The 107,458-nt window shown below is 40.9% G+C and overlaps 5 protein-coding genes across 11 annotated transcripts; 3 read left to right on the forward strand and 2 right to left on the reverse strand.

The window, feature by feature from the left end:
- Nucleotides 1–2,914: 2,914 nt before the first annotated feature.
- LOC308392543 (E3 ISG15--protein ligase HERC5-like) lies at nt 2,915–15,917 on the forward strand (the record flags this gene model as incomplete). Its single annotated transcript, XM_080875613.1, has 21 exons — nt 2,915–3,131; nt 3,219–3,339; nt 3,464–3,540; nt 3,668–3,889; nt 4,049–4,140; nt 4,703–4,833; nt 5,035–5,159; nt 5,846–5,904; nt 6,032–6,150; nt 6,262–6,321; nt 6,415–6,520; nt 6,631–6,832; nt 8,674–8,822; nt 8,939–9,046; nt 9,176–9,274; nt 9,697–9,864; nt 9,961–10,101; nt 10,213–10,382; nt 10,578–10,641; nt 10,731–10,801; nt 15,719–15,917. 21 exons carry the CDS (start codon nt 2,915–2,917, stop codon nt 15,915–15,917), a joined length of 2,700 nt encoding a protein of 899 aa, XP_080731739.1.
- Nucleotides 15,918–30,907: 14,990 nt separating this feature from the next.
- Nucleotides 30,908–49,553, forward strand: LOC308392976 (kinesin-like protein KIF1B). 4 transcript variants are annotated; one of them, XM_080876392.1, is made up of 13 exons: nt 30,908–30,999; nt 32,008–32,164; nt 32,412–32,462; nt 32,656–34,930; nt 35,033–35,117; nt 35,849–35,977; nt 36,078–36,325; nt 36,480–36,721; nt 36,807–36,878; nt 36,981–37,102; nt 37,196–37,348; nt 40,913–47,701; nt 48,194–48,330. In XM_080876392.1, the coding sequence occupies exon 12, from the start codon at nt 43,473–43,475 to the stop codon at nt 44,742–44,744; it is 1,272 nt and encodes a 423-aa protein (XP_080732518.1). In that variant the 5' UTR covers nt 30,908–30,999; nt 32,008–32,164; nt 32,412–32,462; nt 32,656–34,930; nt 35,033–35,117; nt 35,849–35,977; nt 36,078–36,325; nt 36,480–36,721; nt 36,807–36,878; nt 36,981–37,102; nt 37,196–37,348; nt 40,913–43,472; the 3' UTR covers nt 44,745–47,701; nt 48,194–48,330. The 4 variants fall into 3 exon arrangements, 3 of the variants coding, with proteins under 3 accessions (XP_080732518.1, XP_080732519.1, XP_080732517.1); XR_013970887.1 differs by having other exon boundaries at nt 36,078–36,139; XM_080876391.1 differs by lacking the exons at nt 30,908–30,999; nt 32,008–32,164; nt 32,412–32,462; ... (6 more) ...; nt 36,981–37,102; nt 37,196–37,348 and having other exon boundaries at nt 46,704–47,310; nt 47,420–47,701; nt 48,194–49,553.
- Nucleotides 49,554–49,783: 230 nt separating this feature from the next.
- Nucleotides 49,784–54,554, reverse strand: LOC308392978 (uncharacterized protein). 3 transcript variants are annotated; one of them, XM_080876395.1, is made up of 5 exons: nt 52,809–54,530; nt 52,014–52,134; nt 51,220–51,318; nt 50,338–50,521; nt 49,784–50,073 (listed from the first exon to the last, which is right to left on the reverse strand). In XM_080876395.1, exons 3-5 carry the CDS (start codon nt 51,240–51,242, stop codon nt 49,954–49,956), a joined length of 327 nt encoding a protein of 108 aa, XP_080732521.1. In that variant the 5' UTR covers nt 51,243–51,318; nt 52,014–52,134; nt 52,809–54,530; the 3' UTR covers nt 49,784–49,953. The 3 variants fall into 3 exon arrangements, with proteins under 3 accessions (XP_080732521.1, XP_080732522.1, XP_080732520.1); XM_080876396.1 differs by lacking the exons at nt 52,014–52,134; nt 52,809–54,530 and adding an exon at nt 51,823–51,949; XM_080876394.1 differs by lacking the exons at nt 49,784–50,073; nt 50,338–50,521 and adding an exon at nt 51,823–51,948 and having other exon boundaries at nt 50,530–51,318; nt 52,053–52,134; nt 52,809–54,554.
- A 6,354-nt stretch (nt 54,555–60,908) lies between these two features.
- Nucleotides 60,909–76,134, forward strand: pargl (poly (ADP-ribose) glycohydrolase, like). 2 transcript variants are annotated; one of them, XM_080874304.1, is made up of 16 exons: nt 60,909–61,206; nt 62,924–63,252; nt 64,040–64,133; nt 67,229–67,314; nt 67,490–67,561; nt 67,654–67,740; nt 69,447–69,607; nt 69,690–69,769; nt 69,849–69,921; nt 70,030–70,105; nt 70,198–70,345; nt 72,350–72,428; nt 72,525–72,633; nt 73,967–74,066; nt 74,655–74,783; nt 75,612–76,133. In XM_080874304.1, exons 2-16 carry the CDS (start codon nt 62,926–62,928, stop codon nt 75,719–75,721), a joined length of 1,731 nt encoding a protein of 576 aa, XP_080730430.1. In that variant the 5' UTR covers nt 60,909–61,206; nt 62,924–62,925; the 3' UTR covers nt 75,722–76,133. The 2 variants fall into 2 exon arrangements, with proteins under 2 accessions (XP_080730430.1, XP_080730431.1); XM_080874305.1 differs by lacking the exon at nt 62,924–63,252 and having other exon boundaries at nt 75,612–76,134.
- Nucleotides 76,135–76,692: 558 nt separating this feature from the next.
- On the reverse strand, nt 76,693–102,768 carry ogdhb (oxoglutarate dehydrogenase b). Its single transcript, XM_080875792.1, has 23 exons — nt 102,591–102,768; nt 101,016–101,414; nt 99,233–99,421; nt 96,979–97,072; nt 94,571–94,686; nt 89,712–89,866; nt 89,434–89,580; nt 86,012–86,102; nt 84,975–85,154; nt 84,752–84,880; nt 84,240–84,419; nt 83,234–83,386; nt 82,567–82,669; nt 82,226–82,354; nt 81,978–82,128; nt 81,651–81,778; nt 81,292–81,470; nt 80,801–80,872; nt 79,981–80,106; nt 79,826–79,898; nt 79,583–79,746; nt 79,137–79,291; nt 76,693–77,642 (listed from the first exon to the last, which is right to left on the reverse strand). Exons 2-23 carry the CDS (start codon nt 101,247–101,249, stop codon nt 77,546–77,548), a joined length of 3,045 nt encoding a protein of 1,014 aa, XP_080731918.1. The 5' UTR covers nt 101,250–101,414; nt 102,591–102,768; the 3' UTR covers nt 76,693–77,545.
- Nucleotides 102,769–107,458: the final 4,690 nt, after the last annotated feature.

Genomic DNA, 107,458 nt, shown 5'->3' on the forward strand with positions numbered 1-107,458 from the left:
AAGATCAAATGAAACATCCAAGATCAAATCATCGCGCTAACCGTGAGCTCGCTAATCCGGTTCCCCGAACACACCTGCTGTTGACGATTAGTACAGCTGGACGCAGTAATGTGACATCACTGGGTGTCGTAAAAGGGGCCACGCATCGATAGTAGAAACATTGATCGGCAACCCTCTGATTGGTCGGCGAAAATGTCGACGGAGCGCGCTCGGCTCGGTATTTTTCGCAGAGCAAGAACTCCTGAGTGAGGGATTTCAGGAGTTTCAGAGTTTAATCAGAACGCAAGGGAACACTGCAAAGGCTGCAAAAGCAAGGAGCGAGGGCTGGCAGGAAGTTGCTGACAAATTAAACTCGTAAGTAATTTAATAATAACAATAATAATGGAGTGGATTGATATAGCGCTTTTCAAGGCACCCAAAGCGCTTTACAATGCCACTATTCATTCACTCTCACATTCACACACTGGTGGAGGCAGCTACAGTTGTAGCCACAGCTGCCCTGGGGCAGACTGACAGAAGCCAGGCTGCCATATCGCGCCATCGGCCCCTCTGGCCAACACCAGTAGGCGGTAGGGTAGATTTATTATATTACACTATATTATCCAATATTATATTACATTATATTATAATATGTTATATTTTATCCTCTTTCACATTAGAGCCACGACAGGACCCACTAGAACATGGGAACAGGTAAAAGTGAAATATAAGAATATCCTACAGAATGGTAATATTTATCACTTATATTGCTTTTAGTCTCTTGGAAAGAGACCCTGGAATAATCTGTTTGTTTATAACAGCAACCAAGAAAAGGGCAGAGGAAAAAAAGACAGGTGGTGGTCCTGCACCCCCTCGTCAACAAGTTGGTTAAGTGAATAATACCCTCACGGGAAAATCGATATCTCTCTATGAGCTAAAGGATCCTGTCTATCCCGCAATATACGCTGAATTCTGAGGACTCTCCTTATCAATCTTGCACCTTCCGCAATGGGTGGCTCGCGTATATGGACAGGACATGGCTGCGACAGGCTTCCCAAATCCACCTTGGCTTTTATAGCCGTGGTCTCTCATCTTGATTACACGAAGTAATTTACAATTGCTACTCTGAAATATGAATTAAATCTGTAATAATCACATACATGTAATAGAATGTTAATAGTACATTTCCCTTTTTTAGGAAATGACCTGTATGTATCTGTGTGACATCAATAAAAGGATCAAGTGCTGCATTGTCTTTAGTTACATTGATGTTATTTATTTATGGTGAAACAGTGGTGGAATATCGCTGTTGCTTTCGTATAAATGAAGCGGACATACCTGCGTGGCCGCGATCTAATCCTGTTTACATAAAGTAAACCTGCTCCCGAGCAGGTTTACGCTTACGGCTCTGTTGCTATGACAGCAAGTCCCGGATGAGCTTCGGGGAACCGACTGATCCAGGATCACGCGAAATCGTCAACAATCTAATCCGGCTAACCTACTTAGCGAGGTACGAAGAACGGGCCCCAGGATCGCTCTGTTTGGCTGCTTCCACAAACAAAAGATTTGAACAATAGGTGGGTGGAGTCTCCATCCTCAGCCACAGCTGTGTGCCAAAGTGTCATGTTTCGGCTGTGTGCAGGCAAGAGAAGGACCCAAACGCAAAACTCACAGACACAAAAGTGAACTCAAAACACTGCTTTATTGCAGGCTTGGGAAGGAAACAAAGAACAAACTAAACTGGGGAAAACTGCAACTAACTCATACGTGAAAACACATGGCAACTCACACAGCTATGCGCGAGACCACAACACTGACAAAGAGAAACACAGGGCTTAAATACACAGAGGGATAACGAGGGAATGAGACACAGAAGGAGAGCACAGCTGGGAGTAATCAGACTGGACGAGACAAGGGAAGCAAAACTAGAAACACTCACATGAGACATGGACCTTCAAAGTAAAACAGGAAACACACTGACTGAACTCTAGACATGCAAACTTAACAGCAACTGAGAAGACAGAACATAGGGACCTGAAACATGGGACAGAAAGGCACAGTAGACACAACGTGGACATAACAACGCCACAGGGAAAGAGTAAAACAAAACACAGAACCTCTTAGAAAATAAAATAGGAAACATAATGAAACGCAGACATGACTACATGAACTTGACAACATAACAGACATGAAACACATGAAGGGCAAGGGAGACTTAACAGGGGTTGGAACACACAAGGGGAATCTAATAACAAAGAACTAGAAAAACTCATGAGCTTAATCATATAAACATCCAAATAAACTAAACTCAAAACACTGGGTCATAAGACCCAGGATCGTGACACCAAGATGATAATATTTGGAATACCTGGTCTCACTGACATCATACAGAGCCAAGAGTTTAAAGAAACAGTCTGGAACAAAGTACTTACAAGCTTTTAGCTCACAGCGATTACTTGTACATATAATGACACCATTGTCTGAATCTTAGGTCATGTTAAATATGAGCATCCATCATTGTGATGGTATGTATGACAGAAAATAAGGATAAGGATAAATGATATCTTGCACACCTGGTATACTTAACAGTTAACAGCCTCACACATTTTCTTGTTATTTAGGGTAAAAGCCACACCTCCTTCAGAAAACACCAAATGCAGAGTAACTTCGTGACTCATGCGAATGACTTGCTCAGTATAGGTAAATATGTTGCTGTCATGCAAAATCTGCACACGTCAACTCCAGTTTCGTTTTTGGTTTTCCAGCTAAGGTAATAAACCACGTGCCAGTGACTCACTAGGTGTGGTGTTTTTATTGTTTGTAAGTTTTGTTTTCTCACAGCTGACTTTGCTCAATAAACCAGTCAGGTTTCGTTTCATACTTCCACCTGAGTCATAAAAAGCAGCTGCTTGTACTGCACAGTCATTTTAGCATCATGTTTTCATGGGGAGAGGACTGGCAGCAGGGCTTTCGCTTGAAAAGACCCTCAAATATTTCACCTGCTGATGGAGTACGCTCTTTAAACCTCAGCTTTCAAGTCACAGATCTTTCAGCAGGTCACAGACTGCTTGCCTTCATTAAAAGAAATGGGGATGTTTACATCATTCACACAGTTGAGAGCCAAGATGAGGGAAGAGTGAGAGGGAAACAGAGTGAGTATCAGCTTTATGTCTCTGTCTCAATTTCACTTCTCTGCCTGTGTTGATCCACTATGACCTGCTCTGTGTGTAAATCTGCAGAGATTGTGAAATGCGAAGAGAAGATTGAGGCTGTGAGTTGTGGTGAAGATGTGGTGAGGATTCTGTCTGAAAGCGGCATCGTTTTTTGTGTGGATCAAGCTCGCCCTCCTTTCAGTCCCAGGTGAGGTCAAAGATTTGCAGCTTCAGCTTTTAAGGGATCGTCCTTCAATTTCCAGTTGAATTCACAATAACCTGCCATTGTAATCACAGAAGAGTTTGATCACTTCTTGCATGTGTTCTGTCAGCACACCAGAAGCACTGCGCAACAAACAGGTGTCTCAGGTGACTTGTGGGAGCCAGCATACAGTCGTTTTGACAAAAGGTAGCGTGAAGTATGTAGTAAGCAAGAAAAGGCTTGTGAACCTGAATGAAAACGAATCCTTTTCACAGGTTTAGTGGATTTAGGAGTTTAATATGATAGAAAAGTATTATGTTGATTTTCCTCACAGATGGTCAGTTGTATACTTGGGGCCAGGACTCCAGGGGGCAGCTGGGTCTGGGCACAAACGAGCAATACGTGAATTCACCCCAGCATGTCAGATCTTTGTCAGCGATCCCAGTGGTCCAGGTCGCTGCAGGTGGAGAGCAGAGCTTCGCCCTCTCTGTCTCTGGAGGAGTGTTTAGCTGGGGCAGAAATGACTGTGGACAGCTTGGACTGGGTGACACACAAGGTACTACAATGAAAGTTTAAATATCTCACTCTCAGTATCTGTCAATATCTATAAATATCGCACTGAAGTGTAGTTCCCAGAAGGAATCTGATGTATATGTACTCAAGGTGCAGGTATCAAAATATACATGCAATATTCAGTATTTTGTTTTTCTCATAGACAGACATACACCGACTCCGGTTCATTACCTAAACATGAAGAAAACTGTTTCCATTTCCTGTGGGAAGGACCACACTGCTGCTCTGACAAAGGTGAGTCAACAACAGTTAACAGGCTCACATAAAATTGTACCACCAGAACAAGCAGAGAAACAATTAAATGCTGACTATGATTTAAATGAGCTGTGATTAAAACATTGATAGATGTCAGAAGATGTATTTTGTTGTGTGAAGTGTTGAACTCAGTATTTCAGTTGTGGTCTTTGTCGTTGTTTCCATGTTTATTTCCATAATCTTTGTTTTTTGTTTTCTTTGCGCTTCTTTCAAATTACTTTACGCTTTAATTTGAAGGTTGCTTTACAGGAGGAAATAATAGATGAATGCATGATATTTGATATACACTCGATCTGTGTTCTTTTTTATTTTTTTTGTTTAAAGTTGACTCCAGTTATTTATATTGAGGTTTATTTTATTTGTCTGTTTTTTAATTTGAAAGAAATTCCAGTACTTTCATGCCATCATTGATCATTTTGCATTAATTATGAAAGCGCCTTTTTGTTTCTTATTCTTTGGCTTCTAATTGCTTTTCCACAAACTCCTGAGATAACTATATGTACATGGAAAAAATTAATATGAACTGTTGTCTGGTTCTCAGGACGGTGCAGTGTTTACATTTGGCTCTGGTCAATATGGACAGCTTGGCCACAACTCGTTACAAAATGAACAGCGTCCTCGGCTTGTTACAGAGCTCTGGGGGGCAAAGGTCACAAAGGTTGCATGTGGAAGGTAACATTTAATTATTATTATATCATAAATAATTGAAAAAGAAAAGCGTTTACTGCTGAGCAAACAGGAAACTTCAACTTCTGTCTTATATCTTCAGAGTGATCATACTGAGGTCCACCAACAACACAGATGTTTAAAACCTTTGAAAAAGCATGTTTTACATTGTGGACTTTCCTTTTCATGCACTCTTTTCTCAATCAGCTACCACACACTGGTACTGACAGAATCCAAGAAGGTGTACTCGTTTGGGTGTAATGAACAAGGGCAGCTGGGACGTGGAGAAGAGACTCAGGCATCAGTGCCACTACCTGTGCAACTGCCACATGGTAAATACATTTATCTGAACAGAAGAGTCGATTCAATTTACAATTTCACAAAAATAACAATAACAATTAAATAATTTTATTGTTAGAGTAATAATTAAGGTGTGTCACATCCAACTGTATAGATAGAGGTTATAAACCTGACAAAGACACACACATATATTCACTATGCAACAATAAAAAGTGCTACTCAGAGGTACTGAGTCTTCTGAAACCAGTGAGGAGCTGCACTGTTGGGCTTTGCACTTGCTGCAGGTGTAACACAGATGAGCCAATAGCCCAATAGATAATTGGGTAAAGCCTTAGTTTAAAATAATTAGTAATTCTGACTATAAGGGCTTGAATATAATCATAGACAAAATGTTTGGCCACGCATCAAATACTGGAAAACTTAAAATAATCTAAAAATAAATGTTATGAACTCACGGCAGGTTTTAGGTTTTCTGCTGTATGTTTTTAAAGTGCTGATGAAAAAATAATTTAAGCAAATAAAACTGGACCTGAATTTGATCCAAATAACCAAGTTAACCACAGTTAACAACAAAAAGGTTTATTGACTAAATGTCACAAATTAAGCCCACTGTAAGAACAAGTCGCTATATCTTATATTTCTTTCTGGAACTGAAAAACCATCCCATACAGTACAGTTGACTCTTAGGTAGATAATTTCTCATCTGTTTTTATTCTAGACATTTCTAACATCTATGCAGGAGGAAACACTTCATTTGCAACACGCACGCCTAATGAGGTACCAGCACAAATGTATACAGTGCAGTAAGGATACCTGTGGGAGGATGTAAACATGGCTTTACCAGTTATATCTACTTGTGAGGTCATGTGTCTAAACCAAACATGAACCTTTGCTTCTTTCACAGGGCGCTGATCACGAGTCAGGCAGTGGCACAAAGAACAAGGTGACAGAACACTCTATTGATAACATGATTGACAAATGGGTCTCTGCATATAATCCAAAGCTGTGGAAAAATCTAAAAGAGTAAGTCTAACACAAAAGCAGCTGTTATTGTTGTTGTTTGTAACTGGTTTGCTGCACAGCATGTACACTGTAGTCTTAGTGTTACTGACTAACCTCATGAACTCTTCGCAGGGAAATTCACAGGATGCTCACATCTCCATCCTGTATGAATCAAAGCTTTCTTGACAGGAGGTAAGAACACCATTTATGAGCATGATCATGACTTCTTTATATCTGTTGAATTCAACATTTGAAGATACACATTTGTCATTTTCTTCATGTCAGCAAAGATAAACATTTCCAAACTTCACCAACGTACTCCGGTTTGGACTTGTCACTTGCACGGCAAAGTTTTGAGAAGCTGGTGATGCAAGATGTTGTTTTTGCAGAGGTATTGAACTGGAATGTGACTAACACACGTTTGTAACCTGATGAGTAATTAACTAAAAAAGTAAGAAGTGGACTTTAATTAAACCTTTAATTAATAACAAGTTGCATCAGCAGGCTGAGACTGCTGTTCTGCAGCTGCTTCCATCTGTTGATATGAACCCTGTGGGAGTGGAAGGATTGAGGATCTTCCTGCTTCTCAATGAACTTCTGCATGCATGCATACAGAAATGCAGATGGCAACAGAGCAAAAGGCTTGCTGATGCAGTTGCTGCTACCATGCAACGACTCCCCAATGAAAGCGTCCAGATTTTAGGTACGGTGACACCTACTATTTTGCTTACTGACTGTCCCGACTTTAGTGCAGTTCTCACATCAACATCATTCTATCCAACTCCAACAGTTCTCAAAGCAGTTAATGCATTTCCCATAACACAATCTCACCTATGCAAAAAACACTAAACTAACAACTAATTTAACAAATCTGAGGAATTAGTCCAAAACCTTGCTGAAGCTTTGCAATTTAGAGCTCATAATTATGTCACAACTCAATTATTATTTAATGTAATTTAATTGTTTTTAAAGCAATTTTAAAGTCTGTTGTTCAGGCATATACACTCAACAAAAATATAAACGCAACACCTTTGTTTTTGCTCCCATTCCCCATGGGATGGACGTAGAGACCTAAAATTCATTCCAGATACACAATATAACCATCCCTCCCAAACAGTGGTCACAAATCAGTCCAAATGTGTGGTAGTGGGCACATCTGCTATATTGAGATAATCCATCCCACCTCACAGGTGTGCCACATCAGGATGCTGATCTGACATCATGAGTAGTGCACAGGTGTACCTCAGACTGCCCACAACAAAAGGCCACCCTGGAATGTGCAGTTTTTTGCGCTATTGGGGGTCTGGGGACCCAGAACCAGTCAGTATCTGGTGTGACCACCATTTGCCTCATGCAGTGCAACACATCGTCGCATGGAGTCTATCAGATTGTCAATTGTGGCCTGTGGAATGTTGGTCCACTCCACTTCAATGGCTGTGCGAGGTTGTTGGATATTCGTGGGAACTGGTACACGCTGTCGTATACGCCGGTCAAGCACATCCCGAACATGCTCAATGGGTGACATGTCCGGTGAGTATGCTGGCCATGCAAGAACTGGGACATTCTCAGCTGCCATCTGCCCTGAACAATGTGAACCATGATTCATCCGTGAAGCGCACACCTCTCCAACGTGCCAGACGCCATCGAATGTGAGCATTTGCCCACACAAGTCTGTTACGGCGACGAGCTGGAGTCAGGTCAAGACCCTGATGAGGACAACGGGCATGCAGTTGAGCGTCCCTGAGACGGTTTCTGACAGTTGGTGCAGAAATTGTTTGGTTGTGCAAACCAATTGTTCCAGCAGCTGTCTGGGTGGCTGGTCTCAGACGATCTTGGAGGTGAACCTGCTGGATGTGGAGGTCCTGGGCTGGTGTGGTTACACGAGGTCTGCGGTTGTGAGGCCGGTTGGATGTGCTGCCATGTTCTCTGAAACGCCTGTGGAGACGGCTTATGGTTGAGAAATGAACATTCAATGCACGGGCGACAGATCTGGTTGACATTCCTGCTGTCAGCATGCCAATTGCACGCTCCCTCATTGCTTGTGGCATCTGTGGCATTTTGCTGTGAGACAAAACTGCACATTCCAGGGTGGCCTTTTGTTGTGGGCAGTCTGAGGTACACCTGTGCACTACTCATGATGTCAGATCAGCATCCTGATGTGGCACACCTGTGAGGTGGGATGGATTATCTCAATATAGCAGATGTGCCCACTACCACACATTTGGACTGATTTGTGACCACTGTTTGGGAGGGATGGTTATATTGTGTATCTGGAATGACTTTTAGGTCTCTACGTCTATCCCATGGGGAATGGGAGCAGTAACAAAGGTGTTGCGTTTATATTTTTGTTGAGTGTATTTAGGCAGACTTTAACAACTTTAAAATCTTCAGCACGTCTATTAAAAGTGTATTTATTGGATTAGTATATACTGTTTAAATGCATCAATGTATTAAATGATAGCATTTTATTCTAACGAACACTCTAGACTTCTTAATCCATGATATCAGCCAGTGAAGAGCTGACTGTAACTTTGTCATCCTCAGGGGAATGGTGGTCCTCACTGTCACCCTCCGACATGATCAGATATGTTCAGGTGTGGAAGACGGCCCACTCGTGGATTCCAATCTTTAAGTCTGTTTCTTGCGACGCTCAAGCCAGAAACGTACTGCTAATCCTCCAGCATATGTACTATGTCAGTATCACAAATTATCAAAATTTAATTAAATGTATTACTGCTCAGCTTTTCAACAAAAAAAGTTGGATTTTCACACAGCCAGTATAACAAATACTACCACTTCTTGTTTTAAGACCAATGAGATAAACAAGAAAATCCCAGAAACAACTTTTTGCCTCGAGCTTAGCCAGATGTTTCTAAAGGAGGATCTCAAACGTTGGCGAACAAAGTCAAAACTCAAGGTGAGGTCAGCTGACAACAAGTACGTTGAACCTGCTAAGATGGCAGTCAACCCACCAAATGACTCATTCATGTTAACACACTGTTAAGCTCACTAACTGTTTATGTGGGTTGTTTCTTTGTTTTTCCAGAATGCAGATGATCTGCCTGTGATTCTTTGCAAGTACCCATTTGTGATGGATCTGAAATCAAAGAAACTGGTTTTTGACATGAATTCTGCATTCACTCAGGTAACTTCACCACCCTGTTACAGGAAAACAATAGCAGAATTTGTAATTTTCCAGTCTGCATTAGTGTGTATTAGTGATCGCACTTTAAAGCTACACTATTCAGCAGTTTTATATAACAGACAAAACAACCATCTATAAAAAACAAAGGAGTCACAACAGAAAATAAACTAACAGAATACAATCATGAATCAGCAGCTGCCCTCAGTGGTGCAGAAGAGTCCAACATTTTGTTGTTTTATTTGTTTTAGTTCTCTCAGCACTCTTTTCACTCACAGTTCAGGCAGGCGTCAGTTTCAGAACCTCAGAACAGAAGCAAGAGCCAGTCTAGCTCACGTGGTTCACCAGCTGCCTTATATATATCACAATTGGAATTTAGATAGAGAATTTATTTTAAAATCATGATGCTTTGTTTTGTCTTGCAGAATGAACAGCAGGCGCCTCCACAGATGCTTTTTGTTTTTCCTTACGGATGGATTCCCCAGTCAAAACCCAAATTTTTTAAACTGCACCTGCAGCGCGCATCACTTTTCGAAAGCACCTTCAGAGAGCTGGCAGCTACTGCTCACAGCGACTTCAAGAAGCCACTTGTGGTGAATATTTGATTGATTTTCACCTGATGATTAATGCATAGCCATTCTTCTGCAACTGTTCTTTCCAGAAGCATCTCTAATATTTATATTTCTCAGGTCCATTTTGATGAGGATCCAAACAGCACAGATGTCTACAAACGAGACCTTTTTCACCACCTGTTTCTTAAAATGGTGTCAGAAGAATCTGGGATGTTCATGCTCAATGACTCCAAAACCCTGGCATGGTTTCCCTCCAATGTAAGACTTTAAAACTGAACCCACCAACTGTATAAAATTGGTTAAAAGATTAAAATTTAAACGATAAGCAATGAACCAAAAATAAACCAAAGTGAATTTTTATTAATGCAGGCAACAGAGGAGAGCAAGAGAAACTTCTTCCTGTTTGGACTACTGTGTGGCTTGGCCTTGTACAACCAGTGTATCATACACTTACCATTCCCACTGGTTCTGTTCAAGAAGCTACTCGGTTTAGAGCCGACACTGGAGGATATGAAGGAGTTCAGCCCGACTGTAGGACGGTAAGTATCCATTTCATTTCAGTAACACATGCTGCTGCTGGTCCCACAGCCTGGCCCTGGACAAGCAGAAGAAAATGTATGGATGGATGTATTTTAAGTTGTGGTGTGTCAAAAGTTACAGTAACTTGTGGCTGCTGTAAAATGTACATAGTTGAACTTCTTTTGATACAACTTTTTGTTTTAATTTCTTTAAAGGAGTCTGCAGACCATCTTAAACTATGAAGATGATGTTCTGGATAATCTCTACATGGACTTTTTGGTATGTGTTTTACTATAGAAGATGATCAGTAATCTGTCTCATTCTCAGGTTTTGCAGCTAAACTCATCTGATTTATAACTAATTTACAGATAATCTGGGATGGAACATATGTTGACCTGGATCCTCAAACTCCTGGAAAGCCACTGACAAGTCAAAATAAGTAAGCATATAAAACATGAAGTGTTTGTGAGGTTCATCTGCAGCACCTTTGTCTCTGTGAAATATTTGCTAATTTAACATTTTCCCTCCTAAACAGGAAGGAGTTTGTGGAGGCCTATGTGAATCATGCCTTCAACACATCAGTGGAGAGTCTGTTCCAGGAGTTCAAGCGAGGCTTCTTCCTAGTGTGTGAGCAGGATTTGGTGAGGCTGTTTCGACCAGAGGAGCTGCAGGGAGTGCTGGTCGGCCAGGACGTGTATGACTGGGAAAAGTTCAAACAGGTACATTCAGCCAAACAGACACAGGCTGTAGTTTCACAGCTGTCCTGTAGCACAATAACTGTGTACTGCCAAAAGCATTCAGTCGGCTGCTTTAACACAAATATGAACTTGAGTCACATCTCAGTCTTAATCCAGACTTTTGTATGATAGTATAATACAATAGTCAGCCCACCCTTCGCAGCTATAACTGCTTCAACTCTTCTGGGAAAGCTTTCCACAAGGTTTAGGTGTGTTTATGTGAATTTTTTGACTATTCTTCCAGAAGTGCATTTGTGGTGTCAGACACTGATGTTGGAGGAGAAGGCCTGGCTCATAGTTGCTGCTCTAATTCATCCCAAATATGTTCTATCAGGGTGAGGTCAGGACTCTGTGCAGGCTAGTCCAGTTCTTCTACACCAAACTCGCTCTTCCATGTCTTTATGGACCTTGTATTGTGCACTGGTGCCCAGCCATGTTGGAACAGAAAGTGGCCATCCCCAAACTGGAAGCATGAAATTGTCTTGATATGCTGAAGCATTAAGAGTTCCTTTCATCTGCACTAAGGGGGCGAACCCAACTCCTGATAAACAGCCCCACAACAAAACCGCCCCTCCACCACACTTTACACTTGGCACAGTGCAGTCAGACAAGTACTTCTGGCAACCACCAAACCCTGACACATCCATCGGATTGCCAGTCAGAGAAGTGTGATTCGTCACTCCAGTAAACACATCTCCACTGCTTTAGAGTCCAGTGTTGAGATGCTTAAATCACTCCATCTGACGCTTTGCATTGTGTTTGCCAATGTAAGGCTGGGATGCAGCTGCTCAGCCATGGAAACCAATGAAGTTTGGACATCTGTAACAATAGCAGACTGCAGACATTGGTGACTTAAGTGCACTATGAGCCTTAGCATCAGTTGACTAGCTGTCATTTCCAATTACTTCCACTTTGTTTTAATATCACTAACAGCTGACTATGGAATATTTAATAGCGAGGAAATTTCAATTTCAATGATTTGGATGGATTAGAGCAGGGGTCGGCAACCTGCGGCTCTTTAGTCCGTATAGTGCGGCTCTGCGTGGCTTGGGAAAATAAATTAAAAGTATTTAACTGAAGTGTATTTTATTTATGTTAGTTCTTTTTTCAACTTGTAGTTCTACATTGGAAGATTATTGTGATATTGAAATATAAAAATAAAATTATATTTTATTATTTTTTCATCGCTCAAAATAAGCGCCACACTCGCGGAAGCCGGTGTACCCGCCGAAACGCCGTGCATTTATCGAGACTTTCAACCCCAGATAGGCCAATTATGGATCTTCGGATCCACATTATGTCGGCAGCTGTTCTCCACCGTGAACTATGTTAAAAACAAACGCCGCTCACGCCTCACAGATGACAGCTTACAGTCCTGCGTGAAGATGAAAGTGACTTCGTACAGCCCCGATTTGCAGACGCTGTGCGCAGAGGTTCAGGAGCAGAAGTCCCATTGTAAACATACCATGGCAGACCCGACGATGTCTCCATGAACGTGCTTTTCAGCATCTCTTTATTGACCACTTTTCACACACGGTTGCTGTACGCATACAGCCGGCTGTAGCTTTTCAGCTCACAGCCCAACACATAGCAACAACAACACAACAGCATAGATGGCACAGACGTTAAGGCGGCGAGGTGTGATTGCGGGTGGCGCTCAGGTGCGTCCGCCTCCCCTGCAGACCACGCCCCGCCACACACATTAACCAGGTAAAATACATATTTAGGCAGAATTTTGCAAATATCTATTTTTCATTTTTTAGCAGCATAGTGCTTTTTTTTCCAATTATTTTTTAAAAGTGAGGTCAAGGCTCCAAAAGCCCAAAGGCAATATAAGGGTGGCGGCTCACAGTTTTTGTTTGCTACATGGATCATTTTAGTTCAGCTGGGTGTCTTTCCTTTTGTTATGTTTCTTTAAGAGTTCAAAATGTGTTAATTACATTAATAAAATGTAACTTTCTCTGTAGCACTTCATGGATTTCATAAGCAACACACCTTAGTTTTTCACACAAAGCATAAAGGTAAAAAACAATATATATTATCTTCATTGTAGATGTCAAAAAGTATTTGCGGCTCCCAGTGTTTTCTTTTACGTTGAACCCGGGTCCAAATGGCTCTTTGGGTCTTAAAGGTTGCTGACCCCTGGGTTAGGGAATACTTTTGGCAACATAGTGTATATATGCCTGACTTTAAAAACTCTATTATAACAGTCATTTTCACTGTTTTCAGAACACAAGTTATGGTTGGAAATATCATGACCGCCACCCCACCATACAGATGTTTTGGGAGGTATTTGATGAACTAACTGAAGAGCAGAGGAAAGATTTCCTTCGTAAGTACTTGCTGAAGCCTCCATTATGATATGTTACTGAAATCACACTGTATCATATAAAACATTAGATTTTTCTGCACTTTACCAAGATATATTAGAGAGCAGCATTGTTCTGATTAATATACTGTAAAGCTGCTTTATGTTTGAGTTAGTCATCAAATGCAAAAGAGACACAACACCTCAAATTCTGACAGATGATTTTAAGTATAATGACAACGTAGTGACTCTCTTACTATAATTTGAATAGGTCAGTACCCGGCTTATTGCAGATCTGACGAATATACCTTAATAACAATATTTCAGTCAAATGAAAGATTCTTCATAGCCTGGTTAAGCCTTTTAAAAAAGCCATGTGTTTTTGCACTGGGCCCTGATTCTGTTTTTATTATGCTTGTTCAAAGTACAAAAACGTATGCCAAGGAAAGTGGGCCGAAATTCCTCCCAAAGCTATGTAAAGATTCATTACCAGTTATCACAAACACTTGACTGCAGTTCTTGCTGCCAGGATGCTTCCACCAGTTAATACATTTAGAGGTCAATTGCTTTTTCACATAGGGCCAGCTAGGCTTGAATAATTTTTCCCTTAATGAATGAAATGATAAATTAACAATTGTGTTTTGTATTTACTTTTTACACATAAATGTGACAAATATGCAAAAATACTTTTTCCTGTGATGTGATGATGATAAGATGTATGTAAAAGTTTTCAAATTTACTAAAACGTTGTTAATTATTTGCTTAATGAGATAACATTTTTAGTATAAGCTAGCTTAGGTGAGCCAACCAAATGACCAAAAATGATGAGCAGTGCTATCTTCCTATAGAATTTTTTGGATATTGATGAGCTTTTTCACAATATACTGACATTGATAGCTGTCTAACTATCATTAATTAAGTAAAATTATATTTTCTTTCCATTGTTGTTCATCAGGGTTCCTGACTGGTTACAGGAGAGCTCCTATTCTTGGCATCGACCAGGTCAAGATGAAGGTGCAGTTTCAGAGTGGCACCTGTGATCAGCACTTCCCTGAGTCAGAGACATGTCACTCTAATCTGTATCTGCCTTTTTACTCAACTAAGGAGATCATGCGAGACAGACTGACAGAGGCCCTGCTAGCAGATACAGATTTCACACTGTGATGGTGGATCGTATGCAGCTCTAAAGGAGCGTGCACTGTGTCTGAGCTGAGGAGGAGGGATGAGATTTATTTTTACTCTGGGAACTCATCTTTTTTTTCCTGTGGTACCTCAGGATAATTTACACTGTATTACATTAATATTACACTATAGAAAATGCACAACTTGACTTTGTAACATGTATCTTTTTCAAAAAATTCAACATCCCTACATAAGACTGCTGTGTAACAGCATCAGCATCATACGGCACTTTAGAATTATCTGACTTTTCTTAATATGTCATAATTTATCCAATAACTTAAGTTACTGCTGCATTATAATTCTTATGAATCAAATCTAATTTTTATGCTCAGACAAACATGAACAGGAGAATGTATTGCTTTATAACTACTATATTGCTATAAACATCTGACTATGTAATACAATCCAATAGAGCACTTCTGTATTATTTATCACTTTATTCTTTGTGTTTTGTTTAATTCTGGTGGGGTTGAATTATTTCCAATAATAAATCTTTAACATATGTAACATTGGTTATTTGTTGGAACAATAAAAAAGTGTATTTTACACTAAACATTGCTTACCTGGTGTCAGTAAATCCCTAATTACTGCAGTCTGAGGTTTCCTTAACACGATTTGAAGAAGAAAGAGTACAGTAGTACAATAGAGTCACAAGTGATGAAAGCTGGGACATATATTTGAAAAAAAAAAATGTTTTTCATAGTATATGTTAAAAAAGCAAGCATAGTTTCTTCCAGCCAGACAGATGCTATAGATAATAACAAGTCATCACTTATTATGATCTAATCTAATCTAATAACTCTAGATCAGCCTACAAATGCAGCTGATCTGTAAAGTCAGTTTACAGAAATATATAACCGCATATCATCTACAAAGAAACAAAGCTTTATTACATAAACTCGTTTGTGGCCAATGTGAAGCATCTAACAGAAAGAGGTCGAATGCATATCCTTGAAGCACACCACAAATTTTCAGGTTTCTACACAATGAATTACCATGGGACAAGTAACCACAGTAAAATATCAGTGGCAGAGATATAAAGCGACCACTCTTTAAACAAAATGGAACAGAACAGTTCATGATTTGACCAAAGTGTGGATGTAAATCACTACTTTTATCTTCCAAACAGGAAGGAGTTTGTGGATGCCTACGTGAATCATGCCTTCAACACATCAGGGGAGAATGTGTTTCAGGAGTTCAAGAGAGGCTTCTTCCTGGTGTGTGAGCAGGATTTGGTGAAACTCTTCAGGCCAAAGGAGCTGCAAGAAGTGATGGTGGGCAAAGACTTCAGTGACTGGGAAAAGCTGAAACAGATAAACAGCTGTTAGTGACACAAAGATGTAATTTGTCTGCAATTCTTTTATCACATCCCATTATTGTGAATGAGTTATCTTTGGTATATCTAACAGTCTCTTTCACTATGATTAGAACACACATTATGAAGGTGAATAAAGCGCAGACCACCTCACCATACAGATGTTTTGGGAGGTCTTTGATGAAGTGACTAAAAACAAGAAGAAAGCTTTCCTTTATAAGGACTGTATTTCATGTTAACGTGTAAAACAATAAGTGCGAATCTCATTCTTCAGTATGTCCAAAGAGTCACAACAAAGCAACGAATCACAGGGATTTAATAAAGTAAAATATTGGGGTTTTATGACCTGAGTTTGATGGAAAAAGCATTTGACCAACAGCTGAGATGGTTGAGCACTAATGCCTGAATTGACAGACTGATTTCAGATGTTGTGCACAAAAATGAACACATAAAAAAAACCTCACAGAGTTTGGCTTTTTTCCTGTTGCATGTGTTACATTATATCATTAAAATACATCAAACGCAGTAAGTGTACACATGTTTCATATAAATATACTTTGTAACATTCTTATTTTCTTTAATCTACCTGATTAAACATTTCAGTTACATAAAACATGCAATTTTTTCATTTTATGTACTGTACAGCCTATATAATAAATAAGTATGTATCCAGTAAGTATAAAATCCACAAAGCTACACAACATGGGGTGGTTCATTTCCAAACAAGTCTAACGTCAGTTTCACACTTTTTTATTATTAGAAATAATTGAATTGTTACATGTTTAAATTTACACAAAATACCAGAAATCTACACTGTCATGAACACTTTTTTCACCAACATCTAAAAAACTATTAAAGATAAAAGGTGGGTGGATGGAATGACCACTATATTAAACAGTTTAAATATAACGTTTGAAAAGCACATGTCAACTGAAAGTGTAATGAAAGAAACAAAACCTTAAATGCATTCTTGGTGGATTTTAATTCACCTAATACAAGCAATCATCGCCAGTACGATTATTTGTGTTATTATATACTCTGTGTGTTAATGTGTTGTATCATCTTTTTTAGGTTTCCTAGTCATTGTCAGTTATATTAAACACAAAATATAAAAAGTTTGAATCGGCCCTCATCTTCCAAGGTGTAGTGGCACCGTTCCCTCTATGGCTGCTTAAACTCTTAAAATTGTGCAGTCATATCAGTGTAGACATGTGAAGAAAATACAGGCAGAACTAAGTAGATCCAGTTTTCATTCAAAAACATTGGTCCTCATTCAGTATGTGTATGGAAACATCATTGTCCTGTGCAAACAAAAAACACGTGCACACACAAAATTACAGAAAACCTGTGCAAACTTTGTTCTGTGTGTTTGTTAATGACTCTGGATCATCCACATACTGTCATGCTTCTACTTATCTTTGCAAATAAGCAAGTTTACCTAAAGGTGAAGTGGAGAAAGTGATGATGGTGTAAGAGAGACACCTGCATCACTAAAGCAGGAAAACAGGAGGAGATATGACTGAAGAAACAGAAACAATAGCATCACAAGTCAGTGATTCATCTGTATTTTAATAAAATGATTGTTAGAATTACAATTTAAAAAAAAAAAAAAAAAAAAAAAAAAAAAGTTCTGGAACTAGCCTTAAGGCTCTTGTGCTTTCCTGCTTGGCACATCTCTGCAACATTGTGTGCAAGTCTGGTGGTGGAACACAGCACCAGCACTTTATCCTCTGAAGAACAGTGTTGACAAGTTTACCCAACTGGTCAATATATTAACCGCATCTCTTAGGGTTGTTTTGTAGCATGAGGCATCATGTCTGTACTTACAAACTGAGCATTAGTACAGATGCAGTGACAGCTTGTTTCACATTGTTTGAAAGATTCTGTTCATAGAGTTTGAGCAGAACTTCTACGTACGTACAGTGATGTGAAAAACTGTTTCAGATCATTAAACAAATTTAAATATTAGATAATGATAACACAAGTGAACACAAAATGCAGTTTCTAAATCAAAGTGTTTATTACTTATGTCAAGATGCGTGGCAAGAACCGGGACCAAATGCAGGATTTTCCCATCAGAGTCGGTGTGTTTATTTACAGTGAGAAATGTGAACAATCGTGAAACAGAAGGAAAGAAGTGGTTTCCATGAACGTGCTCCTGACTCCCGCTCCATGCTCATGGTCCATGGTTTGACAGGCAAACAGTTCCTAAACTCTGAAGACAAACATAAAAAAGACAGCTTCTGAAGTCGTTCAAAGGGCTAAGCAACTTTGAACGACTTCAGAAGCTGTCAGAGGAATGAGGACCCAAAATGCAGGACTTGATGATGAAGGCAGTGCGTTTATTTACAGTGGTGTAAATCCAAGCAACAATAAATACCTTGTGCGATCCCGACTCCTGTTCCGTGTCTTCTCCTTTAACCCGTGCTCCGTGCCCGTTCCCTGTGTACTGTCCGTGTGCTGCTTCCTGGTCTCCACAATTCCTCCTGGGGAAACACAAAGGCAGCCGTGAGTACAACACCTGACGCCAGACCTTGCACATAAACCGAGACTGACGGGAAGTCAACGATCCAGCGTCGAGGAGCTCTCAGCCACACTGTTTTGAAGCTCCTCTGATGAAGCTAGATCGGCGCCAGGTGTCATAGTACGGCTGTGTGCCGGCAGGAATTGGACCGAAACGCAAACTCACTGGAGACAGGACGGAACTCAAAATGGCAGCTTTTATTGCTGAACACAAAAAACAACCAAATCTAAACTGGGAAGACTCTAACAAAACACACAGGGAGCTACAGGTAGAAACACACAGCATGAGGGTACGACACGACAGGGAGCACAGGAAAACACAGGGCTTAAATACACAGGGGAGTAATTAGGAAATGAGCAACAGGAGGGAGACACAGCTGGGAGAAATTAGGCTAACGAGACAGGAGAAAGGTAAAACTGAACACATTGATATGAGACATGAACTTTCAGAATAAAACAGGAAACTAACAGACAGAACCAGAACGGACACTGAACTTGGCAGGCAGACTCACGAGTAGACACAGTGACACCATGGACAGACAGAGGGAACACAGGCAGGCATGAAACAAGCACACTAACACATAGCAAACCTAAACAAAAGACAAGGCAGAATAAACAAGTATATAGAAGAATATAAAGAAACACAAAACATCGAGTCCTCAGACTCAGGACCATGACACCAGGTATGTGTGGAGATTCCTGGGTGTGACCGGTAGCTGGCAAGGCCACACTCACCAGAGCTGAAAGTGCCTGCCATGACTGCACCCACACACCTGCCAAAACACAAGCATGGACACAGGACAGCAGAAGCACAGAACACATACATATAATATTATAATAATAATAATAATAATAACAACAACAACAAGTCCATACTGCACACGGACCCCGAGTCCCTGGAACCGGGTCCGTGACACACACTGATCCCAGAACAGACCGCATGTACAAATCAAGTTCTCTCTTTAGTTCGTTTTCATCCTCCTAGTCCTCCTCATCTCCTTGTAACCCTGTTTTTATTCCTTGGGATGAAAAAGCAAAAAGGGGCCCGAATCTACTCCTGCAGGAACAATCGGTCATTGTTTGTTTTTTAAACTGCTGAGATATGAAGCGATCCTCGCTTGTTTGTCTCTAGTTAGTCTGCAGTTTTTATGTTAACACAAATGCATGAGTATTTTACTGACTCACTAACTGACACTGGCACTATCGGCGGTTTAGAGGTGGCGTATGTACACAGATTGAGGAGGATCTAAGTATGACGTGGATGACAGAGGAAATCGGGCATGGCCCTCCTGTCAAAGTTCATTCCCACTTTGAGTTTTTGTTTCACAGACGGTTCAGCCTGATGTAAATTCACTGCCAGAAGAAAAATACCCTATAAATCTATTAGCAGCTATGGTTTAGGCAGCAGAGCGTAAACTAACACGTCACTTGGAGATAACTGTAGATTTTTCCTTCATGGTTTCAAATATAAGCTGGCTGATTTGGTTCATTTTTGTTTTTTGTTTTAAACTGAGCAAACCTGGTCTTCTCCTGAGGACTGCTGCAGGTATCAGAATCAGAATCAGAATCAGAATACTTTATTGATCCCTGGGGGAAATTATCATGCAAGCATCTTAATTTAATAAAAAACCAACAACAACAAAAAATAATAAAAAATAGAATGAAACTCATTTCAGGAGACAAATAACATGATGTGTCCAGGACCGTCCTCCTCTGCATCCCTGCTCAGGACATGAGCCCTCATGTTTCATGTCTGCTCACCTGGGCTTCCAGTGTCAGACGTCTTACACAAGCTCAGCTCGTAGAGCCCAGTCACTCGGTTGCTATAATGAAGCAGAAGTTATGAAGAAGGAAACTTTGTAACAGGGCAGATATCTTTGATTGTGAAACAGAGATGGCCACAGTGCAGCAGCCCAGATTTACCAGTCAGGAGTTTTGGAGTATCCAGTCCCAAAGAGGTTCTTGAGAGAACGGGGTGGGGAAATCTTGGCGTCTTGGGATTAAAAGACCGTGCAGAGGTCTTTGGTGATAATGGCAGGCTGGATGCAATGGTCCAGCTGCAGAGAGGAGATAAAGGGTGTGTGTTAGACACGATGACATCAAGAGACTTAAAAACACGTACAAACAGGTACAACATGGCGGAGCAGCGGCTGACCTCCAGATACGCAGATAAGGTCATGTAGATCTTCTCTCCATAGGGAGTGACGCGGTTGAGCAGGAGGGAGTTGTGCAGGGAGCTGTCCCACACTGCCTCAAAGTCCTGAAAAAGACAGAAAGAGCAAAAGTTAGCTTGACAGCATTATTTTTTATGAAGTCCTACTTGGTGCTAACATTACAGGGTCTCTGTTTACAGCAGTGTGTCATGTTGTTAAAAAAAGTGAGTGACGTGAGCGCAGTTCTGACATATCAGGAAGTGAACACAGTGACTGAAGCGGTGTTCACATTCATCCTTTAATCATGACAAAACGTGAGGAATCACACTGAGGTGAGACCTTGACAACAGACAAATCAGGAGCCACAGAGTGTCAAGTGTCAGCCGACACCAATGATAAGAAAGAAATTCATTTACAGACACGTGAAAAAGCAGTTTAAGGTTCTAGATCTGGATGATTACAACACATCATTATTTATTTAAAGCAACCCAAAATGCACAAATGACTATAACCAAGTACATCCTGTGATTCAGCAGCTGATAGAACCAACTTTAGCAGCAAAAGCTTGAGGTAATCATTTTTTATTAGTGTTTCACAGCAGTGTGGACGGATTTCTGGCCCGTTTGTCTTTACAATGTTTCTTCGGTTCATTGAAGTTTGCAGATATTTATTCATTCACAGCTTTCTTAACGTTCAATTATGTTGAAGTCTCAACTTTGAGCCACTGCTGCGCTCTGGAGTCACTGACCCAACGATGATCTCTTTGACTCTAGAATACTTCATGGCTCACTCAGTGACCTGGACACTTTGCAGCTTCTTTGGCAGCAAAAAAAGCCCAAATAATCATCACCCGAGCAAAACCGTTGGTATGAGGTGTTTTTGCTGATATGCCGTGTTTGGTTTTCACCAATGTTGAAGCTGTGCATTAGGGCTTAGCTTTTCAACTTTGCAAACCTAACCCATGCTGCCATGTTGTATTTAGAGGGAAAATGGTTTCTCCTGGAAGTCTTTCCAAACAGGCCATATTTGTTGAGTCTGTTTCTAATTGCACTGCCATGAACTCCAACATTTAGCATGCCTGTAGAGCCTCAGATGTCTGGGGTGAATTTTCTGGGACGTCCACTCCTGGTAAGATTGGAAACAGTCTTTGATTTTTTTAACTTGCGAATAAATTTTCTTGCTGCAAAATGATCGACTTCAAAGCCTTCCCACATTCATGGGTATCAACAACTGCTTCTCTCCTCCTCAGTATGTTACCACTTACCTGAATACGCCACACCAGCAAACTGACAGTAGTGGTTACACTTACTGATGATCTAGTGCACTTGATTAGCACTTGGCTAATACTGACCCTCTTAAATAATTATGGAAATAGTCTTGGATGTACTTAGTTTTTGAAACATCTGAATTTCAGCTCAGTGTGTGTTAAATAAATAATGACCTGGTATAAAGTGTTATGTGTTGTTCATCTGAGGTTGCATTTACCTCATATTAAGACCTACTAAGGACCTGATTTTTTTTAATTATGTCCTGATACATAAATCCAGAGAGCTCACATAACTGCATATGCTCAGAATAGACAGCACACATGGATACAAATTACTGCCTTGAAGCAGCAATCTTAAGACCATCACTATGAGCTCCATACAAAGTTACACTGTTCCTGTTATTAACAGCAGGGGGCACTATCAGCCACAGACTGAGAGCCAGATATGCTCTGCTGGTGCCTCATTGGCCTCATTGTTACTGAGGAAAGACTCTATAGTGAGAAACAGCTGAGGGGGAAACATTGATCTGGGAACGTCTGAGTGTTACAGAGGATATACATAGCACTGTGGTTCAGTGTCACACAATCACAAACAAATACAGCAAAGTACTAAAAAGGGTGCTGCCTCCAAAGATCGCTTTTACTGGTTTGGAGTTTACATTTACATTTACAGTAATTGATTACACAGCGGTGGAGAGTAGACTTTATCAAAGTAGATGTCTTTCTGAAAGCGCTGTAACTAAGTTTAAGAATATAATCCACCCACTGTTATCATCTTCAATGCCCTGTACCAACATAGAGCAGAGCAGCTATCTGAACGCTACTCCAACAGAGGTCGATTATCTTGTTAATAATTTCACCTCCTCACTACGTACGACTCTGGATACTGTAGCTCCTGTGAAAACTAAGGTCTCAAATCAGAAGTACCTGACTCCGTGGTATAATTCTCAAACACGTACCTTAAAGCAGATGACTCGTAATCTGGAGAGGAAATGGCGTGTCACAAATTTAGAGGATCATCATTTAGCCTGGAGAAATAGTTTGTTGCTTTATAAGAAAGCCCTCCACAAAGCCAGAACATCTTACTATTCATCACTGATTGAAGAAAATAAGAACAACCCCAGGTTTCTCTTCAGCACTGTAGCCAGGCTGACAAAAAGTCAGAGCTCTTTTGAGCCAACAATCCCTTTAACGTTAACTAGTAATGACTTCATGAACTTCTTCACAAATAAAATTTTTATCATTAGAGAAAAAATTACCAGTAATCATCCCACAGATGTAATATTATCTACAGCTACTCTTAGTACCATTGATGTTAAGTTAGACTCTTTTTCTCTAATTGATCTTTCTGAGTTAACTTCAATAATTACTTCCTCCAAACCATCAACCTGTCTTTTAGACCCCATTCCTACAAAACTGCTCAAAGAAGTCCTGCCATTGATTAATTCTTCGATCTTAAATATGATCAACCTATCTCTAATGATCGGCTATGTACCACAGGCCTTCAAGCTGGCTGTAGTTAAACCTTTACTCAAAAAGCCATCTCTAGACCCAGCAGTCTCAGCTAATTATAGGCCAATCTCCAACCTTCCTTTCATATCAAAAATCCTTGAAAGAGTAGTTGTCAAACAGCTAACAGATCATCTGCAGAGGAATGGTTTATTTGAAGAGTTTCAGTCAGGTTTCAGAGCTCATCACAGCACAGAAACAGCTTTAGTGAAGGTTATAAAAGATCTTCTTATGGCCTCTGACAATGGACTCATCTCTGTGCTTGTCCTGCTAGACCTTAGTGCAGCATTCGATACTGTCGACCATAATATCCTATTAGAGCGATTAGAACATGCTGTAGATATTACAGGTACTGCACTGCAGTGGTTTGTATCATATCTATCTAATAGACTCCAATTTGTGCATGTAAATGGAGAGTCCTCTTCACACACTGAGGTTAATTATGGAGTTCCACAGGGTTCAGTGCTAGGACCAATTCTGTTTACATTATACATGCTTCCCTTAGGCAGTATCATTAGAAGACATAGCATAGATTTTCACTGCTATGCAGATGACACCCAGCTCTATCTATCTATGAAGCCAGATAATACACACCAATTAGTTAAACTGCAGGAATGTCTTAAAGACATAAAGACCTGGATGGCCGCTAACTTTCTGCTTCTTAATTCATATAAAACTGAGGTTATTGTACTCGGCCCTGAAAAGCCTAGAAATATGGTAGCTAACCAGATTCTTACTCTGGATGGCATTACCTTGGCCTCCAGTAACGCTGTGAGGAACCTTGGAGTCATTTTTGACCAGGACATGTCTTTCAATGCACATATTAAACAAATATGTAAGACTGCTTTCTTCCATTTGCGCAACATCTCTAAAATTAGAAATATCCTGTCTCAGAGTGACGCTGAAAAACTAGTTCATGCATTTATTACTTCCAGGCTGGACTACTGTAATTCATTATTATCAGGATGTCCTAAAAACTCACTGAAAAGCCTTCAGTTAATCCAAAATGCTGCAGCAAGAGTCCTGACAGGGACTAGAAAGAGAGAGCATATTTCTCCTGTTTTGGCTTCCTTTCATTGGCTTCCTGTTAAATCCAGAATTGAATTCAAAATCCTGCTCCTCACATATAAGGTCTTAAATAATCAGGCCCCATCTTATCTTAATGACCTTGTAGTACCATATCACCCTATTAGAGCACTTCGCTCTCGCACTGCAGGCCTACTTGTTGTTCCTAGAGTATTTAAAAGTAGAATGGGAGGGAGAACCTTCAGTTTTCAGGCCCCTCTTCTGTGGAACCAGCTTCCAGTTTGGATTCAGGAGACAGACACTATCTCTACTTTCAAGATTAGGCTTAAAACTTTCCTTTTTGCTAAAGCATATAGTTAGGGCTGGACCAGGTGACCCTGAATCCTCCCTTAGTTATGCTGCAATAGACGTAGGCTGCCGGGGGATTCCCATGATGCATTGAGTTTTTCCTTTCCAGTCACCTTTCTCACTCACTATGTATTAACAGACCTCTCTGCATTGAATCATATATGTTATTAACCTCTGTCTCTCTTCCACAGCATGTCTTTTATCCTGTCTTCCTTCTCTCACCCCAACCGGTCGCAGCAAATGGCCGCCCCTCCCTGAGCCTGGTTCTGCCAGAGGTTTCTTCCTGTTAAAAGGGAGTTTTTCCTTCCCACTGTTGCCAAAGTGCTTGCTCATAGGGGGTCATATGATTGTTGGGTTTTTCTCTGTATCTATGAAGCGCCTTGAGGCGACTTATGTTGTGATTTGGCGCTATATAAATAAAATGAATTGAATTGAATAGGAGGCTCAATAACGACAGGCATGAATGAAGACAGATCAGAACAGCTGTTTTATCACAGCATCCAGTACCAACACAATCATCCACACTCAAGAGCCTGTTGGCTTCAGAGTCAGCAGCTGAACCGAGTGGTGCGTTTTCAGTGTGATCTCACAAAGTCAAATCCCTTTAATGATGTTCTGTCCTGTCTTCCTCTATCAAAAGCACACAAACACTATAAAACATTGTTTCTGTGCTTTGGGGTTTTTGTTTTCTGTAGGCTGCTCACCTACAACCACCTCATGAACATCTTTCCAATGGAGCTCGCTGCCCTTCTCGTGGATGAGGGTCACTCTGATCCTCCGCTGGATCTCCTACAGCAAACATAACAGGAGCTCAGGATCACAGTGAGCACAGCTAGAGCAACATTACGCTTTAAAAGAAGATATTCAACTGTGTACAAAGGAAGCAGTTACCACTGTGCGAGTAATAAGAAAACAACATGTGCACCAATCCTGTACCTGGTGCAGCAGGTAGGTACCATGACAGGGCAGGCCTCCACTGTGATCCACGATGGCTGGGATGTACCTGTGCATGGAGGGAGGAGGTGACACAACATCCCAACTTATAATATTCTTCCTGGAGATAATTTTTATGGTTCCTTTAAAGCTTGTGCGTGAATATAACACTCCAGGTGGATACTCACTCTCCAGTGGGCTCCAGCTCGCTGATCTCAAACCAGACCAGCAGGTCGTACTTGCTGACACACTGACCCAGGTTGGATTTGGTGATGGTGTTCAACTTGGTGGCTGCAACTGCCACACACACACGCACGCACGCACGCACGCACGCACGCACGCACACACACACACACACACACACACACACACACACACACACACACACACACACACACACACACACACAAGCTCAATGTTATCAAGCTGGAATTTGTCTGAATTTAAGAGAAGATGAATAAAAGTGAGGAGTATTTACTACATGCTTTGGGTGACTAAAAGGAGGATGGATAGGTGAGATGAAAACACTACTGACCCTTTATACTGAGCCAATAGCTCACACACTTCTATTAAATCTGTCTAAAGAGCCAGTAATCACAGAGGATAGATACTGGAAGCAAACTGAAATGTTAGGAGGAACTAAATCACACATTACAACACCAGTGGCAGCACCCTGCTGTCTCACACATCAGGTCCTCATGGTCCTGTTGAAACGGGCTAATCGCTAAAGCTCACAGTTGCATTCCTCTATACTCAATATGATCGAAAAAAAAAACAATTTTAACAAACAATTAAAAAATGAACAAGTAAAAGATCTACTATAGCCAAAAGAAGACCATTTACAGACTATAGCGCTGTGAACAAGTATTTGCCTCCTTTCTGCTTTCGTATCTTATTCCATATTTGTCACACTTACACGTTTCAGATCAATACATTTATAACATTAGACAAGAACGTGTTAGGATGCCTGGGTCGTTGACCCAGGGTTTTGAGTTTATTATATTATTGATCATTTCCAGTCTTTGGTTTCTTTGAGTTCTGTCTTATGGTTTATGTCTCTGTGTTCTCTAGTTGCTCTGTCTCCCCTGTCAGCTGTATCCCCTTGTCAAGTTCGCGTCTCTGTGTTTTGTTTCCTGTTTTACTTTGAAAGTCGGTGTCTCATGTAAATGCGTCTGGTTTTGCTTCCTTTGTCTCGTTAGGCCTGATTTGCTCTAGCTGTGTTTCCTTCCTGTTACCCATTCCCTGATTGCTCCCTCTGTGTATTTAAGCCCTGTGTTTCCCTGTGTTTGTGCTGTGAGCCATCTAGCTGTGTGTTCTGTCTGCGTAAGTGTATTTTGTAGTGATGGCCAAATGAATCTTTCTGAAGCTTGTGTTGAAAAAATGGTTCATTACTCAAAGCTTTTCAACACAGTCCTCTCTGGTGACATCTGGTGGCCACAAATATTAAGAGCAGCTTGAATCCACAAAATAAAACCAGTTGCTTCATAATGATTGCCCACTTGACAGAGTGGAGTTCTGTCTGATATTGGGCCGCGGTGTTGCTTTAAACGTGTATTTTTGGGTGGTTAAAAAAATGTGGTTTATTTGTTTAATAAATAATTTTGACCAGTAAACTCTCCTTGTTTAAACATGCACCATTGTGTGGTCTTTCTTTGCTTGTGACTTCTTGATGTTGGTAAATAAAATAATTGAAAAATACCACATTACATATAATATACATATGATAATGTACAACACATTATGGAGTATGCTTCTGCTGTGAGGTCCTGTCTCCATGCACTTATGCAATTAACCGCTAGACGGGTATATTTATAAATAATATTATATTAGGGAAATTTCCCCAGACATATTTTTGACCTGGGGGGAGAATTGATTGTGAGATGGAAAAGGAAAATGCTTATGAACTTGCAAATTAAAAACATGATGCATTTAAAGTAGCCCTTTTTCATTTTTATTTAAGAAGAGAATTTGTTTCACTCTGCGATGGCTGAACCTGTTCCTTTTCATGGAGATAATTTCTCCTGCCTTAAGGGAAACCCCTTCACATGGCACAGAGGAGGCTGGAGTGCAGAGAAACTGGTAGAGATGCAGTTATACAGTCTACCTGGGCCCCACAAACTATCAGATAAAGAGAATAAATAAATCCAATTGCTGCACATTTGGCAGACTAACATTTTCAGATTAATTAAACAATAAAATATATATTTTTACAATATTACATGTAAAGAGTCAAGTGGAAGTTTTTCTAAAGTTATTTAATGATATTTATATTATGGAAGCAGATTTTTGACATTTCACCTTTTTCCCGTTTTCAGATATAATAAACAGGCACAAAACAAAAGCAAACGGCCAGAACACAAAGCTGGAAAACCCACCTGATTGACAAAAATCAACTCAAAATTCTCCCACACAACAGAACCCCCTCTATTCCTCGCTGGCTCCAAATCTCTCAGTAGAAATATCAGTGGTTTGCTATCTGTCACCATCAAAACGCTCCACAAATCCCACGAATGATTCATTTCCTTATAAACCATTGAATCAGACACCGAAGCAGTTAGGTTCTAAATGAAGCTTCGGACGGCACTGATCACGTGACTCTGGCCAAACGAATCAAGCTTCGACACAGTGCTTCTGAAGCAGTGTGTTGATTTTTTTGACACACACCGGAGCTTCAGCTTCAAGCGGGCCATCACTAGTATTTTGTATTCCTAGTTTATATGTACACCGTACACCGTATATGTACACCGTAAGTTCAGTTCATGCTAGAAATGTGTTTTGGAGTTCGTACGTGTTTTGTCTCTAAGAGCCACCGCATATATTTATATATAAACATATATAAATAAAACCACTTTTTTTTTTACATTAGTAATTCCTTTTGTGCATAATTTTATATTATTGTTAATAATAAATAAATTAAAGCAACAAAACAACCTGAAGAGCCGGTTCGGAGCCGAAAGAGCCGGTTCTCTAAAAAGAGAATACTAATACCTACAATATCAGAGCTGCTTCTAACTGCAATGGCCAGAGGCTCCATAGCTAGAGCAAAGAGCAGTGGAGATAAACAGCAACCCTGCCTAGTCCCCCGGTGAAGTAGAAACGGATGTGATCTATCAAAATTTGTACCGATGATCTTGGCCGTGCATAAAGCATACGTACCAAAGTTGTAAAATTACTACCAAAGCCAAATTTCTCAAGTGTAGCAAACAGGTATTTCCACTCAATTTGATCGAAAGCTTGTTGGGAATCTAATGAAATAACAGCTGAATTTGGAGGATTTGTTCCATACAGTACATTCAATAGACAACGGGTATTAGAGAAAGCAAATCTGTCTGGAATAAAACCAGTTTGATCGTGTTGAATTAAAGTGCCCAAAAATTTATTAAGGCGTGAAGACAAGACTTTTGGAATGATTTTTTGATCACAGTTTAATAAACTAAGTGGGCGATATGAAGTCACATTGGTGGGGTCTCTGTCCTTCTTAGGGAGAAGACAAACGTGGGCATCATATATGCTATCAGGGAAAGAGCCCCGTGCAATAGAGCAGTTCACCATTCTGAGTAAAAGTGGAGCGATTATATCAATATGGGCTTTATAAAATTCTATGTTGAACTAGAGCTGGGCAATATAAGATTTTTTCATATCACGATATGTTTTTTTCATTTCAGGCGATAACGATATCTATCACGATATAAGCCAAATAACTATATTTGTAAGATTTAAATGTGCCATTGCTCACAAGTAAAATGTGAAATAATCAGCAGCTTGTTTTATTTAAATATTTATTTCCCATAATAAGTTCAACAGGGTAGATGTACTTAAGGAACATGAGACTTTTTCAGTTAGATAAAGGCAAATATTGCAAACTACACAAAAGGCAACCGCTAAAGCGTTTAAGTTTCAAAATAGAACAAACGAAACAGACTAAATTGTCAATTTCACTTAGAAACAAAATATTAATTCTAAAAATAAATCTTAGTTTGTTTTACAGAAGAACAGACAAAATTGACTAACTTTTGTCAATATCAAATAAACTGAGAACTAAAAGGAAATTCTCAATCTCTCCTTGTTGTATAGCTTAGCTTTTCAAACAGTTTTAACAGTTACTTTAGTCTGACAAAAGCCGAATGACGAATTAGTGCTTCCAGTCAGAGACTGAGGCTACGTCCACACGTACACGGGTATTTTTGAAAACTGAGATTTTCCGTTTTCGTTTTAAAAAATAATCCCGTCCACACATAAAGGGAGAAATGAAGGAAAATGCTGCGATGAACATGCAAAAGCAGCAGGTGGCGCTAGATTCCTAACCGTGCAGAAATGTTGGCCAATCAGAAGTCTAGAAGCCTAGAAGTGGGAAAAAGTAAACAAAGCTGGGGCATCGAAGCAGAACAGAGTCGTATGTGTGGAGGGACAGTAACTGTGTGTATATGTAAGCATTTAAACACTGCAGAGAGTAGAATTAACAGTAACAGTATTGTAGAAATTCATTTCACTGAAACAATAACGTGGCACACAGTGTGACGTCAAAAAATGCGCACACCTTTGACGCTGCGTTTTCTCAGTTTTTCTGGTCCACACGTAAATGCAAAAACGGAGTTTTCAAAAATCTTCGTTTTCAGTGACCAAAAACGGCGTTTACGTGTGGACGAAAGGTGCAAACGCATAGAAAAATCTGCGTTTTCAAAAATACCCGGGTACGTGTGGACGTAGCGCATGCACCAGTTTATTGTATTTCCAGACTTGCTTTCGGCACAATTTACAGTGCACGCTACTCTGTTTTTTGTCAGACTTGAAATAGCCGAAATACCTTCACACTACAGAACTTCTATGGCTCTTCCGTTCGACAATCTCTCCAGCATTGGAACCATCATCTGTTTTCTCTTCGGTAACCTTTGGTCACGCTCTGTTGATTTTTCTAGTCGGCACACTCATTTCCTCCATTACCCGGTGGCTGGCTGCTTCCCAAACAAATACACATGTGCGGCTTGGCACTTGTGCTGTACATAGTACATAGTACGGTGTACTACGATGTTCACCGTGAAAACATAATCGGACATTTGATATTTGATTGAATTTTATTGTTTTGCCTTTGGGGTGGCACCTGGGTGGCCAGTCTGGTTGGGGGGGTGGCCTGTGCCCCCCCAGGCCACCCTGCTGGACACGCCACTGCCGATTATGTTTTCACGGTGAAGCTCAGATATCCGAGTGTAAGTGAATGCAGCATCGGCTTCTGCGCTTTGTGCATCACGTTAGCAAAGGTAGGAGAGCCAAGCACGAAAGATGGCACCGCAGGAAACAATTTTTCGGTGAAAGAAAATGAGGACAGAATAAATGTCCCGGTAAGTAATATTAAGTTTGTTGAGTTTAGTAAACTTCGGTGAAATTAGAATACCAAGGAAAAAATAACACTTGAAGAATTATTGCAGCCGTCGAATATTTCAGACAGTATGCTACTGAGGGGAGCTAACATAAGAGTTATGAGTTATAAGATATAATCCAAGTCGTAACATTGCTGTATGGAGCTGCAGATTTGGTTGCAGGTTAACATAGCTGGACTGGCCATCGGGCATACCGGGGATATGCCCGGTGACTTATTTTTTATTTTTTTTTGTAACTGCATGAACAATGAGAGGTGGTGGATTGGCCAGATGCAGGTCGATGTGTAAAAATAACTCAGTTGTTTGGTGGTGGCTATGGCGGGGCTTCCACAGAGGCCAGCAGGTGGATGAGGGAAGGGGAGGCAGGTTTCATTCAAATGTTAGTCTTTTCAGTTGTTTCCCCACTTTTTTCAAAATCAAACACCAGTTTGTGAGAAGATTATCTTCTTTTTTTTAACAGGCAGATAAAGTTTTACATTGGAATTGGCTGATTTGTCAATTATTTGTTACAAATGTTCGTATTTTAATATTAAAAAATGTTTTTGCCCAAAACATATGTGCACTATATGTCAGTAAAAATACTATGCAAATATTGCTGTCCTTGAATGCTGAGTAAACACTGACAAAGCACTGATTGTATCTCTTGTACTTTATCAACGCAGTATCTAAAAACTTTGCACCGTAGTGGTTAAAATCTCATTCTAATAAGAGTTAAAAGCACATTCAGTTATTAGGTTTACAGGGTTATTTAATTATGGTTAACGGTTGGTAGAATTTTTTTTAAACATTATCTGCCAATTACATCTGCCACCCTTCTCCAAATCTGTGCCCCTACCTGGCCCCCCCAACAAAAATTTTCTAGACACGCCACTGTATATACTTAGTCTGCTACAAACCAGGAGGCGTAAAGCAGGATAAAGTTAAAAGTTTGACCCATTGTGTAAACTAACTTGAATGATCAACAACCAGGAGGAGGCAACGATTATGGAGGCACGGGAGGGGAGGACCACGCAGGTGGAGGAAGTGAGGAATGTGATGGAGAAGATTGAGCTCAACAAGGGACAGGATGACCCACTGAGCACTTCAGAGGGGCAAGTGGAGCACGCAGGCAACAAGACCAGCAAAGGTAATTTGTATGTTTGTATGTATTGTATGCTTTATATTTGGAGTCCAGGCTGAATTTTAGAGGAGTACCTGATGGCTGAAACAACAGTAATTTATGTTCCCTGACCAAGGATCAAGGAACATGTATTTTACACCACTTGATACATGTACAGTCAAATCTATTGAATGTTGATATTATTACATTTAATGTAACCATTTAAAATGATTTTGTTTTTGTTTTTCTCCCAAAATCACGTACGTCAACACAGGATCCAGCAGGGGGAGAGTTTTTGGTGAAAGCCACAAAAAGACAAAGATGGGTATGTCATTGTTTGTGGAAGTATTTAGACTAGTTTGATACACTGTAGTAGAGTGTGTATGGTAGATTTGATTCAAGGAACATTATCATATGAAGATGAAAACCAAAGTTGTGCGATCTCTGAAAGTGTTTTGTTTATTTGCTTTTTGTTTGTTTATTGTTTATGAAACTGGTGACTTGGCTGTGATCTTCAGTCCCAGAGGCATCGAGATCCAGACCTAAGAAGAAAAGGCCACTACTAGTAAGTATGGTTTTGCTAATGCTTTTAATCACCACAGCTCATTCCATTCAGTACAAATACCTGTAGATATGTGATGATTCCAAGTTTACATTATGGCAGGAAACTGCATACATGTGTCACCTTATACACATACCACATACTATAGAATTCAGTCCCCTTTGCTTTTTGCAGTCTTATTGCAATATATAAGTACTTTTAACAGATGATGCAAGTACAGTTAAATGCATTCACTCCAGTAAAAATGCTTCTAACACAATGCTGTTGCAAGCAGCAGATTTTCTTTTTCTGTTGTCGATGTAGATTAGATAGAACTTTATTAATCCCTCGGGTGGTTCCTCCGGGAAATTCAGTTCCCAGTATCAGGACACTGACAGAAGTTGCATATTACAGAGTTAGAATATCAGGACGGGACCAGGTTGGTGGGGGTCAAACAGCAGATCCAGTCGTGCAGTGATAATTCATATTTAATGCAGCAGATTTTGTAAACGATTGTATTCTAATCACATTGGCTAATTCTATATGCATATATAGATAAAAGGTATTTTTATTATGTCAAGAGTCCTCCAACAGCATCCAGGAAGTACTATCCTATTCCCATGCCTCTGTCCAAACCAGGCGAGTGTTTCCATGTCACTTCAATGTGTTCTTTGCCATCAATAATTTTATGTTGATTTTTTGTTACATAAGCATGCCTCATGTGACCTTCCACTTTTTTTCCCTTGTCATTTCTCACCTCCTTTGGATATGTATGTATGTATCTCTTATTTATATAAACCTCTTACCCAACTCTGTCCTCCTTCCTCTTCTTTTCTCCTTCCATCTCTCTCACCGTTCATCAATATCGCACATCCAGACTATACCCGTAAGATAGAGTTGATCCGCTAGCTTGTGAGCGGCTATGTGAACGGCAAAGTGCTGGACACGCTGTCCGAGCACGCCAACTCCCTGGCGTCCTCTGCTGTGGCCAGTCTGGAGGACGAGGCTGACCAGCTCTCTCACTTCCCCTTCCTCCCAGTGGCCAGTGACCCTGTGCTAACTGTCCCCAAGCATCATGGTTGGTACAGTGGACTCTGTTGTAGCTAATGAGCCAGACATTTGATGCTGGTGCTGTAGTGATTAGAGTCGTGCTGTGCTCTTATAGTGCTCTGTGTCTGCAGGCGGTAGCACGGTAAAGCTCTGCTGTGGTTATGAGTGCTGCACCTTGCTGACATATCATTCACAGCAAAAGAAGACGTGAATAGAGCAGTTTTCAAGTGTAATAATATTCCTCTCGATCATATTGAGTATAGACGAATGCAACTGTGAGCTTTAGCGATTAGCCCATTTCAACAGGACCGTGATCCCGATGTGTGAGACAGCAGGGTGCTGCCACTGGTGTTGTAATGTGTGATTTAGTTCCTCCTAACATTTCAGTTTGTTTCCAGTATCTATCCTCTGTGATTACTGGCTCTTTAGACAGATTTAATAGAAGTGTGTGAGCTATTGGCTCAGTATAAAGGGTCAGTAGTGTTTTCACATCACCTATCCATCCTCCATTTAGTCACCCAAAGCATGTAGAAAATACTCCTCACCTTTATTCATCTTCTCTTAAATTCAGACAAATTCCAGCTTGATAACATTGAGCTTGTGTGTGTGTGTGTGTGTGTGCCAGTTGCAGCCACCAAGTTGAACACCATCACCAAATGTGTGTGATGAGTGTTATATTCACGCACAAGCTTTAAAGGAACCATAAAAATTATCTCCAGGAAGAATATTATAAGTTGGGATGTTGTGTCACCTCCTCCCTCCATGCACAGGTACATCCCAGCCATCGTGGATCACAGTGGAGGCCTGCCCTGTCACCTACCTGCTGCACCAGGTACAGGATTGGTGCATATGTTGTTTTCTTATTAATGGTAAATGGCCTGTATTTGTATAGCGCTTTTCTAGTCCCTAAGGACCCCAAAGCGCTTTACACAACCTGTCGTCCACCCATTCACACACACTGGTGATGGCAAGCTACAATGTAGCCACAGCCACCCTGGGGCGCACTGACAGAGGCGAGGCTGCTGGACACTGGCGCCACCGGGCCCTCTGACCACCCCCAGTAGGCAACGGGTGAAGTGTCTTGCCCAAGGACACAACGACCGGGACTGTCCAAGCCGGGGCTCGAACCGGCAACCTTCCGATTACAAGGCGAACTCCCAACTCTTGAGCCACGAGCTACTACTTGAGCTACTCACACAGTGGTAACTGCTTCCTTTGTACACAGTTGAATATCTTCTTTTAAAGTGTAATGTTGCTCTAGCTGTGCTCACTGTGATCCTGAGCTCCTGTTATGTTTGCTGCAGGAGATCCAGCGGAGGATCAGAGTGACCCTCATCCACGAGAAGGGCAGCGAGCTCCATTGGAAAGATGTTCATGAGGTGGTTGTAGGTGAGCAGCCTACCTTTAGGGTCTAGTCGTGCTTTACCTCTCTGTAGTAAACAAAAACCCCAAAGCACAGAAACAATGTTTTATAGTGTTTGTGTGCTTTTGATAGAGGAAGACAGGACAGAACATCATTAAAGGGATTTGACTTTGTGAGATCACACTGAAAACGCAACACTTGGTTCACTCTGAGATATTTTCAGTCTGGAAAGATGAATCTGTCGGGCTTTAGGCTGCTTCTCACTTTAAGCAGTTCATGCTGTAGCTGATGGACCAAAAAATGACATTTGATATTTTAGACATTCAGCTGCGATTCAGATTGTGTTGGTACTGGATGCTGTGATAAAACAGCTGTTCTGATCTGTCTTCATTCATGCCTGTCGTTATTAAGCCTCCTAAGCTCCAAACCAGTAAAAGCGATCTTTGGAGGCAACACCCTTTTTAGTACTTTTCTGTATTTGTTTGTGATTGTGTGACACTGAACCACAGTGCTATGTATATCCTCTGTAACACTCAGACGTTTCCAGATCAGTGTTTTCCCCCTCAGCTGTTTCTCACTATAGACTGAGATTGTGGTGTTCAACAGTAAAATCCCTCGTGCCCAACTCTGTGCTGCCCTGGGTTCCTTTCCTTTGCTTTGTCAGCCGCTGCTCCGCCGTGTTGTACCTGTTTGTACGTGTTTTTAAGTCTCTTGATGTCATCGTGTCTAACACACACCCTTTATCGCCTCTCTGCAGTTGGATCATTGCATCCAGCCTGCCATTATCACCAAACTGCACGGTCTTTTACTCCCGAGACGCCAAGATTTCCCCACCCCGTTCTCTCAAGAACCTCTTTGGGACTGGATACTCCAAAACTCCTGACTGGTAAATCTGGGCTGCTGTACTGTGGCCATCTCTGTTTCACAATCAAAGATATCTGCCCTGTTACAAAGTTTCCTTCTTCATAACTTCTGCTTCATTATAGCAACCGAGTGACTGGGATCTACGAGCTGAGCTTGTGTAAGACGTCTGACACTGGAAGCCCAGGTGAGCGGCCATGAAACATGAGGGCTCATGTCCTGAGCAGGGATGCAGAGGAGGAGGAGGAAGCTCCTGGACACATCAGTGGCTTACGTGCGTGGAGAGGAGAGCCTCGCTGGCTGGAGGCCCAGAGGAGATAGCCTCATCCTAGAGCACCAGTGGGAGCTAGAGAAGATGGAGCAGCTGCAGGATGTGGGGCCTTAAAAGATTCATAAAGAAATAAATCTCTGTTTAATATCGTAGAGGGAAAAATGACTTTTCAACTCGAAGACCAAAGTGCTATTCTAAAAAGTTTTAACCCTCCCCTCTTCTCTCCACCTCACATTCGCCCCCATCTTTTTTCCAGGTGGAAAAGACCCGTCACCTTCTGGGAGAGGCGGCTCCCGTGGGAACAGCTCCCACCACCAAGTCCCTGAGTGAGTCTCTGTCCCCCAGCGTGAGCTCCAGCACTCTGTCCACGTCCACCTCCGTCTCCTCGCAGATCTCCAGCACCACCTTTGAAAGCGCCATCAGGCCGAGCGAGAGCAGCGGCTACGATTCCGCCGACATCGAGAGCTGGTGGATCGTGAGAAGGAGCTGGCCACCAAGGTGAGAAAAACGTCGGCTTAGTGGGCGTTCTTGTTGCTGCCTTCTCTGCTTGGAGCTGATCGGTCTTGTTCCTGTTGTGTTGTAGTGCCTGCGCCTTCTGACACACACCTTCAATAGTGAATACAACCAGCTGGTGAACAGCATCAGTGACTGCAAGGTGAGAAATAATACAAATAAATTAAAAAAAATAGCCTTTCTGTGTCACATCAGGGAGTTGATATATTAACGTCTACCTCGTCCTGCTGTTGTTTCACTTCAGCTTTCTCTCATCTCACCGACCGGACATGATCCATCCGTGACGAGCTTCAGCAGTGCCACCCTCACCCCTTCCTCTACCTGCCCCTCTCTGTCGGACTCCCGCTGAGGCTCAATGGGCCAGAAGTAAACATATTTTTAGGAACATTGACCTCGATCTGCAAACGGTTATTGACAGGTTATCTATTTGATTCTAACTTGGTGTGATTTGTGTTAAAGGACCCCTAAGAACAGCTCACGTGCCTCCAGTCCCTCCTGCTCAGACTATGAAAACTTCCCGATGGTTCCCACTCTGGAGACCTCCTACCTTGCGCGGGCTGCAAAGAACGAGTTCCTGAACTTTGTGCCTGATATTGAAGAAATGCGACCAGGGTGATTAATGCCATATTAACCCAAATACTGTCACTATGACATGTGTCTCACAGACCAAATGTAAGTCGATACTCATGTTCTCTAGTTCAAGCAGAAATGATGTGGATTGATTCAAATTCCTGAGCCTGGATGATTTCAGCTGGAAACAAACCAACTCTGCTTCTTCCTCAGAAAAACAAGCGCTCGCTTAATAAATAAATAAATGAATAAAATCCCTTCTTTTCAGATCTGTTGTGTCCAAGAAGGGTTTTCTAAGCTTCGTGGAGCCTCGCTCTAACTCATGGGGGAAGCATTTTGTGGTTGTTTGCCGGCCGGGGGGGGGGGGGCAGTGTTTTGGAAATGACAGTCTTCATTACAAAGCTTTCTTCGTTATGAATTAGCATACATGTTTTTATTGAACATTTGAAGAACTAGCAAAAAAACCCACAAACTCTTGTAGTTCACATAAAGTCAGAGATAAAAACGACAAGGAGCAGGTGCATCTAGTACAGGTAGAGCTGCTGCAAAAACCCACAGAGCCCAGCAGCCAGCAACAAATTCTGGATCCTTTGCTTTTAGTTAGCAATTAGCATTAGCAGCACATCCTGCGTCCGATGTGAAAGGACTTTTATGCTGCGCACTGTGACTCACAGCAATGGTCCTGGGTCAGCCCTGACTTTGTGTTACACTAATCCTAAAGTAATAATGGTATTTCTAACCACTGACATACCACAACTTTATCCTTTCAACAGCTGCTGAAAGTAAGGGGACCTAACTGCTATCGGATATTTATATAGAGATTACCCTTCAAGGACCTGCAGTTCAAAAAAGCGCCCCTCCGACAGCCAAACCCATCTGTTCTCTGATTGGATTGTTACATTTGTGATTGACATGACATTGACCAATCAGATGAAAGGAAGAAAAATAGGGTCAAAATTCGTAGTTGTAACTTGCAGGGGTTTTTGGCTAAGTCCACACACAAATCTTTTTTACACACACACAAATCTTTTTTACACATACAAATCTTTTTTACAAGTACAAAACCGATTTACAAGTACAAAATATTTATGACCACATTTTGAGCCCATAGAGGTGTCTATGACGTGTTCAGCAGTCTGATGGCCTGCTGAACACGTCATAGACTTTCTGAAAAGCCTTTGAAAATACCGAAAATACCAAGTGTTAAAACTTATTAATCATTGTGATTCTTGACAGTTTTCTCTTGTAAGTAGACTTGTGGCTTAAGTCTCTTTTCATGCGACTCAAACGTTTAAGTTTTGCCTCCCCGCCTCCCTCCAGCAACCCCGCCTCCAGCTCAGCTTTCCTCCTCTCTATTCCCTCCCCTCAGCTTTTTGTGTTTTTGTTTCGATGACAATGTTTGGGTCTAATTTTGTTCCGCTTGGTTGTCATTCCCAAACTCCCCTAACTAAGTAGCATGTTGTAGTAGTCTACTTGTGTGTGCACGACTCTTTAGAAACTTTCCGTTTGCCAATCATCTGTACAAAAAAATGTCTCTATCAGTGTTATTTGTCTCCGGAAATGAGTTTCATTCTATTTTGGGTTTTTTTTTGTTGTTGTTGGTTTTTTATTAAATTAAGATGCTTGCATGATACCTGCAGCAGTGCTTAGGAGAAGACCAGGTTTGCTCAGTTTAAAACAAAAAACAAAAATGAACCAAATCAGCCAGCTTACATTTGAAACCATGAAGGAAAAATCTACAGTTATCTCCAAGTGACGTGTTAGTTTACGCTCTGCTGCCTAAACCATAGCTGCTAATAGATTTATAGGGTATTTTTCTTCTGGCAGTGAATTTACATCAGGCTGAACCGTCTGTGAAACAAAAACTCAAAGTGGGAATGAACTTTGACAGGAGGGCCATGCCCGATTTCCTCTGTCATCCACGTCATACTTAGATCCTCCTCAATCTGTGTACATACGCCATCTCTAAACCGCCGATAGTGCCAGTGTCAGTGAGTCAGTAAAATACTCATGCATTTGTGTTAACATAAAAACTGCAGACTAACTAGAGACAAACAAGCGAGGATCGCTTCATATCTCAGCAGTTTGAAAAACAAACAATGACCGATTGTTCCTGCAGGATTAGATTCGGGCCCCTTTTTGCTTTTTCATCCCAAGGAATAAAAACAGGGTTACAAGGAGATGAGGAGGACTAGGAGGATGAAAACGAACTAAAGAGAGAACTTGATTTGTACATGCGGTCTGTTCTGGGATCAGTGTGGTAGTTAACCCTCATTTAACACATTCCTCTCTGCTCCTCTAGCTCGCTCTATCTCACTGAGAATCAGAAAGCCTTGACATTTACTGCTATTAACTTTACACTCTTGTTGTTAAGACTCAAAGAAAACACGGTGAAAAGGTTAGAAGGACGTAAGGAAAAAGGAATGAAGGTGCAATGTTTCTTTAGTTTTGCTTTGACAGCAGTGGTTAGCCAGCAAATCTGCTTTTAAATGGCCCACAGGACAGATTACGATGTAGTCCCATGACTCCCTTCGCTGTCACACCAGTGTTGACTGAAATCTCTGAAGTGAAGTACTCGTGTTCAGCAGCATCACAGGGAACCATGTGTTCATTTTTTTATTCTTATTCTTGAATCAAAACTTCATCTAACTCTCATTGTGTTCATATTTTTTATTTTAACATTGTTATTTTTTTCTTATGCTTTTAATCATTCCACCATGAAGGTTTCTATGAAATGTAACAGAGGGCATTTATTTCTTAAGTTTTTTAACCTTATTTTGCACATTAACACATATCTATAGCAAGGACAGAGACATAGCCACATATGTTGAGTCCAGGATTGTATCTGAGCATCAGGAACAAATGATAAGAGCACATGTCAGAGGACACTGGATGGCTGTTTGTCAAAGGGTTTAATAGAAGGAAAGAAGTTAAAGGGACTACATATTCAAAGGTCTTATTTCTGATACTACCCCATGAAAATATTTGCTCTGTGTGCCGTGCTGCAGCTGCTACATTCCGCTCTTTGGCACGTATGCCTCTCGAGATGTGTTAATGCAGACAGACATTGAAAAACTCTGGTCAACCAACCAGAAGTCTGCCTGCTGTGTGGTATGAAATGCGTGGAAGGAGAGCTACCAACTGTCTGTTACATTTAGATAAAAAATAAAGCTCTTACGTGACCTCGGGTCAGCAGCCTGGCGGTTGGAGAAACAGAAACGTGCTGGATTGTGGATCTCTGAGCTGCACATCAAAGATGCACCTATGCACAGATCAAATCTCAAAAGTACCTCATATACATGTTGATGCGAAGCGCTGCAAAAGCAAACGTTTCCACTTCATGTGCAGAGGTGTTTTTATTTTGGAATGTGTATTTATTGTTTGCAATGTATATATATTAGTTTGCAGCTCTTTGCACATATTTGTAGTATTTACAGTTTATAGTAGGGATTTTAGCCAACAGCTAATGTTTTTTTTTGTTTACTGGGAAATGAAATGCTGCCAATTCCCAAAGCTGTGTTTCAGCTGCACTTCCTGTTGTAGACTTGTGATGCACACAGGCTCTGTTCCAGCACTCAGCATGTTCTTCCTTATTTTCTCCACCAGGGGGAGTTCCTAAACTATGACATCCTGATAGGAGTGAACCAGGGAGAGGGGCTGAAGTTTGTGGACGACAGTGAGGACAACGACGGCATCTCAGCTGCGGAGTTCGACTACACCATCTCCAACTTTGTTGACAACCTCTACGGATACCCAGAGGGTGAGGAACGCCACCTCTGTACACTGCCACTTTTTCAGTTATTCCATTTTACAGCCTCCTCTCACTTAACTGTGTTTTGCAGCATCATCAGGTTTTGTCTTATTAGGAGCCGCGTTTGTTAATTTGTTAGTTTTTTTTCTGTTTGCTGTATTCATTAAAATAAAGGGATAATCGTCAAAATGACAAATGTGGACAATTATCAAAGCTTACATTACAATTCTGACAGCTTGAGTTCACATGAATTTTCAAAAGAATATAAAAACCTGTGAAAGTGCTGTAAGCGTTTAAAACATGCGAGTAAAGAATGGAATCAGTAAAATGTGAGCCCAGTGAAGTTACTGTGACTCAAACATAGAAAAATGAGATTTTTTTTATTTCCCACACCTAATTAATTAGAGATTATTTTATTTAAAAGTATTTTATAGCATATAACACCTTTGAAAATATGCTTCGGTTCACATTTAACTCCAGAAAATCATCAATCAAAATATGGATATTACCTGACCACAGATTCGTGGTGACGTCACTGCTCTTTTAACTGTTTGGTGTCTTTGCTGTGTTTGGTGCTTGTAGAAATGGTTTATTTGAGCTTTGAGCTGAGATTCAGAGGTTTCTGTGGACACTGCTCATGTTGGCACTTATATTTCTGACCTTTTCTTATAACCGATTAAACATGATCTCCTCGATTTGCTCCCATTTTTGGTGGTGTGGGTGCAAATGATCAGTCATGACATAATCTCATAATAAATAAGATACTGCAAATAATTATTTCTGCATTTGTGCGATTGGAGTGAATTGAAAATGTGTATGCAATGACACTGTTTTAAAGATTTAGCCTAAATAATTTTGGAGTGAATGAGCCTAAACATGATGACCTAACTAGTGATACCCTGTCACCTGTCTCACACACACACACACACACACACACACACACACACACACACACACACACACACACACACACACACACACACACACACACACACTCACTCAAGCATGTTATGCCAGTTTCAGCTGAAACAATGTTTCAAACCATATTCCGGGGTTTTTAGTTCACCATTTAAGAGGTTTCAAGAAGAAAATAAAAGACAGATCTGAATGTTTGAAAATTATTTGGAAAAATTCTGTAAAGATGAGATGAAAAATACTCAAAGGATAAATTCAATTGGTTTATTTTTTAGATGAGTTGAAAAAAAAAGTTAAACAAGCAAGTAAATAAAGAAACAAGGTAAAACGAAGTAATAATGAAAAAAGTTAAACAAGTAAATGAAGAAAAAAGGCAGAGGAGAGAAAATCCCAACAATCCCCTCTGAGCAAGCACTAGGCGACAGTGGGGAGGAAAAACTGCCTTTAAACGGGCAGAAACCTCCGGCAGAACCAGCTCAGGAGGGGACAGTCAACTGCCGGGACTGGTTGGGGGGGGTTAACAGAGGTGGAGCAAGACGAGGCTACATCAGGTGAGGAAGCAGTAGCGTCTCTCCTCCGGAACAAGTGGAACCATTTTTTCTTTTTTTTTCATTCACTTTTCCACGAGCGCTTTTTTTCTCCAGGATGAGATTTCTCAACTCATCGATTGTTTCTGTGTTTTGCTTTTCAAGTTTCTCACATCTTTGTTCCACCTCTTCTAAGGTTGCTTGTTGTTCTTCAAGCTTGTCATTGAGTTGTTTGGATGTTGCCTCCTGTATCAGCTTGTCCTTGTGCATGTCTGCATTTCTCTGTTGGACCTCTTTGTGCTTGTCTTCTAACTGCTCGTTTCTTGTCTGGATTTCTTGGAGCGTGAGCTGCAAGTCTTCACGTATTTTGTCTTGTTGTTGTTTTTGTGCCTGCATTTGAGTGTTTTCACGCTTCAAGTTATTGAATTCCACCAAAATCCCTGTGAGCATCTGTGAGCAGCGTTTCTCCAACTTGTCCTTTTCTTCTTCCACTTTAGTTGCTTTGTCCTCCAGCTGATTACAAAACTCTTGCAGTTTTAGATTTTTAGACTCAAAGTCCTGGACAATATGTTTTCCTTCTTTCAGTCTTTCTTGTTGTTGCTCTTTCTGTTGAAGAAGGTCTTTATGTTGGCGCAGTGTTTCATCCAGGCTTTCTTTCAGCATTCGGTATTTTTCCTGCATGCTCTTCAGTTCGTGCTGCATGTCTCTTTGCTTTTTGTCATGCTCTTCCTTCTGTTGGAGGATTTCTTTCTTTTCTTCCACAGCTTCATGGAGCTGTCTTTGGAGGAGCTGATTCCTTCGGTCCATGTATTGGAGATCCCATTGTATCTTATCAGTCATCGTTTTCTTGTCTTGGAGCTGGTTGGTCATTTGTTTTAGTTCTGCACTCTATTGCTTGTTTTCTTTAATGAGGTGCACAATTTGCTCTCGGGTCTGAGCAAACTTGATTCCCCAGCCCTCATTAATAATTTTTATGTCCGGCTGGCGCTGTTGTCTGTCTTCCAGCTCTTTATTTTGGGCTTCCATTCGTCTACACTTGAATAGGAAGGTTAACAACAAACCTCCAAAACAACTGAATGTGAAACTGCACAACAGATTTGCTCCACTATCAAAGGACCCTGGATCTCTATCGGACAACCATCCATCTAAAAGTAGCGAAGTAAGGTCCGAAAATCTTTTGAAAAGTAAAAGGCCACAGGGAAAGCTCAAGGCTAGGCCTGAAACTCTGATTGTGGGTGACTCTGCCGTAAAGGATGTACAAAGGATGTGCGTTAAGAACACTAAAGTCCTCTGCTTTCCTAACGATATGGTCAACAACCTGAAGGAGAGAATTCTTCTTCTAATTGCAGATGAATATCCAACTGTGACAAACATTGTTCTGCATACAGGGTCAAACGATGTGTCCAAACAACAGTCAGAGGTTCTGAAACGGGACTTTACTGGATTATTAAATACTGTAAACTCTCTGAATGCAGCTGTATTCATCAGTGGACCTGTACCGCCGATCAGAGGAGGAGACGAGAGATTCAGCAGGTTGTTTACACTGAATAAATGGCTTATATCAGCATGTGCTGACCACTCAGTGCTTTTTATCAACAACTTTAATATTTTTTGGGAACGCAGGCATCTGTTTAAAGAAAATGGATTTAATTTTAACAAGTCAAGGGTGAAACTGTTCACCTCCAACTTATTTTATTCCATACGTCATCCATCTGTGCTTGGTGCCAAGGCTGAGATAAACGAGGAGTTATCTCATAAAGAGGAACAAACAGTACTCCAACAACAGACAAAGCCCAGCAGAAACCTTGAGGAGGAGCTCCATCTGCCCCCACCCAGGAAGAGCCTCAGAAAGGAGAGACATCTGAGGCTAGAAGAGGGGTCCCTATTTGCCTCCAACTCTCTCAACAACACCAACGACCAGGACCAGGACCAGGGACCACGATCTTCCCCAGTCCCCCAAACCCCTGACAGGCCATCACCCCCATCACCCTCCTCCCCCTCCCTTTCTCCCTCCTCCCCACACCTGAAATTCACTGAGGAGATGATGGAGCGGGTCAATGCTGGGCTCAGATCTACCCCCCGGCCCAATCCCTTTTTGTCCCCCATAAACCCCCCACCAGAGCAGCCAAAGGTTCGCCATCGAGCCCCACCCTCAACAGAGCAATCGAAGCCACATTGCCCAGCCTCGCCCCCCTTAGTTCCTCCTTACCACCTTCATGCTCTGTCCCTGCAGTCTGATGTGTGATGTGTGGAGGGTCCGGGCTGCGAGGATTATGGCAGTGGTGACTTTTCCCAGGAGAAGCTGGGACCCTGTTTACTAGAAGGTTTTAAAATCTCTGTACTTTCAGGTGACGGAAGGAGACATGTGGCCTGGTCAAAACACAGAGAGCTACACTCTAAAAGATCTTTAAATATAGTAAACATACCTTGTGTGCCACAGACTGCTCCCAAACACGAGGGGACAAGTAATGCCTCTAAAACACTTAAGTTGGCTTTATTAAACATTAGATCTTTAGCTGGGAAAACATTTTTAATTAATGATTTAATCACTGAACACAGCCTTGATTTTATGTTTTTAACTGAAACTTGGTTGGACCAAAGTAACAGTGGAGCTGTTCTCATCGAGACGACCCCTCCTAACTACAGTTTTATCAGTGAGGCCAGGGTGAGCAGGAGAGGAGGAGGGGTCGCTGTCTTATTTAATGAATCATTTCAATGTAAGCAGCTATCTCCTGGAAGTTTTCAGTCTTTTGAATATGTGGCTTTACAGCTGAAGGCCCCATCCAAAGTTGTGTTTCTTAATGTTTACAGGCCTCCCAAATACTGCACAGACTTTTTTAATGACCTCAGTGAACTGCTGTCTGTGATCTGTGTTGATTTTGACTGTGTAATTATTGTTGGGGATTTTAACATCCATGTGGACAACCCTCAGGACAAAGGGACTAAAGACCTGAGTAACACTCTGGGCAACTTTGGGCTGACTCAGCATGTAACAGAGGCCACACATAATAGAGGACACACTCTTGACCTACTGATCTCCAAGAGCCTGAGCATTTCACACATTACTGTGTCTGATGTGGGCGTGTCTGATCATTACTGTGTTTTCTTTGAAAGTAAAATCTCAGCCCACACAAATATATCAACAGCAGTGATCACAAAACGGTGTATAACTGAAGACAGTTGTGAGATCTTTAACCAGGTCTTCCCATTAACACCTGATCTGTCCAGAGGGTCAGTCAATGAGCTCGTCAATAGCTTCAATGCAAAAATGTTAAATGTAATGGATACAATTGCTCCCATTAAGGTGAACGTTATCTCTGGAAGGAAAAAGTCTCCATGGAGAAACTCCACACTGGTGAAAAATGAAAAAAGAGAGTGTAGGAAAGCTGAGCGCAGATGGAGAAAAACAAACCTCCAGGTTCACTATGACATCTATAAAGAGAAACTTCACAATTATAATTTACAACTGAGGAGTGCAAGGAGGTCCTACTTCTCTGACATCATCACTAAAAACAGTCATAATGCTCGGGTCTTATTTTCTACAGTTGACAGGCTAACAATCCCTCCTGTGTCAGTGGCAGCTGAACTTCAGTCGACCATGGCCTGCAATGACTTTGCCAAATTCTTCACAGAAAAAATCCAAAAGATTAGACAAGCAATTGGTACATCAACAGCAGATCCAGGATATGTACTGTGTCCACCGAAAAACTGTTTAAACACCATGAAACAGTTTGACCCTATTAACAGCAAAGACCTGGAGGACATCTTAGGTCAACTGAACTCCTCCTCTTGCTGTTTAGATGTCCTGCCAACAAGTTTTTTCAAAAAGGTCTCAAAGACTTTAGAGTCAGACCTGTTACAGATCGTCAACTTTTCCTTAATGTCAGGTGTGTTTCCGGAATCACTAAAAACTGCTGTAATCAAACCTATACTGAAAAAGGACAATCTTGACAAGACACAAATGAACAACTACAGGCCGATCTCAAATCTCCCATTTTTAAGTAAGATCATTGAAAAAGCAGTTTCTCAACAGCTCAGTTACTTCTTAAAACAGAATAATTGCTACGCTCTGACCAAAGTGTTTAATGACATATGTCTGAATACAGACAGTGGAAAAATGTCAGTCTTAGTTTTACTGGATCTCAATGCAGCATTTGATACAGTTGACCACAACATATTACTCAAACGACTGGAGAACTGGGCAGGTCTCTCAGGAACTGTACTAAACTGGTTCAAAACATACTTAGAAAACAGGAAATACTTTGTATCAATAGGTAACTTCACATCTGAGCAGACAAGTATCACATGTGGAGTTCCCCAAGGTTCCATCTTGGGACCCCCTCTGTTTAACATTTACATGCTCCCCCTAGCACAGATTATAAAGAACAACAAAATAAACTACCACAGCTATGCAGATGACACACAAATATATATCACAATGTCACCAGGAGACCGAGGCCCTGTACAGGCTCTTGGTAAATGTATAGCTAGGTTTCATTTGACGTAGACGTGACGTCGACGTAAAGCGCTAAATTTGACTGGCGGTCGGAAGTGAAAAAGATAAGCGCAAAATCACAGACAGACAGTACGCAAAATGCCTATGTCCTGTTGTGTTTATGGATGCTCCAGTAGGTCGACCAGAGAAACTGATAAACGGTATTTTAGGGTACCAAAAATAGCCCAACGAAGAGGAGAAAAATGGAAAATTCTAACCGAAAAACGTAGGAAAAAATGGATTTTAAATTTACGTTTACAGTCGGGAGGAGCAGAGTCTGCCAATGCCCGTGTCTGCAGCGACCACTTCGTCAGAGGTAATGTTATGTTTGCAAACGAACTTATTAGCATTAGGTTGTCGTTAAATTCTCGTTTACTTAGTGCTTTTAAGTTAGTAGTCTAATATTGACTTGATTGGGACTATAGGCTGCCCAAGTGCTTTGGATGACGAAGAGTCGGAGGACTGGGCTCCGACGGTCAATCTCGGCTACGAACGAAAACCCAGATCGGAATCAGTTCTCAAACGAGAGAAAAGAATGAAGCTTAAGGCAGAACAGCATCGATGTGCAGAGGCGATTTTGGATATGCAACAGACGGCTGAGAGCCCGGATTTGAGCCTAGTGACAGTGGAGAACCCCGAACTGCAGCTTCCAGCTGAGAATCCACAACCAGAAGACTTCAGTGTGAATGAGACATTCACTTATCCAGGTAAGATATTGTGCTGAGATGTAAAACAAACAAGAATCATGTCAAAGAGAAAAAGATGCCATTATCTGTAATGATTATGGTCCAAGTTACATATTACATGTTTGTGATTTTTTAATCACAGAGTAAATCCATACCATTTTATTCAGAAAAAAAGAAAAAATGGCACTTATTACCGTCAGGCACACACCACAGGTTTTTGTACACTGCTATGGTTCTTATATTGCCAGATTCCAGACAGTCTCCTTTCACAGATAAGTAAAGATATCCGTAATGTAAGGTTTCTGTGGTGAGAAACATATAAATATATTTTTTGTTTAGACGCAACATGTTTTTTTGTTGATTAAAAAAAATAATTACATTAAATTAACATAGTGAATTAAACACATTACACCAGATTCTAATAGCCCACTAAAAAACTCCTACAGTGAAAATGAGTAAAAATTGAGGTTGCCTCTATTATGCTGATTATGCTCCCCCACTGTTATATTGCAGGCTGTGCGGATGCTGGATGCCAGACAGAGCTGACGATGGATGACATCGAGAAGATGGAGGATGTTTTGAGACAGAACACAGCAGAGCTGGTTGATCTTCGGAGCAAGGCTCTGGACACACAGTTCAGCCAGGAGGCTTTTGAAAAAAATGAAGACAAGACAAAGTTCTACACAGGGCTCCCCAACTTCTTAGTTTTAATTCAGATTTTTGAACTGTGCGAGCCCTATATCACCTCGGGACCTATGTCTTTGTTGTCCAAATTTGAACAATTCATACTAGTTTTGCTGAGGCTGAGACTAAATCTGCCCCTGAAAGATTTAGCTTTCAGGTTCAATATTTCTCTGTCCACTGCTTCTAGAGTTTGGCATAAAGTAATTGACATACTTCATAAAAGGTTAGAGTTCCTAATTGAGTGGCCAGAGCGACATGTTCTTCAAGCTACGATGCCACTGAGTTTCAGACAGGCATTTGGATGTAAAGTGGCTGTGATTGTTGATTGCTTTGAAGTCTTTATTGAGAGACCATCTAATCTTCTTGCACAAGCTCAAACTTGGTCCAACTACAAGCACCATCACACTGTAAAATTTTTGATTGGTGTTGCCCCCCAAGGCTACGTCACTTACATATCTTCTGCCTGGGGAGGGAGAGTTAGCGATAAGCAGATCACAATAGAGAGTGGCCTCCTAAAGAACTTGTTACCTGGAGATATTGTCCTTGCAGATCGTGGGTTCAATATTGGCGATAATGTGGGGTTTTACTGTGCTTCACTACAGACACCGGCATTCACTAAAGGGAGAAAACAGCTGTCAGCCTATGAAGTGGCAGAGACAAGGAAAATAGCCAATTTGCGTATCCATGTTGAGCGAGTCATAGGTTTAGTCAGGAGGAAATATCAAATTCTGCAGAGCAGGGCTATGCCAATAGAGAACATGTCCACAAAGCCAGGTGAGACACATGCATTGATCGACAAGATTGGGGTAATTTGTTGTGCCTTATCAAATCTCTCCGAGTCTGTTGTCCCACTGGAGTAAGGGGGGTGGGTGGTAATCAATCAGTTAAAAAAAATTAAATGTCTTGTCACTGTCACGGCTCACAGAAGGGGGTGGAGAGGAAGAGTAGTGTCCAGTATCTGCTGCTTGGCTCTGGTGATAAGTAGAACAGGGTAGAGTAATAGTAGTACCTAAGTCCTGACTCCTGATTAGTCTGTAAATGTTTTCAAATGAAATATTTTTCTCCAACTGTCATATTGTGCTGGCAGTTTGTACAGTATTATACTGTGAGATGGATTGCAATCTATTTTGTTTATTTGTTTAAAAGTCTAATCTTGTAAATAAACCACCAATGTATTATTATGCTGCCTCAATAGCATTTAATCATTGTGTAGTGTTACACAACACTTAAATGACACAATTAAATGTACAATAAAATTAAATGACAATTTGTGCTCTAATGCTACGTCAGAGCAAATACAATAGCCAGAACTCATAATGACTACCATCAGGTCATAACAATATTCAAAATGTCATTATGTTGTCGTCCTTTTATCACATTACACATGTACGTTTGTAACTTGCTGTCCCAGTATTTCTGGGAGTATACTGTTTCTAAAAAAACACTCAACTTTAGGAATCGCATCATCCCAAAACTCAAGGTCAGGCAAAATCCTTTCAACAAATATGTCATTGCGGTTCCACACAACAAAGTCACAGTACTCTGCATTTGCAATGTGAAGCTGTGCCTGAATTTGGTAATAGTAGTAGTCATGAGTAGTAGTCATGAGTTGGGTCCAGTGTGACATTATCCCCGTCACTGATGAGGCAGAAGCCCTTCTCCCCAGCACGCATGCGCAGGTTGACCGCATCTTTCTGAGAGTGTGGGCACTAAAATCACAGTGATGAGAACAACAATCAAGATTTATCTGATGAAACAGTGAAGAAGCAAAGATGATGGGTGTGGTCTGTGTTATCATAATCTCTCATTGCCCAAAACAAATGTCTATTTGACACAGACAATAAAGCCTCATCTTATCTTAATTGAACAATAGATTAGAAATTAGAAAAGGTATTTCCTGCATTTTTACTCAGTTCACTGATTCTTATGGAAAGATGTCACACCTATGGCCTTGACTACAACAGAGTCAATACCTTAATCTCGCAGATGCCAGTTCCATGACAGTCACAAGTGACTATCCCATCAGGGGAGGACCCCATGTATGGCCACTTGGGGTTCAGCCAGAGACCGCTGTCCATACATGAGAAGCCTGCATGCTCCTGGCTCATAAGCTTCTCATATGCTCCTCTGGCTTGTGCTTCATGTTTGCATCCATAACTATAAACAGTACACATGCCAAACATGAAAAGGAAATTATTACTTAGTATTGGATGTGTAAAACAGTAAAGTGATGTATTATACAATATGCCATTACCCTAAACTATACTTAGTTCTTACCCTGTATAACCCTAGCCGTATAAGCCTATAACTAACCTCCATCTTCATAACACTTTTTTAGTTACAGTTATGGACAGTTTCATACCCCAAATCTTAACTCTGCCTTACCCTACATCAAACCCTAAATACCTTGTAGCAGCTGTGGTGAACCTATATGCCTCTGGATAGCATATGGCCTTGATCAAGCTCTTTGATGGTTGCTGGGGGTTGGTCTTAAGAACTTGTTTCAGCTTAGAGGCAGTTACGCGTCCAGCTCTTTGCCTAAACCAAATACTGCTTGCACTCTGACTTCGAGTCGCCCTCTCTACAGCCTGGACTTGGGACAGGGTGAGCTCTTCAAGCTGGAAGTCCAGGCATAGCTCTTCAAGGTCTTTGGGGGGGAGCTGCAGTGTCTCTGGTGTTCTGTACTCAGGCACAGTTTTAGGAAGCATGCTAGACTGGGGGACAAATTCTTTGTGGTAAGGTTCCCTAGACATCAGTGCTGCACTCCTTGGACAGTTTTTGCTTAAACTCTCAAAAAACCTACAGTATGTCTCTGAATCTCTCTGCACTCTTGGGCATGGAAGTGATTTCCCAACCTTTTGTGTACTTGTGCAGCCATCAATGGAACACTCAAGCTTTCGTTTTTTTGACTTTGCTGAAGAGAAGTCAATCAGAGTTACTGGGCAAGCAGGAATCTGGAAAAATTAAGCCAAAGAAGATCATTAAAATTTAAAAAGCTCTTTTCCAAAACGCTATATATTCGTTTCCAAAAATATTCGAAATTGAACAGTGATGGCAGTGGAGTGAGTATGTGTGTTTTAGGCTGGGTATAGTGGTTGGTTGGCAGTGAAGTGTGTGTGTGTATGTTGGGTGGGGATGGAGGTGCCATGTGCTGGGTATAAAAGGAGTGGAAAGTAAGCAGTTCCATGTTGATGAAAATGTGGTGTGAGGAGTTGTGAGTATTGAGGAATGCATGAGAAATGTGAATATATAAAGTGCTGCAGTCAGGTGTGTGTGTGCGCAGAAAACAAGTGCTAGGGTGTTGAGGCATGCATGAGAAGGGTGTGATATACAGTATACGGTTCTGCAGTCATGGTTATGTTAGTCATGAAAAAGGAAATGGCTTTTAAATGCTGTTATAGCGTTTTGGAATAGAACTCTTCATTTATTAAAGTACTGCCTTTTGTCTGACCCCTCACCTGCAACCTGCCCGGCTTGATTAGATCTACCAGGAGCTTGAAGCCCCCGCCGGTATAGCCTACAGGGTCATTGAGGCACTCAAGCTTCCCCACCACGACAAGGTAGCAGTATAGGGGAAGATATTTTATCCTACTGTCACATGAAGTCCCAATATAACATTCTTTATCCTACATTTTGCTTTTTGGCTTACCTTTTTAACATGAGATGGCATCAGCCACTTGCACTGCTCTGATGTGCATGTCGCTCTCATTTTCACCCCAGCTTCAACTGCAAAAAGAACAGCTCCAACGTGCGAGCATGATTCTGATAGTCTGGAAATAGAGCACATAATCTTTTTAACATGAAATGCAATATTTACAGTACATTTTGATGATGCATAGCTTACTAATACTAATGTGCAATGGCACTTTATTTGAAGTAACATGTTTATTCATTAACTCTTTCTCAACAGCCTATAGAGAAATCATTATCTAGGTGATGACATGACTGAATAGTTCTACCCTCTATCTGAAAAATGCATCTGAGTGTCATGAGGGATCTAAGGCAATCACACAAATTCTTAGCTGATGAATTCTTAGCTAAAAGAAAACACTCTCTCCCCACTACTACTGAAGTACACCTGCAAAATGCTAGCAGTGCCCTATGCGTATATATGTGTGTGTGTGTGTGTGTGTGTGTGTGTGTGTGTGTGTGTGTGTGTGTGTGTGTGTGTGTGTGTGTGTTCTCATTGCAATAACATCCTACTTAATTAGGCTACTAACCCTGCCATACAATTGCAATGAGCTGCAATCACTTCTCCATCCTCCTTTGCAATTACCCAAGTCTTCAGAGGTGTCTCGTTAGACCTCTGAGAATGGTTTACCTTGAAACAAACAACTGTCACTCTAACGAAGTCCTAAGGATGTGGCATGTTTGTTGACGTTAAAGCCGCTACCGCTAACTGTTAGCGTGTTTAAGATAAAGCAATATAAGAACAAACACTCACCCTTGCAAACACCAAACTGTATCCATCACGGAGACGTTTTGTTCCAAGGTTGTGGACCCACCCGCTGACAAAAAAATTGTACGCCTCCAGACTCTTGAAAGCTTTCATTTGCTGCCTAGTGTAGTAAGAAGTCTGGAGGACCAAGTAGTTGGTGATATCCACAGCCTCGATAGTAGGCAAATCCTTTACTTCTGTGGTGTATTCGGACATTTTCAAAGAATACGGATCACGTCCGATATATTTTTTAACTATCTGTTTATATCTCTCCCGAGAAACGGGGTCTAAAGTTGCACAATAGCTGCTCTCCTGACTCTCCACAGTGTCCTCCATGTTTACTTCCGCCCTCCACTCAAAAATCGCGCTGCCTCCGCACGTCATCAGAACCACGTGACCGCAACCCAACTATTGAGGAAATTAATGACTGGTTGTGCCACAGTTTTCTCCAGCTAAACAAAAACAAAACTGAAGTAATAGTCTTTGGCGCCAAAGAAAAACGATTACAGGTCACCAGAGAACTTCAATCTATACACCTAAAAACCACAAACCAGGCGAGAAATTTGGGTGTAGTGATGGATGCAGACCTAAACTTAGAAAAACACATTAAGACAATAACAAAATCAGCTTACTATCACCTCAAGAATATTTCAAGGATAAAAGATCTGATGTCTCAACAGGACCTGGAAAAACTAGTCCATGCATTCATCTTTAGTAGGCTTGATTACTGTAACAGCATCTTTACAGGTCTACCTAAAAAATCAGTCAGACAACTACAGCTCATTCAGAACTCTGCTGCTCGAGTCCTCACTAAGACCAAAAAAGTGGACCACATCAGTCCAGCTCTGAGGTCTTTACACTGGCTGCCTGTCCGTCAGAGGATAGACTTTAAAGTTCTGATGCTGGTCTATAAAGCTCTGAATGGTTTAGGACCAAAATACATCAGTGACCTCCTGACCCGGTATGAACCTTCCAGATCCCTCAGGTCATCTGGATCCGGTCTTTTATCAGTTCCCAGAGTCAGAACCAGACACGGAGAAGCTGCATTCAGCTTTTATGCTCCTTATATCTGGAACAAACTCCCAGAAAGCCTCAGATCAGCTGAAACACTCAGTTTATTTAAATCCAGGTTGAAGACTCACCTGTTCTCAGCTGCATTTGAATAAAGCACCAAATCCACACTTTTAAGCTTAAATTTCAAAACTAACATTTTAACTACTGATTTTATCTACTGTTCTGATTTTATCTGTTTTGATTTTATATACTGTTTTGTTTGTTTGTTTGTTTGTTAATTAGTTTGTTTGTTTGTTTGATTGTTTTAATCAATTTTAGATCATGCTTTTTATTTGTTTTTGTTTCTAATGTCTCTGTAAAGCACTTTGAATCACCTTGTTGTTGAATTGTGCTATACAAATAAACTTGCCTTGCCTTGCCTTACACTTGTCCTCCAGTTGAAGTTTCTCTTCTCCAATTTGTTGCATTTTTTTCTGGAGATGGTAGTTTTCCTTCCTACTCTCCTCTAATGCCCTTTGGAAGGATGAGACGACGCCATTTGGGGAAATTGGCCGGCCACGCCAGGAAGGAGAGGCGGCGTAATCTTTTTGAATTGGTTGTTTTTTTTTTCTTGGAAACATGTTGGAGTTGATTAATTAAGAAATTAATTGTCACAAACATCCCCAATATTATATAACAGACAACAGAAAACAAGACAGTTTTTTTTTCTACGCAATAGAACTACAATACAAGTTTGTTTTAATTATCCTACTTTTTATAAAAGATAACATTTAGGAAAGAATATGCATTTAATTAAAAAACTCTATTCATCTAAAGGGTAACAAAAAGGGGGAGCTTCCTGCTCGAAAATGAAATGTCCCCATTTTTCTGGGCGTGGGTGCTTAACTAGTTAAAAAGAACACAAACAAACAAACATCTGTCTCCTATTTTTTATGTCACACAGGAAAGAAGCTTCAATATCTGATGAGAAGACATTAATTTGTTGGTGTTTGTGGTGTTTGGTGCAGTTTTCTTGTTTTCTGGGTTGTTGTTTATTTACAGGGGAGATGAAGATCTCTAACAAGTTGATTTGTTCACATTTGCACATCTTAATTTTTAAGAGGAACGTGTTTGTTGAGTTTGTACACTATATGCATGTAAGGCAACCGTTTCCTTTTTCAGTATTTTGTGAGGTGCATTTTTCTCTGTTTTAACAAAAAACAGACATAAAAGACATTTAAGTCGACCTAAGATGATTTGTTTAAATTTCTACATGGTCTTACTGAGGTGATGCAAAGTGAAACATGCTTTCTTCTTTTTTGGTAATGTGCTGGAAAAGCTTGAAAATGGACCTTGAATGTGCTTAAACAGTGCTTGAATTTGACCCTGAAAGATGTGCATGAACCCTGATATTAATAAAAGGTTGACCTAACTGATCAAATAAAGTCTGTGCGGTTTAGTTGTTCCACTCATATTAAACCAAATGATGGTGTGGCGGCCTGTTCTAGTGTGAACTGAGAGAGGGTTTGAATGTAAGAGAGAGGGGGGGGGAGGAAAAGGAGACCTAAAATGTAACCCCTGCAGCTCGACTGAGGAGGTGAGTTACATTAGTGCTTCCTCTTTATTAGAAAGCGGTTTGAGTGAATTAGAAGTCTTGTTTTTTTTGGAGGATATACTCATTAGTCATGCTAGGCATCCATCTGAACTCTATCAAAATAAAGGTGTATTTTAACTCATTTAAATTGTTTCTAATACCAGAGATATAGGACTATACAAAGTAGCTGCTGACATCTAAAACGACAGCACACTTATTGTGTCTTTCTTCACCTCATCACTTTTTTCTGTGTGTGTTTTTCTGTTGATGCCTTTCAAACAAAACTAGCCATGATATTTTCCACCTTCCTCCTCTGACAATTAATATCAGTTAACCCCAGATGTCTCATGCAGATATCCTAATTCTGTGTATGGTAATCTTGCACCATTAAACTGTTAGTGAATGAGGCAACAATAAAAGTGGGAAACGTGCATTAGCAGATCAAGTGGTGCCTGCTTATTTCCTGCTTTATGTGAGCTTCTGCTGTAGTTTATTATGTGCTTTTAGCCCCAAGAAACCAGCCTTTTACTGTGGCGCACAATAAGATCTTCTGATGTTTGGTGTCATCTTCCTGTGATCTCCTGAGAACAGGTGGATTAATTCACTTCAAGTTTATGTATGTAGCACCAAATCACAGCAGGCGCTGAACACTGTAAAGACTCTAGAATAATTATGGAGGCACATTTAAAGCTCCTATCCTTCTGTCCCACATACCTAAAAGTTAGTTATATGATAAATAGCCCCGTGTTTGTTTACTTGATTTGTAAAATGCAAAGTGGTGACTTTTTCTTTTCAAGTACGTCCTCATATGGAGACAGTTTTTTTAATGGCATAAAACAAGTCATTGTTTACAAAAATTAGTACATTTTATTGGGCAGAATGAGGTAAACAGTGAAGTATGAGAAAACAGAGCACGTCTCCGGAGACTATGGCAACTAGAATTATTGTATACGTGTGTGTATTAAGGACTGACACAGACAAAGAATGAATCAGACAATGAAGCAATGTCCTTTTTAAATGTTTATTAAAACCATTCAAGTATTGAGTCATGAATAAAACAGCAACCTCTGATCTGCTAATTGGGAAACAGAGGATGTCAGTGTATTTTTCAGTGCTAGTTGTCCAAATTGAGTAAGAGGACTTTACATTTGAATAGATTCGATTACAAGTTATATTTGGTTTTAATTGAATGAGTTTAATTTGATTTAAATCAAGCCAATTCACAACATATAAACTTGAAATATATGGTAAGATAAAGGTTGTGCAATAATACAGAGAAAGCCCCAATCAAATGATCCCCTATGAGCAAGAACTTGGCAACAGTGGGAAGGAAAAGCTCCATTTTCGGCAGAATCAGAATCAGGGAGGGGCCATCTGCCTCCACCGGTTGGGGTAAGAAAATGAAACTAAACTATAGGAAGACAAAGAGGAAAGATGTTCATGATATATATGAAACTTTCCGCTAGCCCTGACTAAAATATTGTTTTTGACAGGAAAGTATTGTTTCATTCATTTTTATTCCACGAGGTGGACAGCAGGAATAGAACAAACCAGATACTAAGAAAAAAAGTATATAATGAAATATTCTCGATATGCTAAAATTCCCACTGAGACTGGATAAGATTATTCTAAAACTGGCAAAAAATACAATTCTCTTCATGCACAAAAATCCCACCACTGGGCCCATCACATCCCAGCCCAGTTCGCATTCTGCATTGGAGTCCGTCGCTCGATACCACCGCGGCCAGTAGCGGTTCTTTAAACGGGCGACACGGGCGGTTGCCCGGGGCGGCATCTTGGTGGGGGGCGGCATCATGGGCATCGGCGAGAAAAAAAAAAAAAAATGCTCGTACTCATGCTGCCCCGACGTCAGCCAGCGCATATTGGGAATGGTACAGGCACCGATCGGTTTTCTATCACCCATTTGCTGGGAGTAAGGGCGCCCTCCGTTTGCGAGGTCGCCTGCTGCTTGCGGCACAGGGAGGAGAGGGCGGGGCGGCGGGGGATTCTCTGGCTGACCATCATCCCGGAAGCTGCCCTGGCTTATAGCCATGGCGACCCTCTCCCAACATGGCTGCACCCAGTGAACAACAATGAGACACTAGTGACAAATGCAGGCAGTGGTGTACATCTGCCCTGATGTCAATCACATGCGTTGTCTCCTACTGTCGCCGTTCCTGCTGTCGGGACTGGGTCACCACATCACGCTGACCGGTCTCCAGACGAGGCATCGCACCCCCCACGATCACGCAGCGGCTCTCTCTTTTCCACCTGGCCTTCATGCGTTCCTCTTCCAATCTAGGGCCTGTCTCCTTCCAGTGCTCAGCTTGCTTCCTTTTAATACGACCTTTAAAAAGCTGAAAGGACACCTATGGACACACCCATGCCTCAACATGTGATCTCTATCAGCTAATTTGTCCCATTGCCAGCCAATCCACAGTGGATTAAAACAATGTAAAATAACACACTGAAACAATGTGATACAAACAGAATAAAATCATGCAAATAAAAACTACACTCACAAATAAACACTAAAATCAGAAAAAAACCCAATATAAACGATGAATACAAATTTCTACTGTGTGAAACAGTTTCACTCTTTGAATATTTTTCATTTCTTACAATCAGAATTCTCCAATAGATTTTTAGAAGAAAATTATTTTCTTTCATGCATCACCAACTGAACCTTTTATGTTAACGTCTCAATCTCCAGCCTAACCTCATTGAATTTTGCTTAGCAAAGTACTTTTCAACTCTAATAATTAGTAAGATTATATTTCTTATCATCTGTTGGTCGTCTGACCTGATAAACTTCAATGAGCATTATAACACAGGAATGATTGTCTCTAAAAATGGGCTCTTGCACGCTTGCAGACATTTTTCCATCACAACTTATGGATGATGAATGATTTGATTAAAGCTGTGAAACATTACTGATAAACTTCATGTGATGTTACATTAAAGCCAATTTTCTATTAAAATCAGGGTCTTTTCTAGCTGACCTCTGACCTTTGAGCAGTAGTGTGTACTGTATGCTTGTATGTAACTGTATCTGACCTGGATTTTATCACCAGTTTCAAATAAGAATCTTCTTTAAAGTCTGTCTTTCAATACAAAATAAGTTAAACTTTATCAAGGCTGATGGTAAATTGTCCCTAACAAGTCCACTTTATTGCGTGCTCATTGACTTTCTCCTATCAGAACTGTTTAACAAGTCCACTTTATACATGCTTATTAATCTATCACGCTTATCAGTGGCTCATGGTTGCTTAAAGCCTATGTCTGAACTTGACCACAGAGCCAGAGCATCGTTCAATCTTGGCAACAGCTCCCGGATGACAAACTCCACTTTCTCTGCATCAAGACAGCTCATAACTTTTTAACAGTGTCTCTCTGTCCTCATACTTCTATACATTCTTAACAGTCTGTCCCTGTCCTGGTACTCCTACATCATCTGCTATAATCAAAAACCATGGACTCTCACTGCAATGTACGCTACAGCCAGAGGCGGAGCCAGACATTTGAAACACCCGGGGCTTAGCCCAAAGAGTAGTATGCATGTGGGATTTTTTTTTTTTTTTTTTGGGGGGGGGGGTGTAGAAATGACTGAAAGATTAATAGGCTCTGTTCAAAAAAGAATGACTTCATATAGGGAAAAATATATATCACATGTGCAGGACGCCTTAAACTAGTTTTTTAATTAAGCAGCAAGGCAGAACAAGGTCAGGGCTGCATCAAGACACGAGGACTAAACCCCAATTCAACCAGACCCAGAACTGATCCAGAATTAAAACAGGACTACAACAGTTCAAAATCAGGACTACTGAGGACTTAACCAAGACATAACCAGAATCAGAACTAGATGATAGCACTAAAAATCATCATAGACCTGCACTACACTTATTTTTTAATTCTACCAAAGTCCACTATTTAGATTGAGAAAAGTTTATATAATTATTTAGCCTTGTTGTGCAAACAAGCCTGCAGAACTTAATAAATACAGAATTTGAAAAATAACAAACCTAAAAAGAAACACTAGGTACGAGATACATGAGGACCTGTGATACGGTGATACTTTTGGTAAACAACCATTTGACTAACATGTGTGTCTCACCTGCTCTTGTTCATCTGTTCTGTCCTCGTTCTCCTCTCTCTCCCTCTTTGTGCTGACAATCATCAAATATACAGTTGAAACCAGATATTTACTCTTCAGATAAAAACACTTTTTTAATTGTAACATCAAATCAGACTAAATGTTTATTTCTTTAGATTGATAAATATAAAAACATATTTGTTAACTTTAAGAGTGAAGAGAGAAACTGTCTGTATTTCTTAATTGCAAATGGCACCAAATTGTATTCAAACTTGAGCCACACTTATGGAGCTCCACAGTTCTTTTCCTGGTGTTTTGGTTGATATCTCTTGATTTTCCCATGTCAAAGAAACAGGCTCTGTGTTTTGCCTTATATGCATCCACAGCTGTGCCACCAGTTTACTCACATGGACTCTACTAACCTATCAGAAGCTTCTTCAGCTCAGAATGGAATCGTCTGGAGTTTTCTTATTAATTAACAATAAATTTAGTGTATATGTACTCCTAAATTTGATGAAAGTGATAAAAATAGATCTCTCTCTCTCTTTATTCTGACATTTAACTAATTCAAAATATATTTCAATATTTATCTAAAACAAAAGTTTACTCTAAATTGATGTTGTGCAGTAAAAATGTTTTATGTTTTCTCCCTAAAGTGTAAATATCTGGTTACAAATGTGAATATCCTGCTGTGTACTGAAATCCCTCTTGTTTTGCATAGAAATATACTGAACAACATACAAAGCATAATATATAAAATAACATTTACCTGAGTTTTTTCTTTGAAAGAAGCCTCTAATGTCCATTCTTATATTTCAGTACATAACTGAATCCGAATTAGTCGGGGAGGGTAAGAACTGAAAATATGAAATAAACACACGTAAGCTAAGACTCTCTAAAAAATAGCATTTGTTCGGCTTTTCATTTCGCCATTTGTTGATTCACTTGAAGAGCAAGTAAAATAATATTGGTCAAGTGATCAGTTTCATATCAATCTTTCGTGATGCACCGTCATATTTACATTATTTGTACGGTACGAATGATTTGCTTTGGTACCTGGTCAAACTTAAGCTCTCCTTAGTATGGCTGGCTCCGTCTCTCCAACAGTGCACTCACGGGCAGCAGCTGCCCCGCCCCCTCGCTCAGTCGCTTAGTGCCTGAGCTTGGATCATACCAATATCAGGGGGGGATTCACGCACAGTCGTAAATTCCCACAGTGTGCACTATGTGCTTCGAATATTGTGTGTACTTTTTGTTTTATACAGTTGTCAGCCAGGCATCTAACTATGAAAAAATTACACTCCAAAATACCCCGGGCTTCTGACAAAACAACCCGGGCTTAAGCCCCGTAAGCCACCCCCCCGCTCCGCCCCTGGCTACAGCTAAAAAGTTTAAAGCAACAAAACAACCTGAAGAGTCAGTCGCAGCCGAAAGATTCGGATCTTTTTAGTGAGTCGAGCCGAGCCGAAAGTGCCGGTTCTCTAAAAAGATCCGGAAATCCCATCACTAGTTTCTTGAGTAATGAAAGTAGTAGCAGTTTAACCAATAGCTGCTCCCTGAACCTTACTTTCGTTTTCGTGTCAAAGTGAAAGTGAACTAAAAGGCACATACGCTGAGTGTGTCTGGTTTGGTGACGACTGTTTTTAAACCCATAAAGCCAACAGTTAACATTGCAGTTAAAATACATTAAATGTGAACACCTTCGGAGAAGTCTGCGTTGAAAGGTGAGTGTTCCGTGTGTAATGACAGGACTTCAGCCTTTAACCCTCGCATATTCGTCTTGTAGCCTATATGATTTGAACGTCGCTAGTTTTGCTTTTAAACACTGTTTTTTACAGACTGCAACCAATATCCTCACAGTCTTGACTGTAAATGACAATACTTACCGTAAAACTACATACACAGGTTCTTAAGCTGCTTCCTAATGTCCCCCTCCAGGCAGCCCTGGGGTTTTCTTAGTGTTAAATTGTTTCATTCTGAACTTCTTTCTGCTAAATTGTGAGTGTGAATTATGATTTATGAGGATACGTAGTTTAAAAAGTGAACATGAGATCATTAGTTCGGAGCCAATCGCGTGAGATCAAGAGCGTTTCCGTTTCTATTATCCACACTTTTCCAGCGTTGTAGCAGTTTGGAAACAAACTAGCCCAACTACCTTCTCATGGAAAGAGTAATCGCTGTATTTGGCCTCCCTAAGCACACAGAGTTAGTCTGCACAATAGCACAAGGCATGTTGCAACAGCATGCATTATTTTGAACAGTGCCGCAGAAAGAGGGGTACTACTGCCTGCACCTTTTGTTAAATAGATCTGGTCAAGTGTGCAGAGGACAAGGACGGACGATCAAGCAACCTGATACTTTAAAACAATCTCCAAAAGCTGATTCTGTTCATCTGGACAAAACGCTACGTAGAGATGAACAGAATCAGCTTTTGGAGATTTACTTTCCTGGATGATTGAGAATGCATCAAGACACTTTAAAACAATGATATTTACTTGGAATAAAATTCATTCGAATTTATATGTATATATATATAAATCCTTATTAGAAATTCAACCTGTCCTTCAGTAAGCAATGTGCAGTTTGCAGGGGTTCCCAGCCACAGAACCCAAGTGATTACTCAAAGAGAAAATTTTTAATGATTAGAGCATTACAATATTTTGCTTCTGAGGACCAAGGCTTTCTTGTATTTTTTATTTTTTTTTAAATTGGTCTTGAGCAACAGATCTCCAGGCTTTGACAGTCTTTCAAAGTTTTTCTATGAATATTGGCATTTTCACTACAGGCCTTGTAGAATATTAACACTTAGATAAACCTATGTCTGGCTATATGTAATTTCATTGTAGTATTGTTACTTAGACTGAAGAACATGGGATTATTGGTTTCACCAATATATAATCTCTACCATTTTGAAGATTATTGCTTTGCAGTCTAGAGTGCAATCTTCCCGCATAGTCTGTCCATGCTTTTTTCTATGCTGACTGTCGGACAGCTGTCATGTGATCTTTAGCCTAAGTCCTTACCTAACAAAACATTCAAACAATTCTATGATCATATTACGATTTTAAATACACTGATACTGTACACAAACCTTAACACCAAGGACTCCTACTGGCCACACGGGCCAGCCAATGGATGGATGGAGGGTTTAGTGTTTCATTGAACCTAAAGACTAATCTGCACACAAATTTCTAGTAATTTTTTTTCTTCTGTCTTTCTTTTTTACTGTGTTTCTTTCTTTAAATCGGGACATGATAGTGTGTCTAATCGTGTCTTGTAGACTGTAGGGTTTGTGATTTTACCAACTAGGTGTTGGACAAGTATTTGGTTGCCTGTTTCTTCAAAGTACTTATCCGGGATCTTTTTTTTCTTCAGTCCTGGAGTTAAAACAAAAGTTCTTCTTGATATCCTGATGTCATGTCTTGTCTTTAAATATCCCAGACATGAAGAGCCACAAACACAATGACAGCTCTCAGGTGAAAGAAGCCCTCCAGCATGATACACAGCAAAATCCTCAAAAGGAGAAAGAAAAGCATGAAAAAGAACAGCACAGCAATGATAGCACAAATCAAGACAGCTTCTTGCCATCCTCTTCAAGAATTTGCAGTGCAGAGAATGTAAAAGACGGACAAGCAGAGTGTCCTGAGTTCCTTCAACAGAAGGAACGGACTTCATCTTGCTGTCAGCTGAAGGATATGAGGCGACTTCAACATGGAGACATGAAGCTGGGTCCCCTAAGATTCGACAAGAGACACACAGTCCTCATAGATGTAAGACCAACTCATTTAGTTATTTATTAATTCCTATTAGTATTGATGTAGTTTTACAGTGCCAGAGCTGATAGGTGGGCAGGTACAAATTTGCAAAGACAAAGGCAAAGTGATACTGGAAAACTTTAACTCAGGAGGTAGAGAAGGTTATCTACAAATTGGAAGGTTGGTAGTTTGATCCCTGGCTCCTCCAGTCTGCATATCACAACAATAACCCCAAGTTGCTCTCTAATGCAGGTAAAGAATAAATATACATGAATGCCAGATAGAAAAAAGTGTTTGTGTGAGTGATGTATGTTGTATAAAGCGCTTTGAATTCTTTATAAGAACTAGTCCATTTACCATAAAGAGAACAAAGGATGCAAAGACAAAAACATAGAAATAAAGGAAAAATCACAATTGGTCACCAACTACTGCCTGCGTAACAAAACGTTAAAAAAACTGATACACAAAAATCAAATCTTGCTATGTTGTTTGTATGAGACCATGAGTGTCTCTGCATGTGTGTTAGTCATGAAACATAATTGATGAGAAACTGCAACAATGTCCTCTGGAAGTCAGAGGCAGACAGAGAAAGGCCCAGGAGACCCACTGTCCACAGCCCCTCAAGAGCAGTGAAGACCTGAGGCCAGATGTCATGATGATAACTGCATGCCCATCCCTGCATAAGGAAGAGGGAGGCTCCAGACAGAGTCCCCATGGTCAAAGAACCATGGAGAACCATTGGATGATTTATTGGAAAAGAGGTATTGGTTGTGTTCTTGAAATTATACTTTTTATCTTTCAGGTGGATACTTTCTACTCTCAACGGATATTTGTATCTCAGAAAGGGAGAGATCTATGGCACAGCGACTTTGTGAAGATGCCTTGTTCACAGGCAAGTATGGCTTCCTCATTGCAAAAGGATTCACTTATTATTCAGGAGAAATAATTAAGTAACCATGTAAGGTTCAGTGGCTGTCACAACCCAGAACTCAAAGTGACCAAAAGAAATAAAAACCTCAGAAAATTAAACTGCCATTAATAGCAATATTAAGTCAATTTAAGACACAAGCCTGTGATTCAAGACCATGAGCAGATGTGTTTTACAAGAAGAGTTTTGGAGTTTTGGAGCAACTAAGGGCTGTTCAGGGAGTTTTTGTGACATGATACTAATGAATTACAGCAGTCGAGGCCAGAAGTAATATATGTATGACGTTTTTCAGCATCACTGAAAAATGTAATACCAACAGCATGCTCTAATCGCTGTAATAAAATATTACTGTCAGCAGTATCGAATGCAGCACTGAGGTCTAGCAGGACAGGCACAGAGATAAGTTCACTGTCAGAGGTTTTTCAAACCTGCGAGACATGTTATACAGGTTTTTAGGCATTCAAGAGCCACTGGAGGCTAAGAATTGCTTTGTGTAGGTTGCAAGAGGTGTATTATCTAGGTAGCTGGAGAAAAGCAGACTGCAAGAAGTTGGTGTTGATGTACAGTGACGTGCATGTTGTTCACACAGTAGTAATTCAAACTAATGAGCAAGCCACAGGGTACTGAAATATATGTATTAAAATAACTGTCACTAGTCGCTAGTATCCATGATCTCATTCTTTCAGTCACTACTCACAGTTTATGCCCACAAGTGAGGAGAGGGACCTAGATCGACTGGTAAATCAACAGTTTCATTTTTAGAGACAGCTGTGTCCTCAGCAAGGTGGACAGCAGTACAACATGTATATCTCTGCGTCCTGTTAATTTAAACATATTCCATTATCTCTTATCTCATCTTAAATATCTTTCAAATGGTTCATTAAAAATGAGTTCTGTCATTCTGTCATCGGGCGATCGTGGCTCAAGAGTTGGGAGTTTGCCTTGTAATCGGAACGTTGCCAGTTCAAGCCCCTGCTTGGACAGTCTTGGTTGTTGTGTCCTTGGGCAAGACAGTTCACCTGTTGCCTACTGGTGGTGGTCAGAGGGCCCGGTGGCGCCAGTGTTCGGCAGCCTCGCCTCTGTCAGTGCTCCCCAGGGTGCCTGTGGCTGCAGTGTAGCTTGCCATCACCTAGGGTTGTGCGATATGACCAAAATCTCATATCCCGATATAAGAATTCTATCGTCCGATAACGATATAAATCACAAAAATGTAACATTTTCTGTGAATCTCGGGCAGCTCGTCTTGCGGGAAGTGTTTCCAGCTGTGCGTCATGTAGCTGGAGTCGAGTGTTTTAACCGATGCATGAAACGATACATTTTTAGACATAAGTTGTAACAGCCGCCGTTTTCTTTGTGTTATTTATTACACGGCGTGCTGCGGGAAAAGCCTGTTCTAACGTTTGAGTCTAAGGTTTATTTTTTAGCACCTGGCAGCTCTTTTTTAATTCTCATCTGTAAATAATCTGCTCTTTCACGTCATTCAGTTTATTTTGAAAAGTCTCAACAGGATTTTGAGCTTTATTGTGAAAGGTTTATGTGGAAAATAAACGAGCGGACACGCGATGGTGTTACCGTTGTTGTTGCTAACCACAAAGCATAAAAACAGGCGCTTGTCCGTCCATAGTGTGGTTATATAAAATATAAGAGAAAGAGAGAACTTTAATGTAGCCACTACAGTGACCATCAAAACAATGAAAAATATTGCCGTAAACAGTTTATTTTGCGACACCACAAAACAAATGATAGTGTAAAATGAAATGATAGATGTTTTTATATCGTCATCCGATATATATCGTTATATCGAACAGCCCTACCATCACCAGTGTGTGAATGGGTGGATGACTGGATGTGTAAAGCGCTTTGGGGTCCTTAGGGACTAGTAAAGCGCTTTACAAATACAGACCATTTACCATTGCTGGATGTCATCACTCACAGTATAAGTTCTTGGCACTATCCCATGGATCCTGGAAAGTCTGGATTTTTAATTTTTTATTGCAGTGAATTTCTCATCTGGGGCTGACAGATCATGTGGTCCTTGTCCTCTGCTTGTTTCCTTACTTTTTTTTTTTAAATAATCTTTTATAATCTTTTCATATCCCTTTGATTCCAGTTTTTTTTCTATTTACTTCATTCACAGTGCTCCACCTAATTCACTAACTGTCCCCTTCTATCCTCCACTGCATTCTGCATTCATCAGCTTCTCAAAGTACTTGTTCCCATCTTCTCAATATGCTCTCTTCACTTGTGTTTTTTGCCCCATCTCCCTTCCCTTAACCCCACGCGGTTGCGGCAGAAGGCTGCCCTCCCTGACCCTGGTTCTGTCAGATGTTTCTTCCTGTTAAAAGGGAATTTTTACTTTCCCAAGTGCTTGCTCACAGGGGTCATATCTTTGTTGGGTTTCTCTTTGCAATTGTAAAGTCTTTATCTTACAACATAAAGCAGAATGAGGCAACTATTGTGATGATTTAATAATAATGTATACTTCATTGATCCCCGTGGGGAAATTCCTCTCTGCATTTAACCCATTCACTCAGTGAAGCAGTGGGCAGCCACTGGGTGCCCGGGGACGGCACCTTGCTTAGGGGTACCTCAGGGTGGCCGTTCAGTGGATTCAAACCCCCGACCTGCCAATCATGGGGCCACCACTCTACCTACTGAGCTATCCCTGCCCCAAATTGCACCCCATTTAGCGCTATATAAATGAAATTGAAGTGTATTTTGAAAGATAGCACTAAAAACTGAGGCATCTTAACCTCAGTGAGCAATCAGAAAACCACAAAACTTAAAACCATAACCAAAAATTGGACTAAGTCAATAACTCATACTTAAATGTTAAGTACCATTAGTTGAAAACACAAAAAGCTGGGAGCCCAGGACTATGACTCACAGTCTCCAGTTGTGTGCTAGTTTTACAAATTTGCCCCCACTGACAGAGACTAACATGAAGCACATTTTAAATGTGTTTTAATTGTATTTCATTTAGGCTTATATAAAAGTAATACAGATTTTATATGTTGTCTCAAATGGAACAGAGCACATAAATGTAATTGTCATTTCAGGTAGCACATCAGAAGTCAAGGTGGGATGTGATATCCAAAAAGCTGAAATCTCTGGCCAGTAAGAAAACAGCCAGTGTCAAAGATGTAGAGGTATGTTGGCAAGAGTGGACATTGAATCATTGTTCATTTTTACACTGATAATGTGAAATTTGTTCCCAAGGACACATGAAAAGTTAAACGGGTGCTATTCTTTGACCATGCTTAATGTGAATTTCTATGACTGTTATATAAGCATATTAGGTGGTCTTAAAACTTCTCTCATCAGGAAGCTATCATCAAGTATAACCCCAAATATAAAGATCAGTGGTCATTTGATGCCCTCCACACATTGGATAAGGTGAATGCCCACATTTGGTAATTGAATTATTAGTTTTGTGACTTGACTATTTAAATGAGCGATAATAAGCAATGAACATATTTTCTTTTCAGATTACCCCAGATACAGAAAACTACTACAAGACACTGTTTCCAAAGATTGCTGCATTGGCCTTGAAGCTCCCTAGCTTTGTGAATAAGGTATCATTTCCAGTTATCTTCTACAAGTAATATTGTGTTGACTATTGAAATAAATTATCTTCTTGGAAAATCTAAGAAATACAAAACCCTCCAAAAAACTTATAACTTAAAATCAAGAGAATACCATTTTCATATAAGCAATGAATTGCCAAAAATTGTAAAATTGAAACTTGAACAGTTTAAAATGTTCCAAGTCTCTTTGAAGTATCCCCAAATACTGAGTCACTATCTTGAAATGTCACTAAAAGGAAAGTTCTTTAAATTAAACAGAAATCGAATATATTTCTTAGGGCGCAAAAGGTGCAGGACCCTAGTTTCTTCTCAGACTACATGAATGACAATATGCTGAAAAGGAATGAAGAAATAAGCACCTGGTGTTGGTGGAAGCGGTTAAAAAGCATCTATCTATAAACATCTCTTGTTTTGTGCCTCCTGCACTTACATCTAGTCTTCAAGTTATCATCATTATTCATTGATTTTATTGACAAAAATCTTTTTGGTGTGCTGTCATTTAAACAATACAACATTAATGCTTTGCTGCATTCCTGCAAATATACAAATTATTGGATTAAAATAAAAATGCTCCTCCTTGTTCACCTGAATTCAGTCCCTCTTTTGGAGAAAAATTCAAAGAATACATAAAATTTTAAAATGTGCAAAATCTTAACACAAAGTCATTAGGACATTACTTTCGCCTTTACATTTAAGTTCATTCATTTGAAGATCAGTAAGGTGCTCATTCAGCACATCTCCGAGAAGCAAACTAAAGTCAACTGTGATTGTCATGTGTGTGATTAGAACATGCAGGCGTGTGGTCAGTGTTTGATTTGCTTTTGGTTTGTATTCCACTGGCCCCTCAGAAATTTACAGTATCATTCAATCATATTCATCTGTTGTAGGAAGCCAAAATTGCGACTGATATTAAAATATATCTAATCGTGCGGCACTGATACATAACCTATTAAGAATGCCTTGGTGACTTTAATTAGATTGTGATCAGGATGCTTATTTAGACCTAAAGCCGACACATTTATGTTTTCAGTATCTGAAAGGTACTTATTTTTTCAACTCCAAAAATAGATATAAAAGTAGGCTGTAGTCCACTGGTTTGCGAAGTCTCTGGGTGTAAAGTCTCTTAATATAGGGACTGTGAGACAACACAGAGACTACAGACACATTTGTGCGCAGTTCTGCAAAATAACAGTTCAATTCAGTTTTATTTACATAGTGCCAAATCACAATAGCAGCCACCTCAAGGCAAAAAGGTTCCAGTAAAAATAGGAACCTTTTCATCCTATACTGTAAGTAGGTAGACTGCTGATTGTCTAAAACAACAGGGAAGAACAGCAAAGCTTACTGTGAAAAGGTTTAAAAAAGTTTACTTTTAACGCCTTTTTGTTGTATGCATGATGATCAAAATGAACATAAATATGAACAAAAGTAGACAGCATTCCTGGTTGGTGCTAGTTGTTAACGTTATAATGTTACACTAAGCTGTTATGTATATGTGGGTCTGCAGAGCACTTCATATAATTAACTCAGTACCATGACACCTTTGGACAAATTAATGCCAATTAACTTGAAACAATTATTAATTATTAGGGACATTTGTATTCTAAAACGAATAGTTTTCGATGAGAAAACTAAAATTAAGTTCTCCTGAAAATAAATAATCTGACTGACAAAATGCGTTTCCATGTTCTCAGGCTATCCCGCTTCTACGAAAGGGACAGAGTGCAGCCATCACAATGTCTCAGGTTCAGATATCCTGCCTACTTGCCAATGCTTTTTTTTGCACCTTCCCTCACCGTAACACCTCCAGTCCCAACGCAGAGTACTCTGGTTACCCCAGCATCAACTTCAACAGGTTGAAAAAAAATCCCTTCACTGTAGTCTCTCATTTTGTGTGCCTAATGTATGTTAATTGTTAATAATCATTCTCCACACAGTCTATTTGGAAACTGGTCAAGGAGGAAGATAGAAAAGTTGAGGGCCATCATGCATTATTTTAAAGAAGTTACAGATGAAAGTAAGTTGAATCCTCCCATTCTGCCCGTTTGTGAGACATCTCAGTAAGAGTCCATTGGTGTTTATCAATGTCATTGCAGGTACCCGACCTAAAGGACTGGTGACATTTGAGAGGGAGTGCCTCAGCTACACGGACATGCCCACATGGGAAAGGTAATAACTGATAGATTGATAGATCTGCTGTGGTAAAGCAGCAGCTGTGTTACCACCTTGATTTACTACCTTGAGTTTCTCTAAATCATGTTGTTGTTCATGTGATAGCTGTAAGGCGAATCTGTCTAAACTTCATATCACCTCAGAAGGTCAGATTGAGCTTGAAGGTAAAGGCATGCTTCAGGTAAGAACTGTCCCACATGAATAATGATTTACAGTTTCATATTTTTTGTTTGGGATTTGGTTATTTGTGTGTCTATGTATGTCTATGTGCAGGTAGACTTCGCTAACAGCTTGATAGGTGGAGGTGTGCTGGGCTCTGGTCTGTTGCAGGAGGAGATCCTGTTCGTTATAAATCCAGAACTGATTGTAGCTCGCCTCTTCACAGAGAAACTTGAAGACAATGAGTGTCTGATCATTACAGGTTTGTTCATAAATGGATTAATCATCTCACAAAAATTAGGCTGATTTCATACAAAAATTGCCTGAATGATTAAAATGATTAATTAAGTTAATTTTTGAAGCCAAAATATCAAATAACAACTGGTTCCATCTTTTCTACTATAAAGATTTCTTTTTTAAATTCATAGCTATTTTAATAAGTGAATGACACACTCATATGTCAGAAAACATAAATGGTTATTTTAAAAAAATCAACTATAACATGAATTTAAGACAAAAAATAGTAAGGATGGATAAAGAAAATAAAATTAACAATTATATGTTATATTTCAATTTTGAAATTAAAATAATCATCAAAAAACAACAAAAAGAATCTAATTCAGTTAGGACCATGTTACCAAATAAATCATAGCATTGCAGCATAGCTCTGTGTTGGGAGGCAAAATGACAGATTAATCAACAATCAAAATACTGTGCAAGAGTCTCGAGCCATCCCTCATTTCTTTCTATCTTGTTCCAATTAGTCTTAGTAACAGCATTTCTCCAGGATTCGTGAACGTGTTTGAAAGTTTTTCTTTGGATATTAGATACCTTTTCTCTCATTCAGAGATGGAGAAAGTTGAGAAAGACAGGATAGGAGAGGAGGAAGAGAGGTCATATTTAAATTAAAGTTCTGCTCAGTGGTATTTGATAAACTAGAAATTTAAAGCTTACCTGTAAGTCCTCATGTTTTTAAATGAGATATTGGTTAGATACATGGAAAGGACTGATTCCTATAGCACTTTTCTACTCCTCGAGCACTCAAAGTACTTTATACAACATGCTACATTCACTCGTTCACACCAGCACACATTCATACTCTGATGGATGCTTTGGAGCATTGGGGTTAGTATCTTACCCAAGGATATTTGGCATGCAGACTGGGGGAGCCAGGGATTGAACCACAAACTTTCCAATCAGCAGATGACCTGCTCTACTTCTTCAGCTACAATCATGAGACTTCAAAGGTATAAGCATCACAGCTTGTTGTGTCAAAGTAACTGAGGATAAAACACAGAAAAACATGAAGGAAATTTTCCTGGCCTGGCTTTTTATAACTTAAAAAATATTCTGTAGAAGATCAAAAATGTTTTCTTGTCGGAGGTCAATTTAAAAAAAACAAAACAAAACCCAACAACAACAAAAACCAGCAGCACTGTACACAGCGGTAGACTGGTGCGTAATAAGCAAGTGAATAATGAAGCTGTGGTGGAAGTGAAGTGTAGTTTTGATTTTCTTCTGCTGTTTCAGTCAATTTTGGTCTAAGTGACGAAACCTGCAGCTTCAGAATCTGTGAGATGCTGGTGTTGTGTCCAAAAAGTGACTGTCTGCCAATAACTTTTTTTCGGTATTTGCCAAAAACTGATTTAAAACGCTATAAATAACTTGCTGGTGTATAATATGTGAAACATATGTCAAATGTATGCCTCATAAATGATATCAAATCATCTTGAGCCACAAACAACATTCCTGTGACAAGGTAGAAGCCGCAATCAGTTTTTGGCAGTGACTTTTATATATGTTTTACTTATCCAGTTAAAAAAAATCTCGTTGACATTAAAATGTTTTTTTAAGAGTAATCTGGCCAAGAGGACAGTGGAAATTGCAACAAATATAACGATAGTTCTGTAAACATATTTTAAGTGGACAAAAAGGACCGGATTGGTTATAATGTAAGTATAATAACACAGAGTTATAAAGATAGTTGAAAACAAGTAATTTTTCAATTTTAAATATAACAACTTGTAAACCCTGTTCACTGAAGTCTGTTTACCAACATACGTAAAGATATTACACATAAAAAACACACAGAAACATTGGAAGTGCCTCCACTCGAATACAAAGATAATGCTAAGATAAATAGCTCTAGGAAATTAAAAATGGGGAAAATGACTATAGTACAGAAATTCATGATAAATCTATTTACTAAAAATGAATGTGCATCAATATTTGTATTAATGTACAACTTTTGTTGTCTGTTTCTCAGGCTCACAGCAGTTCAGCTACTATTCAGGTTTTGGAGACTCCTTTGAGTGGGCAGGTCCTTATGAAGATCAGTCCCAAAGGTCTGAGGGGGTCATTCATTATTTGCCTTTAGAACTTTTGTTTTTTTTTTAGAACTTTTTATTGAGTTTTCTGATGCATTTTGATCCAATTTTTAGGGATGAATGGGCTCGGCGTAAGACAAAGATCCTGGCCATTGATGCTATGAACTTCAGACACAGCGTGGATCAGTACAGAATGAGACATATTACCCGAGAACTGAACAAGGTGAAGTTTATTATGTGTTATTTATTGTTCCTTTGGTTGTTCTTTGTTGGCAGAAAATAAAGAAGCACGAAGGAAAAGTCTCATCTTGAGTTGTGTATTCCATTTACACACACGTGGAAGCATATACTACACTGTTTACTACCCAATGTAGGATTGGATAATCTCAAACCATTTCTGCTGGGTTACGACTGGCAGATAGTGATGCCCAGATCCTATTTTGCAGAACTCCATCACTGACACAAGAGATCCATCACCATTACATTCTCTTGGTGGATGGACACAAAAGTCTCACGTTTGGACACACCAAACCAAAGTCCAGGGTTAAATAAATAGCTAAATGTCTAAATTTTTGTCTTGGTCCGAGCAGTTCTCTTCTTATAGGCGTCCCTGATTTGTGGTAGTTCCACTATGAAAGTCTGATTCAGGCAATCTCCTACAAATTGCTAATGTGGTTTTATACTCTAATTTGCTGGGTGGTAGTTTCTAGGGGGGGGGGGGTAATTTTAATGAACTAATTCTCTGAAGTAAATAATTTTCAACTTCATCTTCAACCTTTCAACTAGCTGAAAGCTATTTCAACTGATTTGGCAGATCTTTTTTTTTACACCAGATGCCCTTCCTCCTAGGTATTGAAGCACGTGTCTTGCTTTAAGTGTCTTTTATGAGCGCTTTAATGTGAATAGTGTTGTGTAGGTGACGAGAATGTCAAACAGCATCAAGAGTTTAAAGCTAGAAATAAAAACTTCGATGTTAAATGTTACCAGTGCCTATGTCCCACAGGTTGGATATTAGTTAGAAGAGCATGTGAGCAGAATTCAACTTGTGAGGAAATTTCACAACAAAGCAGAGTTGCTGCAGTGTGCATGGTGGCAAGATTGTGTGCTTAGTCCAAATCAGCTCCCCAGGCCAGGGCCGTAACAGCAATTGGGAAAAACTATGTGAATAAGTGAATAACTGTGCCTTAACAAAACTTTTGTGTTACACACAACTTTTTGTGTGTAACCATGCTGTATTGTACACAGGAAATGAGACATGAATGCAATTCTACAAAGAACTGAAAACCTAATCTCATGATTATAAAACAAAACAACAAAAAAACAAATTAAAAAAATAAATAAATGAGTGGGTTTGTCCAAACCCTCTGACTGGGCATGTATACATACAAATTTAATTATTTAATATTTGCATACTTGTATTTTACTTTTCATCTGTGACATATTTATATTGCTTGTTTAAAAGTTATAGTAAAGCTTATAATGCTACTTAAAAGTAAACCCATGCTTATAATGTATGACTGCAATCTAAAATGAATTAATCTCATGTATCTTTGAAGGCTTACTGTGGATTTAAAGGGTACGATGGGCATGAAAACCCAGATATCGCTACGGGAAAATGGGGCTGTGGCGCCTTTAATGGAGACCCACAACTCAAAGGTGAACTTCTTTATATTCATTAGTGCAAAGGTCTCTGAATTTAGTGTAAGGACTAAAGTGATATGCTTGATCATATATGCAGGATTACACTTTGATTTGGAGTTTCTGACATCAAAGAAAGCCAGCTGATTAAATGTATAAATGTGACCTATTTCTACAAACCAAACAAATGGTTAAGAACAAACTGAGTGCAACATTTGTTGTGGAAATTAATGGTGTATTAAATTTTTTAAAAAAAAGTCAGCTGCTGGAGAGTTTTATTCTTACAAGAAAGAATTTAGTCCATACAGCAGTGTAATGAGGAATTCACAGAACCAGAGGAAATCTATTTATACAGGGTCTCACCACATCTTTATTACCCTGTTGTCAGACAGAAATACACTTACCATACACAGATTAACACAGATTAAGAGGATATATTTAGCAAACAGAGTAATCATGTCTTATTGGTTGAGACAGAAAACAGGACAATTCAGTTCACTTCAGTTTAATTTATATAGCACTGAATCACAACAGTAGGATCTTGGAAAGTCTGTCACAGTGCAACATGAAATAAATGTATGTAAGTTCTTATCTGTTCATGTGCAGCTCTGATCCAGCTGATGGCAGCAGCAAAGGCTAAGAGGGGTTTGGCTTTCTTCACCTTTGGGGATGAAAATCTGAAGCAACGCCTACAGCGCATATATGAGTTGATGTTCGCAGAAGGGATTACAGTAGGTGAGTGTTCCCAAGACATGCAGTTTTCTTTTCTCCAGTTTCTAACATCGCATCACTTTAAAGCTTGTATATTTTCCAGCTAATTTACTGAACACCTAATAATTTCTTTAAAGGGTTAGCTGGTGTCTGACTGAAAGCGGTATTTCTAAAAACCTGCAGACACTGGCCTTTAATATAAGGGAAATGGAGACCTTTACTTACTTCTTGAATGCCTTTAACAGCCTGGACAGTGATTTTTATTTGAAGGATGCAATTTTTTTTCGTAAAGTTCAAAGGATGATCACACTTGTGTCTGAATGCTTGCCTTAATGCCTTCACTTTCCGCATTGACAGTAAGCACATAGCATTTTGTTAGTGTCATGTGAAGTGATTAGGACCCATACAGTTTTCGATTGTTGGTCACAGCAGCTTTCTAGCTACTTCCCACACCACACACCGCTCCTTCCTGACTCCAAACACTAAAAGGGGTCACCTGTGCCCTCCGACCTCCCGGCACCACCCTGTGAGTTTACCGTAACCCCCCCCCCCACCCACCCATTGCAGCAGAGCCAGAGGCCACACGCCTGCCACATGTTGGCTTTACTGACCTGTTACATTTGGTTGCTAGGTAAAGAAAACCAGCTTCTTCTAATAATGCCCATGTCCCTAGAGCCCTCTGTTCTACCTCTCCCAGAACCACACCCCTATAATCAGAATGAAACTATGTTGTGTTCTTTAATTATTTAGAGCTGAATGCCAATTTTTTAAGATATAACTTTTCAGAATTTGGCTGTAAAAAGTGGTGTTTCTTTAATTTTTCTAATATACCTTTTTATTCCTTTTTGACAGGGACACTGTACAAACTTCTGCGTGACTTTAGCTCTGCCAAGCTCTGTGATTCACATGTGGATCTGTTTGACTTCATCGAAAAACACAGAAACTCCAAGAGTCATCTGTAAAGGAGTCTGTATCCACATTTGCACTAAAATCTTGGAGGGTAGTTTTTATAACAGAAGAAAATACTGAGCTACTTAATCATTTTGAGAAGACAATTATTTTGAAGTGCTTTGTTTACATGATAATTAACTATACAGTAGCAGCCAGGAACAAAATAAACATCCAAATAGCATAATTTGGGTGTGTGCTTTGAGAGTTAGCACAGTGGTCTAATCTGCTTTATGCTAAAATTTACATTTGAGGTCATTGCCATACACCAGGAGTTGTGGTCAGAAAACATTCTGAAGACATAATTCTTGAAATTTCTTGTAATTCTGCAATCTCATTAAATTACTTATATGACAATTTATTGCCAGTTTGTGTGGAATTTTATTTAATACTAGACTGAAAGAAACTTTCAGTATTTGAGATGCTGCATACATTTGTTAACAAATACACAAAATACACATGGATAGTTACCTTAATAAAACACTATTTGCACGATAAGACTGGGATATATTTTTCAGAGTACTCCATTCCATGTCCACTACATTCTTTTGCCTCTGTTTGTCCATGTGGTGTATGTGATAGGACTGTGTTGATCCTGCAACATCATATTAATGTTGCTGCAGGACTACAATTGCACCTGAGCCATCTTGTATGCCATGTATGCTGGTTGTGGTGGGTGAAGATGACGGTGATCAAGAGGCAGCTCCTTGCATTCTAAAGTGACTCATTGTGAATTCTTATCTCTACTCTTTAGAAAGAAGTGAAAGTATAAAGAAAATGTCCAAAAGAAAAATGAGGTTAATCTACAAATTCTATTCGGGGCTTTCTCGTGAGCATGATTGGGAGATCTTGAGTATTTAGAAGATCTTTGGTTACAATGGTGACTGACTTCTCTGCAGCTTCTTGATTACATGTATAAAAGAAAAAGTGCAAAATTGTAAATTATATATTTGTGAAATATTGAAGAGCAAAAGCAGGACTATTCAAAAAGCTTTATTTGCCAAGATCAATGAAAACAGAATGTGTATAATAATAATAAAAATACAAGTTAGTTCTTTATACTTAGGACTGCACTTTTCTGGACCACAGACCTGTGATGTTGTTTCTGAAATCTGTTGGAGCCACTCTGGAGCAAAGTGTGCTAAAATGCCAGAAAAGAACTATCCTCGTTTTCTTCCTTAAAATATGAACATCATTAATGTTTCTGATTTTGTAATTCTCCAAAGGTTGATTCTGTTCATCTGGACGAAGCGTTTTTGGTGGGAGAAACATTTCGTCAAGTGACTTCTTCAGTCTCAGCTGACTGCAGGTTTCCCCAATTTTATAAACAGTACATTTGCATAATGACTGAAACTAGCACCACCGAAGGAAATGCATCTCCCACTGAAAACACTAGGTCCAGATGAACAGAATCAACTTTTGGGGAATGTTTCTGATTGTTTGACCCAAAACAGTATACCACACATCAATAATATTATTTGAAGATTTGATCTGGATTAATTATCTGACTGAATATAAGAAAAATAAAATATTACAGTCTTAAAACTGTAATTTGTCTAAATTCACAGATGGATTACAGGCATATCATCAGAGTTTTCTCTAGTGGCGTCCTTCACTGTAAACATGAGATTGTAATAGTTGGTAATAGTGTTAAAAGTCATTGTGTGTTTTGAGATTACATCTGTTTACAATTCTAATCTGTAAAAATACTGAAGTAAAAACACAATGACGTAAAATTTCTGGAAAATGGTGAAGCCGGTCTGGATTCTCTGAAGCTCTGCAGATAGGCTAGATCCCAGAGTGGTGGGAGATCATCAGCCCTTAGTATCAATGTAGATTCAGTTCAGTGCTGTGTCCAGCAAATATTGCAGCTCCATCTTGTGAGTGTGCTTGTTTCCAGTGGCTGGAGCTGCTGCAGCCTCGCGACCAGCATAGCTACACACACACACACACACACACATTAAAAAAAAAAGAACAATACTGCCAATAACAATCACCTTTAACCTGGTTTACAGGTCTTTCTTTTTTGTTTACAGATGCCTTTTCCTCTTTTTGGGAGTAAATTAAACACAAAATATGAGTGAAGAACAGTGGAATGAGGCTGTGAGTTTATTCAACATTTAAAAGTCTCAACATTTAAAAGTCACAACATTAAACGTCTGCTGTGTGTTTGTGTACTGACATGGCCTCTAAATGATGTATGAGTTCTCACTCCTGTTTACTATAATATCACTGCTCATGATGCAATTCAATGTGTCCTGCAGGATGGCTGTAGCTTAGGTGGTAGGGTGATCCATTTACCAGTCAAAATGTCAGGGGATCAAACCCTGGATCCTCCTGTCCATGTGCCCAAGTATAATGATAGTGTGTGTGAATGTTTTTTTTTTTTAAAGCATTCGATAAATGTGCAAATAAATAAAAACTGATGACCATGAAGACAAAGACAGGTGACTATCAGTGAGCAGCAGTGTGCTACAAAAGAGTGAAGGTCAGAAGGAGTTGCACGGTGTCTTTGTAGCACTAGATAAAGCATATAAGTGCCAAGAGGAAATGTGATACTGTACTACAAAGTCAGGAATAGCAGAGAAATATGTGAGGCAAGTGCAGGACATGCAAGACAGTGGTGAGGTGTGTGGTAGAAGATGCAGATGGGTTCATGGTGGGACTGAGATTACATCAGGGATTGGCACTGAGCGCCTTCCTTTTTGTATTGGTCTTGGACAGGTTGACAGATGAGGTCAGGCTGTGTCTACTATGATGTTTGACATTATAGCCTGTAGTGAAAGTAGGCATCAGGGAAACGAGGGTCTGCAGAGGTATGCACTGGGGAGAAGAAGGTACATGAAGAATACATGTGTGTGAATTAGAAAGAGACAAGTGTAACAGTGAAGGTGGATGAGTTTAAATATCTGGGGTAAACCATCCAAAGCAAGACTGGTGAAGATAGGAGTGCACATGGGGTGCAGTGAGTGGAGGCAAGTGTCAGGGGTGATGTATGACAGAAGGATAGCAGTAAGAATGAAAGGAAATGTTTAATAGATGGCAGACAGACCTGCTAAGTTTTATAGTTGGGTGGCACTAAAAAAACAAAAACAAAAGGCAGAGTTGAACAGGATTAGAAATGATTATATCAGAGGGGCGATAAATCAGGTATGATATGTGACAGAAGAATGGCAGCACAAATGAAAGGGAAGTTTTACAAGACTAGTAAGACCTGTTATGATGTATGGTTTGGGACAACCAAAAAGACCAGAATGGACTCGATTAGATATATCAGAGGGACAGTTTAGATTGAGGGTTTAAAGACATAGTTAGTGAGACAAGCATGGTGGTTTAGACATGTGGAGACGAACAATAGTGAACATATTGGTAAATGGACTGGTATACTGCCCTGTCTTCAGGTGTACAGTCAGCTAAAGTCAAACTTACCAGATGGGGCGTGTGTGACCGATGGTGGTGCTGATGCGGGTCTTGACATAGTCATAGTAGCCTTGGTTTTTGTGCTCTTCTTGACACCAAACCAAATCTGCATTTGGATAGTGATCAGCCTCTTCTTTCACCAGATCAAAGGGGAATGGTGACAGCTGCCAAAAAAAGAAAGATGCCACAATGTGGTTGGAATGAACACTCAAGTTTCTGCTACTTTTGGTGTGGAAGTCTGTGCGGTGTTGCCTAACAAGGTGCTGTGATTGACTTAAGGCAGACAAATACTGCACACTATAAGGCCATGCCACCATTGTTTTACCTGTACAGCAGTGAAGTATGTGAAGTGTGAAATTGCCTTGACATTAGACTAAACGAGTCACTCCACAGTCTCAGATTCAGTTTCAGCTTTTTACAGACTTACACAACAGTTTTACCAAAACACTGATTACCTGCTCGATGCGTACAACAGCAATAGCTTCGTCCATGCCTCTGTTCTTGCGTTCCCGGGTCAGTTCATAGTAAATCTTGCCGGTGCAGAAAATTAGTCTCTTCACCTTCTCAGGGTTGGTGGCTGTATGCCCATTATCTGGGATTAGACGCCTGAAATGTGTGCCTGCATGACAGAATTCATAAAAACAGAAAATAACCAAATATTTTAAAAGTTCTTTTGCACTCTTTTGATCTGTACTCACCTGGAAGCATATCATCAAAGCTGGACTTAACCTCAGGGTGGCGCAACAGCGACTTTGGAGTTAGTACTATGAGCTGCGATTAAAGACAGAGCATAGAACATGTTCATAATTTCAATTGACTCTTTATCTTGCATGTTTTGGTATATATGTCTTACGGGCTTCCTGAAAGGCAGCAGGATCTGTCTGCGGAGAACGTGGAAGTAGTTTGCAGGAGTAGAGCAGTTCACAACAATCCAGTTACAGTCATAAAGCTGATGCATGGCAAAGTCTTCAGACAGTTTCTGCCAACATACAATGAAGTAAAAAAACAAACAGAAATTACAATACAACATACAAAATTTTACGTGGAAGATTAAAAAAGATAAGAAAAGTTTAGTCAACCTGATGACAAAATGTACACAATACAATTATTTAATTCAAAAATTCAAAAGAACAGAATTATTTGTTCCAATTATTTAATTTGTTTAGGTACTAAGGTAAATTAATCAAATAAAAAATATGACTCTGACAAAGACAGAAGAGGACGGAAAATTACTAATGAGTCCAAAGAAAAACAGAAAGATATTTTTAATTGTGGCAAAATACGAATCCAACCTGCACTGCATGTTCCACTCTGTCCTTAACATACGTAGTTACTGTGATGCCACCCATTGTTTTTGCTGTTGAAGCCTCTAGCTGAACTAAGTTTTTTAAAACCAGATGGGCTGATTAAGGACTGATATAACTGAGAAACATATCAACCATGACACAGGCTTACACTAAAGCATGCTCAAAATGCACAAAATGAAGATAATGTTGTATGTTTACTTAGGTCATAGATTCCCTAGATACAGATTGTTTTTGGCTGTAGAGTTCCCCCTGCTGGCCATTAAAAAGAATGCTGATTTAACTTCTGAAATTCCTTCTCTTTTCAGACTTGAAAATCATTTACTTGACAGACTATGATTCCTTAATGACATTCTGACACAAACTCACAGGGAATACATCTGGGTCATCATTGCACATCTGTAGAAATCTTTCAGGGCGTGCAGATGAGTGCTCTGGACCCTGTGATGAAAAGGAAATGGAAGCAATACAAATGTGATGCAGTTTTCTTTCCTGTAGTGTATTTAAGGTTTGTTTATATGTGATATTGCAGATCTCAAGTTTATTAGTAACACATAAGGCACTATGTATCCATATATGTCCTTTCATTTGCATCAAAATAATTTTACTACCATGGACAGAATAAACATTTTGTTCCAGTACAACACAGTACCCCACAGTTTTACACAGAGACATAAGTGATTTGTGCTCTGACAGTGCAAGCCCATAGAATAGTATTAAAAATATAACAATTCGTAAAATCAAGAAGACATCGATACAAGGCAGGCGTTGCATTATAAGGTGGTAATACAATCCCAAACTCTGATGGTGAGACAAATCAAATTGAGATACATGTGGAATGTGGTAGATTAAATTCTTACCATTCCCTCCATGCCATGAGGAAGCAACAACACTATGCCATTCTGTCTGACCCACTTGGCCTGTCCCGAGCTGATAAACTGATCGATGATGCACTGGGCTGTATTGTGAAAGTCTCCAAACTGGGCCTCCCATAGAACCAGTGCATTGGGACTGGCCATAGCAAAGCCTAATTCAAAACCTGCACATGGGAGAGAAGAATGAAACGGAAGCCTTGATGTTGAAACATGCCAGCAAATTGAAAAGTGACACTTCAACTGTGAAATACTGTACTTCAGGTACTGTGGGAGACAGAGAGGTAGGCAAAGAATCATGCAAAACGCACCAGATTTTGGTACTTTATTGTGTTTATGTTACCTACCCAGCACTGCATATTCAGATAGAGAGCTGTTACACACAGTGTAAGGAGCTTGATCAGGGGAGATATAATTCATTGGGATGCACATCCTTTTGTCAGTATTTTGGTCATGAAGAACATGGTGTCGATGGCTGTGAAATATAACCAGAAAAAAATGAGTGGTATGACTGAGTTTGTCCTTTTTTTTTTTTAAATTCAGAGATAAGATGCAGGTGAAGAAATTAATACAAGCACAGGTCAAAGAGATTTAGATGCAATCACCTCTTGATATTTTATTCTTAGGAAGTTGGCTACATAAATATGTACATAGATAGTACATCTATTTCTTACCTGAACGTGCCCCTCTCCACATCCTGACCACTGAGACGCACATGGATTCCCTCCTTGAGCAGAGAGCCAAAGGCCATATACTCCCCTAGAGCCCAGTCACACAGTCGCTGGCTCACCATATTTGCACGTCCCTTTAGGATACGACTCAACCCTACAACATGAACACCAATGCAGAAAATCCAGGTCTAAAACAGCTTGAAAGTACATTCAGTGGATCTTCATTTTTGTCACAAGAGACGTGAGGGCACCTCCATGTATAGCAAAATCCTGCACTGGGACAGATGCAGCAATGTTGCCAATGTGGCTGAGCGCTTGCTCGCTGATGCCAGTCGAAGGACAGGTCATACTTCTAGGCTGACCCTCCAGTGTGAAAAAGCCTAAATACACAGACACACAAAAGCATTAAAAGCAAGAGGCATGCATGGGATGCCCTTCTTGCCCAAGATTCAAAAATATTCTGTGTATTCAGTTGTATTCATTGTATTCTGTCTTAATTTATTGTGTTTGATGTTAATTTCTTGACAAAATAGGGAGTTAAAAAAACAACACACAGAAATGGTTTAGCTTCATTAACAACATGTAGTCATACCGGGCCAGGGTGAATCTAGCCAGTGCTTGATGTGTAGGATCTTTTCATCTTTGGAGCGAGTATAAGCTTCCTCACAGATTTTGTCATAACTGGCTACTTCCTCCTGCAAGAGATCAATGCAAGTTGGGCATCTAATGAGAAAATTTAGTCTTTCTTTTTATCTTCATTGTGATTTTTAATCTAGTAACTGATAGCAACAGTATAAGTAAAATACTGGTGGCAGCCTCCTAGTAGACACACCTATGGTAATTACAAAATCCTAAGTGACTTCCTTCTCGAGTTTTAGCATTCACAAGATTTTCAGAAAACTTGAGGTTAGCTCTCTTGAATGGCTCTCTAAAATTCACACTTTAACACTCAACCTGCTGAGAAGGTCCATTACGTCATATAGACTGGAGTTGACTGTCAGTGACAGCTGTCCACATGAGAAATCTGTGTGTTACTTGATCAGTCTCAAAGAATTAGCTGAGCTTTTTCATTTGGTATAAAATCCTGACAATGATCATCATCTTCGGACTGAGTAAGCTCAAGCTAAATGTGTGATAGAGTTTAAAACTGCAGCCAAAAATCAAATCCACTTGGAGGTCAGAAGAAGTTATATTGTGTCTTTGTCTACAATTTGCATGCTTCATAACCATCTACAGCACAGGTGTGCAGGCAGCTTTACCTCATATTCTTGAGTTGTGACGACTCCTTCATCAATGAGTTTTTCAACAAATTTCTGCAGGACTCCTTTCTGCTTCTTGATGCGCTTGTACATCAGCGGCTGTGTGAACATGGGCTCATCTATCTCATTATGTCCGTTCCGTCTGTAACACACCTGAGTGAAGAGGCAAATGTTTATGTTTGTTTTTCTGATCACCTATTTGACCCTGTATGCTGTATGAAAATTTAGTATGTCAGTACTGACTGGCACACTTGTTGGCACAGTGCAGTAAAGTGACAGTCCATTTAAATGACAACAGCTGATCCCACCATCTATCATTTTAATTAGTCTTTTGACTCTATTATTTTTTCTTCTACTGGCTCATTTCACATCCACACAGTATTGTTAAAGTCTAAGATAACTGGAAGATAAGTGAAGCAAATAGACGTAGCTTCTTTTAGCAACCAACTAATCCTTGAGATAGCAACAGGTATTCTAGCCTTTTCTGAACGCACCCTGAGAATGAATATTTCATTCTCCACAATTTCATTGTACATGTACAATGATAATAAAGGGCTATTCTATTCTATTCTATTCTATTTTTTGTTGCCATTAGGGTATCATCATGCTTCACCTGACTGTAAACTACTACTACCCATTATTCTAAACTCCTCACTTTTAAAGTTTTTACCTTGATTTAGTTCATTTGTGTGTGTGTGTGTGTGTCTGTGTTTTTCTAGACTGCTTCTAACAAATGATCCTTTATTGGATTAATCAAAAATTGGACTGAATTGAATTAAACCGTCATGTTTCTAAGGTCAGATGGGGCTTAATGCCCTTTTTAGATGTTGGAAACATGCTTACTCCTACTTTATGCTTTGTTCACAGATTTACTTTCATTATTTCGGGTTATAGTTAGTAAAAGTGTTTCCTGTTTTCAAAGTATTTTTTCTTAAATAACAGCAGTTTCAGTCAGGGTCATTTTACTTGGTGGTTAACAAAAAGTTATAATAACGAGCATTTTTACCAGGTCTACAACGACATCTTTATGGAATGTGTTCCTCCATTCAGCTGCAACTTTGCACACATACATCACAGCCTCTGGATTATCTGCGTTAACGTGAAAGATGGGTGCATTGACCACTCGAGCTACATCGGTTGGGTACGGAGATGAACGAGCCACCCTGGGGTCTGTCGTAAAACCAATCTATGTGGGCAAGAGTAACACACATGTATATTAAAACCAGTTACAGTTATGACACTGTGCTCATTTTAACTACTGGAACTGCAATTCTAGCAATTCACACGCAGTGTTAAATACACAGTATTATGGTCAATTCAAAAGTACTTTTAGTGTATATTCAATAATCCATACTCCAGAAGCCTAGTTTTATCTGGGGAAAACTAATTCAGTTACAAAACCATTATTATTATTATAACAATTAAGTGATCTATTTGTTGAAATACCTGTCCATACCATAAACTTGATAACTGCTGAAAGAATTTTAAACGTAACAAACTGAATCGAACAGTCCATACCTGGTTGTTGACCACCACGTGTATTGTACCATGTGTGGTGTAGGATGGCAGGTCAGACAGGTGGAATGTCTCATACACTATACCCTGACCTGCAAATGCAGCATCGCCATGAAGGAGAATAGACATCACCTGCAAAATGATTCACCAAAATGCAAACATATTGGAAAACATCCACGGAGACATTGTCTTCTGTTTATATGGTAAAGAAAAAAATTCAACATACTCTCTTTCCCTCAGTGTCCCCACAGTAGAACTGCTCAGCTTTGGTCTTTCCCTGCACCACTGGATCAACGGCCTCCAAGTGGGAGGGGTTTGCCACGAGAGACAATGTCATGTACTTGTCACTGACCCGGTTCATCCTCCTGTGATACATCCCCAAGTGATATTTCACATCGCCAGAACCCTGAGAGCACAAAGTCAGATGCTGAACCTTTCATCTTTATTTATTTTTATTAATAACATATGTGCACATGTGCTATTCAATAGACGGCCTACACAATTTTAATATTGCAGGTGGAGCTAATGTTAACCTGAATTTAATAACCCAACATAATAATCTGCTACTTTTATTGATCTATAAAAACAGTAATATCGCACTTAATGTAATAAATTTATATTTTAGGAAGGTGCTGTGCCACTGCATGTTCCCCTTTTAGATATACCTCTGCATTCTGCAGCCATCAGTCTACAGTTGAATTAATATGCTAGAGTTAAATACATGTGGCAGGTCACATATTTTAATAATTGCATGGCATACTGACATTGGCTTTTTAGCTTGTTCTTAACAGCTAACCTAACCAACGTACTTGTGTAAGCCATAATTGCAGTGAATGAGAACTGCTGAAAAGCTGAACAGGTGTCTTACTTTGTTTTTTTTCTCAGGTTTTGATTTGATTTGATTCCCCTTTTGTTTGATTTTGATTACATAACATTTTCTTAATAACAGCTATCGTTCACCTCTCACCTCTGGGTTTAGTTAGTACCACCTCTTTGCTGTCTCTGTGTGACAGATGGGGAGCACTACTAATTTGTACCCCACTTTTAACTGGACCCCATCATAGTTACTATTGATACCTTCTGGTTGGAAAAAAGAGGCTTTCTCAGCTAAAGAGTGTCAATCATTTTTAAAGTTATTCATGTGCCTAAACACATTTTCCAAACATCAGTTGTTATCATTAACACAAGCACTGTCATAGTTATATTTTTTGTGTAAATCTGTTTCATTGCTCTTGACTAAATCTAACTAAATAATGTTCAAACCTCATCCGCAGCCTCTAACTTAGAGTCAAACTGACAAAAGATTTGCTCCAGCTCCTTCCGGATCACATTTGCCAGCACATTCAGTCTGCCTCTGAAGACACATAAGAGGAATAAAAACACTTCAATAAAGATACAGTAATTCTACCTTTGTAACACATTTCTGCACATTCCTAACAGAGATGCAACAGGTTTGAATTGGCTACCAGTGAAGAGCTGAAGAGTTTAAATGAATTTGTGGCTCTTACTATTAGTGTAGACAATCACCTATATGAACAAAACAAGGAATGGAACGACAAGTCTCAGCCTTCCTCTGGCTGTAGTTCCCGTCCCGATTCTGCCCTTTGGTTCTCCCTGCCTTCCACTTCCAGTACAGCACTTAAAGCTCCTCTGTTCGCCATTCTGAGGGGCCAATGCAGCTCAGTCAGGCTATACTAGCACCTGAGGAATAGCAGCTGAGAACCAAGTTGAAGCTGTCTTTTTTGTGGTCAGTCTGGTCATTTTGTACTTGAACTTGCCCAGTATGACCAAAAGACAATACCAACCAGTAAGAGTGGGGATCATTTGTGTAAACTGCTGAGGATGAAAAAAATTTCAGAAGCTTGTGGACAGTTTTAGTTCAGCTCTGGTGTTGGTGCATGGGGCCTTTCTTTCTCAATATGTGGACATGGTACACTACATCCTTGTACTCTGCGTTTAACACCTGCTGAAAGAACTATGATGTAGGTAGCTGCAAGCTGCTAACTGTCGAGTTACACAACATTGCCAAAAGTATTTGCTTGTCTGCCTTCACAACTTTATGAACTTGAGTGAAATCATATTCTTAATCCACAGGTCAAAGGAGCTTGCAAAGAAAAGCGTCTGGACTTCTTTAAGTTGCTTGAAGACGTTTCACCTCTCATCCGAGAAGCTTCTTCAGTTCTAAGGTCAAATGGTGGAGAGTCCCAGATATAAACCTAGTGGGAGTAACCCCCCACAGAGGGACAAAAGGACCCCCTGATGATCCTCTAATCGCCTGAGCCAAGGTGTGAAACTGGGTGTGGGTCCCAATCAGCCAGAGTTTCGGGTGAGTTCATTGTGAAACCTGGCCCCACCTTATCATGCGAATTCCTGAGGTCAGATGGCCCGATGGTTCACCCGAAAGACAAAACGCCAAAACACAGTCTTAACAATGTGGTGTATGCTGTACAGTGCAGCGAGGAATGCCCAGACCTCTACATTGGACAGACCAAACAGCCACTTCACAAGCGCATGGCACAACACAGAAGAGCCACCTCCACAGGACAAGACTCAGCAGTCCATCTGCATCTTAAGGATAAAGGACACTCTTTCGAGGATGCCAATGTTCACATTTTGGACAGAGAGGACAGATGGTTTGAAAGAGGAGTGAAAGAAGCCATCTATGTCCACTGTGAGCGACCATCTTTGAACAGAGGCGGGGGTTTACGACACCAACTCTCTGCCATCTATAATCCAGTTTTGAGATCCCTTCCCAGACGCCTTAACGCCCACTCACATCCTGGGCCATCTGACCTCAGGAATTCGCATGATAAGGTGGGGCCAGGTTTCACAATGAACACACCCGAAACTCTGGCTGATTGGGACCCACACCCAGTTTCACACCTTGGCTCAGGCGATTAGAGGATCATCAGGGGGTCCTTTTGTCCCTCTGTGGGGGTTTACTCCCACTAGGTTTATATCTGGGACTCTCCACCATTTGACCTTAGAACTGAAGAAGCTTCTCGGATGAGAGGTGAAACGTCTTCAAGCAACTTAAAGAAGTCCAGACGCTTTTCTTTGCAAGCTCCTTTGACTACAATGACCTGGATGACTGAGAACCTTCACAGACCTTAATCCACAGGGTTTAATATGATGTCTACCCACCCTTTGCAGTCACACTATATTTTTTAAGGTCAGACACTGACTGTGCACGAAAAGGCCTGGTTTGCATTCATTCCAAAGGTGTTCTATTAAGTTAAGGTCAGTACTCTGTGCAGGCCAGTCCCCACCAAAGTTCTTCCGCACCAAACCCGCTCTCCATGTCTTTATGGAACTTACTTTGCCCAGTGGTATGGAGTCATTTTGAAGCAGGAAGGGGGCACCTTCAAACTATTCCCACAAAGCATGAAATTGTACAAAATATCTTAGTATGCTGAAGCATTAAGATTTCCATTTACTGGAAGTGGCCGAGCCCGCCAAAAAAAAACAAAAAAACAACCTTCCTCCATGAAACTTTACACTTGGAACAATGCAGTCTGGCAAATTTTGTTCTCTTGGCAACTGACAAAACCACGCTTATCCATTGGATTGCCAGATGGAGAAGCTTGATTCGTCACTTCAGTGAACAGGTTGTGTGCTTTACACCACTGCATTGTTGGGTATTTTACTTGTAAAACCACTCTGACCTATGTATGTAGGGGAGCGTTATCCATGGGATGAACAAGCCTTTTCTTTTTATCTGAGGGTGTGACTGGGTCTGGAGTGCTTGGAAAAATTATCTGAATTTCTCTGATAAACCTGCTTCAGCAGGGATGACAATGCTGTTCCATTTGTTATTCTGTTTCTCCCTGGTTGATTTCTGACCTTCTTTCTTGTGCATTTAAGAGCTTTCTTTGCGTGTGTGTTTCCTTTCTTTCCGTTCTGCCTAAGAGGGAATGTGTTCTGCCTGGTGTTGCACAGTCCTGATTACCCCAAGAGTCTAGATTACCCACACTAAAAAACAAGATCAATCAAACCCTCAAGGAACTCAGAACCAGACCCTGCAAGAATTTAGAAGAGGAACTTGCAACACTTCCACCTTACTGCATTTTAGAGGTATTGCACTGGAATTTTGTTGTTGCCCATCTTCTACCCCTCCTATACTTCTAACACCATCTCCAACAAAAAAGGCCTCAGAGTTTTATATTGGCACACCTTTGCAAATCTCTGCTTTAGTACTGTATCACCCTAAAAGAGCACTTTGCTCTCAGACTGCTGGTTTATTTGTGATTCCTTGGGTACTCAAAAGTAGAATGGGAGGCAGAGCCTTGAGCTTTCAGGGCTCTCTTCTGTGGAATAAGCTCAGAGTTTGGACTTGGGCGACAGACACCCTCTCTACTTTTAGGCTTAAAACTTTCCTTTTTAACACAGCATAAAATTTGGGCTGGATCTTCCCTTAGTTACCCTGCAATAGGAAGAGATTTCTTCCTGTTAAAAGGAAGTTTTTCCCTATCACTGTTGCCAACATGTTTACTCATAGAGGGTCATCTGATCGTTGGGGTTTTCTCTAGTTCATCTCTATTACTGTTGGGTCTTTATCTTACAATATAAAGTGCCTTGAGGCAGCTGTTTTTGTGATTTTTTGCTACATAAATAAAATTGAATTGAATTAGAACTGAATTTGCTGGTCATCGATATGCAAAAGGTAAAATTCATAGCCATGGCACCTGTGTGGCATTCCCATGATTACACTCTCCACTCCACTCTGACTGGACTTGTCAATGATGGTCTTCAGGGCTGGAATGAGCGACTCACAACCTTCCAGGCCAAAGCGCTTCTCTGAAGACCACTTCCTTTGGAGAAATTCCTCAAACCTGCAAAAAGTTGGTTGTGGTGTTTCACACTGTGGCTCGGAACTTTACACTTCCATCAGACTGAGAAAGGCCTTTTAAACTTTTAGTTATTTGTTGAGGCGTACTAAGAAAGTGAAGCACCACAGACACACCTGGTTGACTGGATCATTCTGGCCAGTAGGGTCCTCTTCTCCTCCAGAGTGCACTGCATGACTCCTGGAGTCTCAAACTTCTGTCTGATCCATTGGCACTGTTCCATGTCATTAATAAACATAAACTCTACACCGATGTGTTGACAGTAAGCTCTCTAAGAGACAAAAAAAAGTTACGTTTGTATTAGTTTGGATAAAAAAGAGGTTCCTGTTACAACTTTTCTTGGCTGTGTGTATCTGCTGATATATGGGTATCTAAATCAGCATCTATATGGGTATCTATTGTCAAGGGTAGTGTCGTGGATGAGAGAAGGAGGACCCAAACGCTGGACTCACAGGCAGGTAGGTGAAGGTGGATGTTTATTGCCGAAGGAGTGAGCAAACAGTACAGAGGGAGGAAATGGCTGGCTGACTGAATGAATGAACAAAGGACTGACTGACTGACTGACTGACTGGACATACAGACGACATCAGACATACATCATTAACATCAATGACACGACAGAGAACTGGTGAAACCGAGGAACTTAAATACACAGGTTGAATGATGACAATGATTGGAAACAGGTGAGTACAGGGCTGAACATAATCTGACTAATGACACGGGAGACAAGCTGACACGGGAAAAGACAGGAAGTGAGAACATTAATGTGGCAAACCAAACTGAACATGAACAAACTGAAATCACTGGGTCAACGACCCAGGAACCCTGACAGTACCCCCCCCCTTCAAAGGCCGGCACCCGACGGCCAAAAGAGAAAGAAGAAAAAAAAAAACCCAGAACAGGGTGGGCGGAGGGGGCCCAGGACGGAGGGACGGAGTCCACACCAAGACAGTTCAGGTGGGCGCCCCCGCGGCCCGCGGCCGAGACGAGACAGTTCAGGTGGGCGTCCACGCGGCCCGTGGCCGAGACGAGACAGTTCAGGTGGGCGTCCACGCGGCCCGTGGCCGAGACGAGACAGTTCAGGGGGCCGACCGTACGGACGGCAACGGCGACAGCACTGGTCCGGGGGCCGACCGCGTGGAAAGCAACGGCGGCGACGTGGGCACAGTTCGGGGGGCCGGCCGCGCGGAAGGCGACGGCGGCCACTCAGGCGAAGGCGGTCGGGGGGCCGGCCGTGCGGAAGGCGACGGCGGCCACTCAGGCGAAGAGGGTCTGTGGGCCGCCCACGACGGCGATGGCGCCCGGCCAGAGGCCTAGCCAGCGGTCTAGAAAATGGCCGTTTAGCTCCAGACCCAGGCGAGGCTGAAGGCTCTGAGGCTGAAGGCTCTGAGGCTGCAGCGGACGAAGGCTCTGAGGCTGCAGCGGACGAAGGCTCTGAGGCTGCAGCGGACGAAGGCTCTGAGGCTGCAGCGGACGAAGGCTCTGAGGCTGCAGCGGACGAAGGCTCTGAGGCTGCAGCGGACGAAGGCTCTGAGGCTGCAGCGGACGAAGGCTCTGAGGCTGCAGCGGACGAAGGCTCTGAGGCTGCAGCGGACGAAGGCTCTGAGGCTGCAGCGGACGAAGGCTCTGAGGCTGCAGCGGACGAAGGCTCTGAGGCTGCAGCGGACGAAGGCTCTGAGGCTGCAGCGGACGAAGGCTCTGAGGCTGCAGCGGACGAAGGCTCTGAGGCTGCAGCGGACGAAGGCTCTGAGGCTGCAGCGGACGAAGGCTCTGAGGCTGCAGCGGACGAAGGCTCTGAGGCTGCAGCGGACGAAGGCTCTGAGGCTGCAGCGGACGAAGGCTCTGAGGCTGCAGCGGACGAAGGCTCTGAGGCTGCAGCGGACGAAGGCTCTGAGGCTGCAGCGGACGAAGGCTCTGAGGCTGCAGCGGACGAAGGCTCTGAGGCTGCAGCGGACGAAGGCTCTGAGGCTGCAGCGGACGAAGGCTCTGAGGCTGCAGCGGACGAAGGCTCTGAGGCTGCAGCGGACGAAGGCTCTGAGGCTGCAGCGGACGAAGGCTCTGAGGCTGCAGCGGACGAAGGCTCTGAGGCTGCAGCGGACGAAGGCTCTGAGGCTGCAGCGGACGAAGGCTCTGAGGCTGCAGCGGACGAAGGCTCTGAGGCTGCAGCGGACGAAGGCTCTGAGGCTGCAGCGGACGAAGGCTCTGAGGCTGCAGCGGACGAAGGCTCTGAGGCTGCAGCGGACGAAGGCTCTGAGGCTGCAGCGGACGAAGGCTCTGAGGCTGCAGCGGACGAAGGCTCTGAGGCTGCAGCGGACGAAGGCTCTGAGGCTGCAGCGGACGAAGGCTCTGAGGCTGCAGCGGACGAAGGCTCTGAGGCTGCAGCGGACGAAGGCTCTGAGGCTGCAGCGGACGAAGGCTCTGAGGCTGCAGCGGACGAAGGCTCTGAGGCTGCAGCGGACGAAGGCTCTGAGGCTGCAGCGGACGAAGGCTCTGAGGCTGCAGCGGACGAAGGCTCTGAGGGTGCAGCTGAGGCAGAGGCCGGGCCGGGCGTGGGTGCAGCTGAGGCAGAGGCCGGGCCGGGCGTGGGTGCAGCTGAGGCAGAGGCCGGGCCGGGCGTGGGTGCAGCTGAGGCAGAGGCCGGGCCGGGCGTGGGTGCAGCTGAGGCAGAGGCCGGGCCGGGCGTGGGTGCAGCTGAGGCAGAGGCCGGGCCGGGCGTGGGTGCAGCTGAGGCAGAGGCCTGACCAGGCGATGCAGGCGCGGAGGCCTCTGGCCGGAGACAGGCAGGGCCAGTAGGCGCGGAGGCCCCTGGCTGAGGAGCGGCCGGGCCAGCGGGTGCGGAAACCCCTGGCTGAGGAGCGGCCGGGCCAGCGGGTGCGGAAACCCCTGGCTGAGGAGCGGCCGGGCCAGCGGGTGCGGAAACCCCTGGCTGAGGAGCGGCCGGGCCAGCGGGTGCGGAAACCCCTGGCTGAGGAGCGGCCGGGCCAGCGGGTGCGGAAACCCCTGGCTGAGAAGCAGGAAGGCTCACAGCTGGCTCTGGGTGCTGTGGCTGCAGGTCCGGGAACTGGACGGGATGGTGGACAGGTGACTGGGAAACAGGAGGCGACTGGACTACAGGGCACTGGGCGGCAGACTGGGCTACAGAAGAGTGGAGGACAGGTGGAGACTGGACTACAGGTGACTGGAGGACAGGTGGAGACTGAGCTACAGGTGACTGGAGGACAGGTGGAGACTGAGCTACAGGTGACTGGAGGACAGGTGGAGACTGAGCTACAGGTGACTGGAGGACAGGTGGAGACTGAGCTACAGGTGACTGAACTGACTGGACAGCAGGTGAGGGAACTGATTGGACTAAGGAGACTGACGGATAAACAGAGGCCGGTGAGGCTAATGGCTGAGCTAAAGAGTGAGCTAGTGACGGAGATAAAATTACGGCTTGGGCTCGTAAGGCTGGTGCCTGGGCAGGGGACAGTTCAGCTAGTCTAACCAGTGATACTGCGAGGGCGTGAAAAGCTGGATCAGGAGGTGGATGAAAGGGTGAAGTAGTAGGTGGACCGGTTAGCTCTTCCAAGCCTCCAGGGAGGTCAGGCTGGGTTCTGGCTGCCCTCAGCCTGGGCGCTGGGACAGGCACAGAAGGTGGCTGGACACCAGTCACCCCCACCCGAGAAACAGGAGCGGGTGTGGAGGTAGACTGGGTCGCAGCTGCCCTCCTCCTGGGAGCTGGCACTGGAGTGGGTGTAGGCTGACTGATAGGAGTGGAAATAACGACTGGGTGAGTGACACTGACAAGTCTATCGGGTTGTATTCCGGTCTTTCTGCCACCACTATTTACAGTTTTTGACTGAACAGTCTTTGGGGAGCCAGAGCAAAAAAGATCTTCCCAGTCCACATCATCCTCAAGGAGGGAAACTCCCCATGAATCGGAAAAGAGTCTGTGGTGTGTTTTAAGTGGATAATCAGATGAGGGGTGTGGAAAACAGTCACTGGAACTCACCACCGGGAGTTGCTGAACAGAGTCCGTTTTATGGCGGCGTGTGCGCCGCTTTCCCCGGGAAGAGGAAGCGGGCCGGGTAAACGGCTGAGCCTCTGGCGCGGTAGCCTCCGCTGAGCCGAGATGGGAGGTGTAGCCGCTGTGCCGTGGCGAGGCGGAAAGGCTGGAGAGTGAAAAGACTGGCGGGCGAGCGAGGAGCGAAGCGGCGGGAGAGCGAGCGGCCGAAGCTTGGGCTGTGACGCCCACTCTCCGCGGCGAATGCTCCGGTGCAGCTGAGGCAGCAGGTGGGGGAACGTGGCGTCTCCGAGGCCCGCCCAGAGCCAGGCGAGTCCCCTCGAAGACGTGCTCTCTCTCCGCGAAGAGCCGCTGTTTTCCCCGAAGCCCCTCCGTCCAGCGAAGGAGCGCTGCCTCCTGCCGCTCGAAAAGTTCAGGGTCCGCTGGGTCCACAACGCGGGGTCGTGTCATTCTGTCAAGGGTAGTGTCGTGGATGAGAGAAGGAGGACCCAAACGCTGGACTCACAGGCAGGTAGGTGAAGGTGGATGTTTATTGCCGAAGGAGTGAGCAAACAGTACAGAGGGAGGAAATGGCTGGCTGACTGAATGAATGAACAAAGGACTGACTGACTGACTGACTGACTGGACATACAGACGACATCAGACATACATCATTAACATCAATGACACGACAGAGAACTGGTGAAACCGAGGAACTTAAATACACAGGTTGAATGATGACAATGATTGGAAACAGGTGAGTACAGGGCTGAACATAATCTGACTAATGACACGGGAGACAAGCTGACACGGGAAAAGACAGGAAGTGAGAACATTAATGTGGCAAACCAAACTGAACATGAACAAACTGAAATCACTGGGTCAACGACCCAGGAACCCTGACATCTATACCACAAAGACATTGGAAATCAAACAAGTTGGATCATCACATTCTGTGTTTAAAAAATAAGCATTTATATATATGATCCTTACCTCAAGGCGGTATATGATCTCTCTGAGAGGCAGAGCACTTTCATTCCCACCAATGAAGGTGGTAGTGGGAAGCCGGAACACCTTATCTAAGTCACTTTCAGCCAGCCCATAAATGCCTGCAGTGTAAACAATGAAATAAAAAATCTTTCTTTCAGCCCATCATCGCACAATATATGTAGGCTGTGAAATTGATAGGACAAAACCAAATGGCAACTTCTAGAATAGAAAAATGAGGCAGACAAACAATGGTACAGTCGACAGAAAATGTATGTATCGTGTTAGTGTTTCTGACATTTTAACAATACAGCCCATCCAAGATATAGTATTCCAGTTTAGGTGAGTGAAATTGTTATTAGCCTGTTACTTAGAACTGTGTATGTAGAAGATGCATCTGTACAGTTTGTAAACGCAGCTTCCTAACCAAGCCTTCCACCCTCTGGCCCAAATGTAACACTTTTGGCTTCAAAAGACCAACAATGCGACAGCTAAAACACTAAGGTAGAAGACTCTGCATGAAGAGTTGTTAGTTAAACAACAGCTACACATAACTTTTAGTGATCTTATTAGTTTGGGTAATTTTTTAATTGTTTCACTTTGTTCTATCAATTTTGTATGTATGTGGGTTTTCTTTACATCTTATGTCTTATAAAGTACACAGCATTTTGAATTGCCTAACTCAAAGGTTCAGGGTAAAGCCACTTTTCACGCCTTTAAATTGCTTTTTATCTCTGGCATTTTGACTATTATAACAAAATGAATTAAATTCATTCACAAAGAAACATCAATGGTTTGCAATCTTTTTTATTAAGTGGCTATAATAATTTTTCTTTGACTGAAAAATGCTTAAGTAAGTTTTGCAAAGATTTTTATCTTTACCCTGTGTGAATCCATATGAACTTAAACCCCTGTCTATAATATTTGCATTGAGCTGTACAGGGATTTGATTTGATTTAAAAATGACTGACATATCATATGTCCTTACAACCTGACCTGAACACAAGATGATTCCATTATTTCCCATTATGCAGTTCTCTTGACATAATCTCACAAGCAGCGAAAGCAGTTTGATCTTTGTGGATTAAACTGGTCAAGTCTTCCTTTAAGGAACATTTTAGCTTAAAATCTCAAATCTCTCTTTCTATCCTTTAATTCATCAGGGGCCAAAGCTCTTTTACAGCAGCTGCAGCATCAAATCTCAGCTGATTACATTCTCAAAATGACAGAGCTTTCTTTCTCAAAACCCCGAGGCTCTGAATTAACTCGCCAAACAAGGTCAGGCAAATCACCCCTTAATATCAGCATCCATGGTTTAAACTCCTGAACCATGGTCATTATGTAATATTAACTTTTCATTTAGCTTGGTTTTATGGGTCTGTAATTTCCTAATAACTTGCCTGGAAAGAAACAGATAACCTGTCATAAATACATAACTCTGTTATTTTTTTAATGCTTTTTTTCCCTCCTTCTTTTTTAAAGCTCCAATCTATAGTCACAGAAACCACACATAATGAGAAGCAATGTACTTAAAGCTGAAGGTAGGTTAAGTTTACTGGTCAAATGGTGCGCCAATGTAGTGAAGAGACACGGTCTAAGACGTCAGAGTGGCTTGTGTTTATCTAAGCATGCAATGTCCTCGTCACACCAAACCGTGATAAGACAAAACTAGATAGACAAGGGGCAGGGCAACTTGTTGTATCTATGTCTTTTTGTGCATCTCTGTCAGCAAATTAGTACAGAGTACTCTGCTTATCATGGGGGATTATTAATTCAATACATCCCAGTCAGCGTGTTACATAGGAGATCTTTAGACTTTTCTGCCTTTCTGAACTACCTCGCACATAAAAACCTAGCCTTGTTTTCTTTGATGATGTAACATAATCAAGTAGTTTCTGCCTGTAATCTAATCATAGTAACATTTTATTGAAGCACACTTAGATAAGCCTGTAAAAGTCCTGCTTGACCTCATTGGCCACTGAGCAAAGGTTGTCAGGAGCCAACAAGCACACCTTCTTTCATGGGTGACTTGCTGCAAGACAGTTATTATTAGTTATAGTTAGTTATAATATCAAAGAAGTATGTTTTATGGCAAATGCACATGCACTGACACTCATGTTTTTTCTCTGACAGACACACACACACACAAAGCGTGGGCCTGTGATAGTAAATAAAAGAGGAGGGAGGCTAAAAGATAAGAAAGCAGGGTTGTCACATTGATAAAGAAAACTGAAAGGGTAAATGGGTCGGTGAAGGTACATAAGGAGTGGATCAGTGATAAAAGAGCAGTGGGACAATTAAAGGTATCAAATATATCATGACAAAAAGGATCAAAGTATAAAAATAACAGGAAAAGAAAAGCCAGCGGAAAAAAGAGAAAATGAATAAACATGCAACAGGATTATTGTTCTCACCGACGTTCTGGAAACCAATAGTACAGGGGGCATCGTCAAAGTCTACACAACTGATGTCCAGGGGATCCAGCGTGGCTATGTGATGCCCTCTTACCTACACAGAAGGGAATATGGCTCAATGCATCGATTATTGATACTGAAAGTGTCCATTACTGTTTTTGGTGCACTGGGAAAATTGGAATTATAATGGTTATATGTCAGCTATTTCATTCACAGATTTTTTTTTTTGTATTTCTATGTGTATTCTTCCCCATTTATTTATTAATTATTTTTATTCTTAACATAAATAACTACATAAATAAATCTGTTTATAAATAAAACATTAATAATACTGTAAATTGAAAAGACACAGACAAAAAGTACTGAACACATGAAGAAAGGGAGGTGCAAAAAGGCATGGAAAGTCATGACACCAGCGGAAATGAATCAATAATTAGAACGTTTCTTGAAGATGTTTTACGTCTCATCCGAGATTCTTCTTCAGTTCTAAGATCAACTGGTGGAGAGTCCCAGATTTTAAGCCCTAGAGTCCCCCAAGAGGGTCATGGACCCCTTATTGATCCTCTACCTAATCACACAGACTAAGGTGTAAAAACGGGTGTAGGTCACAATCAGCCAAAGCTTCGGGTGAACCCACTGTGAAACCCTATCATGTGATTTCCTCAGGTGAAATGGCCCAGAATGTGAGTGGGCGTTAAGGCGTCTGGGAAGGGATCTCAACAATGGATTATAGATGGCAGTTGTTCAGTTGTTCATGGCAGTTGGCCTCTGTTCAAAGATGGTCGCTCACAGTGGACATAGATGGCTTCTTTCACGATGTGAACATTGGTGTCCTCAAAAGAGTGACCTGTCCTTTAGATGCAGATGAACACCCAAGTCTTGTCCCATCGAGGTGGCTCTTCTGTGCTGTGCCATGTGTTTTTGGCTGTTTGGTCTCTCTGATGTAGAGGTCTGAGCAAACCTCACTACACTGTACAGCATATAATATGTTGTTAAGCTTGTGTTTAGGAGTTTGTCTTTGGGATGAACCCGTTTTTGTCTGAGTGTGTGGCTGGGTCTGAAGTACACTGGGATGTCGTGCTTGGAGATGATTCTCCTGAGTTTCTCTGAAAAACCTGCTACATAGGGGATGACAATATTGTTGCGTTTGTCTTTCTGATCCTCCCTAGTTGGTGTCTTCTTTTCTGTGCATTTTTGCTGACTTGATGAAAACCCATTTAGGATAACCACATGTTTTAAGAGCTTCCCTTACATGTGTTTGTTCCCTCTTTTTCCCTTCAGGCTTAGAGGGAACATTTTCAAGTAGTAAATATATTTCAGTTCAATACTTTTCCTTGTGTCATTTCTCACTAATACACAGTTTATGGGTCTATGGTTTCTTTTATTTGTATGTGTGGACTGGATGGATTATTATTGACATCTGGTAAGAATATCATGCCAATAGCACCTTTAAAAATATTGACACAAACGTACACAGGTCCTGTACGTACGTTTGTGTCATTTTAAAACACAACAGCTCCCCATTCTGATGAGTTTCTAACACAATTTCCAAAGGCAGAAACTGTCTCTTTATATCCCATTATCAACTCAGACTTGCATGAACAATGGTCCAATAATGCATAATGCATTGGTGTAGTCTTGGACTATTTGAGGGTTCTTAATAATGGAAACTAAGCATTCAATTTACAGATGAATCTGAGGTCACAACATTGCCAATTCGGGATGTAAGGCTGAAATTATGTCCACAATCAGTCATCTAAATTTTTGAAAAATCAAATACCATTTATTCCTCATTTGGTGGTGATAGCTGCTCTTGGTCAGTTTTCACGTTCACCTTGAATTTTTTAGAGTAAGGTTTTATAAACAGCAACTTAATTATTGACCATGGCATTGAACACCTGCCTCGCACTTTCCACAATCTACTAAAGAAAATATTGTGCAGTAGTTAATGGCAAAAGGAACTAAAGTAGAATTACTTTTAGTGTACCGTGTCAGAGTAAAACACCAGACTGAAAGTTGTTAATCTTTTGTTTTTTCCTTTATGAATAAACTGAAAAGGCTTACTTTAATTTTGCTTCCTTATCATTTCACTGCAGATTATAGCAGAGAACTGATGATATATGTGAAGTGGGTTTTACTATCTTTGCATTTTGTAACACAGTCTGTGTCACTTCCAGAAACTAAAATGAAAAAAAAAAAACCCTAACTCTACAATAATGAGAGACAAAACATTTTCTGTGTGGTTGCAGTTAACCTGGTATGCTCGAATAAGTGAGTGTACGGCTAGATGATCCTCCACCAGCTTCTCCACACTGGGTTGAGTCCCCACCAGTGCCTGGGCACTGGACAGTCTTTCTGAAGTCCTACTGAGGTGTGGTGGGCCCTGATAGGCTGCACCAGGCGGAGCCCCAGCACTGGCATTACGGAAAAACACATCCCAGGACTGCATAGAGAAAGAAAGAGACAGTTTACTCAGCAATATGCTAACTAGTCACATGAATTAATAGCCTGTCACCAACGTAGTTAGGTTAAACAGTGATTACTAAGCAAGACTCAAGTCAAGTCACTGTTATCGGGAGCATTTGCCATAACTGGCAATGAGGCAAGATTTACAAAAATCAGTGTAGGTAAAATGAAAACACATAACTTTTTGAAGGCAGTTTACTCACACTCCTGTAGAGATTAAGAATGAATTGTACCCCAAGTTAATATCCGTGTGAGGGCAGGAGAGTGACTACTTCTTGCAATTTAGTGTGAGTCATTACATTACGAGCTTTTCACCATGTACTTAGTGCAAAGCGTACAGTGATTCTCCCAGGCTGACTAAGGGAATCCACATTTTAATTTATCAATGTAAGCATTTTGGTTGCTGCTATACTTTTATTTTGGAGGAGAGTCAGAGAGGAAAGCAAGGGTACGGTACCATGTCTACCAAACAAGTTGAGAAACTATGGCTCCACCCACACATATCTGCTTATTAGTGTTAAGTAACTACAACTGTACTCACCTCAATGGAAGCACAAACTTCTGGATAATCTGTACCTTACTGCAGGACCAAATTAGATGCAGTAAGGCCTAGGAGCCAGCTATTGGCTACAACTACATCACACTTGACTTTCAACTGACAAGATGAGTTATAAAACAAAATCTCAGACTGTGCAGTTTTTATAACGGGGGAAACTATCAATAGACACCAAAATTGTTTTCTGGACTGGACAATAAACATTTTTAATGTTCGGCTGGCCACTTAACCATGGAATTCTATGTGAACTGACTAATTTATGCAGGCAACTTCAAGTTGCCACTCCAGGAACTACAGTTTTTTGCATTTCATCATGTAGACTGGTGTCATAGTGCACACTCTGTGTGATGTCTAAGTGAGAATAGCCTAAGTGAGAATAGTGCAGGTAGTTGTCTATTGCATTTACACTGAGTGTGTCATGTATCCTTTACACTCTATTCAGGCAGCTCCATCACCTAAATTCCAGGATTTCCACTAATAATGTGTCTTCAGTGGATTGTCACTGTGCAACATGTCAAGAAGTACAGGTGTGGACAATTTTGTGTCTTGACGATCATGTGTGAAAATTTTGTATTTTCAAGTTTTAGTAAAATTGTCAACTTTCTTTCTTTACATGTGTATTTAGTGGTCGTTATTTATGTACTTATTTATTATTATTTTCCATTTTTCGACCTCCCCTCCAGCCACCACCAACATCCCAATTTATTTTCAAAATCTGTTTCTGTTTATCTTTTTAAATTTCATCATAAATTTCTGCTCCTTTATACAAATTTAAACACTGTGTCATAGTCACCTTTTCAGTTATGGGTTAATCACCATCATACTTTGGTCCCATGCCAGGCAACCTAATACCTGTCTGTAACTGATGGAGGTGGAGTTATTTTTCACTGTTATGTATTAGGTCATCTCTGCCGACCAAGACACTTGGTTGGTTTTACATGCAGTTTCATATTTTAAACATATATAATTGCAGAAATGACAACGACATCAAACACAGAATTAAATTCATCTGTACCTTGTGTACACTCTTTGGATTCTCCAGCCATGTGTAGTACATCTCCTCCACATAGTTAGAGCTAGTGCCATTAAGAAAGGGTTCACTAGCTAGAGGTGTGTTCAGGTGCCTTGCGGGCTGAGATGTCCTTAAGCCCTGTTTAACTGCCAACGGTACAGGCTTTGATAGGCTCTGGGCCATTTGTACAGCCGTTAAAGGCCAAAGCCTTACAACCGTAGTCCTTAAGCGGTGCATAGCAGCAGATGAGTCACAGTTCTGCAGGACCACTCTCCTGGACAAGGAGATCCTCCAGGCTAATCAGCAGCTGCCCGTCTTCAAATCCATCTGGCTTGCTGAAATGGAGAGATTGGCTTATCTGCAGACACTGCCCCTTTTCTTCTCTCAACTGTCCAATGGATCCTGCAGATTCCAAATATAGATTTTGTAATTGAGCAAACCCAATAAGGCTAATATTAAATATATTTTAGTGGAAAAACACAAGGTAGGGCCAAAAATTTTTTTATTCAGTTTCTCAGTACTTGTATGTGAATGAAGTGCTAGTTGTAAATTCAGGTATGCATTTTGCCATATGTAGCTGCAGAGATTACTTAAAAATTCTGAAAATGTGATATGTACCATAGGCAGCATATGGACTAAGGCCTCAATTATTTCAGAAAAGACTGGGGAAGGAGTCCAAGACTACCATTACATGCTAAAGAAGCAGAGGGTTGCTAACAAGCACAGAAAAGTGGCTAACAATTTGTGATTTCCTTACCCCTAAATCTTGGTCAATATTTAAAAGGTGAACAACAAGAAGTACTTTTGCAACCAGGCCCCTGCTCACCATTAATGAAAAATGCAGGTTTAGGGGGGATCTCTAGAGGCAAGATGTGCCCCATGTTTATACGGCCTATGACTTAGTTATAAGGTTTAAGACTCAGCATTTAGCTATTATATTCAAGCCTTAGATTTAGTTATGGTTTTCAGTATTATGTTATACAATATAGGGACACTATTCACACACTATATGCACATACCCCTATTAAATGTAGGCCTAACGCTAACGGCTGCAAAATGTTGCAGTTTATTTCAGCAAGCAACAAAGCATGTCAAAAATAATAGCTTTCACTTTTAAAGACACCTTAGTAGTTCTTAAAACCTGGACTTTAATCTTTAGCAGATTTTACTGAAAAAGAGAATGTATGGCTTTTGGTGTATTCCTAGTCATTACTTTTTAGCATTTTATGGCAATCTAATTGAATGTTTCTGTGAGCACAAGTTAAGCAGTAAGACAACACAGGGGAATTTAGTTACGAAAACCCAGAAAAATAACACTGGCGCGGGTTAATAACACATCTAACGGGTCTTTCCAGGAAAAAAAGTAAAATTAAGTTCACTGAGGGAGGCATAAAGCCTAAACACAGACAACAAGCCTCGTAACCTTAAAATCTGCATTCAGTAAATACAATCCCAAACACAAAGCAAGAACACTTCAAAAACCGTACTATCACTATGAAGCATTAATCAGGTTCAAAGTAAAGTTTCCCGTTAAATAAAGCTTTTAGGATAACACTTCATTTGTATCGAGTTTGTTACCTTTTCCACCGTCTCGTAGGTGCTTTTGACGCCTTCCCCGGAGCCTCCCGTGTTGTAAATGAGTGAAAGTCATTGGTCCTGTCGTAGACTAAAGTCTGTGCGCGCGCGTGTGTGTCGCGCGCGAGCGCTGTCTCGTTCCTGGTGCTGAAAAGCGTCCTGATAGTGAACTCTTTACAAATACTTGTTTAAGCAAGCAACAAAGAAAACGTTTTCGTTCTCTGGTGTTCTCGGCCTTGCTGAACGCAGGGTTAGTTTTGTCTGTTCAACTCAAATGATATGCATGTTTAAAATGCGCCTAATGTGGGCAGAGATGTAATGAATGGATAACTACATCTCGAATGTAGTCACATTTAAATAAAACCAAAACATTTTTTGTGGTGTTTTTTTTATTACATAGAAATATATATTTTTCTGATTACAGTAAATTTCATTACTGATGAAAACCGCACGAGTACACATACAAACACTCAAGAGATGACTATAACTCTAAGAAAAAAGAGGTGTTAAAAGTTATGTGTTGGTGTAGAAGGCTGATACTATCACCGTTTGAGTCACAATGTTGTCAGTCTGGTTGGTAAAAAAAGCAGAATTTCTAATTATCGCATCTTGTTTCATGAAGAAAAATATACCTGTATTAAAATCTGAGATGGTTAATTCATATGGCTCACAGTATATAATCAAAGTACTTCAAAGCAGACCTTAAGTAAAAAAGCATTTTATCCCTCAGCTTATTAATTTGTTCTCAGACAGGCTCCGATACCTCTGCACCACTGACTTTGATGTTAATATGTATTCATGTAATTGGTGTTTTGGCAACACAGCTTAATTCATGATGCTAATGAAGTATTTGCAACACTAAAGGCAGACACAGAGGAGACAAGAAAGACATTCACACATATACTTCAGGTGGTGGTGACACAGATTTTCAGCCACTTCATTATGTAAACTTGGATCTCACAGCACAAATAATTAACATAGTAATACCACTCTGCATTCAAAATAGAATAAATGCATTTACACCACTGCCAGAAAATGTTTTACATTTCATGAAAGCTTTATTTAATTAAATATTTAATTAAACGAATTGCAAACATAACAGAAGTTTTGCCCTTTAAACTTTCCTTTAATAAAAAATCATCGCTCTTCAGCCTTGCTGAAGCTACTGCAGACAGCTGACTGCCTCTTCTCTGAAGAATTCTTGCCTTGTTTGGCTCTGTACTTTAAAACAATGGACGTCATTAACAATCAAATCCGGGCATAACACATGAACATTTCACACCTCAATTTTTTTTGTAAAGAAAACAAAATACTAAATAAAACGACAAAGCCTTAAAAATCGCAAATATATTCTCCTTATCTAGTCTTTAATTAAACATGACTTTTATCAGTTTCTTGGTACTATCCCATGGATGCTGGGAATATCATTTTTTGTGTGTGCATGTGTGTCTCTATCTCTTTTCAGGCTGACAGATCACATGTTCCTGGTTCTGTACTGCTGTTTGTGATGTTTTATTTTTTATTTTTTGTTATTGTTGTTGTTTTTTATGGTGTGCTAGTCTTTTTCTTGTTTTTCAGGTTGAAAAACCTGGTCCTGGATGAATAAGAAAGTGCAACAAGATTTCCATAGCAGAAGCCAAGAGGAGAAATGGCCTGTTTTCCAAAGATCCATGCAAAGATCCCAAGGTGTGCTTTCAGCTACAAGTGAATAACAATACAAGGGCAGATCCTGAGCTGAAATTGAGCAATGCTAGAAGAGCATTGAGGAAAACAGGCATCACACAATATCAATGCTGGTGTACCTAAGAGCAGAGAACAGCAGCCTCCAAGATCAATCTCTCAGAACCAGCATTGCAACATTGCAAATACTACTACTACTACTACTACTAATAATAATAATCATAATAATCATAATGATGCTGGTGCAAGAGTACTAGAAAGAGACATCATATTAGCTTTTTTTCATTCTTGAATTTAAAATCCTTCTAAAACTCTGGTTTTCTTCCACAGTGTGTCTTTTATCGTGTCTTCCTCCCCTCACCCCTAACCAGTTATATATTGAAAAACTTTCCTCGATGTCTGCCACTGCGATGGTTACTGTATCCTGTACAATGAGGTCGCTATTGTCTCCTCTTAGATTCGTACCCACCCTCTCTCCCTTTTTCAAATAATTCACTTCTTATGGGGATCTGCCTGACCCAGGAACTGGCACCAGTCCCCTCTGAGGCCGTCCCCAAACCACAGCCTCAATTTATGCTCAAGCCATCTGCCATTAACAACAAAAATGTTAGCAAACCTAACATTTTTGTAGGTTTTCACAAGCATATGATCCCAGCTAGTGAATTACTACTTTTTTTTTTACTGCAATTTTAAATATGTTTCTACTGTATTTCACTATAATCCGTGACATTAAGGTATTTGCAAAAGGTGAGTTTTATCTCCCTAAATTTAATATATTTCAATTTGATTTATTTATTTAGCTCCAATTTACAAAAGCAACCAAATTAGGGAACTTAACTGTCATGGTCCTGCGGCCATGACTGAGTGACTTTGTGTTTGTGTCCCTTATTGTTATTACTTTCATTATTATTCATGGCTGTTTTGGGATGGTTTGTGTTTGGGATTTTAGACACTGGGTTCTGGGTTTGTGCTCCCTCTGTTGGTCCCTGGTTGTTAGGTATTTTAGTACCATGGTAGCATTTACTGGATATTGTTTTATAGTGACATTATACAGGAAAACTCTGTCATTCAATAAGGCCCCTTTGTTTTAGTTATTTTTCTCTTTGACCCAAGAATTGATGTGTGAGAATCACAGGCTGGTACAAGGTTGAAATACCACAGAGATCACTCCCTCAGCTACATTAGTTTCTTAATCTTTTAGGAGACGCCTGTTGAAGGCCAAATGGTTTGTTTCAGATTTCACTAATGTAAGAACTCTTTGTTTTGTGCCTTGAAAATATGTCGCTGAGATAATCACAATTGTAGCTGAACTGATAAACTACACAAAGGATGCTTCTTCACCCAAGGGCAGGAAGACGCTGCCTTATCTTGGTCTGTACTGGTTTAAACTGATAAATCTGCTGTCTCATGAATTTTACCCTCTATATAAACTGTTGTACTTGTGAATAAAGTTGAGTCACTTTGGGAAGACAATCTAAAGCAGTCTCTGTTTTCTTGTTCTCCCAAGCTGCTCCCGAGATCGTACTAACACGCTGAATGGCGTGCTTGAATATTACTTGAGAATATATTTGACTGTGTTACAGACTAAGGGACATTCTCTGCTGATAGGTGAAGGTACATTCTCTGCTGATAGACGTCCACGCCTCGAAGGAAGTCGATCCACGGATTAGGCCCTGGAAACCGTTTCCTTCAATTTTGGTGTCAGAAGTGGGATCCTGACGAAGGTAGGCACTCGTCTTTTATTTTATAAGACTGTGTTATGCCTTTCTCAGTGATCCACATAGAAACGGGATACGCTGACGAGGCCTTCTTCAGTGGCCCACATAGTAACAAGTGGGATACGCTGAGGAGCCTTCGTTAGTGGCCCACATAGAAACACAGGAAGTTGCCTGTTGTTTTGTAAATAAAAGCAGAAAGGACACAGGAAGTTGCCTGCTGTCATAAACTAAGAAGTTGCTCACCAGCAGAAAGGACACAGGAAGTTGCCTGGGGTCATAAAACGAGAAGTTGCTCGTTAAAAAGTGAGAAGTTGCTCACTAAAAAGATAAAATTGCTAGCAAAAAAAAAAAAAAAACAAGTAACCTCAGGTGTGCCACAGCAAAAATAAAAACTAACTTAAATCCTTCAAGCGTCCAAACCCCTCTGGAAATCACTGACCATGGGTCAGAATAATTCAAAGACCTTAGACGGGTCCGATAAAAAATCAAAATTAACTGTAAAACCGAAAAAAATAAAATATAAAATCACAAATAGCGGCTCAGTACGACTCCCACTTCCGGTTACGTTTAACCCACGCTCGCGAATCAATGAAGACTTCCATGATTACGTATCCAGAACATGCGGAAGTGCTTACGTGACTGATTTCGTCTCGAACTTAAGAACTATAACTTTAATGCATCCTAATGTATTTCCGGAGCCCTATCCCGAACGATTATCGCCAGAAAACAGGTCAGTAGAAATGTTAAATACTATTTGTGATAAGGAAAGTAGGCTGATTAAAAAGTCCTGTAAAAAATATATGATAGAATGTCGTGATGTGATCAATCGCATGCTACCGCTATGGAAAAAGGGACCCGAGCCAGACGTAAATGCTTTAAATCAAGCCAGTGTAGGCTCTAGTAAATCCACTGCAGAAAAAACTAGCCTTATATGCCCATCCGTTCAACCTACGGCTCCGCCGCCTTATGATGCACACTCCCAGACTATTTAGAAACAAATGTTGACCTAAAATTCATACAAGAGCAAGCCTCTGCCTTAGATTACACTTACTGGGAAAGTAATGATTGTACCTTAGATAACAGAGACGGCTTATACAAAAACCTTGAGGGTTTGATTGCCCTCCCATCTTCACTACTGCCAATCCTTGTCCACCATTTTCACGGTGTGAGTCATGTCGGACAAAGAGGGGTAATAGGAGCAATAAAATCAAGATTTGTAATCGAGAAAACATCACACGCAGTAAAACGCATATTAGCAACCTGTCTAACATGTGCACGAACTAATGTAGGAAAACCAAAAGCAAAACATCAGCATTTACCACAACCAGATTTCCCATTTCATACATTACAAATTGATTTTACACACATGCCAGCACAAGGAAGCATCAAGTACTTACTGGTAATAGTGGACCAATTTAGTAAATGGGTAGAAGCTTACCCAACATCAAAAGAAACTGCAGAAGTAGTCTGTCA

This window comes from Rhamphochromis sp. 'chilingali', assembly GCF_963969265.1.
Source record: "Rhamphochromis sp. 'chilingali' genome assembly, chromosome: 2".
In the NCBI taxonomy this organism is placed as follows: domain Eukaryota; kingdom Metazoa; phylum Chordata; class Actinopteri; order Cichliformes; family Cichlidae; genus Rhamphochromis; species Rhamphochromis sp. 'chilingali'.

Bases quoted from the DNA above. Each gene is read 5' to 3' on its own strand.
- LOC308392976 (XM_080876391.1), top strand. From the start codon at position 47,094: ATGCCTATGTCCTGTTGTGTTTATGGATGCTCCAGTAGGTCGACCAGA. The intron at 47,311-47,419 runs GTAATGTTATGT...TTGGGACTATAG, and splicing joins CAGCGACCACTTCGTCAGAG to GCTGCCCAAGTGCTTTGGAT. The intron at 47,702-48,193 runs GTAAGATATTGT...GTTATATTGCAG, and splicing joins TGAGACATTCACTTATCCAG to GCTGTGCGGATGCTGGATGC.
- ogdhb (XM_080875792.1), bottom strand. From the start codon at position 101,249: ATGCACCGCTTAAGGACTACGGTTGTAAGGCTTTGGCCTTTAACGGCT. The intron at 94,687-96,978 runs GTGAGAACAATA...TTTACACTGCAG, and splicing joins TATTGGTTTCCAGAACGTCG to GCATTTATGGGCTGGCTGAA. The intron at 77,643-79,136 runs GTAAGTTTGACT...GTGTGTGTGTAG, and splicing joins GGTCACACACGCCCCATCTG to CTATGCTGGTCGCGAGGCTG.
- LOC308392978 (XM_080876394.1), bottom strand. From the start codon at position 52,834: ATGGATACAGTTTGGTGTTTGCAAGG. The intron at 52,135-52,808 runs GTGAGTGTTTGT...CTCTATTTCCAG, and splicing joins ACAGTTTGGTGTTTGCAAGG to ACTATCAGAATCATGCTCGC. The intron at 51,949-52,052 runs GAGCAGTGCAAG...GACAGTAGGATA, and splicing joins TGAGAGCGACATGCACATCA to AAATATCTTCCCCTATACTG.
- pargl (XM_080874304.1), top strand. From the start codon at position 62,926: ATGAAGAGCCACAAACACAATGACAGCTCTCAGGTGAAAGAAGCCCTC. The intron at 63,253-64,039 runs GTAAGACCAACT...TTTATCTTTCAG, and splicing joins GACACACAGTCCTCATAGAT to GTGGATACTTTCTACTCTCA. The intron at 72,429-72,524 runs GTCTGAGGGGGT...TCCAATTTTTAG, and splicing joins TATGAAGATCAGTCCCAAAG to GGATGAATGGGCTCGGCGTA.